The following is a 144,179-nucleotide window of genomic DNA, read 5'->3' on the forward strand; positions in this document are numbered from 1 at the left end:
GCAGCGTCTCGTATTGCACACCTCGCACCTGCTCCTGGACGACCCATCACGGGGTCTCTCTTTTCGTCCCAAGCTTGTGCCATGGAAGGACGTGCGCAGTGTTTCTTTAATTCTAGCATATTCATAGTTTTTTAATCAATATTATTTGCCAAGGCACTCTATGTTAAACCGGAAGCAATAGCTCCACTGTTTCTATGATGGAAAGTCATCGAGCAGCGCAGGCAGTGGAGACTGAGGTAGGTGAACGTGTTGCTGGGATAAGGTGCGTGCGTGCGTGCGTGCGTGAGTGTGCGTGCGTGAGTGTGCGTGCGTGCGTGCGTGCGTGCGTGCGTGCGTGCGTGCGTGCGTGCGCGTGTGTGTGTGTGTGTGTGTGTGTGTGTGTGTGTGTGTGTGTGTGTGTGTGTGTGTGCGTGTGCGTGTGCGTGTGCGTGTGCGTGTGCGTGTGCGTGTGCGTGTGCGTGTGCGTGTGCGTGTGCGTGTGCGTGTGCGTGTGCGTGTGTGTGTGTGGGTGTGTGTGTGTATAGAGGCTATATACACGTTGTGTATTTCATTCACACTTCATTAAGCGCTGACTGGTCCTACCAAAAATCCGAACTGTGCTGCTGGATTGGAATTAACTTTTTAGGCCATAGCGCTGCGTGAACAAGTCAAGAACAAGTACATTGTTTCACTAGCATTTCAACTGACTTTGTACCATTAGCTTAACTAATAGGCTCGAAATAGTACGTCCGGCGCTGCACCATGCTTATAAACCAGTTACGGAGTCCTTGCCCGTCACATTCCCATGTAACTAAACGTAACAGGTGTTCGGATTAGTTGCTTTAATTATTTGTCTTGGTCGTGTTTTAGTTTATGCTGGTGGCACATTGACGAACATGGAATAACTAAAAGGTAACAACAAACAAATCAAGTGCTGCTCACTTGAACTGACCATTGCCTAGGGCCTACTGCATCGTGAACAAGAAACCCGTGCGCATTCTGAAACTTAGGTTTACATTAGTGAGCGACCAGAAGCATTTATGCTATTATAACGTGATACGCGCCCGGAAGAGTTTCATCGACCTAATGAATGCACTATTCCTCTGCAAGTCCAGGCAGTGCCTTAAGCTGTATTTCCGCGAAAGGCGTTTACGATACGGTCATACAGATGCATTATATCTTGTTTCTTTAGTTACAGTTTTTTTAAGTTCGAACAGATTATTTAGAAACTCACCTGGAGCATATAGCGCAACTCGGCCTGTTCAGTCCGATTATATGCGAAAAGGGGCATGTTCATATTTGCACGACAAATCGCAATGTTAAATTACTTTATCAATAAATTTCAAATAAGCAACTTCTTTTTATTTATTAACTTTAGCACACCTCCTCCTCCTGCTGCTGTTCCGTCTTCTTGGTGATGATGATGATGTGTATACTATGTATGCAGTCGTCTGTACCTGTATAAGAACCAAACTTTCGGAGGCCACAAATGCGGCCTGACCAAGCGCTGGGTACGTATTATCGGACGGTCGTTCTCGGCAATATCAATTTCAGCGTGTGCTTATTGGCTGGTTGAGCACTACGTCACACGAAGGCGATAGCATCGCCGAAAGTAATCGTCCGAGAATACGTCTTCTGGAGATCCAGGAGGTGAGCACTACCCCCCCCCCCCCTTTATTTGCTGGCTCCGCCCCTGTAGTCAAGTGCGCACAGTTTACTATTCATCGTCTCCCTTTAGATTAACATTGTTGACACTGCATTGTGCGTGGAGGAAAGGTATATAAAATTAGGGCGATCTGAGGCTTGCATACCAGTACTTTCTTCTGGTGTTTAAAGCTATAGGACGTTTATTTAAAGGAACTGACATCCGGCCAGAATGTTTGTGAGGTGTTCGTGGAAATGAAATTACCACGATTTATAGCGATACAATCCAGCACGCTGATCGCGATTTAGGTAGGAATTATAATTTTAAATTGGCAAAGAAAGTCTCAAAAACCAGTAAGTGGCGAGACATTGCGGGGAAATTTTGGTGCTCCAGACGTATTGTATGACGGTACTGTACGTAAGTCGGCTGTCATTAAGTGCAGCACACGTACTGCTTAAAATTGCAGTTCACGTGCTATTAGACTCTTGCGCTTTATTCTATGCGTATTGCGAAGTAAAACAACGTACGGCGCTAACAAGCGGCCCACACGTCCCACAATGCACCGCGGTGCACATGCTGTTGTACGCGCAGGGTTTGCGGGTTAGCACCCAGAGTTGTGTGGTCTCCCTGTTAGATATAAAAATGTCATCGACTAGTTGCAAGGGGCGGTGCAAGGGGCCAGTGGGGGGGGGGGTTGTCATATACGTCTGACGACACCCGGAAATTGTTGATATCCTCGCCTTCATCGACTACACCCGGGGGGGAGGGGGAGTGATAGAAGACCTGTGGGCCCAGGGTGCCAGACGACCTAGCTACGCCACTGGTCGCGGCCTACAGCAATCACATGAAAGCGACATCGCGAGAAAGGCAGCGGCAAATTTACGTTGTAGTCCAAATAAATGCATTCGTGCGCACGTTGAGGAAAGCGCAAACATACCAGGATGCCAAGTTTTAACCAAGCTGTATTAAAGTTGCATTTAATATGCCGTCATCCCCAGTAGAAACGCATTCCATGCCGCTAACCGCCAGTGTTAAGTGCCGTAGTGCCATCTGCTGAGCAGAACTCAAGAGAATGTTCGCGGCTTTCGGTGGTGTTCGAGGCCTAATAGCGTAAAAACAAACAATTCATGTCAATAATAACGACAAGACAACTCTGATAGTTTGAACTTGGCTTGAGATGAGACGAAGCGATGGGTGATTTGACTATCTATTTATTTACCTTCTTCTTCTTATTATTATTATTATTATTAAATGAACTTTTAAATTATAGTGGGAGGGTTCCAGTCACGATTTGACAATGTCTACCGATTGCACTTCAGCCCATTTTTATTCTTCTGTAAGTTTGATTCTCATTATCAGGGTTCCCTGTTTTTAGTTCACCTAGGTAAACTTACTCCTTCACAGTCTGTAGAGGCTGACTGGCTATCCTGAACTCTTGTTCCCTTGCCCGGCTATTCATCATTAACTTTGTATTCTGTAAATTAATCTTCAATCCCACTCTTACACTCTCTCTGTTCAGGTCCTCGATTGTTTGTTGTAACATGTCTGCATTGTTGCTGAACAGAACAATGTCATCGGCAAATCGAAGGTTGCTGATATATTCGCCGTTGATCCTTACTCCTAAGCCTTCCGAGTTTAATAGCTTGGATACTTCTTCCAAGCACCCAGTGAATAACATTGAAGAGACTGTGTCTCTCAGTCTGACCCCTTTCTTTATAGGTATCTTCTTACTTTTCTTGTGTAGAATTAAGGTGGCTGTGGAATCTCTGTAGATATTTTCCAGGGTATTTACGTAAGTGGTCTGTACTCCTTGATTACGCACTGCCTCTATGACTGCTGGTATTTCTACTGAATCAACTTTCTTTTCGTAATCTATGAAAGCCATATAGAGAGGCTTATTGTACTCTGCGGATTTCTCGATAACCTGATTAATGACATGGATGAGGTCTTTGTAGATTATCCCTTCCTGAAGCCAGCTTTTTCCCTTGGTTAGCTAAATTCCAGTGTTGACCTTGTTCAATTGGAGATAATTTTGGTAAATATTTTATATCATACTGGGGGTAAGCCAATGGGTCTATAATTTTTTAGTTATTTAACGTCTCCCTTTTTGTGGATTAGTATAATGTTTACACTCTTCCAGTTTTCTAGGACCCTTGCAGTCGATAGACACATCGTATAAAGAGCCGCCAGTTTTCCAAGCATTATGTCTCCTCCATCTTTGATTAAGTGGACTGTTATTCCATATTCACCTGCCGCTCTTCCTCGTTTCATGTCTTGCAAGGCCCTTCTGACCTTATCGCTAGTTATAGAAGGAGTTTCTGTATCTTGTTCATTACTGTTTCTAATTGAGGTATCCTGACTCATCTGGGTGCTGTACAGATAGAATTCTTCCGCTGCTTTTACTATATCTTCGAGATTGCTGATGATATTTCCTGCTTATCTTTCAGTGCATCGTACATCTTGGTTTGTCCTACGCCAAGTTTCTTTCTGATTGATTTCTTGCTGCGTCTACTTTTTACCGCTTTTTCAGTCTTTCTCACGTTATAGTTTCGAATATCGCTTGCTTTCGCGTTTTTGATCAGTTTTGACAGTTCCGCGAATTCTATATTATCTCTTGAGTTGGCCCTTCTCATTCTTTGTCGTTTCTTTATTAGGTCTTTTGTTAGTTGGGAGAGCTTGCCTACTGTGTGCCTTGGAGCCTTGCCTCCCACTTCAATAGCTGCCTCTGAAGCCAGCCTAGTTACGGTTTCATTCATTGCTTCTATGTCATCTTCATCTCTCTGTTCTAAGGTTGCATATTTGCTTGCATGTACCAGCCTGAATTTGTCTGCTTTTATCCTTACTGCTTCTAGTTGGACTTGTTTCTTCTTGACCAATTTTACTCTTTCTCTCTTCAAATTGAGGGAAATCCTAGCACTCACTAACCTATGATCACTGCACTTTACCCTACCCATAACTTCTACATCCTGCACTATGCTGGGATCAGCAGAAAGAATGAAATCAATTTCATTTCTTGTTTAACCATTAGGGCTCTTTCAGGTCCAGTTTCTGTTGTTACACTTCTGAATAAGGTGTTCATTATTCGAAGCTTATTCCTTTCTGCGAACTCTACCAGCATCTCTCCTCTAGCATTCCTAGAGTCAACGCCGTAGTTGCCAATTGATCGTTCACCAGGCTGCTTTTTCCCCACTTTTGCATTGAGGTCACCCATTACTACTGTATATCGGGTTTGCACTTTTCTCATCGCTAAGTCGACATCTTCATAAAATTAATCTACTTCATCATCATCGTGACTTCATATTGGAGCGTAGGCTTGTACTACCTTTAATCTATACCTCTTGTTAAGTTTGATTACCACTACAGCTACCCTCTCATTAATGCTGTAGAATTCGTCAATGTTGTCCGCTGTGTCCTTGTATATTAGGAATCTTACCCCGTATTGCTTCTTATCTAGGAGACCTCTATAGCAGACGACATCTCCATTTTTCAGCAATGTATAAGCCTCACCAGTTATTCTAATCTCACTAAGGCCGATGATATCCCAAACAAACAATGTCTGATAGTTCCTCAAAGAGTCCTGCTGAGCTAGCCTCACTCGACAGAGTTCAGCAATCAATGGTTGACAGGGTCAGTTTCCATTGGCGGCTTGCCCGGGCCCAGATATTCTTAGCACCGTCTGCTGCGTTACAGGTCTGACCGCCGCCTTGGTAAAGTGCCCCGCCGGTGCTGGGGACTGAGTGCCGTGGGTGAATTGTAGGGATCATTTGAGAGGTGGCGGCCGAATACTGCACCATGGCGGCCAATTCCTGCTCTGGTGAGAGTGTGTCTCTGTAGAAGCTTAAGTGAGCCTTCCTAACTTGGTTGTACCTGGATTGAACACAGGGTGCTGCAGTGATAACTTAAATGCAGCGCATTTGCACGTCTGCTTTCAAACTGTAAGGATTGCAGCCAATACAGATGGAGCACCGTGGAAAATATGGCTCGCAAGTAACAAAAATATTTTAATAAAGCTTTCATTAGCAATTTTAGATGGAATATTGCATTTGCGAAATTGAAGCCCGGCAGTCATATGTTGACCAACAACAACTTCACAGAAATCGCCGTAGGTAAGCGTGCAGTAATTTGGCTGTGGGCAGCCCTGAACCCAAATGAAAATTGAACAGCGTGTCAGTGACGCTGATCTGCCCACCCTATTAGAAAATGCCACCCGCTTCCCTGCTGCGCGGGCGCCAGTGCTATGACAATTACGAGTTCTCTTCATTCTGGTCCATAAAGCTCTTTTTTTATTTGCTGCCATTGTCAAACGTGATTATCCGAGCTGCGGTACTGCCATAAGATTGGGAACGGAATAGAGCACGCTTCACGTCGAGTCCTGGCTTCACCATGCAAAAAAAAAAGAAAATGAAAGGAGGCCGCGATGAAGCCCGCGCCAGCGGAAGCTTGCGCTACTGTTGGTCTGCACTCGCAATGGAGAGGTTAGATATGTGGACGTCACTGGTGCATTATTTCATATTTCTATTGGTACTGCCATACTGGGCCGCCCGCATTGCCGAAGTACTGCAGGCTGTACCACTCAAGACGATTTTGTTTAGAGACGAAGCGTTTGTTGAGTTAACAATATGACCCCGCAGGGGCGCCTGCGTCAGCAGGCGTTTGGTGTGTTGCGACACCACGGACCCGAGCACACGAGGGTTGGACCCTCCCGCGTGTAGCCGTGCGCGGCTTAGCCGTGTCCGGGGAAAAGGGGATCCTGGGGGTTGAGCCAATGCCGGGTGTTTGGACCTTTACGGCCCCTCGGCGGCGGCAACACACCCCTTTGGCCTCGGCTTCACGTAGACGGCACCCCCGGACTGACCCACCCGGGGGAAATCGGTAGTTGCCTTTTCCTGTCTCTCTCTTCCTCTAATCTTCGTCTTTCTCTTACTTTTTCATCTTTCCTGTCTCCTCCTAGCTTCCGTTTACTTCCAATTTTCCAGGCAGCAAGGGTTAACCTTGTGTGAATAACCAACCTAGGTTATCTCATATTTGGTTATAGTGATAACGTACAGCTGGCGTTTGCAGGACCTGTTCTTACAGTCCCTGTAGCGTCCCCTTGTAGGACTCCACGGTGGGTGGCTGGCGTTATTGCCGAAAATTCAATCCCTTTATGGCAACCTCTTTCCCTCCGCTTCCTGATCGCCCTCACAAAAGAGGGCGCACCGATGAAGTTTTCCAGTTCCTTGGACGTCAAAGACCAAACTTCCCACGTTACCATGTCATCCACTCAGAAAAATCCGATAAACAAGTACGAAACATTTCCCCTTTTCTAGTTTCCAGGTCCTTAACTGATGTCCTTGGCCCAGGCTACAAGGTATCAAGGCTGGCAAGTGGTGATCTCCTGTTAGAGCTCCATGATCAGAAACAGTACGAAAAGTTGCCCAGTCTAGTATCATTTGCAGATGTTCCACTAACAGTAACTTCACACCGCACTCTCAACACCACCCGCGGCGTTGTCTCGGATGAGGATTTGCTCCAGCTGACAGAGGCTGAGCTCCTGGAGGGCTTCAGTGATCAGAATGTCGTCAATGTGAGAAGAATTAAGATGAGAAGAGATGGAAAAGAAATTCAAACAAAGCACCTAATACTCACATTTGGTTCAAGTATTCTGCCCGAGTCTGTAGAGGCGGGGTACATCAAGCTCCGTGTCAGACCATATGTGCCGAATCCCCTAAGATGTTTCAAATGCCAGCGTTTCGGCCACAGTTCGCAGAGCTGCCGGGGCCGCCAAACGTGTGCGAAATGTAGTGCCCTTGAACACGCCACTGAAGCTTGTAATAACTCTTTTCACTGTGTAAACTGTGACGGGGATCACGCCGCGTACTCGCGGTCGTGCCCCTCCTGGAAGAAGGAAAAAGAAATTGTAACCATAAAAGTAAAAGAGAACATATCGTTCAAAGAGGCACGAAGGCGGTTAGCATACCTGCCAAAGAAAAGCTTTGCCGAAGTGGCGCGTCAGGGGGCAGCGCCACAACGGTCTCCGGCAACTGTCCGACCCACAAATAGTGAGTCGGCAGTCACGCCATCTGCCCCCACGGTGGTCGCAGCTTGCGCTGCTCCACCAACCGAGCAGAAGGGACTACCAACCCCGAAGGTGGGTGCAGCCGAGACTGCCCCAACCTCCCCGGCCCCTTCCAGCGCTGGCAACAGCCGGCGCAGCCAAATCCCTCAGGGAGCCCCATCGACCTCCGGGCTGGTGGGCGCAGGGGTCCTGCCCTCCAAGGCGGGACTCTCTCGGGAGACATCTCGCTCGCAAGAGCACGTGTCCAGCGCCTTACAAGAAGCAATGGACACTACACCTATTCTCAAGGCGCACCAAGCGCCTAAGGAGCGGCGAGGTTCCCTCGAACGCTCCAGAAAGGGCAGAACCCCCGTTACAGGGCCTCGAAAGAGCTCTGTAACCTAAGGCGTCACCTCCTTTTCCGTAAACACAGCACCAAATTTTTCTTTAATATGGATACACAAATCATTCAATGGAATGTCAGAGGTCTTCTTAGGAATCTCGATGATCTACAAGAACTCATCCACCAACACAATCCAAAAGTGCTGTGTTTACAGGAAACACACTTAAAACCAAAACACACAAATTTTCTTCGACAACACGTTACTTTTCGCAAAGACCGCGATGATGCTGTCGCATCATCGGGTGGTGTTGCCATTGTAATTCAAAAAAGCATAGCTTGTCAACGTTTGCAGCTACGAACGGCCCTCGAAGCAGTGGCGGTTCGAGTTGTCCTGCTAAACAAACTCATCACTATTTGTTCACTTTACATACCTCCTCATTACAAACTAAACAAACCTGAATTTCAGTCCTTCATAGATGAATTGCCAGAACCCTATGTTGTTCTTGGCGATTTCAATGCACACAACACCTTGTGGGGAGACTCTCGCATCGATGCGCGAGGTCGTCTCGTTGAACAGTTCCTTTTTTCTTCTGGAGCGTGCCTTCTCAATAAGAAAGAGCCCACATATTACTCACTTGCAAACAGAACCTTTTCGTCAATAGATCTTAGTATAGTTTCCGCGTCTATACTGCCCGAACTCGAATGGGAAGTTACGAGAAATCCTTACGGGAGCGATCACTTCCCCGTACTGCTAAGAACATCCAAAGAAATGAACTTCCTCCACAAGCTCCTAGGTGGAAAATAGATACAGCCGACTGGGAGAAATTTCGAACACTATCTAGCATCTCATGGGCTGATATGTCTTCTCTAGAAATTGATGCCGCTGTGGAGTATTTTACAGCGTTCTTAATAGATGCCGCATCTAAATGCATATCTCAAGGAAGCGGCTTGGAATGCAGACGGCGTGTCCCATGGTGGAACGACGAATGTAGGATTGCTCGTAAGAAACAGAACAAAGCGTGGGGGTTGCTACGCGCTTCCCCTACTGCAGAGAATCTTATTAACTTTAAGAAAGTAAAATCTCAAGGCAGGAGAACACGCAGGCAGGCCAGAAGAGAAAGTTGGCAGAACTTTTTATCGAGTATTAACTCGTTTACAGACGAGGCCAAAGTCTGGAACAGGGTAAATAGAATTAGAGGTCGACCAACGTACTCACTCCCTCTAGTAAATACACAGGGCGATACATTGCAAGATCAGGCCGACTCACTTGGGGAGCACTTTGAGAGTGTATCAAGCTCAAATCATTATTCGCAATCCTTCCTGAAATATAAACAAGTAGAAGAACATAAGCCATTAACAAGAAAATGTCGAGAGAATGAGCCTTACAACTGTTCATTTAGTATTGCCGAATTGAGAGCTGCCTTGAGCGCATGCAAGAGCTCCGCACCAGCATCTGATAGAATCATCTATGAAATGCTCAAAAACTTACATAAGGACACCCAGGTTACACTACTCACACTTTTCAACACCATCTGGGATTGTGGTCCCTGTTCTGAAACAAGGGAAAGACCCTTCCTCAGTGGCAAGTTACCGCCCGATAGCCCTCACAAGTTGCATTTGCAAGGTGTTTGAAAAAATGATAAATCGGCGACTCATTCATTTCCTTGAACAGAGCAAAATGCTTGATCCTTATCAGTGCGGCTTCCGAGAAGGGCGCTCCACAATCGATCATCTCATTCGTGTTGAAGGGAATATTCGGGACGCATTTACACATAAACAGTTCTTCCTATTGATATTTCTCGATATGGAAAAGGCGTATGACACAACGTGGCGTTACGGAATCTTAAGGGACCTGTCAGAAATGGGCATCCACGGTAAAATGCTTAACATAATAGAAAGCTATCTGTGCAATCGTACCTTCCGCGTAAAAGTCGGCAATGCACTCTCACGTCCTTTTACGCAAGAAACCGGTGTACCCCAAGGAGGCGTGCTCAGCTGCACGCTCTTTATCGTCAAGATGAATACGCTTCGTGCTACATTACCACCGGCCATCTTTTACCCTGTCTACGTGGACGACATTCAAATAGCTTTCAAATCTTGTAACCTCGCAGTCTGCGAGAGACAGGTACAGCATGGCCTGAACAAAGTGTCAGTGTGGGCAGACAGGAATGGATTTAAGATCAATGCTAACAAAAGCTCTTGTGTTCTTTTTACAAGAAACAGAGGACTTATCCGAGATCCTTGCATAGAACTGCATGGACAACAGATACCTGTAAACAAAGAACACAAATTTCTAGGTGTCATACTTGACTACAGACTCACTTTCGTCCCCCACATTAAACATCTTAAAGAAAAATGTCTGAAAACAATGAACATAATCAAACTTCTATCCCAGACTACATGGGGTAGTGACAGGAAGTGCTTAATGAATCTCTATAAAAGCCTCATTCGATCACGACTAGACTATGGCGCCGTGATTTATCACTCTGCCGCCCCGAGCGCGCTAAAAATGCTAGACCCTGTTCACCATCTAGGTATCCGCTTAGCCACGGGCGCTTTCAGAACAAGCCCGATTCAAAGCTTATATGCCGAATCGAATGAATGGTCTCTCCACCTACAGAGATCATACATTAGCTTTACATATTTCCTTAAAGTACGCTCCAATTCTGAACATCCATGTTGTCATACCGTTACCGATATGACGTGCGCTACACTTTTCAGCAATCGCCCCTCCATAAGACAGCCTTTCTCGCTGCGTGTGAAGGAGATTAGCGATGAAATGCGTGTCCCACTCCTCGAGCATCGCTTAATGCACCTAACCAAGCTCTTACCTCCTTGGGAGTGGCAGGTGATACAATGTGACATATCCTTTATAAAAGTTACAAAGCACGCTCCTGAGGCCGAAATTAGAATGCATTTCCAAGAACTGCAGTACAAACACTCCTGCGCAGCGTTCTACACAGACGCTTCGAAATCAAATGCTGGGGTATCCTATGCAGCCGTCGGCCCATCCTTCTCGGAATCCGATGTACTGCATCCGGAAACAAGCATCTTTACGGCCGAGGCCTACGCATTACTCTCTGCTGTATACACATAAGAAAATCGAAACTTCCAAAAGCAGCGATCTATACAGACTCTCTCAGCGTCGTGAAGGCCTTAATGTCACTCAGCAAACATAACAATCCCGTATTTAACGAACTATATTCGTCTTGTGCAAAGCGTACTCATCTAACCAGAATATCATAATATGCTGGGTCCCTGGCCATAGGGGAATCGAAGGTAACGTTCTGGCGGACGAGATGGCCACGTCAATCACATTGCAAGCTGTTAACCCTACCGCTGCGGTGCCTGTCACAGATCTGAGGCCTTTCTTGCGAAGGAGGCTGCGAGATCACTGGCAACACATGTGGGATGCGGAAACGGATAATAAGCTCCATCTGATAAAACCACAGTTAGGATTCTGGCCTTCTACTACAAAATCGCGCCGAACAGACGTCCTATTCTGTCGTCTCAGAATAGGACACACGTTTGGCACCCATAATTTTCTACTCACCGGAAGCGAGCCTCCAACCTGTGGTAGATGCGGGGAGAGGCTGACCGTACTCCACGTCCTCCTGGAGTGTCGGTAAGCCGAATCTGAGAGAAAGATATATTTTTCCTTAGCATACCGCCGACACATTCCTCTTCATCCTCTAATGTTTCTCGGTCCAGAACCGCTTTTTAATAGAAACAGTGTCCTAGGTTTCCTCAGAGATGTCGTCTTACATGTTATTAGTCCCATGAATTCGTAGCGCCTCCTCTCTCGAGAGGATGCCACTGCGATAATTGTTTTGCGTAGCACATGCCTCCAGGCCCTTGTGCTTCAAGGGCTCTAAGGAGGCAGTAGTGCTCTGGCATTTCTTATAATCGTGATATATTTTACCTATCGTATCATTCTTTTTATATGCATCTAAATTTTCATAGTACAAGTCATACGTCATCGCCATAATTTTATCATACAGATTTTACGCACTTTAGAGCGTATATTTTAAGGCCTCTTTACAGCCACCTCACACCAACTTCATAGCAATCATAATAACACCGCAAACTCATTACCACAGACATGGCGCTCTTTGGCCACACCTGGCCCTTGCGCCATAAAACTCCACACATCATCATTAACAATATGACTATGGGCCCTCAAATCCCGAATTGCAACGTTTCTTCTGTAATTGCTAATTAAGCAGTAATTTTAGATATGCTTATTACTTGTCTGCCATATTTTGCACGATACCGAGCTCCTAGTGGTCACAAGGACACGTAACCTTTTAGAATATCGGAAAATAGCCTCACAAAATTCACCTGTTTATAAAGTTCCGTGCAGCTGAAACAACACATTGTATTTGGGATATGAAGTGGCACAACAAAATGATAGAGACGGTTAGCTAGGACTAGGAGACAAGATTTTTATTCTGCAACGCGGAACTACTACAAAAATAATGCATATGATACAAAACTGATAACTAGAGCACGGCATACATACTGATGACACAGAAACTATTTAGGAAATTAATCTTTTTAGCACGCACATTCGTGCATTTATTACGTAGGATGTTGGTAAAGCTGCAGCCTGCTATTCTGCGGCACTACACATCTGGTACATCGGGTAATTGCTTCTAGTTCACTGTACATCGGGCACATGAACTGGGGCTGCTGGTTACCAGAGCATTCTTTACCATTTGCGCCCAGTCAAGCCGGCGGAAAGAGGAGGGTCTTCAGACATATGTGACACCCCCGCCCCACAACTGGCAACCGGGCATGAACTGGTACTAACAAAAAATGACGTCGATAAATCGACGAACGTTTTGACGGCGACGGCGTGGCGACAATGGGATGACGACACTGAACTGATGGTATTGGTGAAAGGACAACGCGACGACGATGGCACGGTGACAACGGTTTGACGACGACGGCGCGTGAGAGAGAGTCAGACGTCGAATTTGCAGTGGCGACGATGAAGCGACCGCGACGGCACCCCGACGTCGGTATGACAATGACTGCGTGAAGACGACTGTGTGGCAACGATGGAGCGACGACTATGGAATGACAACGGCACGAGGGCAATGAAATGACAAGTGTATGATGACAATGAGATGGCGATGACTGTTTCAAGAAAGCTGTATGATGACAATGGTGTGAGTAGAATGACGATTCGAAGGTGCAGTGACAATGATGACGGTCTGACGATGGAGGCATGCTAGTGACTGTTGGGAGATAAAGGCATGACAAGGGCGGCATAATCACGACTGAATGACCACTGCGTAATTGCAATATTAGAACGAAGAAAGACTGACGTCGACGGAACGAAGAAGGCGGTATGACAATGACTGCATGACGACCATAGAATGACGTTACCGTCATCATCATCAGCCTGTCTTATGTCCACTGCAGGACGAAGGCCTCTTCCTGCGATCTCCAATTACCCCTGTCCTGCACCAACCGATTCCAACTAGTGCCCGCGAGTTTCCTCATTTAATCGCTCCACCTAGTCTTCTGCTGTCCTCGACTGCATTTCCCTTCTCTTGGTACCTATTCTGTAACCTTAATGGTCCAACGGTTACCTTACCTGCGCATTACATGACCTGTCCAGCTCCATTTTTTTCTCTTAATGTCAATTAGAATATCGGCTATACCCGTTTGCTCTCTGATCCAAACCGCTCTCTTTCTGTCTCTTAACGTTACGCCTAGCAATCTTCGTTCCATCGCTCTTTGCGCGGTCCTTAACTTGTTCTCAAGCTTCTTTGTCAGTCTCCAAGTTTCTGCCCCATATGTCAGCACTGGTAAAATGCACCGATTGTACACCTTCCCATGGGCGCCAACTCCTTTAAGCGAGACCTAAAACCCATCATTGAATGAGTTTCAGGTCTCGCTTAAAGGTGTTGGCGCCCACGCATTGTTCACTCTTACATTCATGGGACGTTGTTCACTTTCTGGCTACACGGAGAAACCCAGAGGACTGTTGTGACGAAACGTGCGTTTGAAAATCGCGCTGCAGAGTGCTTTCGGGGGTGAACGCAATTTGAGATCTCTGAGGCTATAGAAATTTTTAACTAAAATTTTGAATTAAAAAAACTATCTAACATGAACGAAATCTTTCAATACTGTCTTCATTGCACACAACTTGATGCCGTTAGCAAAAAATAATATATTGCAGCAACAACAGCTAATCTCGAATGCCATGCTTTTGAGTGTTTAACGTCATTGCTGCTATCTTTCAGAATACCTGCTTTGTGGCGCCACCACAAACACCACAACAGGTATTTTTATGAGGGCGCCACAAACCGCAAAAAAAGTTTGCGCAAGATGGCGCAAGCGGCGGCGTATCCGTAAAGGGGCAACGAGACGGTGGTATGGTGTCTAACGATGGTGCAGGTGCAGGTTGAGTGCAGCGAAGGTAGCATCGCAAGAACTGCAAACTAGGCAACGTGGATACGCGATTTATTTGAGCTACTGAACCTGCTCAACTTCGGCCAAGAGAATTATTTTGCTGTCCGGGCCGTCAAGCAGCAAGAAAGAACGAAGGAGTGAGAGTGTGACAAAGAAAAATAATAAAGGAGGACTTCCCCCCTCAAGCATCGACGAAGAAACAAAAATGTAAATAGAGCGAGCGAGAAGGAGCAAAGGGCGAAGCTCACGGCCGGAGAAGGAGCGTAGCGCGCCGTTTTCCTGCCGTCCAAGGCGGTGCACGATCTCGCTCGGCGCTCGGGAATGCGGCGGCTATTACCCGCCGTCGCGTTGTCGCCGTGCCAGCGCCTGGCGTGAGAAAAGCCAGCGAGCCATGGTTCTGGTGAGTGTTGAATGCGGCATGATCGCGCGACAACCTGTTGACGCACTCTGGCCCTGAAACCTTTCATCGGCCGTACTGCTCCACTTCGACGCGCTAGCCTCGCGGCTGTGCGTGAAATCGCTGCGGTGTTGCTTCCGCGCGCCCCGTGCCGCGGCCAAGTGGCGGTTACGAGCGCGAGCTGTCTCTCGTGTGTGCTTTGTGACTGTTTTCACGAGTGTTCCGACGAATCGAGCGAACGCGGAGCTTGTGGCCTCTACCGCTCGCAACCAGCGGCCTTCTCAGTGCCGCGAGCAGTTTGAGTGATGGCGAATTCCAGCGGGCGGTCCGGGGAATGGAAAACTTACATTCAAACTTGCTCCACTTCACGCACGCGAGTTCCACGTTCGTGATGTCGAACCAGTTGAAATTTTGGTCTCAGTGGGTGCTGTGTGAGGTTCGAACCTACCCGGTGTGGCATAGGAGAAGCCGATTCCACGCGTCGGTTTCGGGACCGTGCGCTCCGTCGTAGGTGCACGACGGCGCGTTTGTAGTGGTGTCAAAGTGGGGGTCCGCAGCGGTCGGCCTTCGACCGTCGTCGCTTTGGTAATGCGCCAAACGAGAGCACGCAACGCCTGACTTCAACCAACACGCGAAAATGCGCTCACGTTTTCGGCTTGTCTCGAGCTTGGGACGGAGCCTCAGTTCGAACCAGAGTCAAATATATCATTCATCGATGTTTCCCTCTAAACCAGTGGGAAAATAAGCAACGTTGAAACACGAACCATTGTCACAGTGGTACCTTCAGATATAAAGTTCGGTGGCTGTCGCATCGAATATGCGTTTACATAATTCGTAGGTGGAACTCGCATATTGTTCCACACAGGTAAAGAAAACGGTTCTACTGTTGTGACATTTACAAATTAATGATTTGCTTGCAGCTACTGCACATCCTAAACTTAATTGTAGGATTTGATAAAAAAGCATAATTGTTGCAGGCAATGGCCACACATCATCTGCTCGCAGTCTGATCCATTTTTTCAATGTTGTCTCAGTTGCTGAATCTCGGAACTGACCGGACTTAGCAACATAACAAGCTGTTTGCTTATCATTCATTGTTGACGAGCACTGTAAGTGAGCAGGCTTGCACCTGGGTGGAAATTTGCAGTAGTGTTCTGCCTTGGCTATGTTGACAGTTAATTATCGCAGGAAGCTCACTATGAATGCTTTATAAAAAACTAACTTTTTAAAGGCCTAACAAACATGGCTCCTCCGTAGTCAGAGCTGGTCTTGACTTTGACGCCAGCTAAATTTGACAGGGTGTCACACATACAAAACCCTCTGGTCAAGCTTGATGTTGAGTACCCTCACTTGATATAAACCAGCGAATGTGCTATGTACTTTCCCATGCATTGTGAAAGTTCTACCAACAAGTAGTTACATTTTTAACTCGCACCTCTGGCAGTGCTTTTTTTTTTTCACCCTCACTAAAATGTCACAGAATTCTTGCGACCACCTCCTCTTGGAGTAGACTCTCAGTTGATGTTAGCTTAACTGGATGTAGTGACTCGTGGTACCTAGTTAGCAGCAAGCTTTGGTAAAACTGTTATCTCTGCTTCAAAAATTAAAAGAACTGTCCTGGAAATTCTGAAGTCTTCTTCCTGATTGAGGGAATCAAGAATGCTTGGTCAAATGATTGGAAACGGTTTATCTTTATAACTGTTCCTAAACCAGCAAAACTGACCATTTCTCTTATTCGTATTTTAGCACTGCTTATCACCCAATCCCACAATTAACAATTAGAAAAGCTCCATCCACCTATCCAATCTTCTTTCAAATGGGTAGGGGTGCATGAATATTCAAAACTGTTGAATAACAAGAAAAATGAAGTCCTATATAATTCGGTCTTCACATCAAATAGTCACTATCTGTAAATAGGAACATGTTTTAAACATCTTTCATGTATATTTGGAAACATTAACTGTGCCCAATTGAATATAAAATTGAAGTAAAAGTAGGGTAAATATCCCAGAGGTCATGGCAGAAACATCAAACATGAGAAAATAGGAAAATAGCAGGCTGCGTCACCCAGGGAGCCATGCTTTACTAGCTATAATGCGATCATTCGCACTGTCAGAAAAGTTCTATGCATGCAAAGAAATTCCTAGTTTGTTTCTTATGCTCCATTTGGCGCTTTTCAATAAAACATGCTTCATAACATGTAATGTAATTACAGAAACTTACTAACGTTCGGAATTCTAGGATGTGAACATTTTATGGTAAATCCAAAAGCTGCTGTTAATTATGCGCAAACTCTTTGGTGAAAATTATTCGATTGACCTCTGGCACAATTAAATTTGTATTTGATTTTGTCTCAAAAGATAATATATTCGCACACCCCTACACATTGGTAAGTGGCAGCTAATGCACCCTGCCTGTCATGTCACCTCTCCTTTGTCACTTTCGGGCACCTTTGTCAGTTGCCAACCTTGAATAGTTACCTAAGATGACCAGACGTCCCAATTTAGACGAGACACATCGCGCTTTTACCGCCGTGGTCCTGCTGTCATTGTCAGCTTATTGTCCCGCTTTGCCTCTCTGGACCCCAAGTCATCTCGAAATGCCTGCTCATGTCTGCTCACTGCATCCTCACTAAATAAAAAAAATTCACCAATGATCACTATACTTTCTAATGCGAAATTTGAGCATAGCTCTATAGTGTTTTCATTTCACGATATATTGGCTGGTGCAAACTGTCACGTGCGGTATGTTGTCTCGTGCGGCACACTGCAAATGGGGTGAAGTGTGGCGCGACAGCCTCGCTAATCACGAGAGCCAGCATGGGGGTGACACGTGAGCGCGATTCACAGGAGCCACTGCCGACAGACCTCCCAGATGACTTGCACTACTTTGGCGCCATCTCGTAACCATCTTCGCCACACTACGCTTTTCTTCTCAACCTTTTGTCATACCCTCCTCCCCTGCCTTCCGCCTCGCATCTTTCATGCCCTGCTGTGCTCCACGTTCGCTTTCGTCTTGGGCTGTGCTACGCATTTGCTCGATTATGCCGATGCTCGACGCAGGAACAGGCACCCAAGAACCGTGCTCCAATAAGCGTCAACGTATACAGATCTCCTGCTTCTGTGTCACTGATTTATTCAGTAGGTTTTCAACCAATGCAACCGTTTGCTTCTGGTTGCGAACTCAGTTGTATTACCTCTGCCGTTTGCCAATGCCGATGAGCCCTGAATCTCAGTATTTCTTTGATAACTTCGCTTACGTCATTAGGACCATATTCTTAGAATCAATTGCTTTCCGCTATAGTTTCATGTTCATATGATATCACATTAACCAGACTTGGGATGATTCCGATTTCATTGGTCCAAATGCTGCCACCACATCATTGGGATATCATACTCAGAAGCTTCACTATGGGCGATTTATTAAGTTAACATGCCTTGCAGGCCTCTAGGTGAGGCACTGAGTAAGGGTAGGTTACAAAGTGAAATAAGAGTACAAAGAACTCAATCACACGAATGGGTAACAAATCCAGGAGCAAAGGTAACATAAACTGCGAACACCACCATACAATTCTTAATACTAAATACTAGCAGACAATGGCATAGACAATGTGCATAAAGAAATCAGCGGCATAAATACAGAAGAGAGGCAAACGTGCAAACAAAAGGAGCAAAACAGGAATAACAATAAAAAGAAAAATGACTATACAAGTTGATTCTGAGTGCCACACCCTCATCATGCTGGTTTCAGCATTGTATATCTTAATGATACTTGTCCACCTCTCAACGCGCCATCCGGTGTCCCCTGATGCAGCTTCCGCCTCCCACGGCTGGTGACGGGCCAGCCGCCGGAGGCCTGAGCGTGGCGGAGCTGCGTGCAGTGGCGCTGAGGCAACAACAACAGTTGGCATGGCAACAACAGCAGCTGGTGGCCCGCGAGCAGCGGTTGCGGTTCCTGCGACAGGCACCACACGAGCCGCAGGAACTCAAGCTGCGTCGCCTGCGTGCCCAGCTCGACCAGCAGCAGGCCGGCAATGCCAGTCTCGGTACGTGTACGCAATGGGCAGGGTTACCTTTAAGAGGGTCATGGCCCGTTCTCGTTAAACGAACAACTTGGAAAGGATGTGCAGTTGGCATCAAAAGCTTATGGACCATAGATTCTGAGGAAAATCCATTTCTGCCGCCTGGCTACACAGTGTGGTATTTGGATTTCTCGCCAGTACTAATATACGCTAGTTGTGGCATACAGTACTGTATTATAAATGGAGTAGGGCAGGCCATGTGATGTGTTAAGCAGATAACCAGTGGTCTCTGAAAGTCACAGAATAAGTGCCAAGGAAAGGGAAGCATTGTTGAGGGTGGCAGACATTTAGGGTGGTGTGATTAAATTAAGAAGTCTGCAAGCATAACTTCAAATCAGCTAACCCTAGACAGCCAATTCAAGATTGCTGGGAGAGGCTATCATCGTACATGGACATGTGATAGGCTGATGATTATAATGGTGATGACTAGTCTATATGGAAACTATGCAGTGTCCTAAAGCTTTACAAGGTATGGTTGGAAACTAACTGCTCAGAAATTTGTTTTCTCAGACCCCAAACTCTGTAAACTTTCGACACTTATTGCACAGTCAATGCCTCCTCTATTTTTTCAATGCCGGTGCAATCGCTCGCTCCCCTATGGGAGCCGTTGGTGCGCTTTAGTTCAGTGAGTTGCCGTGATGCGACACTACCCTGATAGTACGACTGATTGCATCATGCGTGTGTCTGAGCTTGGGCCGCTGCTGTTCCGCAGGAGAAGCTCTAGAGACTCTCTCCCTGCGTCTGTCAGGTTATCACACGTCTGTCAGTCTTCCTCTGACTTCTTTTGTGAGGGGCCACCCAGATGGTACTCTCCCCCGTGATCGTAAAGCAGGCGCAAACACTAGCCGATGGGGCATAGCAGGAAAGGACGATAGGAAAGGGTGGTGAATGGTCGGATTGGCCGCATCTGGCTGACATTGGAAAAAAATAGAGGAGGCACTGGCATAGTGCATGAAAGCAGAAAGCCAGCTCAGCACAATGCATGTGGTGTCAACCATAATTCAGCAACATTGAGCAACCTTATGCTGCGTAACACTTCTGCAAATACTAGCTCCTATTTGAGGCTTCAGGTGCCATAACTTCTAAGCACAGACATAGACCTCAGTAGTAGTGTGCAAGTGCATGGGTATAGATAATAACATGCACAAACACAGTGAAACGAAACAGACGCAACAGTTATTGAATTTTGCCTACAGAACGCACTGGGCTTTAAACATGTGTCATGTTGCAATGGGCGTGCAAAGTATGTGAGAGAAGCTTGAATATTCACCTTGGTTTCCTGCAATTGTGTCCAGTGTCTCTTTTCTTTTTTATTGTTCTTTGAATTTGGTCTCTGTTCTGAAAGAAGCCAATCCCAGTCGCATCTGGTCAGGGCATTACCCAGCAGTCAACTCCCACACTCCCATTCATTCATGGGCAGTGCAATTCTGACCTTCCTCTCTTCTTGCTTGAGATTAGCGTAATGTTCAAGAGAGCCGGGCAAAGGTACCCAGTGCCTCCCCACAGTAGGAGGTCTTCGATTTGACATGGTCAGGTACTGTTGCAAATAATCTGAGCATCAGAGGCTTATTGTGTGCTTGTCTTTTCTGGTTGCAACAGCTCCAGCTCAGTGCAACTTCATCACAGGTCTTGAATGTTATATTCCACCAGATTTCGTCAATTCATCCTTACCTCTAATGCCTTCTCTTTGGGATACCTACCGCAGTAACTGATATGTTCTTCCACTGCACAGAAAAATGCAGCATTTTGCTTTTGTTCGATGCATGCTTGCTTTCCAACAATGGAAGCAGTATTTGAAAGAGAGCAGAATGCAAAAATGCGTGCAAAATCTATTGTCTTTTTTTATTCGTTTGCTTAGCTATAGTGAGCAGCAGTTCTGAGCTCCAACCCCTTGATACATTTTGATACTACTGGGATCATGACAACCTTACGTGACTGCTGTCTTTAATATCAATCAACTAATGATCATCGTCATGCGATCATGATTATGGTAAGTGCACCATTGCCATTCCAGCGTAATTTTTGTTGTAATTGTTGCTGCCATGCCATTGTCATCATAAGGCCGCCCTCTTTGTCATTTCCATTATTGTGCTGCAGTCTTGCAGTTGTCATACCACAGTCATAGTGCCATGCTGTTGTCGCTGTGCCATCATTGCTGCCATGCCATGCCATGTCATCGTAATGCCTTCATTTTTTTACTGCAGTCATGATCAGTGCCGTGCCGTCATTGCCTTGTCATCACTTTCATGCCATTATCACGCTTTGTTAAAACAAAGCATGATGAGCTGACACAATTTTCCCATTTTCCTGCAGCAGAAATCTTGTGTGCTAGTGATTTGGTTGAGACCAAAAAAACCCCAATCGGTCAAAACTAATCTGGAGCCCTTCACAGCAGCATCTTTCGTAGCCCCTGCATTTCTTTTAATAAACCTCATCAATCAGTCAAGGTAACTTGGAATATTCTTGGGTAAGGGAGAATCCAATTAGGTATAAGTATAAAACTCCCTTGTTGCATCACCAACTACTCAGCCATGGGCAAGCAGACGCAGACACGGCTGGCAGTGAACGAATGCTTATTTTGGCAGCGCAGGCCAATATATGTAGCTGAAGGTGGGAAGAAGGTTCAGAGGGAAAGATAATCAGAAACGGCTATTGCTTGCGCCACCGACAGAAACAAAAGAGACATTGAAGTGGCAGAGTGCTGTTTGCAACACTTCTCACTTCTTAAAAATGGAACAATTGCACTGGCTTGCATTACCTGATAAAACACTTAAGCACTCGTTACGTCTCCGTGGTTGCCACCTCTGCTGGGTAAGCCTGTAGCGCTGTGGTCACCCTACTGTTGTGGGGGCCTGTGCTTACGATCTGTTAGTTTGTGCTAACGGTTATGTTGTTCTTAGCCACGAAAGTAGTGAACTCTTGAATAGAGAATTGCGTACCGTTATCCGAGGCAATAGTTCGCGGAACACCAAATCTGCTGAACATGGTGCACAGGCAGCTGATCATGCGAGCCGTTGTGGCATGTGACTGGCATGAGTTCAATCCAGTTCATCTGTGTGTCCACTGCCACTAGAATCATCTTGCCGGCCATCGGTCCGGCAAAATTGACATGAATCCGTGACCATTTTTTGTGCATTTGCGGACAGTTGGCTGGTGGCGCTGCGGTCGGCATTGGCATGTTTTGAACACAGTTCGGGCAGCGGGCAGACAGCTCTTCATATTGTGGTCTAGTTGAGCCCACAAAAATTTCTACCTTGTCACTGACTTCATTCCCAACGAACCATGATGGGTATCGTGCAACGGTTTCAGAAGTGCGTTCCGCTTTTTTTCAGGTGTGATTGCCCAAGTAAGCAAGACAGTGAGATATTGACACCTCTAGCTTACAGTCAAAAAACAGCCGCACAGTTCCCTCCAGGTGTTTCACGCTTTTGTGCCAACCATGCAGTATGCAGTTACTGTGGGGTCTGTGGCAATAGCTCCTGCAGTTCCCGTGTTGTGACCACACCGTCGTCGAAGTTATCAAGAGCAAGTACATATTCCGGTGGCTCACCCACTTCATCCATCTCTGTAGACCGCAGTGGCAGTCTGCTAGGGGCACCCGAGCTGAGCAGTTTTCCTGGCACATATTGCAGCTTGTAGTGGTAGCCTCCCAAGTACAGCGCCCAGCGTTGGATACGTGCTGCAGCCAGAGTAGGTGTCAGGCGGTCAGACTGCAGCAAACTCAAGAGGGGCTGGTGGTTCGTCACGTGGGTAAATTCGTGACCTAGAAGGTAATCACAGACTTTGTGATGCCAAACACCAGAGCAAGGGCCTCTTTCCAGCTGGAAATAATTCTTTTCAGCAACTGACAGAGTACGGGACTGGAAATCTACAGGCTTGGGCATGCCGTTAATTGTGTGGAAAAGCGTTGCTCCTACACAGTACGGGTAGCCATCACATTCGAGCTTCAACTCTTTCAACCGGTCAAAGTGTACACAAACCTGAGCTTGCTTTAAGCTTCCTTGGTTTGTAGAAGGCAGCTTCCTGTTGCCATCCCAACTCCAATTTTGTGCCTTCTCCAGGTGTTTGTTAAGGGGCAAAGTAGAGAAGACATGTTTGGAAAAAATCTAGCATAAAATATCAGCATTCCTGAAAAGGAGCCCAGCTCACCAACATTATATGGGCGAAGTGCTTATGCACTAGCATCTAAATTCTTCTCGCTCTGGGGAAGACACCCTCTGTGTGCCCTATGGTCAAGATGAGTGACGGCTGGCTGCTGAAAATTTCACTTGTCATACCTTAGCTTAACTCTGTGTTCTCAGAAACATTCTAGCACATTTTTCAGCTGTTCACTTCCATCTCCATGAGTCTCCGAAATCAGTAGATCATTGAAGTACGCTTCGACGCCTAATCATCCTGACAGTACCGCATCCATTTTTCTTTGAAGAATAGCCGGAGCAGTGGATATTCCAAAGGGAAGCCTATTACAGTCTACGCTCGTTACAATGGACCCGTGTACAACTGACTTTCGGATGTAGCAGACCACATTTCAACCTTAGTTTGTTCTACCTATTTTATTAATGCAATGAAGTTCACTTTTAACTGACCGCACTACAATGGACTATTGGTTAGTGTGGATGAAATAAGCAGCAATTTTTTTTCAAAGTTGGGTGTATTAAACATACTTTTGCCGTGTCTGTGCAGGCTGACAACTGACTTGTGAGGGACAGCTGACAATCGTAGCTCAATATCGTGTGCGCGAGGGAGGAAGGCGAGGCGGAAATGCTATGTTCTTTCATGCCTGAGGCACACGGGGGAGGCGAGGGAGAGGGAGTTTTAGTCCGGCAGCTGCTGCTTGTGGTGGGGCCACCGTACCTTGAAAGCATTCTGCGATGTGGACAAAGTGTGCCCAGTGCCCGTAGCTTCACATGCGCTGTGCTTTCGACGTTTACTTCATGTTGAAGCAAGAGACAGCACAATGGTCAATTCACTCGTTGCTGCTGCAGCACTTCCTCACTCCCATGCTTAGACATCGACTTTCCACAGTCATCGAGCAAGATATGGCCATGTTTACGTGTGCGCACCTGGCACCATGCTTGTTAATTTAGTTACTAAGCGAACTTTGCAAGTTTATACGGCCGATAAAACTGCTTATCCTTACTTCATATAGCTGTCTACTAATTTGCTATCGCAATCGATGCTTCGTCTCTTGGGCGAGACTGCAAAATAATACTTCGAAGCTGTTTAGGGCTACTTTCCCCACTATCGTGTCCGCATGTAGAAAAAAATCCTGAAGATAGTACAATGCTGGGCCAACCCACGGCGGAGGTGACGCAAGCGTTACTCTCCCCATACATGGGCCGATCCCGAAGATAGTACATTACCGAGCCGAACCGTGGTGGAAGTGAAGCAGGCGTAAACCACTCCCAATACGTTGGCCAATCCCCAAGATAGTGAAATGCCTGGCCGACCCACGGTGCAGGTGCTGTTCCCCATTAAGGGGCCCACATACACAGTTTCGCTGGTCATCCTTCTTCACAGAGAGGAAGGGCAGTGAGTTTTTTTTTTTTTTTTTGTTCGTTTTTTTACTTTGGACGTTCGTCATTCACTCTTTGCAATAACATTGTTAGACATTGCGACCAAAGTTTCAGAAGTGAGGCGTTTCGAATATAATGGACTTCGAATGAAAGAGACATTCTTTGTCACATTATCAGGGTCCGTTGTAACAAGAGTCGACTGTATAAATAAACAACCCTCTGTGTGCGTTAATGACGCAAAGCTTCCTAGAGGCTTCATCCAAGGGTACTTGATTGTATGTATCTCGTAAATCAAGAGTGCTGAAACTACTCTCTGTTTAATGATGTGAACATACCCTCAATAACTGGAAGAGGGCACTGCTCAACTGCACAGGCTGTCTTCAGGGTGGCTTTGAAGTAGCCACAACTTTTGATTGCACCGTCTTTCTTAATTACTGGCACGATGGGAGGCGCCCAATCTGTATGCTGGATGGGTGAAAGTACCCTGATAGAGGCCGACTGGTCCAGCTCTTGTGACACCCTGTCCCTTAGAGCATAAGGAATGGATCTTGTATTACAAAATTTCAGCACGGCTCCCTCCAGCTGCAAGCTTGCCGGAGGCCCCTTGATTAGGCCAAGATCCTTCGAAAACACATTGTAGTAGTCACCGACAGTGTTTTTCATTGCTCCTGTAGATCCTTGCATTGCGTCTGGCATGTCTTGTGCCGCCGACCGGATAATTGGAACCCCTGCTCTGTCAGGCAAGGAAATTAGGTTACAGCCACAAAGATTTGGTCTCGAGCAGTTGAGCACAATAAGCGGGCACTTTACGGAGACAGTCTATATGGCACACAGAGCTGCAATTCTCCCAGCACTGGCAGTGGTCCAACATAGCACGATAACTTCACATGTGAAGGTGTAAGTGCCGGCCATTGTTCGTGATGCTTCTCAAAAACGTCCTGAGAAATGATGCAGACAGGCAAGGCAGTATCCCCTTCCATGGGAAGTTGCACACCACCCCACGTGAACTTATGCCATACCAGTGGCACGAGGTGGTTTTTTCGTGTAGAAAGTAAGGTCTATATATGTGGTTCAACAAAGCTGATTTTTGGGCGAGTTGGTAGTCAGTAGCGCTGTCCTGTGTCTCTGTCACGTCCCTGTCTTTCTTGAATTGCACTAGAGGCTTTGCCATTATGACTATATATGTGCTCCTTCACTATTGTTATCTTCAGGTACGGCTTCTTCGAGAGCCAACGATTCTTCCTGCATTACTTGTAATGCGGCGCGGCCTTTATTCACATGGATGCGGCACATCTTTTCGAGATTACCATGGTGCCTGCAGCAATAACACTTTGTTCTGATTCAACTACTGCTGTTTTCGTCATGTTTACCACTTCCACATCTACCACGCTGCTGCGGCACAAAACGAACACATGAAGCTTGAACAGCCTTGACCTCGGAAGCCTGTAGCTTAAGCAAGGGCGCCGATTCAGATGTCATTCTATCGGCATCGTGTTCAGAGGCTTTGGCAGATAGTGCCAATGCTTTGGCTTCTTCTAGCTTGAAATCCTTTTTTGCTAACATTTGCTTCCGCAGCACAATGGAGCGTACGCCGCAGACAATGCAATCCTTAAGCATGCGATCAAGTGACGTGCCGAAATTGCAGTTGTCTGCTATTCGGCGAATAGCAACAAGAAACATGCTAACGGTTTTGCCGGGAAGTTGTGAGCAGTTGAAGAACTTGTAGCTCTCGGTTATCTCGTGCTTCGCGTCGTAGTGTCCATCCAAAACCTGAACGACTTTGTTGTAAGTTAATGCATTTGGTGCACGTGGGGCTACTCTGCCAATTAGTACCTCGATTGTCTTGCTATACAATGCTGAAACCAGTAATGCTCTCTTCTTAGACGGGCCCGTCACACTGTTCGCTTCGAAATACGCTTTTGCTCTGAGGACATAATACTTCCACTTATTGTTTGCTTCATCGAAGTCCGGCTACTGCAAGCAGGCCATTGCTGTCATTCTGGGGTCACTTGAAGGCAGGACCTTTAAGATCTGCCTTAATGCCGTGGTTAAAAGCCGAACTCGTTACCACTGTTTCATCACCAGCTACTCCGTCGTGGGCAAGCAGATGCAGGCATGGTTGGCAGGGAATGAACGTTTATTCTGGGAGTGCAGGCCAAAATGTATAGCTTAAGGTGGGAAGAGGATTGAAAGGGAAAGAGGACTAGAAGTGGCTGTCGCTTGAGCCGTCGACAGAAACAAGAAGGGGGAAAGGAAGATATCGAAATGGCAGTACAGCTTCATGTTGTCTTGCCTAACCCACCGTGGGGACTCAACAGCTGTGACATTCTGCTGCCGAAAAGAAGGTTGTGGTTTTATTCATGACCGCGATGGCAACTGCATTTTTATGCAGGTATGCTTATCTACATACATTTAAATGCATGTTAAAGAACCCCAGGTGTCTTAAAATTAAATCAATATCTCCAATATAATGTTTCTCAGAAACTGTGTTGCTTGATTGGGACATTAAAACAACTGGTAATTTGATTTTGGTTTAGTCGCCTTCCTGTTTGTAGTGTTTTTTTTTCTTTGCCAAGAATGGGACCTTGTTAAATTTTTTATATTCTTTTCTAATTAGTGCGAACTGCGGGGCTTTTTTATCATTCCTATTGCCGCAGTCTTTTCTTTGTTGTTTGCTTTACTTCAGTCTTGGTGATTTCTATTTCTTACACTTTCTTTCTGCCCACCTTCAACTTCTGTTTCTATCCCCTCCTCCTGGAAGAACAGGCAGGTGTTGTGTCCCTCTCGGCATAAGTTGCCAACCTGTTCGCTCCATTATTTTCCTCTCTGTTCATTGTCTGAATGTTTTCATATTAAATAATGATAATTATTATTACTAATTCAGCGGCTGAGCTGGAGGCAGTGCGGGCCCTCTTCTCGGCCAAAGAGAAAGAGCTGTCAGTGGCAGCTGCCAAGGTGGAGGAGCTCACCCGGCAGCTGGAGGAACTGCGCCGCAACTCTGGCTCCAATGGCAACGCCGGCGTCACTTCTGCCACAGCTGGAACAGACAGGGCACGGCACGAGATGCTTATGGTGAGCGACACTTTTGGGACACGCAGGAATGTTTTAGGCCTGACTAAGCTGCTTGATGACGCGTTTCCTTCAGCATAAAATGACCCATTTCTCTCAGGACTGGTTCAGCATTTAGCACCATATCAAATGCGACAAAGAAGCATTTGCACATTGCTTTGGTGTGGATTAATTACACTTCTCGCTTGGTAAAATGAATCCTATAGCTAAATCTCTTACTACTGCAATGTGCGAACAGTTAGGATCATCTTTTGTTGCAATAGCAATTATACAGACACTCGAAGCACATTCATACCATCAGTGCCATTGCCATGTTGTCCCAGTATCGACGGTGTATGCGCAGTCTTATGCGCACAGGGTTAGAAAGTCCACAGAACTACATGAGTGGCGGCTGAACAGCTGTGCATGTACCATGCCATGGCGCATGCACTGGTCTGAATGGAAGGGACACTAAACATCAAGCTAAAGCTATCTGGCCCGTTCACTAGGCGCTCACAAATGGCCGACACTTTTGTGTCTTTCTCATGTCATTGGTGAATCTAGGTGAGACTTCTGTAACGCCGCTGCCAGCTCACCTTTTCGTGCCAGCATTGTGAGGTGCATCGTAGCTGCCCCTGCTTCATGGCAGCAGATGACTCGCGTGCTGCATTACAGCAACGTATTGCTGTGCATATTATTGGAACAGTGTGCATAATGCATAATGCTGTGCATAATGCACTGCCAGTGCTTCGCCTATCGGGCAAAACTTCAAATCTTTTCTTCTCTGTGTAACATGTATTTCAAAAAGTGTTTGCATCCTTTGGGGGTTACTTTATCGCAGACCAGTGATTGTTGTCTATGTCGCATGCCTTTTTCTTTAAGGCTGCGCATGTTCAGTGTGCGTGTTACTCGCGTGACATAGCATTCTTGACAGGAAAGTAGTGAGCACAGAGTTTTAAAGAAGGGATATGTAGGCAAGACAGATGACAATTATGTTTTGGGGACAAGATGTGCCTCCTTCTTTTTTCGGTGTGTTTGCAGATTAGAATCACTTTTAGCCTGTGCTATTAGTATCCTCTCTTTTTTTAGGAACATGTGAACAACGTTGTATACTAACTTCCTAGTTTGGACTAATGTCTTTTTGCATTGTAGTTCAACCCTGTCTGGGACTCTAGCATTCGATTACACTTAAACAGCATTTTAGTTTTCTGTGCGACATTTGTGCATGTGCAGGCATTGTCATGTCATGCATGTCAGAAAAGCGATGCTATGCAGTTTGCTACTTATGGTGCTTACTCTAGGTGCTTACCTTAATTCAGATGTGCATGCTATGAAAATTATTTTACATTATCTTACCAATATGGGCATGCCATGTCATAATTATGTCCAAGAAAGCCAAGTGTTGGGCAAGTCTGTACATGATAAACTAAGATGAAAACTAACGAAAAATTCATGTACGCAACAAATAAGAAGTATCCAAGACAATCGCTGAACTTACGAATCAACTTCATCATTAACATGAGCGTGTAATTTCACATAAAGCGTATGTCTAGCACAGCAGCATTGCCACGACTACCATACTCGGTTCACTACTCAAGCTTATTATCACAGCTATGATTTTAAGTATTCTCATGCACAAATGGTTTTACTTTTTGCTGGTGATCGCTTTTCACCAGATTATCGCTAATTACAAGACACGCCTTCTGTATCCAAGAAAGAGAGATGTATTTATTGTATTTTTAGTGGCTACAGCGTGCACTCCTGACTGAAGTCATTTGGGCACAGAAAGGTGGGGGAGCTCGGTTTATAAATAATTGGTGCAGAAACTGTCGCTTGTCAATGTTTGCAAATAGGAATAAAGCTATTCACTTTATTAAAGAAACGGTGTGCTAGAGGACATACATTTGTTACAGTAGGGATTATTTATGCAGCATTTATCGTTTCATTGCGTAATTCTGTAAACAACTGAGTCATTAACCCTTTGAGGGTTGAATTATTTCGAAAAAAACTTTCCCAGGTGGTCAAATTACTTTATTGCGGATCTTGAATCTACAGAATATATAAATTTGGGAATAAATAGTAAAAAAAATTAGGAACAGTATTTTGGTGTCGGCATCACTCAGAACTGCAAAATGTTCAATAGTATTTCAGAGTGTGGTACTCCTTGAAATACGGGTCTACGCATAGGGCCTTATCGCAGTCTGCACACCTAAAACGCGTCTGTTCTCCTCTTAGAGCGATGAGTTGTGTTGGCACACATGACATATTAGAGAGTTTTAGTTTAGGGACGCAAGGCGTTGGGGCCCCTAGCGCTTGTTTGCGTTTGCGTACGCAAGCAGAAAGACGTTATATGTTAGCCCCAAACGCAAGCCGCAGTGAGGTTGCACGCGCTCGCAGCACCATCAACGTCTGATATTTGCTGCGTTGTCACTTTTTAAAACATGAAATCAAGCATATGAAGTAAAGCACATAAAATTATTCTTATTAAAAGCAGCTAATAGAGAGGTTTAGAGTGTCCGGTATTCGGGTAAACGCAGGCGGAGCTGTAAATGGGAGCGGCCTGCATGGTGCAGCCACCTGGTGGCGCAAAGCTCAAACAGACAAAAACAGCTAATATTGCAGTAGCCAAGTGTATTCTACTTTGCTGCGGATGTAAATTTTTGGCAGCAACACGATTACGGCAGTGCCGACAATTTACACCAACAGCGAAGTAGAATAGACTTGGTTACATCAATATTAGCTGCTTTTTCCGTTTGAGTTTTGCAGCACCAGGTGGATGCACCATGCAGGCCACTCCCGTTTACTCCCCGCCCCAACGCCCCAACTGCGTTTACCCGAATACCGGACACACTAAACCTCTCTAATATATATAAAAACGACGTCTGTCGACACTTGGCGAAAGATTTATAAGATTATCCACCCGCTAGCTGCTCGTACATTCTCGTACACTGCGAGAGTCACGTAGGTAACGGGACCACTTAGGGGCAGCAATGTTTTCGGCCGCCCCAACAACCCAAGGACGCAAGTGGAAGTAGTGGTCTGCACATGCGCACTACCGTCGCCCTAGTTCTTGTGTACGCAAGCCGCTTGCATCCCCTAAACTAAAACTCTCTATTCTCTGCATGCGGCTACCTTGGGCAGAGGTCTGAGGCACCCTCTCGCACGTAAGCGCGTTGCCGCAGAGAGCGAGAATACCTCGTGAGCAGCGGTGATAAACAAGCTAAGAGCAGCGCCAAACAAGATAGAGATCAACTTCCGCAGCCCCTGCAAGAGAGTGCCGACAAAGAGAAAAATAATTTTTCGCATGCCTCCATTGCGATGACGCGGCGGAACCGAAACTGCAAAAGCGCATTGCCGCTGAGGGCGAGAATACCTCGCGAGCGGCAATGATCAAGAAGCTAAGAGCAGTGCCAATTAAGATAGAAATCAACTTCCGCAACCCCTGCAAGGGAGTGCCGACAAAGAGAAAGATCACGTTTCGCGGGCCTCCGTTGCGATCATGTGGCGAAACCGAAACTGCAAAAGGAGTGTTGCCGCAGTCTGCGCGACACGCTGAAGCTAGAAATCAGTTCTGTTTATCTTTGCAAGAAGGTAGCACAAATTTCAAATGCTTCTTGTAAGTCCTAAGAGGTGGCAGCACCTCCCAGTGAGTGCGCATCATCATTATAGCGCAAAATTTGAAACGGAGGGTCGAAACTGTACCCGTACGGCAAAGACCTTGCGGGACAGAAAACCGCCGCCGTACATATACGGCAAAAACCTTCAAACGTTAACTGGCACATTTGTAGCAGTAATATATGTTGACAGCATGTGCCTCTCAAAGAGGTATGACAGTTGGCGTTCAGCAACGAATGCACCTCACAAAGCAACTGTGCATGTGCCTTGCATCAAGGCGTTTGTTCTAACCAGCAACCTCCAACTGCCTACCATCGACCATGAAGATGGGCAAAAGAGCCAAAGAAAGCTATTCGCTTTAAAAAGGGACTACTCTTTCAGGTGATGTCCTGGATATTAGCCTGGTCAATAAAGGCCCGGATGGTGCCCAGGACAATCTTGGCCTCGACCTGTGATTGCTTGGGATGACACCACTGGTGGAGGCCATCATGTCGGCATTGCAAATACAAATTAAATTGCACCTTAGCCTAGCAGTGGCCGCTCATTCCCGTATTATGTGACCAGAATTTCTTGAATGTTGCCAATTTCATCGTGAAAGAGACTTGCCTAATCAGACTACATACGTGACGCAACAGGCTGTACATTCAAGAATGTATGTGGGTGCCAACAATTGCTTTGGATTCTTCTGTGGGACACGTGTAGATAGCAAGCTGATTTAACCTGTGGGTTTTAGACTTCACGGACTATAGTGCTCGCCACTGTCCTTGAGAGTTGAGTGTCGCTTTGCCTTTCAGGGCACAAGCTTCCTTTCTGATGAGTAAAATTATAAGTAAAAAGTTATAACACACTTTTCATAGGGTTTGGTTTTGCACCATCAGTACATTGTGGCAACACACGTTTTTTGGTTAAGTGACATAATGCCAATGTAAGTGTTGTCATGCTCCATTATCTCAAAGGCTTCGGATGTTTATCTGGCTATTCCCATCTTTCCTTGGCCAAGAATTATGACCAAAGTAAACAATAAAACACAGCCACACCGGCTGCAATGATGGGCTGAATGATCATTCCTTCCTGACGCTACCTTGCTCGTGTGTTCCCACATTCTCTGCTTACTACATTGCCCATGTAAGCACTCAAAAGTAAATACTGTCAAATTTCTTTAAATGTAAGTTGGATCCTACATGAAAATTCCCTTTGCTATAGTCAGTATTCAGTATAAGCATAGATTCATTAGACACGGATGTAGGAAGCAAGCATTTTAGCTTTGGTTCTTAAATTCAATTTATCATATTCGTGTTGTTATATCGAGCTTCAACTTGGAACTAACCACTCACTTACAGGCTTTCTTTTATTTAAGTGGCACCTAAGGGTGCTGATGCAACAGGTGGCCTTTTTTTCTTCTTACACCTTACATGTAAGACCTGTATCAGCTTACATGTGAGCTGATCTGTGTGCTTGTTAACAATGCTCATATCTTGTTGAACTGGAATGAAGTAAGATACTAGCAGGAGTGTCTGTTCCACTCCAGGCACGAGCCCAGCGTGCGGGGCAGCAGCGGGAACAGCTTGCGCAGCGTCAGGCAGAGGTGCAGGCCCTGGACCGTCGCATCGCGGAGCTGCGTCAAAGGCTGCACAAGAAGCGCTTGCACAACAGCCAGCAGCAGCAGCAGATGGCACAACAACAGCAGCTGCAGCAGCAGCCACAGCAACTGACAGTCGTGACCAGTAATGTCCGGCCCGGTGGCGGAGGTGGAGCAGGTCCACCGCCTCCACTCCTGCTCGCCGCCAATGTGGCTGCGGTGGAGCCCCGGCCACGCTCGGACCCCAAGTACCAGACGTTGCCGTACAACACCAAGTTCCGCACAGCTCCGCCACTACAACCTCCACCCCCTCCACCTCCTCTTCCTCCACCAAACAGGCAGCCGGAGGTGAGTTGGACAACGTACCACATTTACTCTACTTCAGTTCAGTTATTGTTCAACTAGAAATAGCAGTTCAGCTCTGATTTTCAGTTAGTTCTGGTTCAGTTCAACACCCTGCTCTCGAGGACGTATCTTAATAAGGAGGTACAGTCGACTCTCATTACAATGGGCTCTGATAATCCGACAAAAATTGGCCGCTTTATCCAACGTCCGTAATATCCAAAACACCTCACTTCCGAAACATTGGTCGCGATCTGTAACAACGGTATTGCAAAGAGTGAGTAATGAATGTCTCAAGTAAAAAAACAAACAAGTAAAACAAGCTCCGATTTCACCTGAAAGGCAAAGCATCAATTGTGATAGCAAATTAGCAGACAGCTATGTGAAGTAAGGATACATAGATAGATTTTTTATTTCTCTCAAAACAAAGTACAGAAATGAGAGAGGACGGAAGGGAAAAAGCTGCCGAATGCAGCTTGAGGACCCCCTACGCCCTACAGAGAAGCAGTGTGGTGAAAAACAAAGGCAATGCGACAGTTTGCAAAGTATACACAGGAACAGAATTCAATTTCACAATACTCATAATCTTTTGCATAATTGTAATTTTACACGTAATCTATTACATCGTCATGATTTTACACAATTAATGCAATTACAGTTTCTTCGCCAATTCCCATTACACAATTCTAATGCCAACGTAGACAAAAATACAGATAAATAGAATTCATTCAAGTCCCCTACAATGCATTGTCATTCAGTTAAACAGGTGAGCTATTCGTTCGAAGGCTCGAAAAGATTTATCAATTCCATGAAAGCTTGTGTAGAAAGCAACCTTAGAGAAAAACGATTATCTTCGAGAACATTTAGGTACCTAGGCATGATGTACGATAAAGATTGTGTGCGGTATTTGGTGCGACATAACTGTCGGATCCATGATATAGAGTGACGTACATCAGATGTAGGTTTATGACGTACTAGCTGAAACATTGTTAGCATAAGGTTATTGTTCGCTGCTACAGCAGTTTTGTAGATTCTTAAAATATTGAACTGCCTGAAATATTCTGTGGTGTGAGCATTCCACGGTATATTAGCTATCAGTCTTGTCGCGCGCTTTTGTGCAATAAGAAGGCGCTGTTTATTGTGTTGTGTCGTTGTACCCCAAACTGTGTGGCAGTAAGTATCACTGGTGCTATATATGAATTATAAATGAGGAGTTTAACCTGTGTGGGAAGGGTTAACCTATGTTTACATAACACGCCATTTAACCTGTTCATTTTACTACGAATATTTTCAATTTGTAGGTCCCAATTGAGTGTCTCAGAGAATATACCGTATTTACACGATTGTAAGTCGACCCCTTTTTTTAAATTTGGAAGTCTGAAGTTGGGGGGTCGACTTACAATCGAAACCGAAACATGGCCCCGCCAAAAAAAAAGCGATACCAACGGGAGCTACAACGTAGTTAGAATTTTATGTTTGCTCTATGGCCCTACCCGTATCTTTTCGCTATCCCGCATGTTTGTTCGCTTTTCGTAAGTGTTTTTCAACATTTTTGAGACTTTTACAGTGCATGCAACATTCATCGGGGGGTGTCGATAGTTGATGGAAGCGCCGCTGTTCCCATTTGCGGCGGCACCCTCAGAACGGCGGCGCTTGTGGGGAGTATCGGTAGTTCATGGAAGAGCAGACAGCGCTCGCTGGTTTCTCTTTCTCTGTTTGAAGGCATTAGTATAATGTATTGGCATGGTATTGGTTTGACGCGTTCAACTTGACTGCCGGCTACGTGCTACTTCTATGCTTCCCCAGCCGTCATGAGTGCTCCAGGCCCACTAATCGTTCGGCACTCGTTCACAGCAGCGTTCAAGAGGGCTGCCATCCTTTACGCCGAAGAAACAAATCACTGCACAGCGGGCCGCAATTTCGATGTTTCTAAACGGGTGGTGCGAGAGTGGCGACTGCAGCGAAGCGAAATTTTCACCTGTGACGACAAGTGAGAAATTTCCCACGTGCCAAAGTCTGGACGCTTTCCGGAGCTGTAGGCTAAGCTTGCGGCGTACGTCGCTGAAATCCGTGATCGGTCCTTGCCAGCGAAGTGCGACGTGGTCATGAACCAAGCCCGGACCTTCGCCTTAATTTTAACGTTCTGCTCCGCCGTGAGTACGAGTGGCTGGCGGCAGAAGACTGCGAAATTACGCCAGCCGGACCTGTCAAAAGAGCCTCCCTGACGGCTGCGTGTAGTTGGGTGCATTTGGCGTGGGCTGCTGTTCTGCAAGATGTCCTGGTGCGGTCGTTTGCCAAATTTGAAATTTCGCTGGACCACGACGCGCTGTGGGACCGCAGCAACGATGACGATGGCAGCACTAGTGAAGACGAGTAGCCCAGTGACCATGTCAGCTACTAATAAATTTTCGTTATCGAATGCGCCCTCGGGTATGCTCTCTTATTTTTTATTTTTTTCGGTCACGCGATATGGGGGGGTCGACTTACATTCGAGTCGACTTACAATCGTGTAAATACGGTAACACCGAGAGATTTTATACTGGATGCAATATCAATCTTGTCATTACCTAGTAATAGTTCGATACTTACTACTTTATTTTTTGTTCTATATGTCACAGCCTTTGTTTTATTCATATTAACTTTAAGACAATTTTTATTACACCAGTGATGCAAATGTTCCAAAAATTGGTTGCCACGGATGGATAACTCAGCTGGTGTGTTTCCTGTGGCAAGCATTGTAATATCATCAGCTTAAGCTACGAGATGAACCGGAAAGGGGTATGAAAAATGTCATTTATATACACTAAAAAGAACAAAGGCCCTAAAATGCTTCCCTGTGGTACACCAGATAAGATTGGCTTAACATCTGATGAGGTTTCACTTAAACACACCATTTGTTTACGGTACTTTAGGTAAGACTGTATTAAAGCAAGACTGATGCCCCTAATGCCATAGTGACTGAGTTTCTGAGATAATAGGAAGTGGTCAATTAGATCAAATGCTTTGGATAAGTCTATATATATATCCCGAGAACAAGAAGCTTTTCTTCAAAGGCGTAAATTATAATTTCTTTTTGTTTATTCAATGCCATCTCATTCGACCTGCGTTTTCTAAATCCAAACTGGTAGTCAGAAAGAACGGAATGCTTACTTAGAAAGTTAGTGAACCGGCAACAAATAATTTTTTCTGATGCTTTAGACAGTACTGGAAGAATCGATATTGGTCTGTAATTGGAAAAGTCAGAAACAGATCCACTTTTATGTATGGCAACAACCTTTGCGATGCATTTGTTTTGGGAAGATGCCGGTACTTAAACAAAGGTTATAAATATATACTAGTGCCGTGGCTAATAAGTCTATTACAAATTTAAATGGTTGGATTTGAAAACCATTTTTATCCTTGGATTTACTCGTCTGGAGGTTGGAAAACACGAATATTATTTCTGATTCAGTAGTTGGAAACATAAATAAGGTTTTGTGAATGCTTGGTGCCGCACAGGCATAACCGACAGGGACATCTGGCGCAACACAATGTGATTTTGTAATATTAATGAAAAACCTATTAAACTGGTTGGAAAGTTCCTTTCTGCACAGAACTTCGCCTTCTTTTTCAATGGAAGCAATAGGACGGCTTGACCGGAAGTTAAGCAAGCGATTTAGTTGGTCCCATTGGTCTCAGGCACTGTTTCTCAAAGCGGGGTCGAAAAGATTGCTAAAGTATTCCAATTTCACCCTCTTCAGTTTTCGGTTTAACTGATTACGGTATTTCTTATATGTGTCTAATTTTGCATTTTTAAGAGTAGTTTTATCGGCCATATAATGTTCTAAACATTAGCTTACTAACTAAATTAACACGCACCGTGTCACACGTGCACAGGTAAGCATGAACGCATCTCGCTCGATGACCACGGTGCATACGAAGCTACCGGCACTGGCCGCACTTTGGCCACATCAGAGATCGTTTTCAAGATAAAGCACCCGCGCAGCTGCGCCATTAACTGCAGCCACAGGAGTAGAACCCCCCTCTCCCTCGCCTCCCCCCATGTCATGCGTGCGAAAGACGGCACACTTCTGCCCCACTTTCCCCGCTCCCCCTCGCACGCACAATATTAAGCCACGGTTGTCGGCTGACCCGAATACTGTATCAGAAAATTTTTGCAAAACCTAATGCTTACAAACTTTGGGCAAGAAAATTCAGAACTGCACATGCTTGGGAGTCTCCTAGCGTTGCATAACAAGAATGTAGCAAGCTATGTAACATAGGTACAGTCAAATCTCGATAATTCGAACTCGATGAGGCCCAAACATTTTTTTGAATTAAAGGAAGCTAATTGAATGGAGGACTTGCCTGCAGTGGCACATGTGCACTGAGATAGCACATGAGTGGGAAGTTCCAGAAGATTTATTTACATGTATTCGCATATTACAGTGAACGTCCTATTTTTCAGACTCCATAGAGGCCACGAAAACGTCGGGCAGTCCGAAAAAATGAATGCATGCCTTTTACTGCCCCCAAGGGCTCAAGTTGCCACAGGCATGTCTGAAATAGCTCTGAAGGCCTGCCAGTACACTTGTGTAGGTGTATCGATGCTTGTACTGTGATAGGAGACAGCGGGTGCATGTGTGTATGATTAAAGGAAACATGCCATGTCCCGTGACAATTGCCCTTCTAACTTTTGGTATGCTTCACCACGTAACACTCCTGTATTCGGGCGAAGTGTACATTTAGGTACTGCGATTATGCAATGCACAATACTTTCTGTGCTCTGAAGCCATTGGTGAAAATTACAAAGACGGAGTTGGTGCCATGGCTAACAGCGTTTCAATGAAAAGCGTGGCACCGAACAGCAAGAAGCTTGGTAACGAACATTGCTGCGGTGTGGCTGGTCGGAGGTGCCGCCGTTTATTTGGTGCGCTGCTAAGAACATCGTCATAGCGCAGTATGTTCGAATTAATCATCACAAATGCTTGTGCATTCGAATTACTGGGTGTTTGTGCCCATTGGAATACACATTACTTTCACGGGACCACAGCGTCAGTTCGAATAAACCAAAAGTTAAAATTAACGAGATTCGACTACAAAAAAATCAAGGTACACAGTTCAACCTACTCTTATTATAGCAATATTATAGCAATACGAACACCAAATTAGTATATCAGCATTGATTACAGCTCAGCTTTAGTATATGAAGGTCTGGGAAATATTTTTTTTATCAATGGAATTTTTGTTGCATGCTTTTTACTCCTTTGAAACTAATGAATGAGTGATGTTTTGTTGTACTGAATACTAATAAGGTTCTCAGTTTAATAGTGGACCTGTGTATTGCGGCTATCATTTATTTGTTGCATAGAAAGTTTTGCCGTCCGGTTTTTCACCAAAACGCAGAAGGGCTATCCCACTTTACGGCAGGCGGGTGATTCTAAGGCCAATCTGTATGATGGACAAAATAACTGCGCACCTTATGACTCGATCACCACCTCACATTTACTTGGCACTGACGTTGAAGAGCAGGTATCACCGGTGTGTCAAGTTGATGCCTGTTGAAGAATCTGAAATCTGGAGGGTCACAGCAAGTTTGCGTGACGCTCGCTGTTTGCCCTTCCCTTCCGCCTCCTCGCTCATCTGCCGTGTCTTGCTTTCATTTCCGAGGTGGTTTTCGTTGGCTTTCCAAGTATTGTGTGGGTGTTGCTAATAGATGTGCGCCAATTTGGCACCAAACCATTACTACAGTCGCCAAGACCTTATGAAGCACTGCTGATTAAGCCTTAATGGCCGAGGCAACGTAGCTGTGACAAAAATTCGCTACTGGTCGGTGTGCTAACAGGCCACAAGCCATCACGGAATGCGTAGTGCTAATTTATTTGTACAAGTGCCTCATCAGTGATCGGCCCCGAGATAATGCATACGGTCTAGAATGACAGCTCTCAAAGTGGCATGAAATTCGTCGGTGCACGTATCCAACACGTGCGTATCCAACAAAAGCAGCTAGTCAGCCTGGTCTTCTCACATGCTTTCGCACTTTAAAACATACACGCTGCTTTTGTTGACGTTCCCTCTGTCCACATTGCCTTATCATTTCTATTAGCCCTGTCGACCTGGATGAACATTGTACCAACAGAGGCGGCCCCGGCCAACGCGGTGCCAGCTTGCAAATTTTGTTTACTGTTCGATTCGATTCGCATTCAATATTTGCTCACCCCTAGTTTCTAGCACTGTGCAAAGCTCACTACCTTTGAACAGTGCCAAAGGCGTTTTTGGCCATATACTTCAAGGGGTTTGGTGCCAAGACGAGCAGAGTCTTGCGAAAGTGAAACTATTGGCGAAAGCGATTGCCTGAGAATCAGGTCACCTTCCGACCAATCGAGCATGTTTGAGATTAAGCACTTCTTAAACGAATGCACAACCATTTCATTTGGGGCAGTGCCAGGCCCCTACGAGGTCCACAGAGCCCATCCGACCAACCACGTATTTAAGGAGGTCCCGTCGTTCATGAATCGTTTCCTTATTGACGTCAAGCCATCGAGCCACGGTGGAGCTTTCCAGCTCCTTGGGCATCAGAATTGCTCATCTCTTGAGGAGGGCGTCATGCCGAACGTGCTGCATTGCCATAACTTCGTGAATCAACGGAGTCGAAGTGTGAAAGGCCACGGGTTACTGCAGACAGTAACCATAACACAAGTCACAAGCACACTGACAATGGCGCTGCTTTTAATGCTTTTAACAAGAAAGAAGTTTTGACTTTAGTCGACTTGTCTATGAATTGGATCAAGACTTAAAGTAAAGGTACAGTCAACGTAATGCTGAAAACTGCGGAACCTAGAATATTTGTTTTAGAATGGTCAATTTTGCCATTATTCGAATGCAACGTGAGGGTCGAGATCAAGCAATGAAAGTAATGAAAGAAAAACGCCTTACAATCAGGTAAATACAGTACGTTGAAGTGCTCTCGCAATCAACCTGGGGGAGCAACCGAGGTCTGGTGGAGCTACGGTCCCCACTCTTGCAGCTGTTGTTGGTATGGTGTCTACCATGGCTCAATAGCGGGCTAATGCTTTGGCGCCTGGATGCCTTCATTGTTTGCAGCAAAAGCGCGAACGTGTTTTCTCTACCGTCCTCCGACTGCTTTGGCAAGTGGCTACACATTCGACTCGGGCGCGCTTTCTCTGGCTCTGATCTAGAGTGGGCTCCGCATTGTTGCAATCCGAGTCGGAGTGTTGTAGAACCAACTGAATGGTACCATGAATGGTTGTAAGCTATGAGCAGTGAACCTCTGGATAACAGCTGTTAACGCCCTGCTTGATAGGAGGGGCAATTTCGGGGATCGTGAAATAGCCCTGCATTGTATACTACGGAAGAAACCAAGTGATATCACTATTGGGTCAGTTCCATATGCATTACAATAGTTCCATACATTTCCAGTATAACTTTATAAGAAATCATGCAGATTTTCTTTTAACCCTTTGAGGGTCGAATTATTTTGAAAAAAACCTTCCCAGGTGGTCAAATTACTTTATTGCCGATCTTGAATCTACAGAATGTATAAAGTTGGGAATAAATAGTAAAAAAAAATTAGGAACAGTATTTTGGTGTCGGCATCACTAAAAACTGCAAAATGTTCAATAGTATTTCAGAGTGTGGTACTCCTTGAAACACGGGTCAACGCACAGTGCCTTATCGCAGTCTGCACACCTAAAACGCGTGTCTGTTCTCCTCTTGGAGCGACGAGTTGTGTTGGCACACACATGACATATTCTCTGCGTGCGGCTGCCTTGGGCAGAGGTCTGAGGCACCCTCTCGCATAAGCGCGTTGTCGCTGAGAGCGAGAATACCTCGTGAGCGGCGGTGTTAAACAAGCTAAGAGCAGTGCCAATCAAGATAGAAATCAACTTCCGCCGCCCCTGCGAGAGAGTGCCGACAAAGAGAAAAATCACATTTCGCGCGCCTCCGTTGCAATCACGCGGCGGAACCGAAATAGCGTTGCTGCTGAGAGCGAGAATACCTCGCAAGCGGCGATGATCAACAAGCTAAGAGCAGCGCCAATCAAGATAGAAATCAACTTCCCCAACCCCTGCAAGAGAGTGCCGACAAAGAGAAAGATTACGTTTCGCGGGCCTCCACTGCTATCACGCAGCGAAACCGAAACCACAAAAGGGGTGTTGCCGCAGTCTGCGTGACGCGCTGAAGCTAGAAAGCAGTTCTTTTTATCCCTGCAAGAAGGTAGCGCAAATTTCAAATGCTCCTTGTAAGTCCTAAGAGGTGGCAGCACCTCCCAGTAAGCACGCATCATCATTATGGCGCAAAATTTCAAATGGAGGGTCGAAACCGTACCCATACGGCAAAGACCTTATGGGACAGAAAACCACTGCCGTACATATACAGCAAAAACCTTCAAAGGGTTAAATCTGTATTGCCGAAGAATGCGGAGAAAATTACTAATTATTGGAGCATAGAGGAAATTTTTCAGTAAGGTACGCAAGAGCAAAGAAACTTTTCTACACTAATAAAGTACAAATAGCAAATTTGACATGCCAAAATCTGGATCAGTACCTCCTTTGCGATTCTTTGCAGATGTGAACACCAGCTACTGAGATTCTACAAGTTTTGGACAGCTCCGACTGTGCCAGCTTAGGGATGCGATTTTCTGTTGCTTCCGAAACATGTGTGCATACATGACAACGCTTTCTGAGGCTGTATCTCACCTCCCAACTCACACACACTGCCCACTGTACAACTTGATAATAGCTAGGTCCCTCCGAATTTCTTATAGTCCTTTTTTTGTTTTTTCTTTTATGTGGCACCTTGGATATCCCTGCTGTAATGCCTGTCGTGAGTCTATGTTGCTCACGTCCATGCAATGTATTTCTTCAACAGGGTTCGCCAGCCAGTAACGAGGAAAACAGCCCTCCAGACCAGAAGAAGGCCAAAGAAGCTGACTTGGTTAGTGTTCTCCGTTTGTTCACCAATTTGGTGTCTATTCCGTAATTATGTCTCGATGCTATTGTAGTGCCATGTAACACTTCTAAGGATTCTTATGTGAATCTTGTGCGTTAAGTAGTTTTGAGGGCGTGCTGATCTGCAAAGACATACAGCGTGCTTCTATACAGCATGCATTTGTGTGAGTGATAAAGTTGTCCGCTTCTCTGTCTCTAGAAGGGCCACATTTGCACGAACGTAACACAGCTACAAATATCTTAGAAAGTTGACTTCTGGTGGCACAAGATACAGGAAATTGGGCAGAAATCATGGGACAAGGATGAGCAAGAACAGTGCAGTGGTAAGCGCAAAATCCTTTTTCAAAAATTTTAAGCGAAGTATGCACATCCCTGTATATTGAACCTACATTTAATGAAACGCACGAGGTAACCAACTATTTTCATTTCTCAATCTCAGTTCCACTAATAACCGTGGGTTTTTTTTCTTTCATGATTTCACAAAGTAATTTCTTGACATGTTTCGATTAACAAAGTTCACGGCCATTTCAAGCTTGTGCAGTAGAACCTCATTCATAAAATTTTGAAAAAAATGTGAGGAAAGAACATAATAACTGGGAAATGTACGAGCAAGAGTAACTAGAAAATTTGGCAGACCTAACTGTAGTTCACATCTGTTTCATCATTGTGAAATTGGCCTCCAATCATTGTGACTTGAGGCACAAGATGTCGGCACACGTCGATCTGGTGGGGTTCTGGTGGCCTGAGAAGCATTTTGTTGCTTTCCTATTGCGTAGTTTCTTTAAGACAGTGGTGGGAAACCAAATGAAATCGAAGCTGCCGCAGTGAAACGTGATGCTCGCATCGCACGAGGGACGGTGGCGCGTTTTGGTTATCTACTACTGAAAGGATGCAGTAACCTTCCAACGCCACCACGCCCCACATGCTGTAAAACAGATAGGTGAAGATGCTTATTGCAATAGGGTTGGTAGCGATAGCTGTGAATGCGATGTGCAATAACCTGGGAGAAGATTTGCTGGTGCCGGAATAAAAAACTTAGTGCACACCGACGTTCTCACAAGAGATTGGCGGGCGAGTATTGCGGGGAAGCTGCCACACCAGGTGGCTGGCTACTGTTCTCGATCGTGCGTGCCTCACAAATTTTTTTCTTTGGATGGGATCTAACGGCTGGAAAGCATATCATACGTTTGCAGTTTGTGAACGTATGATACAGTGACAGTGCGTGTTTGTATGATACAGTGACTGTTTGTGGTCGTAGAGGGAGATCTGGTCATGTTTGCCTGTGTACCTCGTGACGCCATGCTTGTTAATTAGTAAGCCAATATTTACTGCAATTTATACGGCCAGTAAAACTACAAGCCTTATAAAGTGCCCTGTGCTATGGTTATCAGTGCTATAGCACTGGTAATGACAGCGTCTGTCAACGTCATCTGACCAGAGCTGCGGTCACTAAACACAGTCAACCACAGCGTCCAAGATTTACAGCGCCCCGCAACACCCAACATGCAAATCTCAGATGTTGTGAGCCACGGCAATGCATTGCTCTTGGTGCAATCTACACTGCACTCACAAGCACTCATAATTGCGCAATTATGACCCGAGCTTCTTCCGATAATTTGTTTATTTTCGCAGTTACTCACAAGGTACTATTCACCTGATGTTCTGGGAACCTATGAAATTATTTTTACTGCTAAAACATTAAAACTTTGACGTAACGAAATTTACAATTTAACAAAGGCTTTCGCTGCAGGTATGACTTCGTCATATCAAGGTCTGACTATAAATTTCTCACTTTATTGCTAAAATTCAGACCAGAAGGGGTAAGAGCTTTAATATGTGTGGGTGCTACGACATTGCACTGCCTCCAACAGTGCAAAATTTCTTGGCCTGCAACATCAGCCTTCATTACAAACAAATCCTGCCTTGGTATCAGGATTGGCCTACTGAGTCGACCCCTTTAATTACACACTGTCTCCGGCATCGGCCTAGATTACTCGACCAAGCAGCTGCCCATGCAAAGTTGGGGAAAGAGCCAGTGAAACCTTCGCTTAAAAACATCTAGCAATACGCTTGGAGGAGTTTGGATTGTGTCAACTGTTTTGCATTTTTGGCACATTCACTTCCCTCCTGTTAGGACTTCACTCTATTGGCACATTCACACGCCAAGAGTGCAATAAGAACCAAGAAGTTTTGTGAAATCTCCCTACAAGATGCGATCTATGCAGGCTCCAGAAGCCATGGTGGAAGCAGTGTCTGATGACCCGCCACCACTCATTTGGTAAGTTCACTTTGCTGAAAGCACAGGCTTTGGTCACTGGAGGCTCTGTAAACTTGGTCTGCATGCATTTGTATGCTCCAAATAGCCACCAGCCAAACTCTTGGATACAGTTAAGGTCACACAAATGTTCTGACAATCAGGCAGGCTGAAAAAAAACTAATTTCAAAGATGTTTTTTCTTTTTCATTTGTTTGCAGAATTTGGCTCTATGTTGCACTTATATGAAGCTATATTTACTTGAAATTTATGGTGGTAAAGGCTGCAGGTGTGTTTTACATTAACCTGTTGCACATTGTGTGCCATTACCAACGGCAGATGTCACGCATTTGGCCTTGACTGTGGGATGCTATCAGTTTAGTTTGTGTTGCACAAATTCACCTTGGAGCTTTCTTGTACACGCATGAGCTTGTCCTGCTTTGCATAGCAACTGCACATAGAAGTTTATACAAACTTGGTAAGCATTCACGATCATTGTCGACTGATTGCTGGTGGTGGACCGGAACTCCAGTTCACTCGCATGGCCTACAGTGGAGGCCGTGCATGCCAAATAATCAGTCGCCAATGTGGTATACTGGTACAGTTGACTTCCGTTAATTAAACCCCGACTGGACCAATAAAATTGATCGGATTATCTGGTGGGTCATATTAAACAAGATACAGAAAAAATGTCAAAACAAACTGCTGATTCATTTGGCAATAGTTGCCCGATTCTAACTCGCCCCCATATCAAACACAGGCCCGCTTCCTGTTTGTCCAAAGTAGAAAAGTGACGTAGAGATGGCATTACCATTTGTTAACAAAGCAGAAATTTTATGCGCACCCGGTTTTTTAGTAAGAAAAATGTGCAAGGGTTGTTGTTGCAAGGGTTGTTGCACAGTGGTGGATGGTTTCCTAAACTCAGCTTCGCCGCACGGCTTTTTGAAGCTAGCTTTGCCGCAATACACTCACGTTATGAGGCAAAGCATACAAATGTTGTGAACGGGGTGTTTGGTTCAATTTTCTTGGAAACCAAAAAAAGGGATGCGTTAGAATCAGGTAAATGCTACAATCAGACATTATGATCTACTGTTATTGACTGAAAATTTTCCCAAGCAGGCAAAAACAGAAATAGCCATTTTCGACGGAGGATGATGTGTCTTAAGCTCTGGCGAGAATGATGCTGCCAGTAAAGAGGTCGCTATTGGTGTCACCATAGGAGTCAGGTGCATACACGCTGACTGATCAAGTTCGAATTATCTGGGGAGTGCCAATTTCAGGATCCAAGTGACGAAAGCTAGGGCCCAAAAATGTGCTTGGGCACCAGTCGGGACATTCGGTCGGGATCGAAATAACTGGAGTCGAATTAACGGAAGTGTACTGTACTAACATACAGTGGCAAGCTTCCTGTAATAACTTGGCATCCACCACACCCGGCAGCTAAGTTTAACCAATGCACACTCATTTTGTCTCAAGTTGATAAACAAAGTTGCACTGTTTTTTCACAGTAAATAAAAAAGAACCTTGCAGATGTATGCAAATCTGATTAATGCAGAAATCAAAGACAACAAAGCTGTATAAGGCAGTTCCACACTCTTTGTAATTCTTAGGGGTCTGGTCTTCCACAGTCGAAAAGTTATACCCTGGGCTTTGCGACCACTTCACTAAACTGAGTCTTTCGATATGGTTTACTATGTCTGAACTCGGTACTTCTACCGTGTGCTCCTCCATATCCGACACCCGATCCTATACACTGCACTTGTGCCCCTTCAACACCAGTCACACAACCACACATTGCCGCTACCACAGAAAAAAAAAATTTGTGAAACTCCCCTGCTCAGCTTCGCTGAAGCATCTCCTCATTGACATTATGTCGGCTGATTTTTTGGGCATATCTCATAATTCGGGTGCCTTCGTGGCAATTCCACGGCTCTTGTAGAGCCAATGTATAAGGAGGTCCGAAGTTTCAGACGCAGAAACCTATCGCCATCTGATTTTCCGTATTTTTAACAGTAAATGTAGGCCCAAAACAGCATTAATTGAAGCCACCACCGTCACCATTTTGAATTATCTCAAAGCTTCGAACCAGCACTCTCGCATGCCCCTGCTCTGGAAGCCATAGTAGTTTTGTGCTGTTATTAGGCCTAGCTGGCTTCGATGTTTGCTGTCAAGCTTCCTGCTGTTAGGGGCCATGTTTTTCTTTTAAAGGATTCACTATTGTCGGGGGCGGCACCGACTCCATCTTCATCGTTCTCGCTGATAGTGTCGAAGCACAGAAAGTACAGCAATTGTCTAAAGCGTTGCATAATACCAGTTTCCGAAAGTCACCTTTGCCGCAATACTGTTACGTTACGCAGTAAAGCTTATGCAATGTATTGCAGTGAAGCATACCAAGAGTGCAAAGGGGCCACTGTCACGGGACATAAAATGTGACCATTAGCCCTTTGAGGGTCATTTTTTTTGCGTGAAAGGGAACCCCCAGGGTCGATTTTCTTTCTTGGAGATTTAAAATCTTTGGTGACCTATTGACCACAACGTTTCAGTGTGACCATAAAGTGATAAAAAAATCTTTCGTAGGTAAACATGCATTGTTTTTTCATGAATACAGATTGGCTTGCATAAATACTTATAATAAAAATAAAAAAGTAAATACGCTGTCATAGGTACATTCTGACTCGGCACATGAACAGTAGTCTTCATCGAAGGAATCACCGCCCTGCTCACTTGCAAAGGAACAACTGGCATGCAGGCCCAAAGTATAATCGAATTGCGTATTTGAGTGCATACAAGAAAACTCAATGGTTGTGTGCCCGTCAGAAAAACCAAACAAGTCAGAAACTTACAGTTGTCCTTCATCCCATTGCCAGCGAGGAGCAATCAGTTTTCACGAGTCTCAAGAAAAGAAACACAGGAATAGCAGCAGCATTCGTATATTGCAGCATTCTTTGTATACACATGCGCCTGCCTATGAACATATTTAATGGTGCCCCTGTGAGCAATAAACGAGTGAGCATCTAGTGGTGACCCTTTGAGAGATCGGAAGCCGGATAGACATCAGTTTTTGTGAGCATTACAAATGGAAACAGCCCATGAGACGAGACCAATACTAACCGCCGCAAAGTATGCATGAGCGGTCACCGATGCGCCGGCATAAACAAGCCGTGGAATTAACACCGAGAGACTGCATTGTGAAAAAACAGTTCCTTGTACCAACACAGAATAGCAGCATTTGCTGGCCAACGTCGAAAGATTGGCATGTTTTCAAACATACAAATGGTGTCATAAGTATGCGGCATCAACCATTTGGGATCGGTACTTGTTTTTGGCACCATATATTTACATCTTTGACCCTCAGAGGGTTAATTATACAAACGTGCACCTACCATCTGCTGTCACAGTACAAGCACCGAGATGCCTAATAATTGTATGGCAGACCTTTAAATCTATTTCAAAAATGGCTGTAACAATTTGAGCCCTTAAAGGCAGTTAAAGTCATGCATTCGTTTTTTCGAATGCTTTCACGGTACCTAGGAAGTCATAAAAATCTGATGTTCAGTGTACTCTGTTTCATGCATAGCAGGCTATGATGCAAAAGTTACTCAAGTACTGCGGCCAAATAAATGAATAACTCTGAACGTTTCTTGGCGAACGGACCCTCCTGTGTCCTGCAGCATCTTCCACAGAATAACTTTAATACATTCCTACTATAACGAACAAAGTTAGCTGTTAATGTGGCATCAAACCACATATTGTTTGTAATCTTTGAGCTTCCAGCATGTAATGCACTAAGTCTCGGTCCTGAATGCAAGCTGTGTGCTGTGGAAGCTGTATCATGAGCACGGTTGTACAAAGGTACGAATATGTCGCTTTGTTCATCATTCTATGCTTGATACCTGATGTGTCTTCTATGTGGCAATTTCTTCGTATATTGTTATTGTAACATATGAAATAAGCCTTGTACTCAATTACATAGTGGAATCCAATTTTTTGCTGTAGTTTAGCATGCACTATTCCTGAGAGATTAAGGATAGTGTTAAATGTCTCCAGCCTCCACAACATTGCCTGCATAGTATGAAACAGATAATGGCTTGGTGTCATTGTTATGAGAAAATCCTATTTAATCAGTCCAGGAAACTTGCCTGCATGTTAAACTTGAAGCTGTATTAAAATCGTGTAAGAGTGTGTGAAATTTGGTGGCTCCGATCTTGTGTGGGAAAGCTGTAAGTAGACCAAGAAAAAGCTCTTCCAGCACGAGCAAGATGATGTGTGGTGTTGCGAGCATGGCCACAGGGCACGTTTGTCACGCTGCCATTTTCTTTGCAGCCGTTCGGAGCCACGAGCCATTGCCATGGATGGTGCTCCCCCCAGTCCTCCCGAGAGCAGTGAGGGTGAGGAGGAAGACGAGGAGAGGGATGCGCCCGACAAGGACCGAGAGCAGACAAACGAGGAGCAGCAGCAGCAGCAGACGGTGTGTCCCAGTTGACCCAGATCGGTGAATGTAGCTCCAAACTTGTGGGACAGGTACCTGAAGGAACCGCAGGAGTTGCACAATGCAGCAGTAGTCGTTAGCAACGTAAAATTGCAGTGGCAAGTACACCACTGTCAAGCTTGGAGAATTTCTACAGATGTAGCAGGGAGATTACATTTTCTGGTTTCTGGGACGTCGCAGTAGAGACGTACTCCTTTCAATACTGACATCTCTCGAGAACCGCGTTTCCGGGCGTAGCTTCTACTGAAGTCTCAGGTAGTCACCTAATAGAGCTTTGTGGCTTGACCTGTGGACTTCCATACGTATCAATAGCTGTAGCATCCAATGCAAGTCCAGTGGGATTATATTCTTTCCGGGAAGATTAGTGCAGGAGCTAAAATTTCGGCATCACCACTCCTCTGAAGAAAGCACTGCTGTAAAAGAAGTTTGCCTTGCTCATAAAAAATAACAAAGTGTGTGTAGGGTTGAGCAAAGTTAGTAAATGTTGTAGGCTACTAAATAGCGTATCACTTTTGACTGTGGGAGGTGGAGGGCTCAAAACCCGCCGTGGTCACACCCTGGTATATGCAGTAGAACCCCGTTAATTTTTTGGGGTGGAACCACATAAAAGTAACATAAAATGCAGGAAACCATCATATCCAATAATGCTTACAGCAGCACTACTGACTACGTTTATGCAAATACTCAATATTTTCGAATATTCATTAGAATATTGCGCTAGTCGACATTCACCTAAATTTTAGTATTTGAAGTTTTCGAACTACTCAAAACAAAAGAATGTACGTATCTTTTGTCTATAAGCCACACCCCTAATTACAGCTCCCCGAAAAGATAAACAAATGCTTATGTAGCTCATGAAAAGAACTCCGAACAACAACCAAATCTGTGTAAAAACAGTCTCCCCTCACGGATACACAAATCATCCACATTATATTTAGGCCAGCGGCTCTGTTAGGGACCGAGGGGTCCGAAACATGTGTTGTCCTTCTTGAGGCTTCAGTAATCCTGTTTGCTCTCCTTAAATTCAGTCTGGGTGAGCAGCTTCCCTGTGGCAGGAAATTTTCAAGTGCCCACTCGGAGGGAATCATTACAGCATGAGATGCTGAAGTGGGCTTCGAGCTGGTGGGCTCCAAGCAGCCTGAGACTATCTTTTGTTTTCGTATTGTGTAGTGTTTTAAGATGGCAATGGGAAAGCAAAACAAAATTGAGTCAGAGGACGACGCCAGAATACACTGCCCACAAAAGACAGCGAGAGCTTCTTTCTAATGTTTGCCCAACCCATGTAATGTGGCGATTCTTGCAAAATCTCGCTAAAGTGAAACTATCTCCGAAAGCAATCGCATGAGAATGCATCTCCAGTATTGCATTACCCTCAGCCTGCAAAGGCGGCTCTAGGTTGTGTTCATGTGGTTAGACAGCTGTATAAGTGTTTTCTGTGGCATTACTATCGTTTGATTGCACCCCACTTTGTCAAGCTTGATGTATGCGATGTGTTATGTGGTTGAAACTCCTGGCCTCCAAAACTTTGGCTGGGTCAGAAACGAGACAGGAAAGAATGTCGTAAGTGCATCATGAAAAAGTGTCGTATAAAAAACTCTCTTTTCTCTCCTGTTCCTGTCCTTGTCTACAATTTGTTTGGCATATTAAGCCGTAATAAGTATGAACCAATAGCCCAGCAACTACTAGTAGTAAAAACTTTGGCCGCCTTTTGCAGTGACTCAGCGAATATGACATTCTACTATTGAACATAGGTTTGATGGCCAGCGTCAGTGGCCACATTTCGGTGAGGGCAAAGTGCAAGAACACTTGCGTACTTAGATTTGGCCACTTATTAAAAGGACACTAAAAAAATATATTAGGTTGAGACAGATTGAAGTGATTATTATTATTTCATATAAAAACACATACACACACAGAGAAATAGGGAAGGAGCAAGCTGGCAATTGCCGTCGAGAGGGGCACAAAGCCTGCCTACACTTTAGAAAGGACGGGATAGAAAAGGTGCTTGAAGATAAGGAGGAGGGAAGTAAAGAAAAAAGAAACAGCAAGATGACAGGCCACAAAGCCAAAAGTAAAGCAAGGCATAAAGTGAGCAAGTGAGGAACAGAGCACACACACAGAAACAGAAATAAAAAGCAAGAAAATATACGTGCAGGTCACACTACAGTCGAACCCCGCAACAACGAACGCCGCTTCATCGAAATTTTCTCTTCAACAAAATATTTCCAGTTCTCTGTCAGCTAGCCATACAAGTCAATGCAAAAAAGTTCTCGCCACAACGAACAATTTTTCGGGCTTGTTTTCGTTTCAGCGAAATTTTCGCTCAGTTGAGCTGGGCTTTAAAATTTGTTTTGCAATAAAATAAACATGACCCCAATCGTATGCAATTTTTCGTACATCCACGCCGCTTAGGTTCACCGAAAACGTGCGCCCACTGCACCGTCGCTGATAAACAAACTCATGGAGAGGCGCCATTATTTGGTGGTGATGACGATGGGGCTAGCCGCCTTGCGACAAGGCGCAGGCCCACTTTGCCAAACGGGAACCACAGCCAATCCGTATCCATCCTAGGTCACGCAATCGCTGGCGCAACGCGGCCACGGATTTTCGCTTGTGCACGCGGCCAGCATGGCGACAAAGCGGAAGTTTCTTTCTATGGAGATGAAGGTGGAATCATCAGCGAGGCTTCGAGTGGCAGAAAGAAAGGAGACATTGCATCAAAATTTGGCATCTCCAACAGCACGCCGTCGACAATTTTGAAGTCGAAGGACGCGATCACTAGTGTGCTTTCTGTGAGGGTGTCCGCCAAACAGAAGAAGTTGACTCAAGCTGCACACGAGGATCTTGAAAAGGCGTTTACATGGTTCCTCGACATGCGTGCCGAGAAAATGCCAATCAACATAAGCGTTGATTGGCATTGGAATCAACGGAAGCAAAATGCACTTAACTATGCTTGCATGCTCAGCGTCGACAATTTTAAGGCAAGCACAGGTTGGCTGACCCACTTCAAGCCTCGACACGACATCGTTGCGAAAGTGTTGTGCAGCGAACAAGCTGCATCGGCCTCGCCTCGTGCACTGGATGTAATGGACACTTTTGATGTCATTCGTAATTTCATTGGCGCCCACAATAACGACGTCGCAATGCAGCTGCTGGCCGAGTGCGAACATCGCACCACGGCGATGATGACCAAAGGACGGAGGCAAACAAAGATGACCGACTTTTTCAAAAATGAATGACGTTATTGAATGTGTAGTCAAATCTGACAGTGTTTTGGGTCAGATTTCGTCACAACGATAAGTAACCGACTATTTCCGGAAATAAATTATGTTTGTGAGTGTGTAGTCAAATTTAACAGTGTTTTGGGGCAAATTTCGCCACAACGAAATTTTTTGCCCGTCCCATGAGTTTCGTTGTAGCAAGGTTCGACTGTAATTACAAAAAAATAAAAATTACGAAAACAAAGTTAACAAAAAGGTATTTCTTCCCTTGCTAAGTCTCTCACAAACGGAAAGCCAAGCCAGCTTCTTTTAGATAAGTAAGCAGTGCGCAATGAGCCTGGTCACATGGAGGAACACAACCTCTCGGGTACAGGCAACGACTTCCATATTAAGGAATTTGTCACTCATAGCAAGACTGGAGCTTTCGATAGAGAGAACAGAGAGATTATGAAAATGAAAAATCAGTGGCACCACCTGCTTTGGACTACGGTACCCCTCTGTGATGTCAGCACTGGCTGATTCGCAGAGACCGGCAGAGAAAGAGGTCACATGGGAATTATGTCAACTCACCAGTTGTTGGCACGGGCGATTCAAATTGAGGAGCAGTAATGGGAGCTTCGGTGGCAATTTTCCACACAACAATCTCGTGAATTGTTGCGCAGAAAACATGATAGATTTATTGCTATAGGTATACGTGATAGATTTATTCATGAATATTATTATTATTATCTTATTATTATTATCTTATTAAAGAACCCCACGTGGTCAAATTTAGTCCCAAGTCCTCTATTACGGCATCTCGTAGCCCCATTGTTGCTTTGAGGTGTTAAGCCCCATGAATGAATTATCAATAAATAAATCAAACAAACTTTTGTCAGCCAATGTGCCAGCAAGGACAGACAAATGACTGCTCCTCTTCTCTGCAGGCATCTGGAGAAGGATCTGCAAGTGAGACGGATGGGCCGCAGTCTCAGCCACAGCCAGAACCACAGCAGCGTCCAGGTTAGTGTCAATACTCTGTTTTATAGTACATTTAGTATCAAATATTGATTATTAGAAAATGTACCACAATGGTTAATACAGTCAACGACCGATTTTTCGGACCCTCTAGGGAACATAAAAACGTCCGAAAATTCAGGCAGTCCGAAAAAATAAATGCATGCAAAAAAAAACGCACCTTTTTTTTCCTTTTTTCTCGGATCTAGAGGTAAAGGGCGAAGTACCAGGCTTCCGAAACCCTGCCAAAGCATCAATGAACGTGCTATAAAAAGAGCCGCTCGAAAACTCTGCATGCAGCCGACTGCCAGTTTATTATGTACATCTGCATCGTCGGGCAGCCAGTGTCATTGCTGCAGTGGCTTGAAGAACTTGTTGATTGTTGTTTGGACGGCGTTCCGGTTGCATGCGATCATATTCGCCTCGATCTGAGCAAGGGTCATGTCAGCACTGTACACCGATGAAAGAGTCAACAGTGCTCGCGTGAACTCGGCGCTTGTAGGTGGCAGAGGCATTGGCTCCTCATTTTCAACATCGGAGTCTTCTGAATCCCCCACAACCTGACGGACTATTCCCTCGTCAGTCAGTTCTGCGCAGAAGTTGAACTCGTTGTCAGTGTCAACAAACTGTTCAAAAGTTATTTCTGTGAGTACGGTACTGCTTTCCGCGCTTCGATGCCATCGGCGAGGACGACGAAGACGAAGTGGGGGCCATCGAAGACAAGCGAAATCCTCAAGTTGCGAACAGTGGAGTTCGCTGACGAGTGTCGAAGCACCTAGGCCTAGCATCGCAGAGCACACTTAACACAACAGCACAACCACACACCACGCTAGCCAAAACGTGGCCTGCGCAAACAAACAAAAGTGCGGCCATTTGCGGTGATGAACATAGCCACCGTGGCCAGACCAAATCGGTGTGGGACAGCTAGATTCGGCTAGTTGTGGTTCAAAGCGGTGATATGCTTCGGCAACGCCTCCTTTAAAAAGATGCCTGCCGCGTGCGCCGAAAACCTGCTGCCCTTACCTTTCCCCTTTTTCTCCTTTCCACTTGAGGTGGTAGCTAGCGATCTTTGCGGTGGTCGCTTGCAACACACGCGCGCATGCGCACATCACCGCATGGCAGCGCGGCCGGCGCGGCTGACGCTACCTCCGCGACACCACACCACCCCCGCCCCTTTGGCGAAGATGGGGAAGTAGGTGGCGCCATCTCTCGACAACCGACAACTCAAGGCGCGACGGCTACAATGGGTAAGCGAGCGACGCCGCAGGAATCTTTCTAGAGGAGGCATTGGCTCGATTTCCTTCGCAAGGGCGCTGCGCGAGGGTCCAAAGGACCTTCCGTCGCGTCAAAAAGTCCGGAAAATTGAACGGTGGGGGGTTCGAGCGTCCGAAACTTCAGATGTCCTTATACATTGATTCTGTAGGACTCGTGGCGGTGCCATGAAGACGTCCGACATATCAGGCATGTCCGAAAATTTGGGCGTCCGAAAATTCAGTCGTTGGCTGTATTTACACATTTTGTGCACGGAAACTAGGTGCTGCACATAATTGGACGTATATTCTTATTGCTGATAAGAATGTTGTTAGCTATCAGTAACTTTGGCACATAGGAATCTTGATGTAGTACCATAACTTTTATAAAGTTAACAACAGTTTGGGTGTGTTAGCACGAAATACAACTCATTTTGTATAGAGTGCAGTCCACTTGTAACGATACCACATAAAATGATATATTGGTTATAACAATCAGTTGACTTCAGAGTATCAACTTATGCTTTAGGGCTATGAGAAGAAAACTCATATAAAAATATGTTATCGACCGCATATAGGATATAATGATCGAAATTCTGCCTTTTGGGCGGCGTTTTCCATGCATAATAATAGTGAAATTTGCGCTCCCCTCAAGGGGAGACGTGGCTTTCGCATCGTGAAAAGTGGGCAAAAAAATCGATTTCTTGAAAATCACAATTTGAGTTTCTATAACTCTTTTTCTATCCGATTCCGAAATATCATCACTGTAAACCATGTAGAAGTGCTCTAAAAAATTTGTTCTGTCAGCCAACGTTCCGAAACATTTCGCAGAAATCAAGAAAGAACAGCGTTTTTCAAGCAACATTATCTCTGGAATGGTGCAACCGAGCACTGCCATCTTGGTCTCGTTGGAAAGTGCATTTCTCCGTCTTCATATTTGCTGCTTCAGCTATCTCCTCCATACAGAAACAAGCACACAAAGAGGAAATGATTGAAGGTCATGCCAGAGTCTGCGATTGGCCGCGCCTGCCACGTGGCTCCAGCGCAGTTCGCCATTGGTCCGGCACTCGCGTCTTCTGCTCGGCTCTTTGCACCTCGCGGTTCTGGGCATCTCCACTTGCCATAATCTCAACATGTCAAAACGGGCACTACACGGACATCGCAGTAGCGTGGCCAATCCCTATGTTTGTGGACGCCTCAGTTCGTGGCTAAGCCTTCTGAGCATCGGTGAAGCAGACTCTGCGACCAAGATTCGGTGCACGGAATCCTCGGACATGCGGCTAAGCCTTTCAGCACTCCGTGTTTCGGAATTCGTGACCAAGCACATCGTGCACACAATCCTCGGACCCGCAGCTAAGCATTTCACGCATAGGAGTCTCCGACTCGGCGATCAAGCACATCGTGCGTGGACTTCTCGGGCCCTCGCCTAAGCATTTTGTGCATCGGCGCCTCCGACTGCACGACTAAGCACATCGAGCGTCGACTCCTTGTATCTGCGGCTAGGCATTTCGCACATTTGTAACCCGGACCCACAACCAATCATATTGCGCGTTCACGCCATTATCATATTGTCACAATAGCTCGTAAATATATCCATCATACCACCCCTTCATAAAGAGAACCTCATAATGAGCTCTGTTCACTAGGCCCCTTGAGCTGGCACAGACACCTGGCTGCAGAAGTGATTGAGGCATCATACAAAAGTACAATTCTGGAAAGCACCTAGCAGCTGCAAATCTATCACTGGCGCCCTGATCCCAAGTTCCACAGCCATTGTCAAGTGAAGATGACTTGGAAGGCTGCTGACATTCACAGCCTTCATTCAGGTCAATTCTAGCAAAAGAAAAAAGTGCCTCACTGATTGCTTGATCAGTGCCCTTGATCATGAGAAGGATATTTACAGAAGAATAAAAATTAGTTGGAGTGCTTATGGCAGGTATCACGTAATCCTGACTGGGTGCTTACCACTGTCCTTGAAAAGAAAAGTACAATCATTGCATTCTGCCGGTGCTAACATATGGGGCAGAAACTTGGAGGTTAACAATGAAGCTCGAGAACAAGTGAAGGACTGTGCTCAGAGCGATGGAATGAAAAATGCTAGGCTTAGTGTTAACAGACAGGAAGAGAGCGGTGTGGATCAGAGAGCAAATGGTGATATCCAATATTCTAGTTGACATTCAGAGAAAAAAATGAAGCTTGGCAGGCCATTTAATGCGTAGTGTAGACAACCGGTGGACCATTAGAGCTACAGAATGGACGCCAAGGGAAGTGCAGTTGAGGACGGCAGAAGACTAGGTGGGGTGAAGAAATGAGAAAATTTGCAGGCGCAAGTTAGAATCAGCTAGTGCAAGACAGGTGTATTTGGAAATTGCTGGGAGAGGTCTCCATCCTACAGTGGACATAAAAATGGTCTGATGATGATTATGATGATGATGCGTGTTCACAGAGTCCTACTGCCTTTTGCATTTAAAAAAAGTTTAGATTGTTTTAAGATGTAGGCCATTAAAGGCAGGTAAAACGTAATAAACTAATCCACAAGCACAAAGATCAGACAATCCATGCACTAATCGTCATTCCCAAGGGGTTGAACGATGACAGCGCCAGGTTTCTTTCTAGTAATTGTTGTTGGAAATGCTGTGGTCTTTGTAATGCAAAGCATTAATGATTTGTAGAGAACAATTGCATGAATAACGTAACTGTTGTGTAGCAAACAATTGCGTAGAGAATATACGCTGCAGTGTTTATATTTATAACGACACTGTTTGTAATGGCAAGATATGAGATAAAAACCAAACTAAAGCTCAGTGGCGCATACCTAATGGCCCCAGTGCGCATACCCAGTCGTCCCTGTGGCACATAATTGTAGACTGCATGATCGCCGGCAACGGTTCATCTGCAAAAAGCTCACTGCACTCTGCGAAAAATTCTTTGCATTAAAATTGATGTAGTATCTAATGAGAAACACTAGTTGATCTGGACAGTTGCTGTTGCATTTAAAAAGTATGGGAAGGTTGACGTGATGTTGCTCTGTCATCTCTGTCTCATCGTGTCAACTTGTCCGTGTGGTGCGTGCAGCCAGGGGCAACCTGCGCTCCGGGGGCAGTACGAGTGGCAGCGGGGGTCGCCGCAAGAAGGGTCCCCAGCGAGTGAGCTTTGACCCCTTGGCCCTGCTGCTGGACGCTGCCCTCGAGGGGGAGCTCGACCTGGTCCGCACCACAGCTGCCCAGGTGCGTATGTTTACTACTGCTAGCTGTTTCGTAAAAAATTCTGGCAGAACCCATCTCATAACGACCGTCAACGTTGACCCCTTCCAAGCCTTGGACGAGCCGAGTTCGTGTAAGCTTTTTTTGTAAAAATGGCTGAGGCGGAGCTATGCTCGTCGATGGTACTTTTCATTTTCTAGTTAACCCACGGACGAGCTGGTTTTACCTCAGTAATTAGACAGCAGCACACGATCTGTGGGGCCACACAAGCAGGAGCGAGAATATTTTGGTGGCAATAAAGGAAGTAGGCAACTGGAGTCTTTAAATATGGGACCGCTGACAGCTTGAGTTTCATTGGCTTCTTTGCGATAAGGAAAACCTAACTTTGGCAATGATTTTAGTCACCCTGAAGATGAAGTGCACTGTTCTTTGAGTCGGGAAGACACCAAGATTCTCAATGCACCCAGCTTGTCTTCTGATAAAAACATGCAAATGCCATGTAGCTGGACAGAACCAAGGTAATGATGTTTGCCGTCGCTTGGAGATACTCAAATTACCTTTTTTGTTATACCTAATTAGATAATTAGTGTTACTTAATTAATTGATTTCTCAAATATTCTAATTCGATGAAAAGTGTTAAAGAGAAAATTGTAGAGCAATATGAAAAACTCCTGATACAGTTTCCTCTTGCTCGATACATGCTCCATAACATAAATGTGTTTTTCCAAGCGTGAAGGAAGATCATGCCTTCTTTTTTACGATGCGGAAATTCGAGAACTTCTTGTGAACTGTGGTTCAGAGGACTTTAGCGTTGGTTAAGGTTTCTCTACACACGACAAAGATAGGGATGAAGAGGGCATCCGATCCTGGCTGTGGAACACTGACTATCATAATTGAAATAATTAATGAGCATGTCTTAATTTTTGGTTGAATTTACAGCTTCGAAAACTATATGAAATGTTCAGCGACATATTCCGAATAAGTGGAATTAGAATTTAAAGCATGCTAATGTGTTACTTGGCAACTTAATTTGTTGCACTTTAGAAAAACCTCCATCAGACAGCAGGCAGAAAGACGCGAAACTCCCTGTACCCCAAAGGATAAGAGTAGGGGTGTGTGAATATCAAAATATTCAAATACAAATCGATTACAAATACTTAGCTTTGAATAATGAATAATGATATGCACATGCAGTTATTAGCAAGATGAGTGATTTTAACTTGTTGAAACATCACACTTACATTGTCAACGATAAAAAAAATTACAATGTAAGCCATTATACTGAAAGACTGTATATTTGGCTCATGTTAACTTGTAAAATTGAGTGATTCCCACTAGCTGTCTGTTCGCAGAAGCATTTGACTCAGAGGTATTTAACCTTGTGCCAGCTACCACTCATTGCATTTGCTGTCAAGCGATAACCTCAGGATTTGGGGTGGCACCTGCAAAAAAGTGCATGCAGCCTTGCTGTCTGCACACCCATACCCCTTGTTTCTCCAGGCGAATTTCCGCCGTCAGTGGCAGTCACCAGCATCATCATCAGCCTGGTTACGCCCACTGCAGGGCAAAGGCCTCTCTCATACTTCTCCAACTACCCCGGTCATGTACTAATTGTGGCCATGTCGTCCCTGCAAACTTCTTAGGCTCATCGGCCCACCTAACTCTCTGCCGCCCTCTGCTACGCTTTCCTTTCCTTGGAATCCATTCCGTAACCCTTAATGACCATCGGTTATCTTCCCTCCTCATTACGTGTCCTGCCCATGCCCATTTCTTTTTCTTGATTTCAACTAAGATATCATTAACTCGCGTTTGTTCCCTCACCCAATCTGCTCTTTTCTTATCCCTTAACGTTAAACCAATCATTCTTCTTTCCATAGCTCGTTGCGTCGTCCTCAATTTAAGTAGAACCCTTTTCGTAAGCCTCCAGGTTTCTGCCCCGTATGTGAGTATTGGTAAGACACAGCTGTTATAAACTTTTCTCTTGAGGGATAATGGCAACCTGCTGTTCATGATCTGAGAATGCCTGCCAAAGGCACCCCAGCCCATTCTTATTCTTCTGATTATTTCAGTCTCATGATCCGGATCCACAGTCACTACCTGTCCTAAGTAGATGTATTCCCTTACCACTTCCAGTGCCTCACTACCTATTGTAAACTGTTGTTCCCTTCCGAGAGTGTTAAACACTACTTTAGTTTTCTGCAGATTAATTTTTAGACCCACCCTTCGGCTTTGCCTCTCCAGGTCAGTGAGCATGCATTGCAGTTGGTCCCCTGAGGTACTAAGCAAGGCAATATTATCAGCGAATCGCAAGTTACTAAGGTATTCTCCATTAACTCTTATGCCCAATTCTTCCCAATCCAGGTCTCTGAATATCTCCTGTAAACACGCTGTGAATAGCATCGGAGAGATCGTATCTCCCTGCCTGATGCCTTTCTTTATTGCGATTTTGTTGCTTTCTTTATGGAAGACTACGGTGGCTGTGGAGCCGCTATAGATATCTTTCAGTATTTTTAAATACGGCTTGTCTACACCCTGATTCCGTAATGCCTCCATGACTGCTGAAGTTTCGACAGAATCAAACGCCTTCTCGTAATCAATGAATGCTATATATAAGAGTTGATTATATTCTGCACATTTCTCTATCACCTGATTGATAGTGTGAATATGGTCTATTGTTAAGTAACCTTTACAGAATCCTGCCTGGTCCTTTGTTTCACAGAAGGCTAAGGTGTTCCTGATTCTATTTGTGATTGCCTTAGTAAATAGTTTGTAGGCAACTGACAGTAAGCTGATCGGTCTATAATTTTTCAAGTCTTTGGCGTCCCCTTTCTTATGGATTAGGATTATGTGAGCGTTCTTCCAAGATTCCAAGTGGCAGTATTCCGTATAAAGTCCAAGTGCGATAACAACGTAAGCTGTAGGTGTGAGCGAAAGCTTGCACGGATGAGCTGACAAAGTACGGTGGCTTGATGCGGTGGTGTCTTCTCGTGCTCACGTGCGTGCCGTCTTCTCACGCGCAAGGGGGCGAGCGGGGAAATGAGTGCACGCTAGGAGGGGAGGGAGGGGGCATGTTTGTGCATACCTCCTCTTCTACGCCAGCTATGGCGGCTGAACGCAGCCACACACATCCTGTCTTGGAGGTAGTCTGCGGTGGTTTCAAAGGCTAGCCTGCCGGATATAGCTGATGGCCTCATGTGCACTGTGTTCTCGTGTGCCTGGTTCGCATTAAAGCTAAAAGCAGCACGACAGGAAATTCGCTCAATGCTGCTGCTGCTGCTCTTCATCATGCCAGCATTCTGACAGCGAGTGTCCGCAGTCATCTAGTGTGATGTGTTCGTGTTTTCATGTGCATGCATGACAACATGTTTGTTAATTTAGTTAGGTAGTGAATGTTTATGCAGATGATAAAACGACCAAGCTTACTTTGTATACCTTTCTAATAATTTGCTGTTGAAATCGATGCAGCGTTTGTCGAGCAAAACTGTGACTTCATTTTTTTAGATTAGGTAGAAACAAACGCTAAGAATCATGTTTGCTCCCGCACAGCCAGCAATATGTTCGATTTGTTTCAAATATTCATTCATATCCAACAGAATATTTGAAAATCTTTAGAGTGCTTATGCGGCAGTTGCTGTGGCGAGCACCGGCGTCGGCATAACCGAGCAAACGAGCACACCTAAAGATGAAAATGAACACGGTGCTCAGCGGGGGATGAAAGAAGCGAGGAGGAACTCTGAGGAGGAGGGTTCAGTGAATCCATGAGGTGGAAAGTGGAGGAGGAGGGAATGGTGAAAGGGTGAGAAGAAAGCGTAGTGTGGCGACAATGTGGTGCCAGAGTAGCACGCATCGTCTGGGAGGTCTGTGGGCGGCGGCTGCTGTGAATCACACCCACACATCACCCACACGCTGCTTCTTGGATTTCTAAATTAGCGTGGCATTTGCGCAACACTTCACTCCGTTTGCAACATGTTGCACGCGACAGATGTCCGCACGAGCCAATATGCATATCTCAAAATGAAAACACGTATAGAGCTGCGCTCAAATTTTGCATTAGGGAGTATCATAACCGTTGGTGAACTTTGAATACCTAGTATCAAATACAACTATTGAAAATGCAATATACCTGAATCCTGAATACCTGAATCAAAAAGAAATATTGGAAATGCAGTATTTGATAATATAAATTTTCAAATATTCGCACACCCCTAGCTAAGAGGCAATTGTTAGCAAATCGCTAGCGCCCCTGAAGGAGCGCTCTTTACGTTGTGTGCCAGCAAGCTTTCATGGATATTGGGACATATGTAGGCAGTAGCCAGGTGGTTCTGAGCATATAAAAGACATTTGTTAGATGTAGCTGTGTGCTTGCCTGTGTGGACAGTAAGCACTTGCAACATAACCTTCAGAATAAGCTCAGTCTTTTCTACTATGCCTGGACCAGTACCTAAGGATAAAGACAACACCGTGTGAAGGTACAAGATCTAGTACTGTATTATGAACTGGTACTGTGAAAGTAATTGATAGGCTAATAGTAATAAGTTTTAAAGTTTGCTTCTTCTTCAAGCATTGGGGTGTATGATATGAGTGGTGTATGCATTTCCACACCATAAACTCGGACCACAGTTTCAGTGCAAAGTGTGGTGACTAAAAGTATTGCACATGTGTGCAGGTTCCCAACCCGAGTGCAGCCAACGACGAGGGAATCACGGCACTGCACAATGCCATCTGCGCAGGCCACCTGGACATTGTCAAGTTCCTGGTCGAGTTTGGCTGTGACGTCAATGCACAGGACAGCGACGGCTGGTGGGTCTTCTTTTAATGTGAACCTTTCGTTGGGGAGTTGGACAGGCTGTGTGCTGTGCTTGGCAGTTAAACAGGGAGAGGGTGACTGTGGAGAAGCAGTTTTAGGCTGTCATCATCAGCTGCTGCAAAGGAAGGAATGCCTGTGCTTGGTATGCAGCGTAATGAACATGCCCAGTCTTGCACAATTCACTGTTTTAGCTCGTCATAAGGGCACTACCATCTACAAAATACCGGATTACCGGATTCGTGGATGGCAGTGATGGCACTGGTAATGACATCTTGTGACACTTTGTTGAACCACGACACGTTAGAGGTGTTTTTGATACATAGGTGTTCTCATCAACGGAAAGCGGACAGGCTGTGTGTTAATGACTATGTTACTGCCAACTTTTCACAGCAGCAGCTAAGTAGAATATAGTTGGTCATTGCAATAATAACTCTTGTGTCCTCTTCGGTTAGACTCTTCACCACAACATGGTGCCACCAGAGTGGCTAGTTGACGTCTACGTAATGCAAAGCGTTGCAGCACGAGACTCCAACGCACGCCAAGTGGGTGAGGTCTGAGGGGCCCAAGACTCGCATTGTTGCTTTGCTATTGTGCAGCGTTTTAAGACGGCGACAGGAAGCCAAAACAAGATGGAGCTGGTGGGCAACGCCAAAATACGATGCTGCCAGAGTGAAACACGACACTGTCTTCGCTCAGCCTGCAGCAGCGACCGGCAGCACATTTGGGTTATCGCCTATTACAATCAGCAGTGTGCTTCCAACGGCACTCCGCCACACACATTGTTTGACAGATAGCTGAAGATGCATATCGCAATAAGGTTGGTGGCAATAGCCGTGAGTGCAACGTGCAACCACCCACAGGAATATTTGTTGGTATCTCGAGAGAAAACAGAGTGCATGCCGGCATTTTAACGGAATATGGGTGGACGAGTGCTGCAAACGCTGCTGTGGATGGGGATTACTGTTCTCATTTGTGCATGCATCGCGACTTTTCTTGTTCGTATGGGATCCAGCTGCTGGAGCCGAAAACTGTATCATGCTATCGCAGTTCGGCATTGTGCGGAACGTTGGTGCAGAAAGATTTTGCTTTCTGGAAATGTATTAATCGGTGAGAAGCGTAACTGTATTAGGTCATTTTTTCTATTCTCAATCACAAACTCGGGCACCAGGAAACCATACGAAGCGGATCTTATCAACGAGGTTTTACTGTAGTTGCAACACCCCTTCAAAAGGCCAATAAATGCATGGATTTGAAATATTGCTTTAATTAAGCAAAGATTTCTTAAAATGGGCTGTAACAAACCAGTTTCTATTCAAATGAAGATTTACTGACCTGTGACAAGTTGATCAAGCCGTAATCTAGCCATGTGCAGTGCTGCTAATAACTCATCTAATGCAACAGTTTAGTACTCCCATGAGGTTTCCACCACCTGGCAACATACCAAAGTGTCCTTGCTGCTCAGACAGCAGCCATGGCCTCCGAGATCTAGTGGTGCACTGAGTGCGGTGCGTATCGCGGAGACCGCGCAATAGATGATGCATTCTGTATTCTACTGCCACCGACGTCTGTGCTCTGTGTACGCAGCGTGTTGCATTTAAGACCCATAAGAGGCTTTAGCTGTGTCTTCTTACTGTCATGCTGAAATAAAGTTAACAGCAAAGCACTTGGTTTACGGTATATACTGCACGGTGTCATGATGTCTTAAAAAAAATTTAATTCACAAGCAGGATTACTGGAACAGGATGTAGCAGTGTAGCGACAATGTCCGTAAAATTGTGCAGTCCGAAAGAATTAATGCATGCCTTTTAATGCCCCCAAGGGCTCAAATCGCCACAGGCACGCCCGAAATAGCTCCGACGGCCTGCAAGTACACTTGGGTGTATCGGTGCTGATATCGTGACAGGAGACGGTGGGTGCACCCGTGTATAATAAAGAAATACATACCGTGTCCAGAGACAGTTGCCCCTTTCTAGTCTTGGTATGCTCGCAATACATTGCTTAGGCGTCACCTCGTAGCACTGTTGTATTGAGGCAAGGCTTACTTTTGGAAACCGGCATGATGCAATGCGTCGTTGCTTCTGTGCATCAAAGCCATCGGCTAGGATTACAAAGGTGGAATCGGCACCATTGCTGACAGCAGCGAATTCTTTCAATGAAAAAACACGGCACCAAACAGCAGGAAGCTTGGTAGTGAATGTCGAAGCAGCTAGGCCTAGCATTACCACAGTGGTAGCTACCGCTGCTTGCAGAGGCATGTTAGGGTGCCAGTTCGGCGCTGTGAAATAATTGAAATTGCAATGGTGGTGGCTTCAATTAATGGCATCTCAAACCTGCAGTCATGGCAAGAAGTCTGAAAAATTGGACAGCCAAGGGTTTTGCATCCGAAATTTCAGACATTTCATTGGCTCTATGGGGTACTGTGGCAGTGTCGCGAAGGTGTTAAAATTATCAGGCATGTCTGAAAAATAGGGTGACCAAAAAAGAAGTTGTTCACTGTATTCACCGTAAGCGAAATTGCACCCTGTACAACTTTCAACAGCTTCTACAGTTAAACCTTGATACAGTCAAACCCGGCTATATCGAACTCGCAAAAAAACGCCTATCAGTTCGATATAGAGCATAATTCGATATAAGCCTGCTAAATAATTGGATGTCATAAAAGCACATACCATTTATAAAATCACTTTATTAACGAAACTAGCTTAGTTTGGCATAAATTAGTCCTGCATTTTCTTCTGCTTGGGCAATTTCGCTGCCTGCGACGCACGCACTTCCCCACATTGTCTAAGGAGTCGGAGCAGCTGAGGCCGCAACCTTCCGCATTCGCGCAGAAGCGCCGGACTAATGCGAGTGCACCAATCACTTCGGAGGATGTGGGCAAAGGACCGTAGTTGCTTTCCTCAATGTGCCTACTTTCATTTGTGCTCGGTATGATGTCGGCGATGTAGTCTTCGTTTCCGGGCTCTACCGTGGTCGCGACACCATCATCTGCACTCACAAACTCGTCCACCGTTGATTCGAATATCCCGAAAATTTTGACAGCTCGCTCCAAACTTCAGCAACACCGGCAACGGCTTCGTCGCATTCATCAGAATTTACAGTCCTCACCGAGCACGCGGAAACCGGCACGTATGAAGAACCCCTCGTACACGGCCGTGCGTACGCGTCGGGCGCCATGGGCACTGGGTTGCGAGTCTGGCCACTTTAGCCCTAATCGTGCCGAGAGTGCTCCTCGGAATCTTGCACGCTGCGGGGACATCCAACTTCTCATTGCGTTCGACGAGATTTATGATTTCGAGCTTCACGACGAAAGGCGAATTCTGCCGCTTCATCACGGCAACACTGTGGGAGAAGGCCCACAAGGCGCAAACACGATAAACCAGAGAAGCAGCCAGACAACTCGCACTTTCGCCATCTTGCATGAAGAGAGCACAGGAGCCTCTGATTGGCTGTCTGAGCAAGCGCTGTAGGCGGGCCAGGATCATTTCTTGCTGGGGAGTGTCGCTAGATAGTGATCTAAAGAAAGGAAGGACGCTTGATTCTGCAGCCCGTGAGGGAGCACGGCGAAGCGTCGTCAGGGGAGAGGGGGTGGCAAGTGAAAGATGATAGAGAAAGAGGGAGGATGTGGCCTAATAGACTCCACTATGCGCGAGAGGGGGAGTGTCGACGGCTCGCCTGAACAGCCCGAGGCAGCGCGGTCACGGTAGAGAGAGCGGTTGGATGGAGCCGCGCCGCCGTGTTTCCCCGCTACCGCGAGGGAAAGCCAACTTCTGGGAGCACTTTTCCGCCGCTTGACGTTCGATATATCGGGAGTCACTGCAATATTTGTTCGATGTAAGCGTAATTTTTGCTATATATACTCGTTGTAACTATACCGTGACCAGAAATTGTTCGATATATAGAATAATTCGATGTAAACGGGTTCGATATAGTCGGGTTCGACTGTATAACGCTTATTAACATAATGAAATTCTTCATATAACAAAGTGTTTAACTTTTCATAACTTCTTGTCCATAACACACCATGTACAGTACAACATATTTACTCGCATAATGATCACACTTTCTTTATTTTAAAAAATTGACGCAAATTCAGGTGTGCGATCATCACGCGGGTTAAATTTCCCACGAAAAGAAACATTTTCTTTTTTCATCCCACATTTGCTGCGGGATGACAAGCAGGCGGCTGCCGCTGTCAGTGCGGGACACCAAAACAAAAATTTCGGGTGGCAGAGCAAGCCGAACGCGATTATTTTTCTTCTAATGAGTACATTACACGCATTGAAACAGTTTCTTCCGTATCAGTAATGAATGATATGGGCTTCCACAGGGGTGGGTGAATATCTTAGCTGTGTTACAAGCCTCAGCATATGAATAGGGTACACTTCTAACGTATCAGTGTAAACGTGGCCACTATCGTTGCCGCTCGCGTTTGTTGCGTGCCCACAAGTGCAGACGAGAAGAATCTAAAGGCGTCCTTTATGTTGTTGTTGACCAAAGCCATTATGAAGCCTACAAATAATGAAACTGAGGCAAGTTTGGTTGTAGCTTTTTTTTTTTTCATAGAAGGGCGGAAAGTGATGAAAGGAATGAAATGGGGCATCTGCTTAAGAATGTTGGGTGCATGCAGACCACTTGGTATGTCTTCGAGTCGTTCGCGTAGCATTCGGCAGATGGTAAACGTGATCATCATTAGCTAGACTTGGCACACGACATATCGCTGCTACAAGTTCAGGGTGTGATCATTACACGGGAAAGAAAAAAAAATTAATTTTGACGCCAAAATTCAGAGGTGCGATCATTACGTGAGTGCGATCATTATGCGGGTAAATACAGTATGTCCAAATGAACCACATGTCGAAGTATCGAGGCTATCAAGAAAACAATAAACAAATGCACGCTACATCTACACACTTTTATTTACTTAATTAATCAGCAAATTCTTTTTCTACTTTGCACAAGAGCAGCGCAGAAGCTGCAATTCCCATCTCGTGACTGATTAGAGCTCGAAGCAGCAAAGGCCTTGCGACTTCCTTCACAGCACGGCCACTGTGGTGGCTTAGTGGCTATGGTGTTGCACTGCTAAGTACAGTCGAACCCGGCTATATCGAACTCGCAAAAAAACGCCTATCAGTTCGATATAGAGCATAATTCAATATAAGCCTGCTAAATAATTGGATGCCATAAAAGCACATAGCATTTATGAAATCACTTTATTGATGAAACTAGCTTCGTTTCGCACGAAATAGACCTGCATTTTCTTCTGCTTGGGCAATTTCGCTGCGTGCGAGGCACGCACTTCCCCACGTTGTCTAAGGAGTCGGAGCAGCTGAGGCCGCAACATTCCGCATTCGCGCAGAAGCACCGGACTAGTGCGAGCGCACCAATCACTTCGGAGGATGTGGGCCAAAGACGGTCGTTGCTTTCTTCGTTGTGCCCATTTTCACTTGTGCTCGGCACGATGTCGGCAATGTAGTCTTCGTTTCCGGGCTCTCCCGTACTCGCGACACCATCATTTGCGCTCACAAACTCGTCCACCGTTGATTCGTCAACAGCTTTCGGAAATTCTGACAGCTCGCTCCAAACTTCGGCAACGACAACGGCTTCGTCGCATTAATCAGAATTTACAGTCATCACCGAGCACGCGGAAGTCGGTACGGCTGAAGCTATTTTGGATGAACCACTCGTACACGGCCGTGCGTACACGTCGGGCGCCACGGGCACTACGGGCACCGGGCCGCGAGTTAGGCCGCTTAGCCCTAATTTCCCCCTTCAAGATCGTGCCGAGAGTGCACCTCGGAATCTTGTACGTTGCGGGGACATCCGACTTGTCACCGCGTTCGACCCGGTTTATGATTTCGAGCTTCACGACGAAAGGTGAATTCTGCCGCTTCATCACGGCAACACTGCGGGAGAAGGCGCACACAATGAATCAGATAAGCAGCGAGACAACTCATACTTTCGCCGTCTTGCACGACGAGGGCACAAGAGCCTCTGATTGGCTGTCTGAGCAAGCGCTGCGGGCGGGCGGGCCAGGATCATTTTTTGTAGGGGGTTGTCGGCGGCTCCGAGGTAGCGCGGTCACGTAGGAAGAGCGGTTGGATGGAGCCGCGCCGCCGGGTTTTCCCTTCACCGCGAGGGAAAGCCAACTTCCGGGGGCACTTTCCGCCGCTTGACGTTCGATATATCGGGAGTCGCTATTAGTTTTGTTCGATGTATGCGTAATTTTTGCTATATATACTCATTGTAACTATACCGTGTCCAGAAATTGTTCGATATATGGAATAATTCGATGTAAACGGGTTCGATATAGTCGGGTTCGACTGTACTAGGTCATGGGATTAAATCCTGGCTGCGGCAGCCGCATTTCAATGGGGGTGAAATGCAAAAACTCCCGTGTCCTGTGCATCGGGGGCACGTTAACGATCCCCTGGTCATTGAAATTAATATGGAGTCCCCCACTATGGCGCGCCTCATAATGAAATCGTGGTTCTGGCACGTAAAACCCAGGAAAGAAATGAAAACTACCGGGTGCACATCCCAATTATTTTATCGCCGTTTAGCTGATCACCGACAGATCGTCTTTTCCTCGCATGTAGCCGGCGCTCTTCATCCTCAACAGCTTCCACAGTATTTGTAACATTGTGCACGCAGCCATTGCTCTGAGTCAAAACAAAACTACTGTTGCCACAACTGCTGTGGATAAAACCATGGCCACTATTGACACTGTCACAGGTGCTGACCATGCATCTGAAGGCACACAGCCAACGCGCGCACAGAGTCAGAAAGAAACTACTGTTTGCTGCAACCGGTGCAGACAAAAGCGTGGCCTCTATCGACGCGATTATGGGTAACGACCACACAGTTGTAAAGCCACATGATGAATTCGATGTTATGCCCAGTGCTAAATGCAAGAATAAGACTATAAAAGTACAAATAGCATTCCTGTCGTTTCTGTACGATTACCGCTGACGACCATGACACCATGCAGTCTCTGCCGCTTCATTTCATTTGGATGCTAGCACCACTTTTGCTCATTTGCTTCACAAATTTTCGACACTCCGCGCTCACCGAGCTCTGAGGGTTGTCTGACTTAACTGGTGCGCGGCCAAATGTGTCCGAATTAATGAGAGTTTGATTACAGTAAATAATGCATACGACCTGCCGCAACCAGAGAACGAGTCCAAATGATCCTATTTCCTGAATTAATGAGAGTAGAATTGACAAGGTTCACTGTATTCTGTACATCATTATAACAATGTGTTTATACATGATTTTAACGTTATGAAATTTCACAGCCACTGCTTAGGGATGCCGAAGCTATAGATAGAAACTGCCGTGGATACAGATGGTCATATGTAGTTAGAATTACGTGCAGCTTCTTGCACACGCACCTCTCAAATCGCCTGGGGCACGTAGCATAGAGCGACAGCCAATGGGCAGCAAGGTCATGTTCTGTATAAAGTTCAAGTGCAATAACATCCTATTGTGCCTTGCACCTCGTATGTTGCGAGCGTACGGGTGAGCGGAGAAGGATGGTGGCTTGGTGTGCACCGTCTTCCTTCTGGAGCAAGGGGGGTGGAGGGCAAGTTATCGCACCTCTCTTGCCTCTAGCACAGCCAGGGCTATGCATGGCTGTCAGCACCACAGCTGAAGACATACACGGCCTGTGCGCCTTATCTGGAGGTAATCTACAGTGGGTGCAATAGCTGGGTGAGCAGAGACGACCACTGCTTTATGTGCTCTGTTTGCTCATTTAGTGCTCAAGGTCGCGTAATCTCAGGTTTTGGAGGTGCTTCAAAGCGAGAGGCAGACGAAGTGTTCAATCTGCCCTGCCTGCTCTCTTCATTATACCGTCATCCCTCTGTGGGGTAACACTATTAGCCGAGGTGGCGGAGTAGACATGAAGGCTTCCCAGGCTTCGCTTTGTACCGCCGGTGGAAAGATGTTAAGCTTGTGCGAATGTCAATCTTTTGCTACAAAGCGATGTTGAAGCGAATCGTAATTGTGTTGAATTTCGAAGTGAATAGCTTGTTCAAATAGTTGTGGGATTTGCATAAAACCTTAATATAAGAGCCAGATGTTGAGAAACTTAAGGAAGTTGGTTCAGTTCTTGTTAAAAAGGAAGAGAGTTCATCTCTAGCCTCAGTTTATTTTCAAAGTGCCATCATTTCAGGTACTTTTGTGCAAAAATGCAAGTTCAGCATTTCTTGCCACACCAAGCTGCATGGAAAATTTGTTTACACAGTCTACCGTATTTACACGATTGTAAGTCGACCCCTTTTTTTAAATTTGGAAGTCTGAAGTTGGGGGGTCGACTTACAATCGAAACCGAAACATGGCCCCGCCAAAAAAAAAGCGATACCAACGGGAGCTACAACGTAGTTAGAATTTTATGTTTGCTCTATGGCCCTACCCGTATCTTTTCGCTATCCCGCGTGTTTGTTCGCTTTTCGGAAGGGTTTTTCAACATTTTTGAGAGTTTTACAGTGCATGCAACACTCATCGGGGGGTGTCGATAGTTGATGGAAGCGCTGCTGTTCCCATTTGCGGCGGCACCCTCAGAACGGCGGCGCTTGCGGGGAGTATCGGTAGTTCATGGAAGAGCAGACACCGCTCGCTGGTTTCTCTTTCTCTGTTTGAAGGCATTGGTATTGGCATGGTATTGGTTTGACGCGTTCCACTTGACTGCCGGCTACGTGCTACTTCTAAGCTTCCCCAGTCGTCATGAGTGCTCCAGGCCCACTAATCGTTCGGCACTCGTTCACAGCAGCGTTCAAGAGGGCTGCCATCCTTTACGCCGAAGAAACAAATCACTGCACAGCGGGCCGCAATTTCGATGTTTCTAAACGGATGGTGCGAGAGTGGCGACTGCAGCGAAGCGAAATTTTCACCTGTGACGCCAAGTGAGAAATTTCCCACGTGCCAAAGTCTGGACGCTTTCCGGAGCTGTAGGCTAAGCTTGCGGCGTACGTCGCTGAAATCCGTGATCGGTCCCTGCCAGTGAAGTGCGACGTGGTCATGAAACAAGCCCGGACCTTCGCCTTAATGTTAAGGTTCTGCTCCGCTGTGAGTACGAGTGGCTGGCGGCAGAAGACTGCGAAATTACGCCAACCGGACCTGTCAAAAGAGCCTCCCTGACGGCTGCGTGTAGTTGGGTGCATTTGGCGTGGGCTGCTGTTCTGCAAGATGTCCTGGTGCGGTCGTTTGCCAAATTTGAAATTTCGCTGGACCACGACGCGCTGTGGGACCGCAGCAACGATGACGATGGCAGCACTAGTGAAGACGAGTAGACCAGTGACCATGTCAGCTACTAATAAATTTTCGTTACCGAATGCGCCCTCGGGTATGCTCTCTTACTTTTTTTTTTTTTCGGTCACGCGATATGGGGGGGTCGACTTACATTCGAGTCGACTTACAATCGTGTAAATACGGTACTTAAGATGTGGTTAAGGTCGCGGGAGCATTTCGCAGTCACCCCTCATGCATTGTCGTGATGCTGAGAAGCGTGACCTTGACTGCACAATGTCAGTGGTTTACGCTGTGTTGCGCGAATTCCACTTGATGCTTTCCATTTTCATGTGAACATAACCTGTTTCATTCCGCAAGTGCACAGATGATTTCTTTTTTATGTAACAGTAAGATTGGGATGTGAGAGTAAGATGTGGATTTCACGGCGCTGCCACAAATCTACATATAAGGCAAGGTTCTCCACCATCAGCGTCAATGAACAGATAGGGAACAGTACAGCTGACTGAAGATATGACATGGACGTTTCGTGCATCCGGGGATGGACACTGTTTTTGCAAAGATTCGTGCATTGTGTGCATTTATTTCCGCAGGTTATACATGCAAGCTTTTTATTTTCTTTCCGGGGTGTTGTAATTAGGAATGTGGCTTATATGCTGCAGAGTAGATGTATTCATTCGTTTTGAATACTTCGAATACTCGCTTCGAGCGGCCGAAACGGATGTCAAATAGCACAACATTCGATTGAATATTTAAAAATTTTGAGAAATCGTGCAAGCTTAAATAATATCGTCGACACGTCATAAAACTGTATCTTTGGTCGCTGACTCAAGTTCAACAAAACGAAATTGCCCGATAATTCAGATAATCTTACGGCCCGTTCCGTGTGAGAAAATCACATTGGTGACTGTACTTATTATAAGCATGCAAGGTTGAATTTCAATGTAACGAAGCAAAGTGTTGATTTTACCGACTTCACTTTATTGAGGTCTAACTGTATTGCCACTCCTGCTAGGGCCTGCAATATTTTCTGAATAAATATATAAAATAAGGGCGATTGTTTCTATCCACACAGGACGCCGCTGCACTGTGCGGCTTCGTGCAACAACCTGGCCATGGTGCGCTTCCTGGTGGAGCATGGTGCATGCGTGTTTGCAGCCACGCTGAGCGACCACGAGACAGCTGCTGACAAGTGCGAGGAAGACGAAGAAGGATTTGACAGCTGCTCTGAGTACCTCTACGGTGAGTACACGCCAGTCCTTTGATCTCACTTTATTGCGAAATTATCATGCAGGTTTGGTGTAAGGTATCATAAATGCTCACTGGGAAGGTACAGCATCTGGAAGCATGATTTTTTTAGAATGCAGCTCTTAGGCACCTGTTCCTGCGTTGAGCGTCGACGTGCCTTGTCTTTCCTCGGCGTAACAGAGCGATCGCGAAGCACAGCAGGGTATGAAAGATGGCGATATCAAAAAGAATTCGACGAGGAAAGCGGAGGAAGCCATTTTGAAGCACCACCAGGTGACACTCACATCTGCGCATTCGCTGTAGCGCCAGCCGTCCAGGGGAAAAAAAAAAGAACCAGAAAGCTCGCTTTCGCGCATAGCATTCACTGCAAGCATTTCCTGGTAAAGATTATGGTTGCATAAGCTGCAGTTGCCGGGAAGTGGCAACTGTGTGGCCGGTCTATATATAGTGTCACATGTTGCTGATCTGCCAGTCGGTGTGGTGATCGGTGTGATGCCTCAATATATTGTGAAATGAAAACGCATAAGAGCTGCGCTCAAATTTCGCATTAGGGAGTATCATAATCATCTATGATTTTTTTTTTTTTCATTTGTCACGCTTTAGTCTGAATTTTATGTGTAGAAGAGATATAGTAGAACCCCACTGATACATATTTCAAGGGACCATGGGAAAAAGATTTAACAGCTGAGAAAACTTAACAAACAGTGAGGAAGGGTACAAATTGCCTCAGCAATGTCAGAAACAACTCTGAATGGTTGGCAGTACAGTTATTAGACATCCTCGTGCTTGTACTGTGAACAGGAATGGCGCATGCATGCCTGTATAATTAGAGGACATGTAGTAGTGTTCCGCGACAGTAGCTTTTTCACTTTTGATATGCTTCACTGCTTAACAGTTTTATTGCTGCGAAGCTGACTAAAGAGAACCACATATCATGCAATGCAAAGAAGACCCGTGAAGGCCCCAAAATAACTGTAGCCCTGTGCTCTGTGGATTTGGCCCGGTGTGTGTGGTTCTCAGTAGGTTTTCTCCTGACACACTTTTTCGGGTGCTTCGCCAGCTGATCTGTGCAGCATCTGGCTTGTGCAACTTTGGCACTCATTGCAAACTTCGGTCACTCGTTGCAACTTATGTCCCTGTGCATGCCTGTGCATATTTCCACCATTTTGTTCCAACTCTATGCGGTAAAGCCACTCATTGGGCGCACAGGAGCCAAACCTGGAACAGCATTGAAGAGTGCAATGAGACGACTGCCGCCGTGCTCGGGGTGGCACGACAGCATCTCTTGTGAATGTTGTTGCAATGAAAGCGTAGCAAAGGAGTGTGCGCTTAACACGCAGCTTTTTGAATATCTCACATGTTGTTGGATGCTCGAATAAGTATTTTAACTGTCCACAAGAAACAAATTTTTTTGTTTTTCGACACGACCGTGCCTCTGTGACCAAGCATTGTGTGCTGCTTGACGTGAGTGTTTGTTGATATCATGGTGCCTCTTCAGTGTGCTCACAACTTGCCGTATTTACACGATTGTAAGTCGACCCCTTTTTTAATATTTGAAAGTCTGAAGTTGGGGGGTCGACTTACAATCGAAATCAAAACATGGCCCCGCCAAAATAAGCGATACAAGCAAGAACTACAACGTAGTTACAATTTTATGTTTGCTCTATGGCCCTACCCGTATCTAGCGCCGCTGTTCCCATTTGCGGCGGCACCCTCACAACGGCGGCGCTTGCGGGTTTCTCTTTCTCTGTTTAAAGGCTAGACGCGTTCCACTTGACTGCCGGCTACGTGCTACATCTATCCTTCCCCACTCGTCATGAGTGCTGCAGGCCCACTAATCGTTCGGCACTCGTTCACAGCAGCGTTCAAGGGGGCTGCCATCCTTTACGCCGAAGAAACAAATCACTGCGCAGCGGGCCGCAATTTCAATGTTTCTAAACGGGTGGTGCAAGAGTGGCGACTGCAGTGAAGCGAAATTTTCACCCTGTGACGGCAAGTGACAAATTTCCCACGCGCCGAAGTCTGGACGCTTTCCGGAGCTGTAAGCTTGCGGCGTACGTCGCTGAAATGCGTGATCGGTCCCTGCCATTGAAGTGCGACGTGATCATGAAACAAGCCCGGACCTTCGCCTTAATTTTAAGGTTCTGCTCTGCCGTGAGTACAACGAGTAGCTGGCGGCAGAAAACTGCGAAATTACGCCAACTGGACCTGTCAAAAGAGCCTCCGTGATGGCTGCGTGTGGTTGGGTGCATTTGGCTTGGGCTGCTGTTCTGCAAGATGTCCTGGTGCGGTCGTTTGCCAAATTTGAAATTTCGCTGGACCACGACGCGCTGTGGGACCGCAGCAACGATGACGATGGCAGCACTAGTGAAGACGAGTAGTCGAGTGACCTTGTCAGCTACTAATAAATTTTCGTTATCGAATGCGCCCTCGGGTATGCTCTCTTTTTTTTTTTTTTTTTTTCGTTCAAGCGATATGGGGGGGTCGACTTACATTCGAGTCGACTTACAATCGTGTAAATACGGTGCTTAACTGCATTACAGTCCTAACGAAACTGAACAGAAGCCAATCATGCCCGAAAATTTGTAGCGTGCACTTCATTTGCAATGAGACATCGATGAACCCTGTGTCTTTGTCATTTGTGCCAGAAATTTTCTAGCAGGCCCACCGCAAGGTGAATGCTGCAGCTAGAGACAGAAAGTTGGACAATCTACGCACACGCCATTTAAGTTTGTGGTGCATGCCAAAAGAAATTTCTATCTCGCTTCTAACAGCCTATGGTATCATTGTAACATTGCTTAGTGCTTAAAAGGACGTCTTGTGGGCGAGTTGGTCACAATTCATCTTGGGTACTAGGCGCGAAAACACACACGACACAAGGATGGAGACGGGAGGCGCTCTGTCCCGTCTCCTTCCTTGTGTCGTGTGTGTTTTCGCGCCTAGTACCCAAGATGAATTGCTTAGTGCACTTTTAGAGAGAAAAAGCACTGTCAAAGTTAAATGCTCTGGCCATATGCGATATTGGCAATTTACTGAGCCTGTGTAAGTTTTTTCATGCATGTCATGTCATTCATCATGTCATGGACTTGTGTCATTCACATCATGACATGAATGACATGCCATGTATGCTGTCATTCATGTTATGTATGACAGGTCATGCATTGATGTCACATACGTCTGCATGCATGTCAGTCATTATTGGTATGTCATGTTGTCATTAATGGCATTACATGTCATTCATGTCATGTCACGTGTGTTACGAAACTGGCAGGTTGTGATTTTGATGGCATTGAAGGTAACAAAAAGACAGCATCGTGTCTACGAAAATGGCTTCCCTGTAGTGGAGCAGAGCATTTGACGTCATTTTAGACTACGTGAAGACGCTCATCGAGTAGCAACGAAAGAAAAAAGTGGGCGTAACTCTTCTCCATTTGGAAGCATATACTGGGACACTAGTTGCAATGCATTGGTCACTTGTTGCAACGCTCTGGTCACCTGTTGGAATGTTTTGGTTGTTGCAACATACCAGTCATTTATTTGAACGTGTGAGAGCAAATTTGCCTCTGCAGCACTAAATTTATGTGACTGCCACATTCAAATGCAACATAACATGCGGAAGCATTACAGAATGGCACTATATCAAATGGGAACTTCCATAATCCATGGGAGTCAATGGGATCTAGGTCAGGACCGAGAAAACGCAACAGCAAGGAACGTATCAGCGGGGTTCCACTGTATATCCAGACAGCTGTACCTGGATTGAAGCAACAGTCTTGGGGTTACAAGCATAGCATTCCAGCCACTACACATTTACTGCTTTGTTCAAGCAGACAGACAATAACTGTTCAATCTCAATTTAAGGCATTTGGTAGGGCCAAAGATCAATTTCATTAAACTGTGCACTTCGTTCAATTTAAAATACTTGGAACACTCATGTTGATATATAACTTAATATTTACTCAAGAGCAAAAAAAAGGTCAGGTTTTTGCCTAGCAGTGGGTGTATGCACCTGTATATGGTGAACCCGTTCAGGGGCATCTTCTGGTAAAGCCAACATGGAACTGCCAATGCTAAGACCCTTCAGTGGGCGGTTGCATAGTCCAACGAAAATGGGCCACCTCAAACTGGCATGGTAATATATTTACTATAGTTGTATGTAAATAAATTTTAAGCTATGTTGAACACAAGTTTATTATGACCAGTTTTATGACCCATACTTTTCCCCAAAACTTAGGGAAATTAAGCAGGACGTTGTGCTGACTTTTGCTTTGAGGTTTCAAATGCCTTAGGCTCTGTGAACATGTGATACTCGAGACGCGGATCTTTGTGGTTGACCCTTTCCATGTTAGCGTTCTCGTCTAGAAAAACCGCCAAAATTTCCTGAATTTTTGTCTGGTTCATTATTGATAGTCAAATCTCGATATAACGAATCACGTAGGACTGCCGAAAATCGTTTGCTATTTTGAAACATTGTTGTAATGAAAACTTGTGGTTATAAGCCGGTGGTCAAACCTAGGAATGATAATTACATACCTAGGCAGTAGACCCGTGTGCAGGCAAGCACACTCTCAAATAAAAATGTTTCACTCGCTTCAAAGCTGCTTTATTTGAAGAAGTCAGTGATTTTCTTCTGGTGTGTGCAGCACGCACAACCGTTTAGGGATGTGTCTACATCTTCCACTATGTCATTGCACCGAATCATGAAAGTGTAGACTTTGTTTGTGTGCGCTAAAACATCCATGTCCAACACGATCTCATATTCTGTGTTTGGTGACCCACAGTTGCCTTTCTTTGGGTCGTCATCATCACTGGAAATATCGCAAACACAGTTAACAACCTCCTCGGTTGTCAGATCTGCCACTGTTAGTGCTGCGCGGTCGCTCTCCACATAGTCATTGAAGAGATGGCGGGCAGCAGTTCCGCAACATTGGTCCACAGGTCTCCAGGGCTGTTGTCAGTCACCTCCAGGTCATCTTCAAGCTGCACAGGCGCTTTGACAAGCCCTGCTTTTTGCCAGCAGTTGCTAATGGTGGACACCTTCAAGTTCCACTAAGCTCCTGTGAACATTTCCACTGCCTGACGAACATTGATTGCAGTCAGCTGCACGAGGCGATTACGAAATTCTGCCTTCAAACTCTCTATAATGCCCTTGTCCAGGGGTTGCAGCAAGGGTGTGTTGTTTGGCGGCAGAAACTCCAAGCGAACGTGCGTCAGGCGAACATTCACAGTGTGAGCAGAGCAATTGTCGACAACCAATACAATTCTTCGGTCATCCCTCCTCATTTGGTTGTCGAGTTCGACGAGCCACTCGGAAAAGAGTTTCCCTGGTCATCCAGGTTTGTTGGCTTGTTGGTGCAATAGTCGTAGGGTACCGACATGACGCTTTTTATGCAGCGAGGCTTCTCATACTTGTCAATGACGAGTAGTTTAATGTTCTTCATGCCTGTTGCATTGCAGCAGAGCAGGACTGTCACGCGAAGATGCGACTTCTTTCCTCCTTTGCACTGCTGCCCTTTGAAGTGCATCGTCCAGTCTGGCAGAAGCTGATAAAAACATGTGGTCTCATCCACGTTGAAAATATCTTCAGTTTACGATTCAGTCACCTCTAAATACTATCATTGCACAAGGAATCCGCGCCTTCTCTGTCGGCAGCCTTTTCCTCGCTCGAGACTACCTGCCAAGTTATTCTGTTCCTTTGGCGGAAACGAGAAAGCCAATCCGCACTGCCGTCGAAACCACTTATTCCAAGTGCATCCACAAATTCGGGGGCTTTTTCTTAGAGCATTGGGCCAGATACGGAAACGTTTTACAGTCTGGCATCTTTGAACCACGTGAGAACAGCTTGGTCCCCATTTTGAAAGTTCCCCAGTCACAGCTGTTTCCTGAAAGGAGCGAGTTGCAACTCTCGGGGAAGCTTGACAATGTTGTCTCGGTCTTTCATCAAAATGGTCGCGACAGTTGATGGGGCAATGCCACGCTGTCTGCTCACATCAGTTTGCTTTTTCCCTGCGTCGATTCCCTGTGATACATTCCAATTTGTCCTGCAGCGAAAACTGCTCTTGTAAAGTCTTCTTGGCGCTGTCGCTAGCTACATTCATTGTTAGATCTCGTGCAAACTTCACCACAGCTTTGTGGTGAAGCTGTTGGCACTCGACATGGTGATGATAATACTATTGCACTCATAATTTCTGTTTCACGCGAGAGTTTCGGCGCTGTTACTTTTAGCCGAATTTGTAATGCAGTCGAATCTCACTGCAACGAAACTCACAGGACGTGTGAAAAGTTTCGTTGAAGTGAAAATTTTGTTGTGGAAAAATTTGCCCCAAAACACTGTCAAATTTGACTACACACTCACAAGCATAATTTATTTCTGAAAAAAGTTGGTTTCCTTTTGTTTTGGTGAAATCTGACCCAAAACAGTGTCAGATTTGACTACACACTCAAAAACGTCATTCATTTCTGAAAAGGTCGGTCATCTTTGTTTGCCTTCATCCTTTGGTAGTCATCGCCGTGGTGCAATGCTCGCACTCGGTCAGCAGCGGCATTGCGACGTCATTGTGGGCGCCAATAAAATTACGAACGACGTCAAAGGTGTCCATTATATCCAGTGCACGAGGCAGGGCCGATGCATCTTGTCCGTCACTTTCATCATCTGACAATGCGTCATTATGGCGAACCTCTTCAATGATAGACTCGTTGTTCAACTCTTCATGAACAATTACATCCGTGTCAACAGCAATGTACTCATCTATGCTGAAGTCTGTTGGTACATTTCCAATGTCTCAAAGGGCTGCCCATGCTTTTGTAGAGCGTGTCTCCACTCCGAAATGGTCGTCTTCTTCGTCCGTTGTAGAGTTGGGCATCACTTCAGCCTCAGGCTTAAAGCCGGCGAGCGCAAAGCAATTTTCAATTATGCTGCACCGGATTGCCATCCACGCCGCAGCAATCATTTGTAAGGCCATGAATAAGTCCACTTTGGTCTCCCGCCCGGTGTCAACATTCAGCAACAGTCGCTGAATCAACCGCTGCCGATATGCACTTTTCACACTGTGAATGATGCTTTGGTCTAATGGCTGAATCAAAGCAGTGCAGTTTGGGGGAAGAAGCAAACTTCCACATTTTCCAACTCAGCGTCCTCAACATTATGCACTGAGCAATTGTCAATAAGCAAGCACACCTTGCGGTTTTGGACCTTCATATCGCGGTGGAAAGCTATCATCCAATCAGTGTCTGAAGCAGCAGATTCGCCACACAACACTTTCGCAACGATTTCGTGTCGGGCCTTGAAGTGGGTCAGCCAACCTGTGCTTGCCTTAAAATTGTCGATGCCGGGCATGCAAGCATAGTGCAATGCCTTCTACTGCGGCACGCTTCTGCTAATTGGCATTTTCTTGGCACCCATGTTGAGCAACCATGTAAACAGCGCCTTCTCAAAATCCTTATGTGCAGCTTGAATCAACTTCTTCCATTTGGCGGACGTCCCTGCGGAAAGAGCACTGGTGATCGCTTCAAAATTGTCGACAGCGTGCTGTTGGAGATGCCGAGCTCTGCTACAACGTTTCCTTTCTTTCTGCCACTTGAAGACTCGCTGATGATTCGCGCCTTCACCTCCAAAAAAACTTCCGCTTTGTCGCCATGCTGGCCGAGCGCACAAGCACAAATGAAAATCTGCGTCGCCGTGTTGCGCCAACGATCGCGTGACATGGGTGGATATGGATTGGCTGTGGCTCCCGCTTGGCAAAGTGGGCCTGCACCTTGTCACAAGGCGGCTAACCATATCGTCATCACCACCAAACAATGGCACCCCTCCATGAGTTGGTTTATCGGCGACGGTGCAGTGGGCGCACGTTTTTGGTGAACCTAAGCGGCGTGGGTGTACGAAAAGTTGCAGACGATCGGGGTTATGTTTACTTTATCGCATAACAAATCTTAAAGCTCAGCTCTACTGAGCTGAAATTTCGTTGAAGCGAAAACAAGCCCGGAAAATTGTTCGTTGTCACGAGAACTTTTTTACATTGACTTCTATGGCTAGCTGACAGGGAATCGTAAATATTTCGTTGAAGTGGCATTCGTTGTAGCGAGGTTCGACTGTACTGATGTTCCTTTGTTATAAAGAGGAAAATAAATTATGTTCATTATTCTGAAATATGTGCTGTATTGAAATTCGTAGTTCTGAAATATTTTTATATTGAAAATGTAGCCAGTCTGGCGGGGATTTCTAAAATATTTGTAAATTTGAAAAATTCGTTAATGTGGGGTTCATAGTAACGACATTTGACTGTATATCAGGTTTTCATTTGTTATTTTCGGTTGTCATTTACTATTGATTAACTTTTAATGATATTGAGTTGCCTTAGGCAAGGCCATTGAAGCAGTCTATGCGATTTCCTGAATTTCCTGAAACAGAAGTCAAGCATGCTTTTGTTATCCTTTAAGCAACACCTTATTGCTGGCATGGCTGGGAAATAAAATTGCAGTAGTGCCAGCAGCTAAGCATACTTGTCAATCTGCATCCTTACGACAAAGGCCACCAGAAGCTCTAAATCTCTCACAATCGTGAGTACTAAGTTGAACCTGTGAACAAGCGCACTTGAGCTTTCCAGGTCAAATTTTTTGCTTGAAATGAAGAAACATCCAACTACAGCATGATTTTGGCATTGAAAAAGGTGGCCATCAACATTGCAGCTGCGCCACTCTGCGGTGCCATCTTTAAAGCTCAAGGGAGCCAGACTTTCGCATTGGTTTCTCCATCTTTGCCCTCAAGAAAATCAGTTTCCTGGGGAATCTGGCACCATTTAAAACACTGCATTCGCACCAAAATATAAAATTGCTCATGTTAGAAAAAAATTGCATATGCAGGCAAGAACACGATAGGAAAATGGACAATGACGTTTAAACGAAGTGACTGCCACTGTGGGTTTCAGTAGTTGAAAAGAAATCCCTGGCACAGAAAGGATTAATGTGAGGTGAAGTTGAGTGGAATGAAATATGGCGTTACCTTAGTCAATGCCAATCTGCACAACAATTGTGTGTAGAAGAATCAGAAGCACTTCTGTAGATCAATGCTTCCTTAAAATTGAGGTTTCACTATATCCCAAATCGCTTGTAGTTTCAGTGGCACCAATTGTTTTACTAGATTTTTCCAGTGTTTGGTTAGGTTAGGTTAGGTAAAAACTCCTAGCTGCTGGTATTTCTCCACTTTACATGCTTTGAGAGATGGCACATTTAGTTTTCATGCTACGCTATGCCAGTCAACCTTACCACAGTTGTCACGTTTTGCGAAAGACTGCCTCACAAAGTTTGATTCACCGAATGTTTTGTTTTTCCATTTTCAACGCAGCCACTAACATGACCATCATTCCTGGTTCCTGTGATTTGCATACCAGACTGGTATCACTCTGACAGTGCCTACATGAGGAATGATGTTACATGAAATGTTAAAATTTTAAATTTACATAAATTGAATATACTTTTTCTTGTTATCACATCTTTCGTTGTGTACACTAAACACATCTCTGTACTTTCTTTAGGGCGTGTGTAAATGCTTGCCTTGAGTATAGAATGGACATAGTCCACTTCAGGTTTAGAAGATTGTTTGATTTTATGCATACAACTTACTTAGCTCCTTGGTTTACATTTTAGAGTGCAGCGTTTAATGGCTCGTTCCTGTTGCTAGCAGCGTAACCGAGCGAACGAGCAACACAGTGAGAGATGAAAGACATGAGCCACGAATGGCGGAGACCAATGGGAGCGGCCCCTTGAGTGACATGCACGCAGGAAACTGGTTTCATGCAGAGCCGCCCGACCGCTCAATGCATAGTCACATCTGGTCTCAGCTGGACCGCTCGTTTCGGGCTATCGTCTGCTCGCATCAGCTCTCGCTCTTGCTTGTTTGTTTTGCTGGGTTTGGTCTTGTTCGTGCTTGTTTTGATTGTCATGGCTTGCAATTGTTTTGTAATCTGATTGTATGCATGACGCAAATTGTGTAGTACTTTCTGGAAGCCAACCTGCACCAGCGATTACACTGGAACCTTCGATAAGTCATGTATAAAAGCCAATGCACTTGACCTCCAGATCAGATTTTCGACCATTGCCAACTCTGCTACATGTCTGTGTCAAATGCTTTGCCTCAATATATCGCCAAATGAAAACACATATATAGCTGCACTCAAATTTCGCATTAGGGAGTATTGAAATAGTCGGTGAATATTTATTGTACACTTAACATTGATTTGCTTGCCTTTCCCCTTTAATATAAAAGAAAGAAAGGTAGTGTCAAATTCTATAGAGGGTCCAGGGACACCTTGAATTTCTATAGAGCACCTTGCCTAACTAGTACAGTCACGAGCAAAACTTTAGAGGCCAAGGATTCTGTGAAAAAATATAAATTCTTTTCCTCCGCAGCCTATCACTCGGACTATAACCAAATTGCACAGCTTATGCGCAGCTATTCAAGCACAGTTGTGCTAGAAGAAACTAAAATTTTCGCTGATGCGGTGGTCTCTAGCATTTTGCTCGTGACTGCAGCTGTGCAACTGTTGTATGCATTGTATTGATAATTCACCTCTTGCATCTGTTGCTCAGGTGTTCAGGAGAAACTTGGTGTGATCAACGGAGGTGTGGCGTACGCTGTGTTTGACTACGAGGCCCGGCAGCCAGATGAGCTGAGCTTTGCACAGGGTGACATGGTGCAGATCCTCCGACACGGAGGAGCAGAAGGTGATGCGGAGCAGCCATGCGGATGGTGGTGGGCACGGCTCCGTGATGGCCGCGAGGGATACCTACCGCGTAACCTGCTCGGGGTGTGTGTTTGATGTACTTGTAGTGCAAACCATTTTGTTGTGGGTTTATTGCATTGCTGTATGGTCATGCACACTTAAATGGGACCCCGCAATAACCTTTGATGCCCGTATTTAGTATGAATGCCTTATTTAGAAAGCCTTGCAGAAGGCCAGTGCATTTACGTGCATCTTTGGCACTGGCCGTGCGTGGCAAGAACACTTCTCTGCATAAATGCGTGGCCCTAAGTAAGGTGCGGGGCATGATAAGCTGCAGCCTTTGCGAAAGGAGGGGAGCCTACGTGTTATGAGCCAATACCATACTTACTCATTGAAGACCTGCCCTCATGTAGTACCTGCGCTGAGGCTCCGCTTCCAAGGTCAAAAAGAAAAAGTTTCACCTAACATTTAATCTGAAGTGCATGACGTTTGGTATCAGTTGATACTTTTGCTAAAAGCTTTAGACATAACAGTCCCAACAGCGCATACAGCACCAAAGAGAACTGTCTTTGAGAGTGCGTCATTGAGGTTGTAAGCTCAGGTGACGACTAGAGCGACATTGAGAATGGGAGCAGTGAAGAATGAAGCCGAACATGATCAGTGGTGCTGAATCTTGAATAAATGCGAGTGCAATGTTTGCATTATTCTGTGCCTCATTTGCGATATCTGCAGTTTTAGTAGGTAGTCATATGCCTCATTCATGTAGGAGCTACACACTGCCAAGGTTCCAAAATAAAGAAAGCAGGTCTTACATGAGTAAATATGGTATTTCACCTGCAACCTTTTTCAATTCAGCTCGTGTCCTACACAAGGGGATCAGTGGTCGTTGGCTAAAGTTCTCTCTGTATTCTTGTTAGTAGTTACCTTAGTTCACGTGGTGAACGCTAGTCAAGTGACCCATATATTTCACTGCACTGCATGGACCTAGTGAGACGAAGTAAAAGATTGCATTTTTTTTAATACCTTCACATTAAAACCGTCAAAGCGAAAAAGGCACTATGTGCATGAAGTGTGTGTGTGTGTGTGTGCGTTTGTGTGTGTGTGCGCGCGTGCGTGTGCGTGTCCATATATATATGTATAGCACAACCAATGGTGGTCTGCTCTAGACTACCGTCAGTTGTGCTTCGCTTCTCGAAGAGGCAAGGCGTGTGTTGACTGAGCTCCTTACCAACACTTTGCAATGCGATGAATGCGGTTTAAGTTATGGATCCGGGACCTCAAAGAGGTGAAACATAATACTAATGCATTTCTCCCACATTTACTGCTAAATCGCCACTGAATATTTCCCGCATGTAATTTTGGGGCAGTTCACCAAAGCTTACATTTGTCAAGTTCTTAAGCCTCATGTTCCCATTTCTCTTTATTCCATACAGCTCTACCCAAGGGTGCAACCGTGCCGACCAAACCTGGAGGAGTGAGCAACTTGCCATTCATTTCCACGATGAAAAGTATTCTGCCTTGAATGACAAAGTGCCTTGGTCGCACTTTGTTGTGGACACAGTGTTGAGACCCACTGAAGCAGTAGAGTGTGCATTGTAGCCACTCGTAGACCAGTATACAGGGACCAGTATGCAAGCGCAATAAAGTGTGGGCACAAATCGATCTGCGCATCGCATTGTGTGTTTCCAACAAGTGTAAACAAAGTGTATGCTCACTACAACGGACCCTCAAAACAATGGAAAATAAAATCTACATTTAATGCAATATACGTGACATTCAGCGCCTGAGTTACCGAAGGACTACACCAGTGATAAACCCTCTCTGTCAACAACATGAAACATAACTCGTAGTCAGATTTGGCACGAATATAGGCTTGTTATATCCAACATTTGTTATAAGTGTGCATTCGCTAAATGCTGGGATATGAGCAGGAAATATTTTACATTTACTTCATTATATCCAAAATTAGTTATATCTGTGTTCATTTTATCGAGGTTTCTTTAAGTTGACTATCCGGTTCAATAACTTTAACTAGTCACCCACAGTGATGGCTCAGTGGCTGTTGTGTGTTGCTGAGCACAAGGTCGCGGGTTCAATTCTTGATCACCGAGGCCACATTTTGATGGCGAAAATGAAAAGTCCATTTGCACTTAGACTGGCTGAATGAATGAATGAATGAACCTTTATTTGAAGCAGTGACTTGTCAGTCGAAGTGGGAGGGTCCTTTATTCCAGAAACCCTCTGGCTTGGATCGCCCTCCGGGCCCGGGCGATGAGTTCGTGCTGGTCGACCAGGTCCAGCTTGGAGATTGCAGCCTCCCACGTTTCAGCGAGGAGGTTTGGGTCTGCGTCTGCTGCTACTAGTTGTGTTGCTGTGATACTTGCTTGGGAGTTCTTGCATTGCAGTAGGAGGAGTGCCAGGGTGTCTGGCGCATTGCAGTGTGGACAGGTGTAGCTGTATAGCGTTGGGTGGAAATGATGCAGTAAGCTTCCGTAGGTAAAGGTATTGCTCTGGAGTCCCCTGTAGTCGATGCCATCGTTTCTCGTTGGTTTTGGATGTGGCGGAGGGTATACCCTGCGTCCAAGTTGATAGTGCTGCAGTAGTGCATGGTAAGTTAGCGGTATTGTTTCCGTTTTCTCCGCTGATTTGGGTGGGTGGGACATGTCTAGAATCTCGTGCGGGGAGGCCCGGTTGACGCTTGCGCGGGCCGTGGTGTGTGCTGCTTCATTCCCCTCGAATCCCTCGTGTCCTGGAACCCACATGATGCAGGTGTAGGGGGGAGGAGTGTCGCCATGATTCAGTATGTTGATCGCTTTGATGGAGATCCTGCCCTTCATGTAGTTGCATGCCGGTGTTTGAGAGTCGGTGAAGACCAGTGTGGCATCCTCGCTTGTATGGGTGGCGAGTGCTGTAGTGGCTTCCTCAGCTGTGTCTGTGCGTTTGGTGAGAATTGTTGCCAACACCAGTGTCGTCCCCCTGTAGTCTGTGACGTTATGGCGAAGGCGTTTCGGCCCGAATACTTGGCTGCGTCCACGTAGCGTGCCTGCTGGTTGTTATGGTGCTTGTGTCTGATAGCATTTACCCTGGCGAGCCATCTGCCTCAATGGTGTTCTGGATGCATGTTCTGAGGGATCTGATAAACTTCTAGACATTCGCGGAGCTTCGACTTGATCTTTTTCTTATGTTCGCCATCACATTCTAGGTTGGTTACGTATCGTGTGCGTCGGAGGACTGCTCGGCCTGTGGTTGCGAGCTTGAGTCACGATCTGGTTGATTAGGTGCGCTTCTGCGAGTTCTTCCCAGGAGTTGTGAACTCCCATGCGAAGCAATCGGTCAGTGGAGACGGTTGTCGGCAGTCCTAGGGCGAGCTTAGTGGCCTTTTGTATTAGGAGGTCTAGCTTTTGTTTCTTGGCTGTCTTCAAGTTGAGGTAAATAGTGCCTTATGTAATGCGGCTCTAAGATAAAAAAAAAAGCAAGTAGTAGCGAGCATTAGCCTGTAGCCGGCCACAATGGCATCATAGCCCCAGTTTTGCTTTGGTAGCTTGAACAGCTTTCCAGTTACTTTCTTAATGAAACGTCCTTTGATGTATTCAAGCACAAAATTAACTGGAACGACCATGCATTTCTCCTCAAAGTTCAGAAATTTATATCTCAAACCTAGTGTCATCCTGTGCCACTGTGCTTTAATCATGCCAGATAGAATCGTGTAGATTGAAGGTGTGTGCAGTAGTTGGCTGCAAAAATAGTTACTGACATATTGAATGGAAGGAATCTGTGTAGCCAAGTTCTCGGACCGTTGCTGCAACTGCCCGTACGTGTTACCGGCACTCAGAGATATACGGCTTTCTTCGAGGATACAGTAATATGCTCATCCACCAGCATTCCAAATGCTAACCTTCAAAGAAAGTGCTTCAGCTCCGGAACGTCGGCAAGAGTGAGTACCGCTCATTAAAGAATGACAAAGGGAGTAGCGTCGCTTCCTGTCATAGTATGTTTCGCACATGCTATCCACACGCATCCAACCCAACTGGCGCGAAATCTTACGCATATTTTATCGTCAATGTGTCGGTACGTGAATAGGCACACACATGTGCGCACCATATACGCACAATAAATGATGAACTACACCAATAGCACATGAATGGTCGAAGCTGGACCTTTCATGATGGTCCACAAGAGTAAGCGAGTCACTAACGGTAACACATAATTTCTACAAGGTATTACAATGTACAAGATGGCTACGTTTCAAGCCTTTCATGCACCAAGAACAGATCTATCAGAACTGAGCACACCCGCAAGCGATTAGGCAGAAATAATCGGTGACCACACCAAGGAAACTTACTGATTCATAAATGTGACAAGCCGCTGCTTCAAGGCTTTTGCCAAATAAGGAATGAAGAGCAAAACACTAATTCTCATTCAAAACAAGAGCAGAAAGTTTGGATAGCTTGGAGTACGTATTTAGCCTCACTTTTAAAAGAAGCACTATATATGCTGCTTGTACCGTTTGGACATAGCTTAATCAGCTTGCAAAGTCCTTTTGCATGTTCTATGAAGCTGTGGCCAAAGCTTTGTGTCGTCCACCAAGTCACCGTCTACAATATCTCCAGAAACAGGTTTGCTAAGCCGCACCGGCGTCATACACACCCATTGTAAGTGCGGAGGTAACAGAGGCAGTTGAGGCAAGCAATGGACGTGTCACCATGTAATCAAACATGGCAGTGCCCGCGGGATTGCCGCGAAACAGGTCAATACTGGTCCTATCAAGCACGTGGCTGCATGGAGATGAGCAAGTGTCACAATGCTTACGCATACTTAGGAGTTTCTGCATGATTTTATTTTGTACACTCGTGATGTGGCACTACCTCCTCACTGTTGGCTGCACTGTCCCGGGCCCAATTACGCACACACTACACTCTAAAAAAAGTTTGCACCCTTTGGGGTGTATATCTGCCACCACACAACAATAATCGTCATCTGCCTTGACGTGTTTCCTTTCTTGAAAACGCCGTGCCCGCTACTTTCCTGTCGGGAATGCTATGTTATGCTGATAACGTGCATGCCATTCGTTACTGGAAAGTACCGGGCTCGCAGTGTTAAAAAAAGGAAACGCATCAAGGCAGATGATGATTGTTGTGTGGCAGATATACACCCCAAAAGGTGCAAACATTTTGTAGAGTGTAGGCCACCCGTTTGGTCAGCCAGGTGGCTGCAACGTGACGTGTGCGATGATGCGTGCACTAGGCACACCTTTAGTCAGCCAGAACCGTGGAGAAGTCATGGCGTCGGGAGGCCCGAGTTTGATTCCCATCCTAAAGCAAAAAAAAAAATGAGATCGGGCTAACACCCACGGCCAGTTAAAAAGACGGAGGGCCGATCTCGGCCATCCAGCTGGGTCAGGCCGGGCTCGGTGCAAGTGGCCAGCCGGCATACAGCATTGGGCTGACGTCATGACGGCCGGTTAGATCATCCTGGCCGCGTTCAACCCACACATGGGCCGACTTCCCCACGATGGCAACAGCGTGGTTTGTCCAGTCCGTGGCCAGCGTTCTTCTGCCAGTATTCATTTTCAGTTTTTTTCTTCTTTTATTTACACCCAGGAGGTACGCAGCTAGCTAGTAAACGTCTACCTTCAATCACTATCTAAAGCCACAGCTAGTAGCCGTCTTTTGTAAGCTGTACCCTAGACCTAGACCTCTATAAGCCAGCTGGTAGCTCAGCTAATGCTCTCTCCACTTGCGGCTAGTAGCCACCTGGGAAGCACTGTTGTAGCTGCGGTGTAGACGTTCAGTTTCCAGGCTTGTTTCAGCTTTGCAGTTAGTATAGTTAGCTCTACTTACCAGGTTAACTTATGATCCTGAAAGGTTGAATTCTTATTTTACGTGTCACTATAAAAGCACAAGAAAGGCAACGACCACAGTAAAATTTTCACTTTGACTGTGGTCGGTGTCTTTCTTGCTCCAATTCCAAACCAGATGAGCTGCTGTCAAGCCCTTGATTTCGTGCCACTGTAATATTACACAAATACCAAATTGATAATCATTTAAAGAAGTAATAAAAACTGCAACGAAATTTTGTCAATGACAGCACCAGTACCGGAAGTTATCCCAATGTTCACAAGTGTATTTCTGCCCTGTGTTGTCGCCATAGCAATTATATGGGCACTCCAAGCGTGTTTCCGCCATTGCCGTGAGGTTCCGTACAAAGTGCAAGGGCACTAACACCATCGTGACGCACCCTACACTGTATGTGCGAATGAAGGCATGCGAGGGGAACCGCCGATCACGGCTCAATCTTGCCCGCGCGAAAGAGACAAAAGCGAGGAGGAAGCACGCCATCTTCCATCATGCGCGAGGCACCCAATGTTGCGAGGCATCAGGGGGAGAGGGGCGGCATTCGTATCTTAAAAGCGATCTGCGGTGGGGGCAGAGTCTAGGTGTGTCGGCAGCTCACAGCTTTGTGCGTGCAGTGTGTCCTCGGTCCTCAGTTTTCGTTGAAGCGACAGACAGCATGAATGTCACTTCACTCACTGCTGCTGCCATGTTTCCTCATGCCAGCGTTTTGACAGCGAGTCTTCACGGTCATTGAGTCAGATGTGTTCACATTTAGTTTGCGCGCGTGACGCCATGCTTGTTAATTTAGTTGGTGTGCTTATGTTTACAAGTTTATACGGCCGATAAAACTACTATCATTAGTTCGTATAGCTGTCCACTAATTTGCTATCGCAATAAATGCTTCTCCCACTCCTTTTAAACTGCAAGACAACAGTTTTTGCCTAAGCTCGTGCAAGTGTAAGCATTTCTGGTGATCAAATGGCGTCAGTACCACCCAACTTTAATGTGTACCACAGCTGGTAATGAAACATCATTGGAGATTTTCATACAAAGTATGAGATCTGCTGCTATGCATGTGTAGCAGAAAAAGCGACTTTTCAATATGCCCCTTTATTTTTAAGAAATTAAAATACAGCTTAAACAAGTGTAGCAGTTCAGCCTCAGAACACACTGAGTGCACATTGCAGTCCACTGATTTTGTTTAGCCATTTTCAACGTTCGAGAACCATGCCTGTAAATAGTTCTGCATTTTCAGAGTCGGAAAGGACCATTGTTTTGTGATACTAATGGATCAGCATTAGTATACTATACCATGCATGCCAGTTTAGCAGTGCACTTAATGAGCATGTCTGAAATAGTTCAACAAATGTACGATTCTATTTCTCTTGTTCCACAGGTCAGGAGCAAGTTCCACTGCATTTGCATTTATGTGCCAGTAGACTTGCACTGGTATGAAAATGCATGGATCCATATGCAAAAATCACATATACCATTTCTACAACCGAATACAGCCAATAAATACCACTCTCACCTCAGTTAACTGCACTCTAAAAGTTTGCATGCAGTACTAATGGTAGCAGAACTGAGTGAAAGTGTTCGGAGAGTGCATAATAAGCAAGATAAAACCGCGTGCAGAAAGGCTGCTTCCTGTCTCTACACATACACAACCTTCCATAAGGGCTCACAGATGCTTAAGGGAGGAGCAAGTGCACTTCATTTCATAAATACAAATGTGATTCAGTATGGTTGCTATGAATATGACTAATAGAGCAGGTCCTTAGTAAATGCAACTTCTTTACAGAGAACTTAGAAACCTTAATTATCATTGCAACAAGAAATAAAATTGTCTTAGTTAAAATGCTTCTTATGATAGCATCACTAAATGTTGTAGACTATTTTCAAATTATACCAAACAATGCAGACAAAGAACATAGAATTTTAAGCTTACAAGGCAGCAAAGGCACACTCGCAATGCTCTCTTCAATATATCTTTCCAGCAACTACTGATCTAAAAGACTTATTTTGCCTAAATGATGGCTGCAAAAGCTATACCATTGTCACGCACACACACACAAAACTGCTTTGTGGTGCTTTCACAAGTTAACAATTTGAATTACAACTGAACTGTGGCTGGCCTACCACAAAGAGCTCATTGTGGGTCCTGGAGCCATTTTTTGATTATAAGGCCCACCATGTCTGCGAACTAGAGATGCTTGATTTTTACCCTGGAATACGTTGTTGGGATCTCTACGGACAACTGGGACTCTTCCATGCGGAAAGTTGGTCGATAAGATTACGGCTACGGAACTTCCTTCTTCGTGCCACCACACGGAAAGGTGCAGTTGACTACACAGGGGTTAGCAGGCTCAATGGTTTTTAGTATTCTGCACGTGTTAAACAAAACATCAGCAGTGTAAAACAAATTGTGCGTCAAAATTATTGCTCTCTTCTAAAATCAATTAATGCAGCTAGGAGAAATTCATTAGTGAAGTAATAACACAAAAACTGTGTGCTCCACTTCTGCACATTCTTAGATAATTGCCAACCCCACAATTATGATACGGAGCCTCAATTCCTTGAGCAGCTAACAAAAATAATTATTGCATCATATTTTATGCAGCTAGTTTAAAATGTACTCCAAGTGCAGCGCTATTTTATACGTGAAGCAGGAGTCTGATCACATCACCGAAACTATTGTTTGAATTCATGGTGTGTCATGAACAACCCAAGCATGAGACGGTTAAGTGCAGTAGTTGACGGTAATATAATGACATCACTGAAAGTAAATGACATCACCTTTCCGATTGTGTGCTTCTTTTAGAAATGCAGGACTCTCTCCTTTGTTATCCTGTCGAGTGCTGAATGATCTATCTTCGCAGCATGGTCATTGTGGGTGTGTATGCGTCAGTTGTGTCTGGTACCTGATTGAGTCTGATATTTCCAGCGCTTGGTTAAGCTGCGCCGTCCCTCCCACAGGTGCAGCAGGTTTGGGACAACTGCAGGTGTTTTCGCGTTAATGGATATGTTTCGTGTTGTGGCTTTGTGCGCGACTTTGAGTTCCTTTGCCCAGTCCTCAGCTGTATTAGGGGGTGTTGTGGACATCGGATATTTTATCGAATGTCGCAACCTCCTGTCGGTGTACATGTACGGTTTCCGCAAACATTTTTCAACACAGCATGCTTTCCTCTGGCTCAGAGTCGAATAAACAACGTGGCGACTGGAGAAGAAAACATAGTGGTGGCATTGGAGCGAAACAGCGCATTCCACACTATGTTCCATAAGCTCATCATGGAGGAACTAGAAGAAATGGGATGCGGAAAGAAAATTTTTGACTACGTCAAATCCTTTTTAACTGGTAGGACTGCCAGGATAGGTTTATAAGATATACGATCACCCAAGCTCGACCTCCTCAACAAAGGAACTCCACAGGGAGCTATACTCTCGCCAGTATTAACATTTGCATGAACAATTTGGCAAGAAGGTTGCATCAAATCCAAGCCCTCAAATTCACGCTCTATGTGGATGATATCACCTTATGGATGCGCAAAGGATCGTTAGGCCACAATGAAAGCACCCTACAAGGAGCCATCAACACCGCTCAACACTTCGTGGCAGAACACGGCATGGCCTGTGCACCAGAAAAGTCCGAATGGATCTAAGTCCATGGACGAAACTACCGTAACAGGCACACCTCCAACTAGAGAACCGCATGCTTCCAGAAAAGACCAAGGTTCGTTTCTTGGGCCTCTGGATCCAAGGCAACAGGCCAGCGGATCACACTATCGCGACCCTGAAAGCGACAATGAAGCAAATAGCAAGACAAATGGAAGAATCACAAAGAATGGGACAGGCCTGTACGAAAGCGAAACGATACGAGTCGTTCAAGCTTTTGTCATCAGTCAGATAACATATATGCTCTGCCCTGTCAAAACTTAAATCGCACAGAAATCAAGATGGTGGACCAGATCATACGGTGCGCGTACAAGGTGGCGCTAGGATTACCGGTGAATACCGGAAATTAAAGACTACACGACACAGGAGTTTACAACACCTTTGAAGACCTCAAGGCAGCGGTTCTGATAAATCAGACGCCTGTGTCTCACACAAGCCGGACAACAACTACTGATTGAACTAAGATATTCGCTGAAACCACAATATTGCAGTGACCAAATCCGTCAGATACCAGGCCACAATAGGAAGTAAATACAAGCCACACCGATAGCAAAGAACATGATTCCTGAATACCACAAAGGGCGAAGACAAGTCCGAGCCAAGCAACTTATCAAAATCTTTTGAGAATAATCAAGTGCAATATACGGACTCCGCTCGGGCTGCTAGAGCGCACGCCATAGTAGCAGTTCGCAACACAGTGGAAAACAGCCGAAATAACGGCCTCGATAAACACATGCACAGCCACTGCCGATGCTTCAGCCACCACGATGGCAATAAAACACAGCGACAGCTCTGGGCACTCGGCACTGGTTATCCCCGACTCTCAATCAACATGTAGAATTTACACGCAAGGCCGATTGCCACGAATGGCACTGAGAATCTTAGGCGACGCACTCCAAGAAGAACATGCAAGGCATCCCAGGCAATGAGAAGGCACACTCCGTTGCTCGAGAACTCCCAAACTGAGCACGGGACCACAGCCCTTTCCAAGATAGTCCAATTACAGCCCGAGACATCCTCGAACACCAACGTCGCACGAGAGAGCGCTTTGCCCCCCCCCCTGCATCGGCAACTGTGGGTGCAAGAAGCCCGCACATACAGAAAAATACAAACAGACACCTATCCCCAGTTGGGAAGAGCACACCACATGAATCCCACACTACGTGCCAGCGTTTGTCCATGGTGCGGTGCATGGCTGTCACTGCCACATGTGACGTGGGAATGTACAAAAAGACCACAAGGAGCAAACTCGCTTGAGATGCTTACCTACAATATGGAGCCGCGGGAGATCCTCCTCGCCCAGCCGGGGGCGTATTTCCAATTGCTAGTAGGTACAGCGGGGTGTGGCACTCGAGGAGACGACGGACGTTTGCGCGCATGCGCGAGTAAGAGCGGGTGCGAGAGAGGAAATGTGGGGACTTTTGCTCCTTGAAATACGACTCTGCCTAGGCACTACGGAGGAGTTTCTTAGCGTGTGTTGTATGCGCTTGTCCCGGCAGAAGTCGCGGGGCGTGGCAGTCCTGAACCTAGCATCGCAAGTTGGCGGCTCGACGCAATTATATTTATTCAATCGTGTTGTTTGCTAATTAAAACAACGTGTCACTATTTCGCATTATTGGCGGCACCTCCAGGACACCAAAGCGGCAACGGGGACATCAAAGCTAGAAGCCGGACTAGTCCGTGGGTTGGGGCTCGTAGAGGCCTGCGCGTGCCAGGGATGTATAAGGTCGGCTGTCCGCGACAGCGGACAGCCAATTTTTTATGCGAACACCCCCTGGCACGCTTCGGCCTCCGCGGCCCCAACCTACGGGCCGCCCTGATTCCAGCTTTGATGCCCCCGCTACCGCTTGGGTGCCCCGGAGGTCCTACGCCGCCTGCTTTAATATAACCTCAGGTGCTCTCCTGAGGCCTCGGTTTGCCGGTTACATGTGCCCTCCTGGAGCAGTGCTTGTAAAAAATGCAATCTATCGTCGCGACTAACAAAGTGACACGCGACTTATACAACACCAGTCAGAACCTTGGCCCTTCAGAGACAGTGATCACCAAATGGGGCGTCCGTGCCCACTGCCTCACCGCGCGGGTAGTCAGCAGTGGAGCGTAAACAAACTCGACCCCCTCCGCCATGCCGGCACGCCTAGGGACGAGCGCACGCTACACGCGCAAAGAAACTTCTCCACCGTAGTGCCTAGGCAGAGTCACACATTCAAGGAGCAAAAGCCCCAGATTTTGTCTCTCACACCCGCTCTTACTCGCGCCTGCGCAGAAACGTCGAGCGCCGTCAAAAGTGCCACGCCCCGCTGTACCTACTAGCAATTGTAAAAACGCCGGCCAAGGCTGGGGGCCAAAGGGGCCTCTTGGACCAGGCGGAAAGAATAGCCAGGATCCCCCCCCCCCCCCCCCACTGGTGTCCTGGAATAGGGACCTACTCAACCACTTCCCTCCCACCCTACCCTCTTCCTTTTTCCCATCTGCCCTCTGAAGAATCAATAAAGTGTTCCTCCTCCTCTTGTTGAATTTCTTTTCTATGAGCCACTGGTCAAAAATAGAGTGTACTAGACTGTGGTCGAGTGGGCCGAACGGCGCTCTCTCGCTGAGGCGCCGCGTGGGGAAAAATTTTATGAGGGCGCTGCGAGCGAACTAGATTGGGGCGGAGACGCGCTTCATGCACATTGAACGTAATTTCACTGCGGACCCTGAGACCGAGTGCGCGAGTACGCTCTTGTAATAGTGCTTTATTTCCACTGCAAATTCATATTGACACCTTTTTTGCTACATATACATATTTGAGGCATGGGTTATACGACATGACGTCTTCAATTTTGCTGTCGTTGGCAAATGCGTCGTCTGCTAGCGAGTGCGCGTTCCTTGCGCGGACGCCCAGTTTTTCACGCAGAAAGTATCTGCAGTAAGATTTTTTATGGTTTTACTTGCATTGGTGCGCCAGTGACTCTTGTCAGCTACTGCCAATTGTAATTTTAGCCTGGTGAACTGGTATTTTTAACATCGTTTTCTAAAGGTAACACGCAACTTTTGCCCCAGAATCCGCCAATCTGCGACATGAAGCTACGTAAGAAAATGTTATTGATATCGAATGGCGCGCTTCTTATTGGTGGGATATTGATCAGGGGCAATGATCAAAGAAAACAATATTACAATGAAGTAAACCAGGCTCATTAACTGCGTGGCGCAAACAGTTGTAGATGACCAATGCACTTCTAGGTAAATCTAAGGGTACATGGACGTGTATCCCCGCAGGGGCGTCTGCGCAAGCAGGCGTTTGGTGTGTTGCGACACCACGGACCCGAGCACACGAGGGTTGGACCCTCCCGCGTGTAGCCGTGCGCGGCTTAGCCGTGTCTGGGGAAAAGGGGATCCTGGGGGTTGAGTCGATGCTGGGTGTTTGGACCTTTGAGGCCCCCCGGCTGAGGCAACACACCCCTTTGGCCTCTGCTTCACATAGACGGCACCCCCGGACTGACCCACCCGGGGGAAATCGGTAGTTGCCTTTTCCTGTCTCTCTCTCTCTCCAATCTTCGTCTTTCTCTTACTTTTCATCTTTCCTGTCTTCTCCTAGCTTCCGCTTACTTCCAATTTTCCAGGCAGCAAGGGTTAACCTTGTGTGATTAACCAACCTAGGTTATTTCATATTTGGTTATAGTGAAGACGTACAGCTGGCGTTTACAGGACCTGTTCTTACAGTCTCTGTAGCGTCCCCTTGTAGGGCTCTAATGGTGGCTGGCTGGCGTTATTGTCGAAAATTCAATTCCTTTATGGCAACATCCTTCCCTCCACTTCCTGATCGCCCTCAGAAAAGAGGGCGCATCGATGAAGTATTCCAGTTTTTTGGACGGCAAAAAGAATCTTTCCCTCGTTTTCACGTGATCCACTCTGAAAAACCAGATAAACCAGTAAGAACTATCTCACCCTTCCTTGTTTCGAAGTCATTGAGTGAAGTCTTTGGTCCTTGATATAAGGCGTCGAGGATGGCAAGCGGTGATCTCCTCTTGGAGCTACGCGATCAAAAACAATATGAAAAATTGTCAACACTAGTTTCATTTGGGCAAACCCCAATAATTATAACCCCGCACCGCACGATGAACACCACCCGTGGTGCTGTCTCTGACGATGACTTGATGGAGCTCACTGAGGCTGAACTCTTGGAGGGCTTCAGTGAACAAAATGTCATAAATGTCAAAAGAATCAAGATTAGGCGAGATGGAAAAGAAATCCAAACAAAACACCTGATACTCACTTTCAGCTCAAGTGTCCTCCCCGAGTCCATCGAGGCCGGTTACATCAAACTTCGTGTTAGGCCATACGTGCCCAATCCTCTCAGATGCTTTAAGTGCCAAAGGTTCGGCCACAGTTCACAGAACTGTCGAGGCCGGCTGACTTGTGCCAAGTGTAGTGACACTGAACATTCCTCCGAAACATGCCAGAAGACTCCACACTGTGTCAACTGTGATGGCGAGCACGCCGCATACTCGCGCGCCTGCCCGTCCTGGAAAAGAGAAAAAGAGATTGTGACAATCAAAGTCAAAGAAAACATATCTTTCAAGGAGGCACGTAGGCGGGTGTCATACCTGTCTAAGAGTAGCTTTGCCGATGTGGCGCGTAAGGGGGCAGCGTCACAACGGCCTCCGGCGGCTGTCCGACCCACAGGCAGTGAGTCGGCAGTTACGCCATCTGCCCCCGCGGCGGTTGCAGCTAGCGCTGCTCCGTCTACCCAGAATGAGGGACCATCGACCTCGAAGGTGGACGCAGCCGAGGCTGCCCCAGCCTCCGAGGCCCCTTCCAGCGCTGGCAACGGCCAGCGCAGCCAAATCCCTCTGGGAGCCCCATCGACCTCCGGGCTGGTGGGCGCAGGGGTCTTGCCCTCCAAGGCGGGACTCCCTCTGAAAACCTCTCGCTCGCAAGAGCACTTGTCCGGCGCCTCACACGAGGCAATGGACACTACACCTGTCCACAAGGCGCACCAAACGCCTAAGGAGCGTCGAGAATCGCTCGAACGCTTCAAAAAGAACAAAACACCTATTACAGGGCCTCGAAAGGGCTCTGTAATCTAAGGCATCTTTCCGTTTCCGTACACACAGCACCAATTTACTCTAAATATGGATACACAAATTATTCAATGGAACGTCAGAGGTCTTCTTAGAAACCTGGATGACGTACAAGAACTCATACACAAACACAATCCAAAAGTGCTGTGTTTACAGGAAACACACCTAAAATCAAAACACACAAACTTTCTCCGACAGTATACAACTTTTCGCAAAGATCGCGATGATGCTATCGCATCATCGGGAGGTGTTGCTATAGTTATCCACAAAAGCATTGCGTGTCAACATCTACAGCTCCAAACGCCTCTTGAAGCAGTGGCAGTTCGAGCTGTCCTCCTAAACAAACTCATCACCATTAGCTCGCTTTACGTACCCCCAAACTACAAATTAAACAAACATGAATTCCAGTCATTTATAGACGAATTGCCAGAACCTTATGTTGTTCTTGGCGATCTCAATGCACACAGCTCGTTGTGGGGTGACTGTCGTATAGATGCGCGAGGTCGTCTTGTTGAACAGTTCCTTTTTTCTTCTGGTGCGTGCCTTTTGAATAAGAAGAAACCCACTTATTACTGTCTTGCAAATAATACCTTTTCTTCGATTGATCTCAGCATAGTTTCCCCGTCTATACTGCCTGAACTGGAGTGGGAAGTTGCGAACAATCCTTACGGAAGCGACCACTTCCCCATACTATTAAGAACACTTAAAGAAAATGAATATCTACCACAGGCTCCTAGGTGGCAGGTTGACACAGCCGACTGGGAGAAATTCCGAACCATAACTACCATATCATGGGATGACATGTCCTCGTTACAAATTGATGCTGCTGTGGATTACCTTACAGCTTTTATTATAGATGCCGCATCTAAATGCAAACGTGAAGTAAGTGGCTCGGCATGCAAACGGCATGTCCCGTGGTGGAACGATGAATGTAGAGTCGCACGTAGGAATCAAAACAAAGCGTGGGGGTTGCTACGCGCTTCGCCCACTGCAGAGAATCTTGTTAACTTTAAGAAAGTTAAGTCTCAAGGCAGGAGAACCCGCCGACAGGCCAGAAGAGAGAGTTGGCAAAAGTTTTTATCGAACATCAACTCGTTTACAGATGAGGCGAAAGTCTGGAACCGCGTAAATAGAATTAGAGGGAGACAAACATATTCACTCCCTCTGGTAAACACACAGGGTGATACGCTGCAACATCAGGCAGACTCACTTGGGGAGCACTTTGAGAGTGTGTCAAGTTCAAAACATTATTCGAAATCCTTCCTGAAATATAAGCAAATAGAAGAATGTAAGCCACTCAAAAGAAAATGTCCACAGAGTGAATCCTACAACTGCCCATTCAGTATTGCTGAGTTGAAAGCTGCCTTGAGCTCATGCAAGAGCTCTGCACCCGGATCTGACAGAATCATGTATGAAATGCTCAAAAACTTACACGATGACACGCAAGTTACACTACTCACACTTTTCAACACCATCTGGGATGCAGGGTACCTTCCAACCGCATGGAAGGAAGCTATTGTGGTCCCTGTTTTGAAACAAGGCAAAGACCCTTCCTCAGCGGCAAGTTACCGCCCGATAGCCCTCACAAGTTGCCTTTGTAAGGTATTTGAAAAAATGATTAATCGGCGACTGATCCATTTCCTTGAAATGAGCAAAATGCTTGATCCTTATCAATGCGGCTTTCGAGAAGGGCGGTCCACAACCGATCATCTCGTACGTGTTGAAGCAAATATTCGGGAGGCATTCATACATAAACAGTTCTTCCTATCGATATTTCTCGATATGGAAAAGGCCTATGACACAACGTGGCGTTACGGAATCTTAAGAGACCTGTCAGAAATGGGCATCCACGGTAATATGCTTAACATAATGGAAAGCTATCTGTCAAATCGTACGTTCCGGGTAAAAGTAGGCAATGCACTCTCACGTCCTTTTACGCAAGAAACGGGTGTACCCCAAGGAGGCGTGCTCAGCTGCACACTCTTCATCGTGAAGATGAACACGCTTCGCGCTTCATTACCTCAGGCCATCTTTTACTCTGTCTACGTGGACGACATTCAGATAGCTTTCAAATCCTGTAACCTCGCAGTGTGCGAGAGACAGGTACAGCATGGCCTGAACAAAGTCTCAATGTGGGTAGACAGGAATGGATTTAAGATCAATCCTAACAAAAGCACTTGCGTTCTTTTTACAAGAAAGAGAGGAATGATCCCAGACCCTTGCTTAGAACTGGGTGGACAACAAATACCTGTAAACAAAGAACACAAATTTCTAGGTGTCATACTTGACTACAGACTCACTTTCGTCCCCCACATTAAACATCTTAAAGAAGAATGTCTAAAAACGATGAACATAATGAAACTCCTATCCCAGAGTACATAGGGTAGTGACAGGATGTCTTTATTGAAACTCTATAAAAGCCTCATTCGTTCACGCCTAGACTATGGTGCCGTGATTTATCACTCTGCCGCCCCGAGTGCGCTAAAAATGCTAGATCCTATTCACCATCTAGGTATCCGTTTAGCCACCGGCGCTTTCAGGACAAGTCCTGTTGAAAGTTTATACGCCGAATCGAACGAGTGGTCACTTCATCTCCAGAGAACATACATCAGCCAAACATATTTTCTGAAAGTCCACTCTAATCCTCAGCATCCGTGTTATACTACCGTTAATGATTTGACATATGCTACACTCTTTCATAATCGTCCCTCCGTAAGACAGCCTTTCTCGCTGCGTGTGAGGGACCTTAGTCATGAAATGCATGTCCCACTCCTCGACCTTTGCCTAATGCATCCAGCCAAGCTGCTACCTCCTTGGGAGTGGCAGCTGATACAATGCGATATATCTTTCATGAAAGTCACAAAACACGCTCCAGAGGTTGAATTTCAAATGCATTTCCGGGAACTCCAGCACAAATACTCCTGCACGGAGTTCTACACAGACGCATCGAAGTCACACGACGGGGTGTCCTATGCAGCCGTCGGTCCATCCTTCTCGGAATCCGACGTACTGCATCTGGAAACTAGTATCTTTACGGCTGAGGCCTACGCACTGCTGTCGGCCGTAAAGCATATAAATAAATCACAACTCCAGAAATCAGTTATATATACAGACTCCCTCAGTGTTGTGAAGGCCTTGATGTCTTTCTGTAATCACAAAAATCCAGTATTTAATGAACTCTATTCCGCACTGTGTAAAGCATATATATCTAACCAACATTTGATTATATGCTGGGTGCCTGGACACAGGGGCATCGAGGGAAACATTCTAGCCGACCAGATGGCCACATCAACTTCATCTCATGCAGTTAATTCTACTGCTTCGGTCCCTGTCAAAGACCTGAAGCCTTTCTTAAGAAGGAAACTACGAAAGCATTGGCAACACATGTGGGACGAAGAAATAAATAATAAAGTGCATGTAATAAAGCCACAATTAGGTTTTTGGCCTCCTGTAACAAAATCCCGCCGTACAGATGTCCTATTCTGCCGTCTAAGAATAGGGCACATTTTTGGCACACATAACTTTTTACTCACGGGAAACGAGCCTCCAACCTGTGGTAGATGCGGGGAGAGGCTGACCGTCCTCCACGTCCTACTGGAGTGTCGGGAAGCCGAATCCGAAAGAAAAAAACATTTTCTCTTAGCATACCGGCCCCACATCCCCCTTCATCCTGTTATGCTACTTGGTCCAGAACCACTCTTTGATAGCAACGCCGTCCTAGGTTTTTTGAAAGATGTTGTGTTGCATGTTATTAGCCCCACACGTTCGTAGCGCTTTCTCTCTCCAGAGGATGCCGCTGCGATAATTATTTTGAATAGCACATGCCTCTAGGCCCTTGTTGTTCAAGGGCTCTGGCGAGGCAGTTGTGCTGTAAGCAATTTAACATCTCGCATATTTTAAACAATGCATCATTCTTTTACGATGGATTTTAATGTTCATAGTGTTCGTCATTAGTCATCGCCATAATTTTATAGTACATAGATTTTACGCATTTACAGCGACTATTTTTAGGCCACTTTACAGCCAAGTCACATCTGCCATAATACATCATTAACACTACCACCTGTCATGGCGCTCTTTGGCCAAACCTGGCCCTTGCGCCACAAAACACCACACATCATCATCATCATGGACGTGTATATCCACAGCATATATTCAAGACAAAAATTATCAAATACTCTAAATTCACTGGCTAAAAAAAGTGAGAACTCCCGACCGGAATAAGAGTGTTTCTTTTAAAAGCTGCACCAGCCTCAGGTGAATCAATCGACTTTCCGAGAAAAGGACTCAAGCCAATTATTGGACGTTAATATGAACAACGGTGTTAGAGAAAAGACACTGTCTGTGTATTCACTGAGTCGGGGAGACCGCGAAGTCTTTACGAATGTAATCTCTGGGGCTCGTCTGGCGATCTCCTTCAACGTGCCAGCAGGCGAAATGAAGTAGAAACATATAGTCTAATCGAATGGTATTTGCTGTTCAGATCGTATTCGACTTCAGAATTTACTATTAAAAAATATTGAATAGCTGGTTGCGTTCGAATGTAACGAATAACAGCACTTTTGAAATCTCGAAGATGAGGGGCCGATGCAAGTGAGGACTCTTATTCCGAATGATTGCGCTGCTGGGGACTCGTGGCTGTAGAGCAGAGGTGCACCAGTTCCTGATAGAATTTTTGCACGGGTGCTAATCGGTTCTGCTGAACAAGTTCCTAGCTGTCATTCAGTACAAACGCCCCGTTTTCGGACAGCCTGTAAATCTGCAAACTTGATTCAGGCAAGGAAAACATATTTTTTTTACAGTGTCACCATGTCTACAAAACTGCAACCAATTAAAACTGGGTGCCCATTGTGGTAGCGCACTTATCTTCTTCAACGAACACAGCAGATCTGCAAATATCTCTACGTCTATGTGAGGCATGCCGTTCCTTTAAATGCTTTATTATTGTCCTTCCGACAGTGCACCGGATAACTGAAAGCAGCCGTTTATAATACAGAAACTGCTTAGCTGAGCTGACGTAAAGTCGGGAACGGCATTATATTTAGGCATGAAATATAAGATAAGCGTAACCTGATTTTCTCAGAAATCAGACTCGAGAATAACTTCTTTCGTTTACACTCCCAGAAAAAAGCTGAAGGGCGCAACTGCGTTCTTTTTTTTCTTGCCTTTTTTTACTAAGCAAATTCTAGAGTTTTACGTGTGGCAATATGATTATGAGGCATCCTGTTCAATTCTCACCCCCTGAGGTTCTTTAATGTGTACTTAAACAGAAGTACACGAGTCTTTTTCCATTTCCTTCCCATAGAATTCCGCGACATGGTTGAACCCGCGAGCTCTAGTTTAGCACTGCAATGTCATATCCATTATGCAGCCACCAAATAAACTACTGCGCCGCCTTTTTTTCTTTTTTCGCAGCGAAGCTCTTAAGGGCTACTTTCCCCACTATCGTGTGCGCGTGTAGCAAAACATCCCGAAGATAGTGCAATGCCGGGCCGACCCGCGGCGGAGGTGCAGTTCGCAATTAGGGGCCCACATATACACAGCTTCGCTGGGCGCCCTTCTTCACAGAGTGGAAGGGCACTGAGTTTTGTTGTTGTTAAGCACGGACTGGACAAAAAGTTTCACGCGGCTTACGGGCGAAAGATCAGCATATATAATAGCTACCTAAAGCTACTTCTGGTGCCCGAGTGCTGACCGCAATAAAAGAACCCGTGCCAATTACTCCGCGTTCTGTTACGCGAGGAAGACGGAGACATGAATAGAATGTTGCACTGGCAGCTTTTTTTTTTTTTTTTTTAATAAGAATACTTTCCGTCAGTATGAGCACAGGGCACCGGATGGGGCCGATAAGTTTCATTTGTTTGAAGCGGCAAGCAGGAAGTTTACATGACTTTTTTTCCATCTGCGTTTCGCAGGACATATACTGATCCTGGCTTGCAAGCCTGCAACAGCTGTTGCAACATGTTGCAGCCTCCAAGCCTGCAACATTCTGCAGGCTTGGAGTGACGCCTGTCACCGGCAAAAGATGCCGAGAGCGAGTGGGGCTATACTAATCCAGGCACAACCAAATTAGGAAGGCCCACAAAGCTTCAACAAGACACTCCCTCACCAGTACAGGAATTGGCCTCCCTGGTGCAGTATTCGGCCACCCCCTCCCACATGGCTCACTCAGTTACCCGATGTCCCTCGTCAGTCCCAAGCAGCTTTTTTTTTTTTTTTATTGCGATAAAGACTTGCCCTTAGGGCAAGATTCTTGGTGCGTATATGTGTATTTATGTGTGCTGTGAGGCCTGTGTTGTGTATGAATTGAAGCAGTGTTTTGTGGAATCTGTTGTGTGTCCAGCGGTCATAGCTGGTTGTCACACTGTAGCGGAGGCCGGCTTCCAGTAGGAGACGCGAGCGTTCCAATTTTAAACCAGTACATGTCCATATTAGGTGGTATGTATCTGCTTCCATCACAGGAACGGAGCAGTATGGACACGTAGCACCCAGTGGTAAATGCGACCAGTTCCACCTTGAGATAACAGCCGGTTTAAGGGCCACCCCGGCCCGAAGCCTCCTAAGCACAACTTCCTCCGCCCTAGTAAGGTGAAGGGGGAGGGAGCAGACGCACGGTGGGATAAGAGCGCGTGTGTCCTGCCGGAGAAAATTTTTACGGGCTCGGAGGGAGTTAAGAGGTTGAGGTGGGAGGGGAATAGGCGGAAGATCAAGATTAGGAAGGCAGTGTGGCTGCTGGTCTGCAGCAATGTTGTTAGGGTTCGCTGAATGGCCTTGAATCCAGTGTACCTTGACGCAAGTAGCTGTTTTACTATTCATAGTGTGTATTGTCTCGCAGATTTCCATCGCCTTATCAACCTTCTTGAGTTCCTGAATAGCCGCTAAAGAATCAGTGAAGATATCTAGTTGCTTGATGGTAGGCAGGTTAGATGTCGCATCTCGCACAGCGTCGTGGATGGCTTGAAGTTCCATTACTAGAGCGCTGGCTTCCCTAGATAAATAGCGCTGGTGCGGAGCTCCTGACCAAGGCAGCGGTCAGACCTGTAACGCAGCAGAGGGTGCTAAGAATCTCTGGGTCCGGACAGGCCGCCAATGGAAACTGACCCTTGTATCGTTTAACACCCGAACCCTCTCGAGTGAGGCTGGCTCAGCAGGCCTCTTAGAGGAACTATCAGACATTGTTTGGGACATCATCGGCCTAAGTGAGATTAGAAGAACTGGTGAGGCTTATACATTGCTGAATAACGGACATGTCCTCTGTTATAGAGGTCTCCTAGATAAGAAGCAATACGGGGTAGGATTCCTAATCCATAAGGACATAGCGGGCAACATTGACGAATTCTACAGCATTAATGAGAGGGTAGCGGTAGTCGTAACCAAACTTAATAAGAGGTGTAGATTAAAGGTTGTACAAGCCTACGCTCTAACATCCAGTGACGATGATGAGGAAGTAGATCAGTTTTATGAAGATGTTGAATTAGCGATGACAAAAGTGCAAACTCAGTATACTGTAGTAATGGGCGACTTTAATGCAAAGGTGGGGAAAAAGCAGGCTGGTGAACAAGTAATTGGCAACTACGGCGTCGATTCTAGGAACGCTAGGGGAGAGATGCTGGTAGAATTCGCACAAAGGTATGAGCTTCGAATAATGAACACCTTTTTCAGGAAGCGTCGCAACAGGAAGTGGACCTTGAAAAGCCCTAATGGTGAAACAAGAAATTAAATGGACTTCATACTTTCTGCTGATCCCAGCATAGTGCAGGATGTAGAAGTGATAAGTAGGGCAAAGTGCAGTGATCATAGGTTAGTGAGGGCTAGGATCCATCTCAATTTGAAAAGAGAAAGAGCAAAATTGGTCAAGAAGAAACAGCTCAACCTAGAGGCAGTAAGGGTAAAAGCAGACAAATTCAGGCTGGTACTTGCAAAAAGAATAGGCAGCCTTAGAACAGAGAGGTGATGATGACATAGAGCTAATGAATGAAACGTAACTAGGTTGGCTTCAGAGGCAGCAAGTGAAGTGGGAGGAAAGGCACAAAGGCAACCAGTAGGCAGGCTCTCCCAAGTAATGAAGGACCTCATAAACAAATAAGAGATAAGATAGAATTCGCGGAACTGTCAAAACTGATCAACAAGGCGAAAATAAGTGGTATTCGGAACTATAACGTGAGAAAGACTGAAAATGTCGTAAAAATGACGCCGCCTCAAATCAGCGGGGAAGAAGCTTGGCATAGGACAAACCAAGATGTATGCACTAAAAGATTAGCGGGGTAATATCATCAGCAATCTCGAAGATATAGTAAAAGCAGCGGAAGAATTTTATACTGACCTGTACAGTACCAAGAGGAGTCAGAATACCTCAATTAGAAACAGTAATGAACAGGATACAGGAACGCCTCCTATAACTGGCGATGATGTCAGAAGGGCCTTGCAATACATGAAACGAGGAAGTGCGGCAGGAGAAAATGGAACAGTCAATTTAATTAAAGATGAGGAGACATAATGCTTGGAAAACGGGGGGCTCTTTATACGAAGTGTCTATCGACTGCAACGGTCCCAGAAAACTGGAAAATTGCAAACATTATACTAATCCACAAAAAGGGAGACGTTAAATAATTGAAAAATTATAGGCCTATTAGCTTACTCCCAGTATGACATAAAATATTTACCAAAATAATCTCCAATAGAATAAGGGCAACACTGGACTTTAGCCAAGCAAGGGAACAGGCTGGCTTCAGAAAGGGATACTGTACAATGGATCACATCCATGGTCATTAATCAGGTTATCGAGAAATCCACAGAGTATAGTAAGCCTCTTTATATGGCTTTCATAGGCTACGAAAAGGCATTTGATTCAGTAGAGATACCAACAGTCATAGCGGCATTACGTAATCAAGGAGTACAGAACGCTTACGTAAATACCTTGGAAAATATCTACAGAGGCTCTACAGCTACCTCAATTCTACACAAGAAAAGCAGGAAGATACCTATAAAGAAAGGGGTCAGACAGGGAGACAATCTCTACAATGCTGTTTACTGCGTGCTTGGAAGAAGTATTAAAACTATTAAACTGGGAAGGCTTAGGAGTAAATATCGACAGCGAATATCTCAGCAACCTTCGGTTTGCCGATGACATTGTTCTATTCAGCAGCAATTCAGGCGAATTACAATAAATGATTGAGGACCTTAATAGAGAGGGTGTAAGAGTGGGATTGAAGATTAATATGCAGAAGACAAAGATAATGATAAATAGCTGGGCAAATGAACAAGAGTTCAGGATTGCCAGTCGGCCTCTAGAGTCTGTGATGGAGTACGTTTACCTAGGTCAATTAATCACAGGGAACGCTGATCATGAGGAAGAAATTCACAGAAGAATAAGTATGGGTTGGATCGCATACGGCAGACATTGCCAGCTCCTGACTGGAAGCTTACCATTATCACTGAAGAGGACGGTTTATAATCAGTGCATTTTACCGATGTTGACATTGGGGCTGAGACTTGGAGACTGACAATGAAGCTTGAGATCAAGTTAAGGACCACGCAAAGAGCAATGGAACGAAGATTGCTAGGCATAACGTTAAGAGACAGAAAGATAGTGGTTTGGATCAGAGATCAATCGGGTGTAGACGATAATCTAATTGACATCAAGAGAAAAAAAATGGAGCTGGGCATGTCATGTAATGCGCAGGTTAGATAACCGTTGGACTATTAGGGTTACAGAATGGATACCAAGAGAAGGTAAACGCAATCGAGGACGACAGAAGACTAGATGGAGCAATGAAACTAAAAAAATCGTGGGCGCTAGTTGGAATCGTTTGGCGCAGGACAGGGGTACTTGGTGATCGCAGGGAGAGGCCTTCGCCCTGAAGTGGACATAAAACAGGCTGGTGTTGATGATGATGATACTGATGAAAAATTATATGTGCAAGAATACACACTAGAGATACATGTTGCTTGAAGAACAAGAAAAATGTTTGTTCTCCTCAGGTAACCGTACAAAAACAGCAGAATAAAAGCCGGCACTGCGGCCGCAATGACCGCGCAGTCACCGAGTGGCATTAAAAATAAGTGAAATGAAATAAAGAAGAGAAAGAAAGGCATCTATTCCTAAGGGGATAAATACATGTCATATCCAATTATAAACACCATTTGAGCGATCTGGTCCCAAACAGCAGCGTGCGAAGCAATACGAACGACCCTGCCAAGCAGAATCTCCAGCAGTTTCCAACGGCGCGACTATGGCGCGACGGTGATGCGGCCCAGTCCACTTCGATCGCAGCGCCGCCACAGTATTTTTCGTCGTCGCGCGCCTCACTATAAAGCATGCGCCGCCCCGGCCGCTCGCCCCGCTCAACCGTATTCTAGTACACTCTGGGGAGAACACGGGGAGGGCGGGAGATGGATATTCAAGACGATGAGCAAAACGAGAACGAGGTGAAAGCAGGAGCCAACGTTTCGACAAGTGGACTTGTCTTCTTCAAGGCGACATATGCTTTCCTCGCCACAGTATATATAGGTGGGGTTCTTCTGAAGGGGAGAGGGCGTAAGGTGGGTGGGTGCGACAACGAGCGAAGGTGTCTTAGCGGCGAGGGTGTAAAATTGAGAATAAAGGAGTGCTGCGCGCAAGGCCAGTGACAAGGCCGTCTGTCCATCACGTGTCAGCGGCCGTGTGTCAGCTGGCGTGTCAACGGCGTGTACAGCAGCTGTGAGGAACGTACACTTCACGACTCGACCTTTACCATACTTGGGTCACCATACAAAGGCTTGCCGATACGAGTATGCGCAGAACAAAAGAAGATATGTTGCATTGGCGATAAAGCAGCATCTCTATCAGATATGCATGTTTGTTGGTTGACATACAGCGGTGTCAATGGCCGTTTGTCAGCTGGCCTGTCAACGCCGTGCACAGCAGCTGTGAGGAACATCCACTTCATGACTCGGCTTTGGCCATACTTGGGTCACCAAACAAAGGCTTGCTGATACGTGAATGCGCACAACAAAAGAAAATATCTTGCATTGGCGATAAAGCAACACTTATACTAGATATGCATCTTTGTCCAATACAGTCAGCTAAGTGCCATACGGGGAACGTATAGCTCAGTACTTCACGAGGGAAACTTGCAGTCCGCCAAACATCACCGTGCGCGCAAGATCAAGGTGACAAGCCAATTTGGCGAGTATTTATCGCTCAACCTTTGTTGCTTTGGTTGTTTTAAAGCATCCTTGTAGACTATCGTTTTATTTTTTTCATGTTGTGGCATGTACAACCAAATTTAATCGCGCGTTTCTAGTATGCTCTAAGGATGCTTACACCTGTTGGGGCATATCTTGTCCCCAAACAATAATCGTCATCTCTCTTGCTTGCGAATTTCCTTTCTTGAAAACTCTGCGCTCGCTTCTCTCCTGCCGAGAACGACATTTGTCGCGCTGATGGCGTACATGCCGATCGTGTCCTGCACGTATACCGGGCGCGAAGCGTTAAGCAAAGGCCGCCCAAGGTAGATAATCGCTGTGGGACAAAATAAGGTCGAAATGACGCAAAGCTTTCTTAGACTGAGCTCTTTCCTATGGCTGCTACACACTGTCAGTGCTGAATGCACTGCAGGCTTTCTATACACTTAATCAATAAAGGCTGAAAGTATTTTCAGCCCGGCAAGCTCTGTATATATGTATATATCTTGAACGAAGGGTTGTCCTTATCGTATCCCTCTTGAAAGCAGCTTTGTGCAGAGTTTATTGCATGAGCTGCGTTCTTTCAGGCAACGAAACTAGACAAAAACTTCATGAATCCGAGCAATACGCGCGCTTAGTAGGGCGTGCCTCTTGACATCTTAAGAACTCGAGCATCAGAGGAAAAGAAAACCGCAGCGATCCTGTCCTAGGTGCATCGTCTTTAGCGTCAAGTCAAAACTGCGGGAGGCGTATTTTGTGCGCCAGTCGCCCTGGCATCGGCGCACCCATTTCACAAGGCACAGTGCTCACTTCCCATCGCGCTTACGCCATCATCGTTTAACTATTTTTGCAAGAAGATCAAGCCCAAAACAAGAATCTCTTGCGCAGAGACACTGCGATATGTGAGCGTGTCTTGTAAGCGCAGGAATCTTCATGAGAGTTGGCTTAGGTGTTGCTTAACGAAAGCGTTCCGCGTTTTCCGTGCATTGAATGCAGGGCTTATTTATATTTTATTGGCTAACATTGGTCGATTAACCACAGCTTGCACCCATTACATGTTAACAAAAGTGTTAAAAACATTGTAATTCGAAGACAACGTCTATCCCCCTGAAGTGCAACCCTGTGCAAACAATATACGCCAAAAGAAATATTGTGTATGGCAAGTTGTTGGCAACACTTTACCAAAGCGATGTTTTTCTATCGCGGTTTTATCCTTTCATCTGATTGTCTGTTGTTTTCAACTGCAGCTTTCTTCTTTTGGTCACTCTCACAATAGCATATTAGGTCGCGTATGCAACAAAATTCGAACTAAAGCAGCGTTACAACTGCCACTGCTCGATAGGTGCTGTCTACAACATGATGTCTACCTTCCTCGCTGCCCATGATAAAAAAACATTTGTTTCTATGGAAATATTTGACCGTTTCCACAGCGTGATAGCACAAAAGACAATATCTGAAAAAAAAGACTCCCCACACAATTAATACAATTTGAGAAGGACACATTTCATTTGACTGCCTAGTACTAGCCGTGCAATATAATTCATGGCTAACAAGGTTACGAGACCGCTCGTATAGATCACCGACCCTATAACGTTTAAGATTGGCTTCAAAAAACGCAGTAGGGCGTAGCGATTGTATACGACATTCAGATCTCTTTTCCAACGTTTTGTGGCGAGTGAATGCAAGAAGACATGTACCTGGGTTGGCATTCAAGCTAGCGTTTTAAGGAACAAGTATATTTTTTAGAAAATAACACAAAAAATGATTCTGTTTCTGGGGTTTCACGTGCTAAATCACGATATGATTACGAGGCACACCCAAGTGATGACTCCGGATTAATTTTGACCACGTCTGGTCCTTTAACGTGCACCCGATGCGCGGTTCACGGGCGTCTTGGATTTCGTCGCATCTAAATGTGGCCGCCACAGCTAGGATTTGATACAGCGTCCTCAGGCTTACCAGCGCAATGATTAATGCAAAAAAATGATCGTTCGAAAATCCCGCCTTTTAACGCTTTATAATTGTAATCATAAAGAGCATCTAAAACAACTAACTAAGGAATCAAACTAATGGCACAACGCCATGAATCCCGCATATTGAGAGCGCTCCTCGCTTTATAACCAATACTGTCAACTAGTACCAGTGATTCCCGCGTGAAAATCGAAAAAAAAAAGATACAGTGCTTAAAAGGGCCTGCACCAGGTTTGGTCAATGTAAACAGACAAGCACAGCGCATACTTCACGCACTGACTATAGTGTTGGCAAGGTATTACAGCGCTGCGCCCTCCCGGAAGCTGCCGAAATTTCAAACCGAACGCTGCGCGTCTTCCCTATTAAGGAAGGCTCACTCCCTGATAGCGCGTCCAGGCATCACTCAAACACTGTGACGTCAAACGGAGTGCTAACAAAGCCACTCGCCGTGACACGTTATTTCGGTAAGTAGTCCAATGCAGAAAGCACAACGCCACAGGATACGCGCAGCGTAGCAGAAAAGGAAGAGACAAAAAAAAAAGAGAAAGAAATCCACCTCCATTCCATCCTGAGAAAGTGGATGTGCAGTGAAGCTGTTTTCCACGTTTGACGAGCACCACCGCCACAAGCGACGTATCACGCGCGCGCGCACGTGTGCGAAAGCGCAGCGCGCGTCCTCATTCTTCTAGAGCCTCCGCCGAGCGCGAGTGCCTTATTCGAGTAATTAAATTTTTTAAAGTAAATTACGCCAGACGATTCGTAAAGTACGACTTACACTCAACCTGCAGGCAGGATAGCTTAATTAGGATTGTAATTCGCGTGTACGAGGAAACGTACTTCTCTTACGCGGAAACTCAAAGACAAAGCCCCACTCCAGCTGCCGTTTGAGGTCTGCCTGAGCGGGCGTGGCCGCTAGGCGGCGGTACTGTTAATCGGTGAGCACACAAAGAGCCGACGAAAAATCCCGACCAACTACAGAGCCTGAGAGCTTCGCTGTAAAAGGAAGCGAGGCTTGTCACGTGAACCTGACGTGGCCGCTCGGCTCCGTTGTTGGAGAAAGCGGGGAAGGACCGTCGCTTGGAGACGCTGCCCGATGCAGAGGAAGAGAGTGCCTCTTTTGACAGTCGCACTCGCCTCCTAGCGGTATGGTAACAGGTCGTTAAATTTCCTCGTTCTCCTCGAACAATAAACCGATTTGGAAAACTATTTCTGTAGAACAATCTTTGGACGGCATTTTAGAACTTCCAGTGTGCATATAAAGCTTTCAATGGGGCATGGTGAGAGGCCATTTTATGTTTCCTAATGAAAGCCCTTCTTTTTCAGGGAGATTCAATCGCAGCCATGTCAGGTCGCAGGCCATATCGCCAAGTCATCGACGGCGTGCCCAGGTGTCCATTTCTGGATCCTGAGACCTTTCGCAAAGGTCTTTTGTTTCGCGCAAACAAGGGTGACCTCATACAAAGTACTTACGTGAAGAGCGGGACGCACTGGGTCCAGTACATCACACAGCTCATACTGAAGCAAGGCGAGCCCATCACTACGTACCACGAGTTCACCAGCCACACGCGCTCCGTCGAGTACACGGACATCGCCGACTGGAAGTCCGTTCTTCCCGTGAGGCTGTTCATCACGCACCTGCGACTCAGTAGGGTCACCATGAACGGGGAAGCCAAGTACGTCTATGTGGCCCGGAACCCGTGGGATGTTTGCGTCTCGCTCTTCCGAATGGCGACGGACATGAGCGTCTACAGATTCCAGGACGGCACGTTTCAAGAGTTCTTTGAGCCGTTCCTTGAAGAGGACCTGGGCTACGGAAGCTACTTCGATCACGTGGCTTCGGGGTACGCACTGAAGGACGAACCTAACGTGTTCTTCGTCACGTACGAAGAGCTCAAAAGGGACACCCGAAGTGTGATACTGAGGCTGGCTCACTTCCTCGGCGACAGCTACGGCCGCGCCCTTGAAGAGGACGAAGAGATGCTTCAAAAGATCTTGAAATGGTCCCAACCAGAACATATGAGAAAAGCCATAGTTATTGATATGTTGGTAAACCCCTCGTCCGAATGGCAGGACGTGTTTGTACGCAAGAATGTGACCAGCAAGCTGGGCTATGAGGGAGACAACCGTAAGTATAGTTTGGTCAGAGAAGCTCGGGTTGGAAGTTGGAGGGACTACTTCACGCCGAGCCAGCTAGCACGTTTCGAAAAGAAGATACAGGCAGAAGGAGAGAAGGCGTCTTTCATGCACTTGTGGAAAGACATTCGAGAAGAAGCGATCTCCCTATCCTTGGCTTCCAATGAGTAGGCTTTTCACTGTATGTCCTCTCACGTGCACTATCGAATCTACTGAAGCAAAGGCGAAAAGAAATGCGTGAGCGGCCAGTATATACCATATAGATATAGTGTGGCTCCATTTAATAGCGTCTACTGCCGACGTGCAGCTGCACAACGAGATGGCTGTATACGAGAAATGTTATATGCCAGACGAAAATCCGCAAGAAGCCTTTAATAAAACTGTCTCTTTGTATAAATATAAAAGTGATGCTTTCTTCCAAGAAATACTAGTCCCAGCGTGCACCATGACGCATCCACTAAACAAGTTTCAGCTTAATGGTTGCTCTTCTTTGTTAAAGAAAGTCGCACAGAATTTCGGTGTTGCAACTAAACTTTAGTATCAAATTTAAACGAGACATCACGTTAATAAAAGAATAATTTGTGATTCTGCTGAAAACAATAGAAAATAAAAAAAATATACCCAGTAGAAGTTTTTTGAAGTTTACTTGAACAAAATATAAAAAACAGTTGCCGAGGAGCTTGGCATAAAGACAAATGAGTGCCTGACAAAGTGTCGATACCCCATGGCACAAAATTGAGGGGTGCACCTCTTCTGCGCTTTCTTCACGCTGATGCTATGCGGAGAAGCCGTCATTTGTTAAACGTGATGAGCACACTCAATTAATCGTGCAGAAAGCGCTTTCTTATCACTTGGAGTATGTTCCTGCTAACTTGCTTTTATGCATTCCTTTAGGCTTTAGAAGAAATGACTGTCGAAGTTCAGTCTTCTGAAACTACCAAATCTGACAAATAACAAACCTTACAGAAAAATGACAGTGCATTATTCTATTCATCACTGCACGGTGTTACTTGTCGAGAGACAGAGAGTTGTAAACTTGAGATATACGCTGGGGATGTATAGTGTCCTTTCTGTCATTCTTGCGCGTACGCCGGACAAACGCAAAATATATGATCAAATGTTCCTGGTAGCTGACAGTATTCATAATTTCGGCTAGTATCACGGCAACCTATCAAATGTCTATAACGCGGGGTGAATGCGACATCAAGGCGAATCCGGTGCGCCATGCTTGTTTGGCTTCTTTCGAGCTTGTGAGGCATACGGGAATTTCATTTCTGGGTCCCATTTAGGCACTCGCTTGTGTCGTCGATCTGGTTGGGTCCAGTGCTCCAACGTACGCTTACGCACCACGCAACGAAGTAGGGCGTTTGCATCTGCTCGTCATAACGGAATGCGTACCTCAGATGCATTATTTAAAGGGGCCCTGAAGTATCCCTCTGGCATGGTGAAATAACATAGTCCGCGGGTAGGATACGCTGCTGTGAACCAACTAGACGCATTTCTGGTTAACATCCCTGCCTTCTCCCTCTATTTCCTCCTCCTCCTCAGCCAAGTTTTGCTGTCGTACGAGGTGCGTCGAGCTTGCAAGAGGATCCCGAAGTCACCTTTCTCTCAGACGCTCTCTTTTAAACAGAAGGCCCGGTCCTCGCTCTCTACTGTGCACTTTATTTCGTCATCGGACGCTTTATTTTGCCACTCCCTTCGACGGCCGCTATTGGACGATAGCTGACATCAAGCTGCGGTCGGCTGCATAGCTTAGATACCGCGGCCGCCGCGGGGTGCCGCCAGGAGTCCATTGGCTAAGCGCACTGCGGCTCGGTGAGGACAGTTGCTGGACAGTATCGATAATGCATGTATATTAGATACTCTCTGGGTATCTTTTATCTGTATCATGATACGTCTGGCAAGATGTGTATCAGTGTCTGTATTTCCGATACATGAAAGAGTGTACCGTGTACTTTAGGGTACAAGATATTGGCTATCACAACGTCACCGTGCGAAACTATAAACTTTCTCTGAATTACGCTTCCCAAGCTGATACTGCTGCCACTAAGCCACCTGAGTAAAACTAATGGCAGCGAAATTCTTTTATCTTTTCGCCAGAGCCTTCCAGCGAGGGCAGGCGCTGTGGTCTGCGCGTCCCTATTGGTGGAGCAAAGTCACGTGGTTGTGCACCCGCCATCTCGACAAAACCAAGCGCGCGAACGTCTGCGCACAGCCGACCGTTTGCTTTCTTGATTTTTCGCTTTTAGTTGGGTCGGTACCGTGACACTTGCTCGTAGCCGCCATACTGTGCTGCATACGCCAATGCGCGCGGCGTCTTTCGCGCAAATTCTGAGGCCGCTATAGTGTCGTTATCGAAGTTTCTTTTGCCTGGTGCTCTGTTACGAATTCTGAAGAATGCAAGAATGGGCTTGCCGTGCGTGTAGTGGCTTTCACACGTCACTGATTTGAAGGATATCGTGCATATAAGTTTGACTGTTGTGAACCAAAGCGTGGATGGTGCTTCTCCCGGGAGACTTGGGCATAAGGTGGCTATTTTGTGCACGGGATTTTTGCTCGCAAGCACCAAAAGCAATTTTTCGGACTACGTAAGATGCGTAAACGGGACACAGCGGTATTTGCGACAGCGTGCAGATGCTTCTTATTGACCTTCTTGTAATTTGAAGGTGACCCGCTATAGCTGGTCGGCAAGCAGAGCCGCGGCTCCCATCAGTCACAAAAGCGACAAGCAATAACCGCTGACAGCGCAGCGCATAAAGAGCTTTCAAGTAGCTAAGCAACCCGAATAAATTGTTTTGGAATGAAAATATTATACTTTGAGCAAGAAAGACAAGAATTTTGAGGTACTAACAGACATTTCATTCAATAAGTATGGACAGCTGGGCTAGTTGGTTATGATTAGCATTATGAAACATAGTTCCAGCGTACATTTGGACAAGGACGAGGAGAGAAAGACAACACGAACGCCGTACTTCAACTGAATTTTATTCATGGAAAACAGGGCTTTATGTACACAGGGGGAGGGGGTGGGAGACTGCTAGTGCGCAGGACCATTCAAAAATATTTCCTTGGTCTAGGCAAAGGTCATCAGAGGTGTCAAAACAAAAATAAAAAAGGAAAATCTTTTCCCTCTCTTTTTTACATCACTCAGTCCAATCTTGTTCATCTCCCGCCCTACCTTGCTGGTTCGACACACCCGTTTGCCCTGAGATAATCAATTTCTTTTGTCCCGAGTGCAACAGAAGGAGCACTGACACAGTAATCGTTTTCTTTGTAGATACAAAACGCTTCAAATATTTCCCGGTGTTTCTGATTGCTATACTTGCGCAATATGCGTGTTCGTTCGAAAAACGCCTTGCATGCTGGCTTGTGCGAGCAACGGCGAATGTGGTCGGCTAAATGACCAGCGCCACTTAGTGATGTAGCATTCCTGCGATGCTCTAGCAAGCGTTCATTCAGACAGCGCCCGGTTTGGCCAATATAGCATTTCCCACAGGCGAGGGGAATACTGTACACAACGCCGACGTCACAATCAACGAGGGCTTTGGAGTGCTTTATTTTGCAAGCTGGCTTCTTCTGGGATTCGTTTACTAGGCGACACATTCGTCCCAGCTTTTCCGGTGCTGAGAACACAACACGCACCGCGCCGTAAATACTTCGCTGTAAGTGTCAGTGCACGTTGAATCCTAGCTCGCATTTGGGGACGGGGGGCTGCAGATGCCCATGTGCATATGTCGTCCGCATATGTACTAATCTTAGCCGTGTTAGGAAGTTCAGATGCAAGGCCAATCAATGTAACATTGATTGATGCAAATTTCATTAGATCCCAACCAACTCGCCCAGCAACAAGTTCTACTCAATGTAACATTGAAGAGAGTTGGGCTGAGAGCTCCCCCTTGTGGAACACCTCGGTGGATATTGTAATGGCCTGTGTCCCCATCATTTGTCGACATATACACGGTCACTGAGATAACTAACAATCCATGCATATAACCGGAAACCGACGTCTAAATCTTCCAGCGCATCAAGAATTGCATAAGGAAGTACGTTCTCGTATGCACCCTTAATAGCTCCAACTAAGTGGCGGCGACTTCTTTCCACAGTTCAACAGTTGAGGCCGAGTCTACAACATCGTCAACGGAGGAAAGGCCTCTTCTTAAGCAATCCATAAAATCGGGAAAGCCATTATTGCTCTCTAGGAGCCACTCCGTCCTTGACAAGACCATTCTTTTCAATGCTTTACCGACGCAACTGGCTAAGGCGATCGATCTGTAGGTTAGGTCTGTAGGAGTTTGTAAGGCCACATCACCGATTTAAGCAACACTACAAAACGACTGCATTTCCAACTCTCATCACCATCATCAGCCTATTTTATGAGCGCTGCAGGACAAAGAGCTCTCCCCGCGATCTCTAATTGCCCATGTCCTGCGCCAACCGATTCCAACTAGCGCCTGCAAATTTCTGAATTTCATCACCTCACCTAGTCTTCTGCCGTCCTCGACTGCGCATCCATTCTCTTGGCACTCATTTTGTAACCCGAATGGTCTACCGCTTATCTAACCTATGGATTACATGACCTGTCCAGCGCCATTTCTTGCTCTTAATCTCTTAATGTCAATTAGAATATCGGCTATGCCTGTCTGCGCTCCGATGCACACCGCTTTCGTCCTGTCTCTACTGAATCAAATGCCTTTTCGTAATCTATGAAAGCCATATAGAGAGGCTGATTGTACGCTGGGGATTTCTTGGTTCCCTGATTGATGACACGGATGTGACCCATTGTAGAGTATGCCTTCCTGAAACCTGCCTGTTCCCTTGGTTGACTAAAGTCCAGTGTTGCTCTTATTCTATTGTAGATTATCTTGGTGAATCTTGGTGGAGAGGCTGGATCAGCGCGCCGACAACGAGCCCTTTAACGCGCGAGTTCTCGCTGCCACTCATCGAACGCTGCCATTTCATCGGGGGATGGGGGAACTCACATGTGGCCGTCCCATCCGTGTTCCAAGACTGAACTGAACGGAAACAAAGTCTGCGCAGCGCGCGATACCTTTTCCTGCCCTTTCTCTCGCCGGCGGGAGCGAAACGGCTCTGATTAGTTGCGCGCGTGGCGTGAGAGTGCGCCTGTGCAGCTGGAATCCTTACTAATGACGCACGCTCCGGCGCCGGCGCCGCTGTCAACTCATCAACCACCCTTTCTCGCAGCTGCCCTGCTCTGTGAGCGACTGGGTTTTGGTGTGACCATATCGCCACCGAAACTTGTGAGCCAAGACAAGCTTCGTTTCAAAATTCACCCTGCACGTTCGGATTCCACTCGCCATGTGCCTGCGCCCGACCTAGTGGCTCGCATGAACTCTCTTGAGGCACGCCTTGACGAGCGACTGCTCTCCTTTGAGAACTGTTTAGTTCAGCGTATGTCTACGCCCGCGGAGAGTCGCATTGCCGACCTCAGCACACATGTTTCTCTATCAATCTCTATTTCCCGATTCCGTCCCGCAGGAATGTCAGGGACCCTTCCCAAGTCTACCTGCCTTTGATGCTACCACGTCATGGTCTGCTTTTCCTATTCAGTTTGACTCTGTCGCTGCTCTCTACTCCTGGTCACCTCATCACAAAGCTCAAATACTCGTGGCTGAGCTTCGTTCTGCTGCCGCTGAACTTCTCGAGCTCCTGCCTGCAGCCGATCATTTTAACTACGCAAGTCTCGTCACGGCACTTGAGTCCTGCTATGGTAATGCCCATTTCAGCACTTACGTCTTGTAGAATTACAACACGTGCAACAGAGCCACTACAGCCTGCAAGGGCTCGCTGCTCATGCCGAGCGCCTGCTGTGACTGGTTGTCCGAACTCCACCGTCGAATTCGTTACTACCGAAGCCTTCAACGACGCCACTGACCTCAACGTTAAACGCTTCGTCTGTCTCACCCGCCTGTCTACAGTTCCCACTGCCTTAGCGCTTACCTTGGAAGCTCATATAGTGGAACTCTCCACTGCAGTGTCCCGCCCCACCGTCTTTCAAGTGAAAAATCGTCAGCAGGCCAAGCCAATCGCTGCAACACATACCGTTAGCGCTCTCCAATCTTGCGCTGCTATTGATGCTACGAGATCGGCCATTACAGTCGAGAGTGAGCGTCGTGCCCCTTCGTTCGAAACCTTCACCGCGGGCCACCGAGGGCAGGACCCCGCGCAAGTCGTCAAGCCCCTTTCCTGTCACTGGGCCCATTACAGGTATGACAAAGTTGCTAGTGCATCTAGATGAGCCACCAGAAAACGTTAAACCCCGTAGTGCAGCTTTTAATTTCGTGACACCAAATTTGCTCCTCATTCAGTGCCATCTGAACACGGCTACGGTCGCACCAGCCGGCCTTCTCCTAGCTCATGGAACTCGTCTACGATCCCTTGGAGAAATCTCGATGACTGTGGCTGCTTTCGGAGAAAGTGTAAGTGTTCCATTCATTGTGGTGCAAAACCTCTGCGCACTGTTAATTTTGGCTGCAACTGGTGCTTCAACTTTAAGCACGCTAGGTGCATAATAAAATTGCTCTCTCACTTTCCGGCACCTGACCTGGCAGCCAACACAGTCGCAAATAATGTGCTAACCTAGTGTGTGCACTCTATTTTAATGTTGTCCAGTTACGCGGCCGCAGGAGCTCGTTCCTTTCTGGTAGTTCGACGTCGCATAAGCATTTATCTTACTTTCGTACTAGACTGCGCACCCTCTCAACATAGATCTGATAGCTAACGACCATGCTTCTATTGAAGGCCCATAAAAATGATTATGTTCACCCACCACCACCGCTTTCTTTTCATGTGTTGGCAACATCTACGGTAACTATACCCTTGTCTTCTGCTGCGTGGGTACCCGTTCATTGCGACATGGATGCATGCTTAGATGCGGATGTCTTGAGTGCACTATCTGCTCACGGCCGGGCAATGAATTTGCCATCTCACTCTCTCTACTGACTTCCCCTTCTTCTGCATTTGCTGTCCTGGTCTTCAACCTATCAGACAACCCGTTGGACGTACACTCTGGAAATTTGTTGGCGCCTGAGGCAGCTCTTCAGCCCTGCTCGGTCCTGGCAACAGTGCAATACTGTACTTCTCCAGAGAATGGCGATGACTCTGTCGGCTGACATCGGTTTAATTTCGGCCCAAACCTTACGTCATCCGACAAGTCCGATATCCAAGCATTACTGACTAAATGTCGAAGGTGCTTAGAGTTATCACCGAGCGAACTTGACTGTACTGCTATTGTTCGTCATAATATCATCACTGGCTCCCATGCACCTCTTAGACACAACAGTCATCGTATTTCTGCTTCTGAATGCGCTGAAATTACAACTTAAGTGGAAGATACGTTACAGTGTGGCATCATATCTCGCTCGTACAGTCCTTGGCTGTCCCCTGTAGTTCTCGTGAAAAAGAAGGACGGCATACGCCATTTCGCGTACACTATCGCCGCCTAAATAATATTACCAAGCAAGGTGTATACCCTCTTCATCGCCTCGACGACGCCTCAGATAGGCTTCACGGGACGAGATTTTTCCCTACACTCGACTTCCTCTTCGGCTACTGGCAGGTCGGTCTTGATAACAACGACGCGAAGGAGACTACTTGTATCACACCGGGCGGCCTGCACCATTTTAACCGCCTTCCTTTTGGGCTGTCTAATGTACCTACAACGTTCCAATGACTAAAGGACCGGGTCCTTGGACACTTAAAGTGGTCGATGGCGTTAGTGTACTTGGATCACATCATTGTTAAAGCTAACACGTTTTCAGAACACCAATGAGCCGGTCTTGCACGCTGTAGGTGATGGTGGGCTCCGTATAGAGCCTTCAAAGTGTATGTTTGGCTATCCAGAAGTTACCTCCTTCGGTCATCTCGTGAGTGCTGTTGTGCCCCAAATCGGCCGTGCGCGTTCTTTCGGTGTTTCCTCCAAGGCGGCCCCTTTCATCAGCACCCGCCTACATGGCGACGGGCCCCGACACCGACCGCGACGGGCAAACAAGCGGCTCACTTGGAAGCGATAGCATCTGCCGGCCTCCGTGGAAGCGGTAACGAGCGCGAAGAGTATTTTCCTGACCCGGAGAAGATGACGGTCACGGAGAGCAAGGAAACTAGCCGACGACTTTTGTGGAGGGAGCATGAACTTTCTCATGGAAGGGCCGCGAACGAAACCTGTTTCTACATTGACGACGTCGTTGATTCAAATGTTAGGTATCAGAAGGAGTCGCGTGAACTGTACGACTCCACTCATTGGCCCACAACAAGGTCATCGAATTCCCTTGCGTAGAGAACTAGGGAAGAGGAAAAAGGACCTCTCCAGTGGGACTGAGAGAACGCTGACTAGAATTTGACTACTTGTTTCAATACGTAAATAAACCTTTTTCTTTGGCTCCTACTCCAGGACGCAATAATCCCTATGCCTCGAAAATACCTGCCCCAAACGCTACTCTGAATCCCAAAAAATGGCAGCAGCGGTAAGATGGAAGCTGTGGCAGGTGCCAGTCGCCATCATATGATTTGCGAGCGACTGGGTGACAGTGGCAAGATGGATCCTGCAGCCAACACCAATCGCCAACAATTCCATGGCTCGCGTGCGGTTGAGTGAACGAACTGCAACATCACTGCGCGGTACAGGATGAGTGCCTGCCTTTGCACTTGAGTCATTTAGCCTAGACTTACCGGAAGTCGACACAACGCATTCAACTGCTTATAATGACCCTCGTTGTCGCGTGTCTCTGCAGAAAGCAGCTTTCGCCATAGATGTGCAACTTACGAGGCGCGCTGCCAAAAGGGGCGTTTTTTGATGGTGCAAAATTTCCGCACAAGAGAAACAGAGAAAAGTGACGAGAATGTTTTACAGTACTCACGCAAAGAATAAAGAAAAAGCAAGAATCGACACCACCCCTTGTAAAATTAACACACAGATTTTCATCACGTCAGAATGATCGCATTTGCGTCCATTCCTTTCGTTTACATTTGAAGTTGTTCCTTCTAGCGCATTTTTATTTGTATTCACGGGGATTGTATTGCGAGCGCGGTGGTAGCAGGGCCATCTATAGCTTCCACGCGCGAAATGTACAAACCATATCTGACTGACCGAAGAAGGCACTATTGTAGGTTGAGTGAGAAATAGGCATTCCAGACTTCCTAGTGTGTGGGCCCGCAGCGTTCCCAAAAAAACTACGGGGCCAGTATCCTCCCTTTCTCCCTTCTCATTAGTTGTAGTATAAGCGCTGTCTGAAGCTGTAGAAAGCCCGAAGTCACCTGGTAACTGTCAAGGTCGTCTGTTTCGCGGGAGGCACGTAGCCATACTGTTCTGCGCGGCTCGTCTAGCCACTCTTAATTTTGCCCGGGAGCGCAAGTTTGGGAAGGCAAGAGAGGCAGGCAGACACCGCACCACATCAAGCGGGCGATACGCCGCTCGAGGCTTCTCGGTAAGGGCTGAAAACTTTTCCCCCTGCTCACTTTTTCACACAAGTTTTAAGTGGCGTACGAAATCGCCGAACATATATCGCCTAGCTAGGCGCGCCGGAGATTCGCGAGCCGCGATGTTAGGACCACCAAGAATCGACACTATATCGTGCAACCTATGACGATCAGCAACACCCGCACAGAGCGGATAAATAAACGGATCTCTTAGGCATGAAATCTTTACGAAAAGGGCTTTTCAATACACTAATGACGTACCTTGCACATACTTTCTAGTGACAGCACTAGTAAATATAACGCGCACAAATTCCTAACAGCTACATATGCCGCGATTCTCTCATTGTAAGCCTACATACATAGAAGCTAGCTTATACAGTTCTTGTAAGCGAATTCGGGGAACCTAACACGTGAATAGATGTTAGCATTACACACTCCATACCACTACAATGCTCAAGAAATTATATGCAGCAACTTGCGAGGCACGCTGCCAAAATGGGCGCACTTTGACGAAGCAAAATTCCCCCACGAAAGGAACAGAGAAAAATGGCGAGAAGGTTTTACAGTACTCACGCAAAGAATAAGGAAAAAGCAAGTAGCGACATCACGACTTGTAAAGTTAACACACAGATTTTCATCACGTCAGAATGATCGTATTTGCGTCCAAACCTTTCGTCTACGTTTGCAGTTGTTCCTTCTCAACCGATCTCTTAGCTGTTCCAATCAACGGATCTCTTAGGCATGTAGGGCCTTCTAAGGTGTACTTTTCGGCTATAGGATAGCCTCGGCGCCTGCGGGTCGTGAGGCTACCTTATCCGGTTTTCATCCTGTGAGGATACCTTATCTCATTTCTTTCCGGAAAGTAAATATTCTCTTTTACTTTGAGGGTGATTATTTCTTTCTTTCGTCCCCGTAGGGCAAACTCTAGAGTAAGCTGCGTGTCCACCGTCACAGTTGGGACAGGTGCGCCATTACAATTGTCTGAGGGGTGATCGTGCACACCACACTTTGCACAAGTTTGTCGGCCCCAGCAACTTTATGAACCGTGGTCATATCAATGGCACTTGAAACATCTCCTGGCGTTTTAAATGTATGGTTGCACTCGGACTTTAGTGTATGCTGTTTCTAGTATTTCTGGCAGCACATTCTACGCTCAGATTCCTCGCTCAGATTTAACAGGTTATGGTCGGAAATTACTCCTTTGCTTGGGTTCATGGATTGATGTGGAGTCACTGTGATGTTTACATCACCGAAGGAGACCAGATTTGGGAGCTTGTCTTGCTGTTTATCGGAAACCTCAAGCAGGAAGTCGCCGCTAGCCATCTTTGTGACTTCGTAGTCTGGGCCAACTGATTTCGTGAGTCGTTTCGCAACCGTGAAAGGTCAAATCATTCTGTCTTTCTCAGTATGAATTACGTGAAATTTGTGGGAATGTTTCTTTTTGTTAGCAAAAACTGCTACTTGTCTTCGGTGCGTCCTCTTTTGTTAAGAGGGCGATCAGGCAGACGGGGGAAGGACAATAAATCCATACATATTTATTTCATTTCGGTGGCCATGCCAGCCACCTACCATCGAGCTCAACACGGGGACGCTATAAGACCCGAATGAAACGCAGACGCCAGCTGCAAATAGCCGCTATAACCTAATATAATAGACCCAAGATTTGAAAAGCTACACCAGGTTAGCCATTGCTGCCTGAAAAATCCCAAGTGAAACGAAGTGAGTAGACGACTGGAAAGACTGAAAGTAAGAGAGAAAGACAAAGGTTGCAGAGGAGGATAGGAAAAGGCTGCTACCAATTTTTCCCGGATGGGTCCGTCCAGAGGTGCCGTCTACGTGAAACCGAGGCCAGAGGTGTGTGTTGCCTCCGCCAAAGGCCCTTAAAGGTCCAAACAATAAGCATTGGCTCAAGCCCCAGGATCTCCTTTTCCCCGGACACGGCTAAGCCGCACACGGTTAGACGCGGGAGGGTCCTACCCCCATCTGCTCGGGTACGTGGTGGCGCAACTCACCAAACGTCCGTTTACGCAGACTCCCCTGCGGAGGCGACGAGATAGTGCGCTCATGAAATGCTAGAGAAGCAGCTGGGCCAGCTGTGGACAATTTGGCATGGTTAATGGAGTCCGTCGCGAAGGTAGGGCCTGCAAAAGTCCTAAATGACACCGACTCAATAGACAAAGTGCTGTGTTCAGTCGGTCAGAAAAAAAGTGCTCCAGGGCACAATGTAGGCAGTGCCGTACAGTTGCGGGCAGCTCCCACGTGTGCAAGCGACGTTGCGCGGATGAAAATAGCTGCACTGTCTTGAAGTGTTAAAAGGCATCCGCCAGTCAAGGCAACTATTATAGTAGGGATTTACCCGCAAATCATTCAGACAGCGCAGTTGAGATAGCAATTGTGACCGATTGTATGAGTACTGGTCAGCCCGAGATGCGAGCGGAAGGCTTGGAAATGAGCACCAGAAAGCATGATAGAAAAAAAAGGCGCCTTCCAGAATCAGGAATGCGGCAGAGAAATCAACGCGTCCAAAGAAAACGACAGGTGTTAAATACTGCGCGGAGCGCAATCAAAGAGTTCAAAAGGCACGTTTCTGCCCTAGAATGTTTCTAATCAGAGCGTTTCGGAGCCGCCCGACAAGGAATAAAAAAAAAAAAAAACGGGCTGTTCGGCGTGAAGGTGGAGTCGATTTGTCCAGGAGTCGATTATGTGCCCCTTCCTTGTGTTCTTTTCACATACTAGGCATGACACAGGAGAACGAGGTGGTAAGGCGACGCGAAGAGGTCATACGCGGCCGTGAAATTGTAGTGCGATGCCCCGAAAGCGTGTTGCCAGTATGTAAAGTGTCGGGCGTCTGCAGCGAGGGCAATGGTCGACGTGCTGTTTGTCTTCCCTTGTTGACAAGACGAGCTTTCAGGCTGCGCCCACCTCGAATACGGCTTAAAAATATGCCACAGCCGTATCCTATTTGGAATGAAAAGCGAGGATACAGGTTTTGTGAAAACAGCAGTTATTTGTTTCCATATTGTAATGTGCGTTTAAACGTTTTGAGGTCTCCGAGACAAGACATCGTTTTGCTACGCAAGTTTAGAGCTGTTTTGGACGCTCACCGATATTATGAAACAGATGATTTGAGCGCGCAGAAATTTTAAAAAATTTTGTTTTCTCGATGTATTGTTCGTTTTTTAAGCAGATGAGCTTCTTTTTCTTTTTTGGAAATATATGCTGGTTACGTCAAGTCCAGGTTACATGTTAGAAGCATGCAGTGGCGGGCTTGAGTATCAATTCGCTATTCAAATATTCGCGAGATGTTACAGAGCTGTATACCTCTGCTGTCCAAGGAAATTTTCGTGTCGTTGTGGTAAGCAAAAAACTCCGTATACGTCGGCCGATCGCGAAGATAGTCCAATGCCCGGCCGACCCGCGGCGGAGGTGAAGCAGGCGTTAAGCACTCCCCATACGTGTGCCGATCCCTAAGGGCCGATTTACGCTCAAACCGCCCATGGCCGCACGCCGCACCGCAAGCCAGCGGTCCGCCAGTAATGGCCGACGTGATGTCACGAGGGGCGGTCGTGAACTTTTGCCTCCGTGCGGCGCCCGCATAAACATGGCGCTGGTTCGTAGCGAAGCGGAGTGCGAGGCCCCTGGGCTGCAGCGGCAGTTTGTTTTTTGTGTGGTTTATTGTGATCATTGCAAGAGCTATTCAGCACCTGCAAAGCTATTTGTCTAACGCAACAAGCAGCTGTACTCTTCCTGACCTCTTCAGTACGTGCGATCGCCAAAGGAAACAGACGGATGTGTGTTGTGTTTACGCGAGGGTCGGAAGTTATGGAGCCGCCGATTTCGTGTGTTTTGCCGTTTTTTGCATGTGCATTACAAACGCCAAGGCCATCGCATACACCTGAATTCTAAGCATGACACTAATTCGGTACGCGCCAAAATGAAAAGATTGCGGTCGCCCTCCTCAGCACATGGTGTTCGTAGGTGTTGTGCGTGCGCGCTTCATCGATACGAAGATTGCAAGTTTGTGCAGTACTGGTTTGTGTCTCAGAAGTGATGGCACGATGTGTAGCGATGAGCTTCATTATCGCCTCATCGCAGTCATTCGTAATGTGCTGTTTGTGTCTACCTTCGTGTGAGCTGTTTTGCGGGCTGCGATGCGCATTGGTGACCGCGAACACGTACAGAACGTTCGAGCGCTAGGGTTCTTACTTTTACGAAGCGTAAGTGTACTGTGATATGTACGTGCAATGCGTCGCAGTGGTGCTAGGTGTATAAGTGTTCGTTTTATGCAATATGCACATGTTCTGAAGTGAACAGTGCATAAGCGTTGCGGGCGAGTTTTGGTTCCGGCCCTTTCTGCCTCGTTCACGTATCTTGTGTGTTTTTCAGGAGTTATTTCTGTGCTATGAAGGTGTTTATAATCTGTGAGGGCAATATAAGGAACAGCTTAAAAGTTACATGAGTACATGCGCGCTGTCGTGAAATGTGGACGCGCGTGTGCACTGTTCTCATGAACGCAAATTTCGGGCACTCTTCATTTTTGTCATGTGGACATGGTGTAAACAGCAGAAATCCTGAGGCGTATTTCTAGATTAAACAAACTATACATTCTTATACTGAGAGATGTGAGCGCCTTGCATGTGCAAGAAATTCAGCTGCTTGTTTCTTGTTAGTGTCTGAGTACACACTGTTAGTGCCAACACCAGTGGCACAGCATGATAAGCATATAATGTGTGAAAACTAAATACTTCATTTTGATTCTTGACAATTTGCATTTTTCGATAAAAAGCCATATGCATGTAACAAAGCATGAAGATGACAACAGAACTGGTACGGTCAATATATGATTCGAGGATTGTAGCAGAAGAAACAGAGGACACAGAAGGAACGACTATAGTCGGATACAACTTTAGAAAAAAGGGAGGCCCCGCCCAGATGACCAAAGCGCGATGTCCAATTGCCTCCGTGACTAAAATAATTCCACTCAAAAAATCGTGCTTCTGAAACGTGCAATTCTAGGTATAAAGACTTTTGTATTTTGATAACTTGTTTAGTAGAGCTTTCATGTGCTACAGCACATGCCGGATCGCGACCGAAAAATAACCCCTTGCCTTCCACAACGCTGCCCGTCGTCTGCTCTTTAGCTTCATTGCAAGTGACAAAAGTAGAAAAAGCAGCTCTGGCTTTTGCGCTTCTTTACATGTACACAGCACATTTACTACTCCTGTTCCGAGCTTCAAATGAATCAGTTTCTATTGAACAAGTACTTATATAAAACAATGCATTTATCGCAACCATTACAAACTCAAGATGCTCGGTGTCATTAAAGCACAGTGTTCAAGGTGAAGAGGGAGGTCAAAGCTTCGCATATTTCGGGTGGCAAACTATTGACGTCCTCACAAAAGCGCCCACGAAATGCGGAGAAAAGAAGACGCAGCACGAAGTATGACACGTGTGCACCAAGGTCGTGTGCACAATTTCTTTCGCCGCAACGAGATACCGACGGTCGAGAAGATCACTAACGAGTTCTCGAAGCGTATATGGTGTTATGTTTGTGCCCTGGGATTTGTCTGACGGAAGGCCAGTGCTATGGTGTGTCGACCGTGGAGGCAGCATGCATCCCCGCATGGTCCCTGCTTCGGGCACACGACTACGTGCACGGCTCGGGTTTCCCTGCGGTTGCATGGCGTCCACGACGGAAGCGGCCACCGAATCACAGACTGCTATTCGGCCCCTCCCCGTGCTGGCAGCAACGCAACCCCTCCCCCCTCCTTTGACCGGCAGCGCCCGCACCATGAACGACTCCCGCTGTGTTTGGGACGGTTTCCAAAGGAGGGCTGTGTTTCGACCCTGTGCCTTACAGTTGGTTCCCTTTGTCCTATGCGGGCCATAAAACTTCCCCAGCGCACCATTCTGACCGACCACCAGATCGTCCCAACGCCACAGCGCGGTTTGAGGAAGTGCCGGCCACCGAGAGCGGCGTTAGGACCACGGAGGCTGCCCAGACCCTCTCTCTCTCGACCTTGTTTCGTCCTTAGGGACTGTCTGGGGAATCTGTGGACTGAGGGGTGTTATTTAAGCAGCTTGCAGCCGCTCTGTTGGTCTCTCTCCTGCTAACGACAACAACATGTAAACATTGTATAAAGAATTCTTCACCGAGAAAGCTCTCCTCGTCTCTGACTCTGCGTGAAGTGGGGTCCAGACCTCCTGCCAGCCACACATAGCTCGACACACGCAACAATGGATCTCCCATCACTGAAGCGGTGTACTGTGCGTCACCTGCTTGTCGAAATCTGATTCAAGCACAAGAAGAGGAGCCGCAATTCGCTGCTGATCGACCGGTATGACTGGCGGAATCGCTACCTTCGTGATGTGGAGCGCTTTAGGCAGAAGGCCGAAAGATCTTTTTCCTGGACGAGACATGGGTGATGGCGGTACACACTGGGTCGATCGTGTGGACAGACATCGTGGTGCAGAAGATCGGACACCTATACGCTCAAGCAAATGGCCTGTCAACGGGTCTGAAACAACCTTCTGGAAAAGGCCAGTGCCTGATTGTGACGCACATTGGCAGCGAGGATGTTTGTCGACGGCTGCTTAGATATATTCCGAGGCCAAAAAACAAGCGGCTACCACGAAGAAATGGACGGCAATAACTTTGAGGGATGGTTTAATGACGTTCTGCAGAAGTTGCCTGCTGGCAGCGTCATTGTTTTGGGCAATGCACCTTACCATTCCCGGCGAGAAGAGAAATTGCCGACAACAGCTTGGAAGAAGGAAAAAATACAGGAGTGACTCAAAAGCAAGAACATCACCTACAGCGAAAGGGTGGTTAAAAAGCATCTGCTTGAGTTGGTAGCATCTGTAAAGCCACGCTTTCTGAGCTACATCGGAGACAATGCAGCTGAAAGGGCCGGTTGCATTGTACTCAGGCTCCTACCGTACCACTGCGAATTTATTCCTATCGAGCTCATGTGGGCAAAGGTAAAAAATGGCATAGCTGAGGACAACAGAGGCGTCAAACTGTCCACGGTCAAGGACGTCTTGAGGGAAAAAATCAAGCACGTAACGACGGAAGACTGGAGGAAGAAACTTCACCATGTGATGGACCTGGAGGCAAAGTTCAGGCTTGATACGTCTGGAAGTGACCGCATCCAACCCATCATCATCCAACTGGGTGAAGATGACAGTGCAGAAAGCGACTCCGACTGCGAGCTGTCCGGCATTGAGCCACTCGATGAAGCATCACAGCTTCTTATTAATAAAAGAACAGCCCTTATTAGGGCTACCAAAATATTGCCGGTGGGTTCGCAGCAGCCAAGCATTCTGCCGTGACCTCTCAAATAAATAAGCGTTTCATTTGGTGACATATTCCTTTTAATGGAAGCCCAATTCTGAAAAAGCAACGTCCTGCACAGATCGTGCTCAATATAAGTATTGGCATGGAAACGTGCTCAAATTCTGGAAAATCTGAATGCAAATACAGTTGTTAACCATGAATAACTATGTGGGGCCCAAAATGGTCATTTGGGCAGCCACTGTCCAGCTTCACACGAAAAAGCAGTAGTCAACGTGAAAGTGACAGCCACATCAATGTGCACACCAAAGCACATTGTGCTTTGCGTGCAGTTGTGCTGCCCCTACTGTTATTTCCAGCCCATTGAGATGAATAATGCCAATGTCAGAAGGCCCAAAATACTCTATTGGGCAGCCACCTACGAGCATGACGGGCCCTGTGATGATATAACAGTCGTCAGGGCATGCGTGAAAGGCACCTTTAGCATCTGCACTTCAAAGCGCAGCCACGTCGTAGACATTGTAGGTGAAACAGCAGCAGTCAATGCGAAATTGACCGCCACTTTTGGCAGTTTGCATGCAAAAGCACATTCATGTGGTCGCATTCTTTATTTTGGTTATATGGCTCAGGCAAGTAATATGGACAAGAGAACAATTATCAAACATCATTAGCTTAGTGAGGACCAAAATACTAATTCGGGTAACTATTAATAGCAGTAGTCGAGGGAACGCTTGAAAGGCACCATTAGCAGTCTGCACGTCAAAGCACAGTCAAGCTGTCGCCACTGTTGGTGAAACGGCAGCAATCAACGCGAAAATGACGGCCACTGTTGGCAGCTTGCATGCAAACACACGTTAATGTGGTGGCATTGTTTATTTTGGTTATCTGGCCCAGGCAAGTAATGCAAATAAGAGAACAATTATCAAACATCATTAGCTTAGTTAGGCCCAATATACTCAGTCGGGTAGCTATTAATAGCAGTAGTCGAGGGCACGCTTGAAAGGCACCATTTGCAGTCTGCACTTCAAATCACAGTCATGCCGCAGCCATTGTTGTACTTGTTTATCTGACCGGGCAAGTATCACCAATGTTAGCACAATTATTCACCCTAAATAGCTCTGCTAGCATTGTTTGTACCAAAAAATGCTGAGTGAAGTTGAATGTGTTTTATTAAGACAATTATTTAATTCACAAGCCATCGGCATAGCGATCGACGGCCAGGTTCAGACAATGACATTTGTGAAGTAATAAATGGTGAAAGTTGCAAAAGCTCTCAGTGCACTGCTTTGCCGAGCTCCATTCACTGAAAAATGTCTTTGCAACGACGAAAGCATCAGACAGGAAATGATACCCCACTGCACAATGTTATTCATGTTGAATATTTTTATCATCATATGTGGTGGGCAGCGAAACCGTCTGTTTACTAAGACTGAATGCATGAAAAATGCAACAGCATAGCAAGGTGTTGCTTTGCAATGTGCAGCCTTTCATGTGCACTTCTGACGAGCTGCCACATGCACTGATGCATAAACATGAACAGAGGTAAGAGGCAAAGTTACTATGGAACCCACATGACGCTTTTAAGAAAATGTATCTCTAAACCTTTCTGTTTTCATAGGCGATCAAAATTTGTTTCGAGCAAGTTGGTTAATCACATTGCAGCAGCAACACAAGAAGCAAGTAGGCAGATTGAGAAGACGAGGTAGACCAGTGAGACAGGTTTTAATGAGATGGAAGAGGCCAGCCCTGCAGTGTACAGGAGTTAGTGCCTTGAATGAGATTGGTTAATGAAAATGGGTAATGACTTTGCTAAAAAAAACTAGCAAAAACAAATGCTAATATAAAATAACAGGACAGAAATAAGAGTAAGCGCAAACACGCATTGTAGCAGGCACGTATTCACACACAAACGCGAAAACTAAGAAAAACTCAAATATAAAGAAATGTGTGAAATTAAAAAAAACTGACAAACGCAAGAAAGCATACATTTACCAACAGACGCGGGTAGAGCTATTATAGGAGTGGGTTCACGAGCTGCTGTGCCTACCTTCTCGCATGTTTTTTTTTTTTTTTTTTTTTACCGCTCTCTTAACACTGTCTTGGGAATTTTTAATTGCAACATATCACGAGAACCGAAAAGCAGCGCGAAGCTATGTTGTGGGAAACCATATCGAGTGCTGGCAACACAACTTATGCGTGACTGTGCCACAGCGCGCATTCTACAGCTTGCGCGCGCGGTGAGCACTGGTAGAAAGCAATCAATCGACTGTGCTACACAATGCTCGAACACCACCGTTAGGCGCTCGGCTATCTCACTGCTGACAATGATCATTCACGCTAAGTTGATGGCGAAAAATCTTTGCGTTGGAGGCTTCTTTTGTAAATGTTTTCTGTTGAGACGCTCGTAAGTTTGTTTCATGCATGCACGCTTTTCTCATTTCTCCTGAGAATGGTTTTGCTCCATCGCTTCACCTCGTTCGACGAGAAACGCAGAGACACTACAAGAACACACACGCCGCTGACAGTAGGCACCAGACTTTGGCAAACTTTTCTCATCATAACTGTGAAGTACAAGACCTGAAAAGGAACGACGATAGCTAAACTCAGGAGATCCTTGAGGCATTCGAGATAAGTAAAACGGGAGCGTAATGTGTAAGCACACCGTCAGTGGCCTTGACAAGAAAGGAAGTCACCTTTTTGAGACAGCCTCAGATGTATAAGAGAAGAGATATGGCGATGAAATCAATAATAGTGGGAATTTCAATCAAGAAATCAGTTGACAGTGCAGCTGCGTACTCGTCTAGTCGTTCCTTCTGTGTCCATGTTCCTTAATTTCTGCTGCTACGATCCTCGAAGGATAACCAAGTAACCCAGTTAAACGCCCTTTTGTCAATATATGATATTCTGTTGGCTGCTGGAGCATGTAGTGTATATGTAAGTGTTGAAACCATTATTTTAAGCTGTTGATATTGCGTAAGGGTGTGTAAATATTTGCAACTTTGTAATTATGCATCGAATAGTGCCCTATTCGATTCGGTGGTCACTTTTTGTAAATGTGAATATTTTTTTCATATGTTTCGGTTATTTCAAAATGCCAACTGCACCCACATAAACACTAAATTGTAGAAAAGTATGGTAAATTTTCACCACCATGACAGGCGTGCTATAGCCATAAGACATGAGAACTTGCGTAGAGGAGCAGGCTAGGTCACTCAGGCAGCCACACCTTACAGGCTCTACAGTGATCATTTGCATCCTCTGAAGAGCTCTGTGCATGCGAATAAAGTACTTGTTTGCTCGTATGCTCAGTTTGTGTTTTTCAAATACAATACTTAGTAAGGTACTATACTATTACAGAAACTTGCTAACTTCAAAAATACAGGGATATAAACATCAATTTATGTTAATAGTGATAATGACTATTCATTTTTAGAAAAGTATTCGATTCAATTTGCTTCTGGCACTATACTATTCGGCCCTGAAAATCCTTATTTGCTCACCTCTAATATTGCATCTTTTTTGTGCTGTCTTTCACATGTGCATTGCAAACAAAACACATAAATGTGCACTCAGAGCATATTACATACAGTTAACGAAAATTTCCCAGTGGACTAGTTGGTTCGACATAACACTGTTGCGCAAAGTGACGAAGGGACAGGACTTAAGAGAGAAAAACAATGCACGACACCCGAGTGCAAACTAACAACCGTCTTATTTTTCGGAAAATGAGACCTTCATATAGCCTACTCGCATGTTCAGGGATGTTCTTCCCAGTCTAACCACGCCATCTATTGTCATTCATTAAGCTAATCTCTTTGTTGAGTGATATAGATGGCACAAGGGGTCATCTTGATGTTGTAGGCTTCCATGACTTCTTTTTCTTTGGTTACTACATTGCAGCAAGATCCCCATCCTGCGGAAGATACGGCATGAAGCACTATGTATGGCAAGGTCTCTGGGTGCTTGTATCAGACTGCAGTTGTATAGATGGTCGTACAGTCAATCATTTATGCACCTGCCTGTTTGGCGCATGTAATCAGCCCCACATGTCAAAGGTATCTTGTAGACCATGTCTATCGTGCATTCAGTCAATCCTTTAACGCGGTTTATAGTGCATGCATTCAGGGTATTCCTTTCGCTGGTCATTCCATTTACTTTTGAGCACATTTTCTTTAGCTTCTGTCGTGCTGTGAGGACCACTGGTTCGCTCGGTTAAACTGAGCGAACGAGTTCAGCAAAAGATGAGAGCAAAGGCAGCATGCAGTGGGAGATTAAAAAATCGGCAAGTGAGAAGAGGCACGAGGAGGAAAGTGGATAGGAAGGTGCAGCAGAACCATGAGGCAGTAAGCAGAGGAGTGTATGTCGAAAGCGTGCGAATAAAAGCGAAGTGCAGTGACGGTAGCTACGAGATGGTGCCAGAGTAGCACGCAATGTCTGGGAGGTTTGTTGGCGATGGCTTCTGTGAACCTCGCCCACGCGTCACCCATGCACTGGCTCACGCGATCTCCAGATTGGCAAGGCAGTGGTGCCACACTTCGCTCCATTTGCAACATGCCACACGAGACCGATTGTCCTTGCTAGCGAAATGACAACATATGTAGAGCTGAACAAAAATTTCGTATTAGGGAGTATCGTAATTGTCTGGGATTTTTTTTTCTGTCAATTGCATGTGCTCTGCAGTAATAAACATTGCAGAAGCATCGCTGGTCGCTTATGCTCTTATGCCTCTCAATATAGGTATTGTATCAAAGCAGATTCCTTGCTTTGTACACGTTTGTTTCCAGAGCTGTCTCTGCACATTTTACACTTTATGAAGGCTAGGGAACAGCTTAGAATTTATATCACTGCTCCACATATTGCAATTATTCATTTTGTGCTAGGTGTCATGTGCTGTAATGTAAGCTATGCAAATTCTCCTTATGCAATCTTTTGCACATGTGGCGACACAGCAAAACACCTTCTCTGCCACTGCCCAACTGTCACATATTTGTACACGTGTACATGTGTGATAGCATTTCCCTTTCTTTCATGCGGGCCATATTGCGATCACATCACCCTCGCTCACTATGTGTATATAATCGTTGACCGCCAAGCTGTGGTGCACTTTCTTGTCCTTATATTCCTTGGCTGTCATTCTACCACGTTAAGTTGCTGCCATGCAATAAAACATGTTTCAAGTTCAGTTTGCCTCTTCGTTCACGGAAGCCAACCAACCTTTCACGCTAACAATTTGTTCTGTGAGCTGTACTCCATCTCAGTAGTTCCTTGCCGCACTGGGGAAGCAGCAGGGCTCCTTAGTTAATAGGAAGGCTGAATGACCCTCAAGGTGTCTTCATCGCACCGCACCGTCTGCTCGGTGTCTGCTTTCCATCCTGTCAGTACATGCTCCATTGTTGGAGGATTGATGAAAAAAAAAATTTTTGACGCCTTAACCAGAAGCTTTGTTTACGTGCATGCAACAGCGGAGCTTCGCTTCACCTGTACACTTTCCCTCCATTTACTTTGCAGCCACCTTAATAAACAGCAAGTATGAAGGCCCTCATAAATGTTCACTTGCGGCGCAGCGTCTGCTCGGCGTCTACTTCCTGGAATGAAAGCAGTTTAGGAAATAATCTAAAGCTCTATTTTACTGACTGCAGCATTTATCATGGGTGCAAAGAGGGTGTTGCGACAGAATGCCTGTGGTGCAAATTCAAGGAAATGTACTAGGATGCTCATCAAATGTTTTATAGGTGTATAGTGCAAAACCATATTTACATACAGGAATGACATTACACTGGTCATAACTTAAAGCAACGGTTCATGGGGCCTACATATATGGGCACATAAACATGATTCTCAATGCAAGTTTGACTTGATATGATAGTCACTTTTCAGATAGAAGTGACATGATGACATACTGGTAATCAATGCCTGTTATTTCTTTATTCCCACAATGATCAGTTGTATAATACTTGTGCTCAGATACAATAACGCATCTCTGAATCATAGATATCACATCCCATCTGCCCTATGCAACTTTGCCTCATGAAATGGGAAACTCATCGATATCATCAGTTACGGATTATGCCAAAGTGTCATGCTGTTTCTTGCAGTTTTGTCTTTCATGAGTATTTGCGTAATGTGAAAAAGAGTAGCCTGATGTTCTAAACGTTATGGATACTATATGACCAATACTATTCTTTTTCCGTGATCAGAGGAGGCTTTTGTGTCAAATATAAATTGGAAGTTTTTTAACAACGAATATGTGACAAGTACTTGCATGTGAACAAGCGTATGCAGCCTTCCAAAGGCAAGCACGGTAACGAATGTATCTTTTAGCCGTATTGGCACAAAACTTTCCCATAGGCTTTTTTTTTTGCCTAAAGCCAACCACCCATCTCGATCTAGCAGATTCATCTTTTATGTGACAAGTTTGTGCTGTTTTCCTTGCAACAAGTCCTTTTACATGTGTCCGCAAAACATTGGCCCTTCATTATTTTTGTTTTTTCTACAACTTTCATGTTTTTTTTTGGAAACAATTTATTTTGCATTTTTGGAAGCTCTTCATACAGCAGCCATTATTTCTTGGAAAGCTTCTTTGCAACGAGGCTCTAAAGTTGTTGATACACCATTCAAGTAATTTTTTTTATATATAACATTAGTAGCCTTGCATTTAAAGCTTATCCTTTGTCCCCAATAGTTAGCTCTATATGGCACTAGTTGGTTAAGTTGTAGTACCTAAATATACGGAAATAAATATTACTACTACAAGTACTCACGTCGTCGTGTCACTATTCAATATTTGACACTTAATATTTTTGTTCAATTTCTGTTTGAAAAAAAGTAACATTCGCCCACCTCACAATGCACGAAGATGTGCCCAAGCCATATTTATGATGTAAAAATGAGGTGAGGCGCGCAGACGGGACACAAGAGTAGAGAAGTGGACTTCTCTACTCTTGCTTCCTGCCTGCAAACCTCACCTCTTTTTTGCACAATGAATCCTTACCAACTAGCTCAGCTTTCTTTCATTCTAAGCCATATTTGTGCTTTCTGAAGTCTTACCTCGCTGCATATAATAGTGGCAAAAAGCAGCTTTTCAGAGAGAACTTGATTTTGTTGTTCTGTGTATTCTGTTTTTCTGCCATAAGTATAGTGACATGATAACTATATCGCATACACACAGCCTCTCAATGGAACAGACATTTATTTGATACACATGAATTTGCACCCTGTTCATCTAGATTTCAAAATTATGCTGATTGTGGCTAGCCTCTAGTATGTACAGAAGCATGTCTACGATGTGGTCTAAGGGTACATGTGCAGTGCTACTGTGAAGCTAGTTATAGTTCTCACAGCAATGCACCAAGTAAGGTTGTTGCTTCATTGTTATAAAGAAAGGCAGCATCAGCTAGACTGCAAGGGCGACAAAAATGATTTGTGCAATTCACCAAACATACAAGCAGAATAAATATGACTATAATGCCATGTGCTAGTTAGTATATCAAGTGATTAAGAGAATGATGTAAGGGCTGTTTGGTTAATCTGGTTTATTTGTCATGTTAAAACACAGGCTGTGAAGGTAAGTTCAACATGTCGAGGTTGTCAACATGTCTAATTATTTACGAAACCGGGGAGGTGGCAGTGAGACTTCCTGGGAAAGCAATACCTCAGTTGTACTAATGGTATGGCTTGATTATATAATTTCATTATTGCTTGTTTAGAAATATGACGGTGGGTTAGAACCTATGAAATGCCACAACAGCAAGGCTGAACATCCATCCTTACTCCTCGGAGGCTTAAAGAATGATAAACAGTTATGCTTTAGAGCATATTTTGGTAAAAAATATATGCCATCTTCATTTCAGTGGAATGGAAAGAGGTTATTGAGCACAGCCATGCTATTGTAGCATGCATGAAGGAATGCAGGAGAGCCTGGGGGCTAATATATGTTAATAGAGTCAACAAGTAGCTATGACTGGCAAGATTATTTTACTCCACAGAGGATGCTGCAGTAAGGTTTGTGCAACTGTAAGAAATCCGAGAACGAGTGCATGAAAGATTACTTGTAATATATGGATTTGTATGGTAGATGAGAATGTGCACCCAATTTGCCACTAAGCGATTTTTCTATTTTATGTTCAGCACAGAGTGTGAGTCACTATGGCTTTTTAACTGGAAATTTCTGCGTTCCGTTTCACAGTGTTTATGGGGCTACCTGCATTCATTTGACTACTTATGAAGTGATTGGATAATAGAACGTGCCCACATTACAGATTTACACAGAACATAATATGAATTCATCATAGAGCTCCACCCAAGAAACTGTCTGTTGGTTATGAAAACAAAAAATGGCAACAAACATTTCCTTACTTTCTTGTGCTGCCCCGCACATGCTGCTAATTAACTAATGTCTACGATGCAGACATTCTGTTCTTTCATTAGGGGTAAGTGCAAGTTGCCCTGACACAATGAACCTGCATTCATTGCCTACAAGCTACTGCATGTTGGAATTGGTGTTACAGCAGGCATGGCAAATGTTCTCCCCTACTTGTTTCTTGTACACCATATGAATCAGCATTTCATTTCATTGTTGTGTACCTGTTTAAGCTGTTACTGATTCAGAAAGGATGTAAGTGTTACCGATTGTGCAAAGTGTGAAAAGGCTATAGAAGCTGACTGTCGATCATTAATATGCAGTGACTGTTCGGGACAGTATCACCTAGGTTCCTGTTCTGGCGTGTCAGAATCTAGGTATAAATCTAAAGGGGACGACTATAAACAGTCTTGGAAATGTACGACGTGCCGTAAAACCAAGACCACTGCGTCCAGCTCTAGGGAACCCGATGACAGCACTGTCACGGCGCTTCTGCTCGACATAAAGGGGAAATTAGATGAGCTGCTTCCTCTCAAGAACACTGTAAATGATATGGAGGCTTTAATAAAGCACATGTCCGCCCAGTATGACAGCGTCCTCGCCTCCGTCGCAGAACACTCTGGCGAAATTAAGCAACTAAGGAACAGAGTCTCGAAACTTGAAGAAGTTAAAACAGACGTTGAACTCAGGAGAGTGTCTGCGGCTGTAAATGACCTTGAATACCACAGTCGAAAGCTAAACCTTGAAATTCATGGGCTGGCTTACCATGAGAATGAATGTCTTATAACCAGAATAAACGCCCTTGCTGCCAAACTGGAACTTGATCCTCTTAACGAGCAGACCGTCTCCGCCATTCACCGTCTTCATTCACAAAAAGATAAGACACCAGCCGTGCTCGTTCGCTTCACGCGACAGTCGACAAGGGAAAAATGGTTTGAAAAAAGGAAAATTATATCAAGGGTAGAACATGATACCTATATGTCCGAAAACCTAACCGGGTATAATAGATCGCTGCTCAAAGTTGCAAAGGAATGGGCACACGTAAACAATTTCAAATTTGTGTGGCATCGCAATGGAAGAATATTAGTCCGGAAAGCAGAACATGCCCATGTACATGTAATCAGGACCGCAACCGATCTCGAAAAGCTCAAAGTATGATCCTGAAGTGTTGTCCCTACGCTTTCCTGTTTCGACATGGCTTCTGTTGACTCGTTACCCCCGTCTGATTTTTTGCATTTTGTTGGACCAGACCATAAAAAATCCACACGATGCTTCCATCTCAACTGCCAGTCAGTGAGAAACAAGCATGACATGCTCGACCTTTTTTTCAGCAGCTTGAACTTTCAGTTTGATATCATTATGTTGTCTGAAACGTGGTATGACCAGCACTCGGTCGTATGGCAACTGCCTAAATATCAGTGCTTTACTAAAAACAGAGAAACGTCGCGAGGCGGTGGTGTCAGTGTGCTTGTCCGTGATAACATTGATGCAAAGTGCATCAATGAATTTTGCTGTATTACTGATGACTATGAAGTCCTAACAGTCGTGAGTGCTCGAACTGTCTACTCAGTTTTCTACCGTCCACCAAGCGGTAATTTAGACAATTTTTTCCAGTTTATTGAAAAGTTCTTCCTTTACGTCGGTGAATTGCAATTTAAACTCGTGTTGGGTGGTGATTTCAATGTCAATATGATGCTCGACAACTCCATGAAGCGAAATTTTGAGGCAGTTATATACGCACATGGCTGTTTCAATGTCATATCATCACCTACCAGAACTACTCATAATACATCTACGTGTATCGACCTATTTATTACAAACATTGCTTTGAGTAAGATTAAATCGGGAGTGTTTTCCTGTGGCCTTAGTGACCATATGCCTATATTTCTGAGCCTGAATCATGCATGTCAACGATCAACTGCTACCGATACCTTCGTACAAGTGATTACGCAGAATGCGTTAGAAAATTTCCATGCCGAATTAGGAAGCATCGACTGGACGGATGTTTATGCCACGCAAATACCGGATGTCGCATATGAAAGTTTCCTCAGGCTATTTTCCTCGTGCTATCGCAAATATTTCCCCTTTACTATTATGAAAAAGAAACCTTCCAGGATACGCAAGCCGTGGGTCACAAACAATCTTCTCCATCAAATAAAGAAAAAAAATTGCCTTTATGATAAGTTTATCAAGTCACGAGATCCGAACGACTGGACGGAGTTTAAACGTTTTCGCAATCGTCTCACGAACGAGCTTCGCAACGCGAAAAACCGTTATCATACTGACTTGTTTAACTCTTGTGAACGGGACAGCCAGAGGATATGGAAACAGCTAAATCTTCTGCGCAACCATACACCTATTTCCCAGTCACGTATTGACATTGTCAGTAACGGTGTTCAACTAACCGATGAGTCACTACCTGATGCATTCAATGATTTTCTAGTCGGTAATAATAATATTCCTGTATGCATGAGTGCCTGCGATTTCATAAGGACAAGTGTTGCAGACACGATATTCCTGCACCCGACCAATGAATCGGAGTTAATATGCCTGTTTTCTGGGCTGAGCAACAGCCGCAGTCTGGATGTAGATAATCTGCAGATAAAGCCAATTAAGTATGCCCTAGATATTGTTGCCCCATTGCTGGTATACATATACAATTTATGTCTCGATACCAGAGTCTTCCCGCATAAAATGCAAGTCGCTAAAGTAATCCCGTTATTCAAGCGTGGGGACACGACTCTTATGACAAATTACAGGCCCATATCCATTTTGCCAGTCTTCTCAAAAGGCCTGGAAAAGGTTATATTTAAACGTCTTTCTACATTTCTGGAAAATAAAAACCTCTTAACTGACTGTCAGTACGCCTTCCGTAAAAACCGGTCAACACAACTTGCCTTGTTGGATCAAAAAGAATTTATTCTCAAAAACATCGAAGAGTGCTTGCTCACACTTGCAGTGTTAATAGATTTTACAAAAGCTTTCGACTGCATTAATCAAGAACGTCTACTCAATAAATTGTTTAACTATGGAATTCGCGGCGTCGCCCTTGACTTAATTAGATCATATCTAAGCTCCAGAGTTCAGTTTACACACGTAAATAACCTGTCATCTCAGTTAAGGAACACATGGATAGGAGTGCCGCAAGGGAGCCTACTTGGCCCTCTACTTTTCAATATCTATGTTAATGATATTGTCAATATTGACAATGACACCAAATACATCATCTATGCTGATGGCACTACACTATTGTTTTCGTCTCACCATACCTCAGACTTGTTAAGGACTGCCAATGCAGTACTAGACAAACTACATGTGTGGTCCGTTAAAAATGGTCTCATAATTAACACTACTAAAACTAAAGCCATATTATTCCAAGCCAAGAACAAAAACGCTACGCTGCCTGCTGACATTACACTAAATTCGGAGAAAATTGAACTAGTGAGCTCAGTTAAGAGCCTAGGGATCATTTTCGACCACGATATGTCGTGGAATAGCCATATATTATCACTTGTCACTAAACTTTCACAGATAGTTGGACTGGTTTTCTCCCTTAGGTACCTTCCACGACATGTAAAAATGCTAACATATAACGCCCTTTTCATCAGTCATCTGAATTATTGCTCCCTTGTCTGGGGTACCACATCTGTCACAAATATAGGTAGACTATTCATAATTCAGAAAAAAATTCTCCGTGTGATATGTGATGTACCATGGGACTCCCCAAGTGAACCTCTTTTCCAAGAACTGAAAATACACAAAGTGCATGATTTGTACACTTACAGGTTAGTCCGTGCATACGTTAGAGAGTGTAAATCGAATAATTGCTGTATCCGTTCCATAGCTAACCTTAAACAGAACATACGCCATTATCAAACACGATCTCCAGAATATTGGCACGTAATGCACCAGCGCACTAATTATGGAAAGCAAATGATTGCTTATACGCTGCCTGTCCTGCTTAACACACTGATCGCCGTTGATATCGATCAGCACAATGCGTTGGCGGGCTAGTTGGTGCGAATCCATGAATAATTTGTTTAGCGCAAAACGACAGAGACAAGAAAGACGACAGGACAAGGCGCCTTGTCCTGTCGTCTTTCTTGTCTCTGTCGTTTTGCGCTAAACAAATTATTCATTGATATCGATGTTTTACAGTCTTCGTTAACTAGTCTGTATAATTATTATTGCTGCTAGAGCTGGTTTTATGCCTAATACTTTGTACTTGTAGATCACAATATTACTTTTGCAACACTATCTGCTGTTAGTACGTGTGACTGATCTGAGTGTCGTTTTTTTTTTCATACTGCTGATTTCTTAATATGCAAGCTAAGTAACTTGTTTTGGTTTATCAATGTTTGTGTTTATCAATTTGTGTTTGTTTCTTTTGCGTTAATTTATTCGCCCTTTTCTGCTTAATTGTTATCATTTCCATATGCACTGTTTTCCCCCCTGCTGCTGCCATAAAATGGGTTTTAGGACTTAGTCAAGCTACTGACGCAGCTTTTTTCCTCAAGACCTGTCCATATTCAAATGTATGTTGTATATGGGAATAAAGCACTTACTTACTTACTTAAAACGACTTACTACGTCAACCATTCCGCATGCAAGATCACTGCATTCATTGCAAAGCTTATTAGAGAGTTTTAGATCAGGGGGATGCAATCGTTGAGGCTCGAAGTACTAGGGGGCCTCAATACTTGCATCCCCTTAATCTAGATCTCTATAGTCACTTGATAATCTTGCTTTGCTTTGAGATGAAGTACACGTACTGTGCACCTGTTTGTTAGCCTATGCACTTCTCTTTCTTTTTAATGTGGCTGTGCATTAGCTAGCTAGGTTGTCACTACATGAATGAGATTAGGGCCATGCCCAACGCTATCAAATAACATTACTTTGCTATAGCTCACTGACTGTGCACGCTTCTTTTTTATCTAGGGAAAAGAATAAAAAGAGAATGCATGCATAAATGATGTTGACAGCAGCAAACGGTCTCAAGGCAATCATCCTTGATTGTCGCCATTGCTGAGAGAGCAAGCATGCCTGTATTCACTTTGACCACAGGTTGTACATTGTTTATATGCTGATAGAGGTATGAATAAATAGTGAAGGGGCAGCAGATTGGTGACCCAGGCCTTTATGCATGGGCATTGCTGCCTTGCGTGCCCTGTAAACCTCTGTCATCTCTTAAGGCATGAATGACATAACACTACTTCTATGGGCAGGGACATTTTTAGCACCAACAAGAAATATAAACATTAGGTGAATTCACGCCTTAATGGGATGTCTTTTCAGCAATATGAATTAATATTTGTTTTCATGCAAACATTCTTCTCTTGAAAACATATCTGACAAGCATCTCTGCCTGAAGAAGTAACTGTGATATGTACAGATCACTTTTATGTATGTCATAATTATAATAAATTGCTCAAGACGTACTGATGGCTAGTTGTTTAGTCATGACTTAACATGGCAGTGCACTTTGAAATAATGACGTAACATAGAATGAACAAATGCTAGCTCTGTGCGCTCCTGTACATTCATTCGGTCTTACATCATGTAAGCAATTGTAGGCTCACTATTAACTTGACAGCTACTAAAGAGACCTCAGCAGCAAAGTGCAACTAAATCAACAAGCCACTGTTGATGATTCACATGCGTTCTCGGTGACGAAGTGACTTGCCAATCAACACTGCTGTATTCCGCGATAATAGAACCATCTGTATAGGAGTATGTTATTAGATAATGCTGCGGCGCTTCAGCAGGCTATGCTGTTGCTGTGACAGATCCCTTGCTCATTGGCTTAGATACACCTGTGTGTTCGTGTATGCGCGTTCTTCCAAGCTGTTACGTACAGGGTCT

The 144,179-nt window shown here is 45.7% G+C and overlaps 3 protein-coding genes across 4 annotated transcripts in view; all 3 read left to right on the forward strand.

The window, feature by feature from the left end:
• The first annotated feature begins 14,362 nt into the window (after window positions 1-14,362).
• On the forward strand, window positions 14,363-85,055 carry ASPP (Ankyrin-repeat, SH3-domain, and Proline-rich-region containing Protein). The gene is made up of 13 exons (XM_050191543.3): window positions 14,363-14,830; window positions 18,641-18,872; window positions 27,309-27,496; window positions 32,616-33,014; window positions 41,880-41,945; window positions 44,185-44,237; window positions 48,536-48,680; window positions 52,849-52,924; window positions 57,244-57,395; window positions 62,038-62,171; window positions 72,503-72,669; window positions 83,260-83,477; window positions 84,827-85,055. Exons 1-13 carry the CDS (start codon window positions 14,822-14,824, stop codon window positions 84,869-84,871), a joined length of 1,884 nt encoding a protein of 627 aa, XP_050047500.1. The 5' UTR covers window positions 14,363-14,821; the 3' UTR covers window positions 84,872-85,055.
• A 27,382-nt stretch (window positions 85,056-112,437) lies between these two features.
• On the forward strand, window positions 112,438-113,400 carry LOC126544289 (sulfotransferase 1C2-like). The gene has a single exon (XM_050191550.2). The coding sequence runs from the start codon at window positions 112,438-112,440 to the stop codon at window positions 113,398-113,400; it is 963 nt and encodes a 320-aa protein (XP_050047507.1).
• A 5,650-nt stretch (window positions 113,401-119,050) lies between these two features.
• The window catches only part of LOC126544291 (juvenile hormone acid O-methyltransferase-like), a 177,196-nt gene continuing 152,067 nt past the window's right edge, over window positions 119,051-144,179 (forward strand). The window contains exons 1-2 of one of the 2 annotated variants that reach the window (XM_055062514.2): window positions 119,051-119,457; window positions 119,559-119,669. In XM_055062514.2, the coding sequence (XP_054918489.1) occupies window positions 119,643-119,669 (27 nt within the window). In that variant the 5' untranslated portion in view covers window positions 119,051-119,457; window positions 119,559-119,642. The remainder of the gene's footprint in view (window positions 119,458-119,558; window positions 119,670-144,179) is intronic. The other variant, XM_055062513.2, reaches the window with a different exon arrangement.

The sequence above is a fragment of the Dermacentor andersoni genome, chromosome 10 (genome assembly GCF_023375885.2).
Source record: "Dermacentor andersoni chromosome 10, qqDerAnde1_hic_scaffold, whole genome shotgun sequence".
In the NCBI taxonomy this organism is placed as follows: Eukaryota; Metazoa; Arthropoda; class Arachnida; order Ixodida; family Ixodidae; genus Dermacentor; species Dermacentor andersoni.

Bases quoted from the DNA above. Each gene is read 5' to 3' on its own strand.
- ASPP (XM_050191543.3), top strand. The intron at 27,497-32,615 runs GTGAGCGACACT...GTTCCACTCCAG, and splicing joins CACGGCACGAGATGCTTATG to GCACGAGCCCAGCGTGCGGG. The intron at 62,172-72,502 runs GTGGGTCTTCTT...CTATCCACACAG, and splicing joins GCACAGGACAGCGACGGCTG to GACGCCGCTGCACTGTGCGG.
- LOC126544289 (XM_050191550.2), top strand. From the start codon at position 112,438: ATGTCAGGTCGCAGGCCATATCGCCAAGTCATCGACGGCGTGCCCAGG.